Below are 119,885 nucleotides of genomic sequence, written 5' to 3'. Positions count from 1 at the left end.
TCCAGATTCGAATTCGAATCCAAATCAAGATGCGGAGAGTGGAAATCAGAGTGAATGCGAACCTGAAGCGTAAGCATTTGTTGAATTCGAATTATTATTATCATCACGTTGTTCGAGAAGCATCCGAAGAATAATAATATTTGGGCCCTTTTTATTTTACTCGAGAACAAAAGATCAAAGAAGAATATTATTTATGCAAGTTGTTGTTGTAATGTGTATGCATATGTATATATGTATTAATGTATCTACCGTCATAAGTGTTTGTGCATCTTAACCCTAACTTAACCAACCATGGTTAAGTTTTAACTCAAACTTTCTAACTTGGGTTAGTTTCTACTTTCTAGGCATAGCTGATACAGTAGAGGTGCGCAAAAGAACCAGTTAACCGAACTGACCCAAAAATCGATCCGAAACCGAACTGATTATGTAGAAACCAATTAAAATTGTAGGTTCGGAACTGGTTTGTAATTTTCACCACCGAAACCGGCCAAAAATGATCAAAACCCGAACCGAAACTGGTCGTAACCTGATGAAGAAACTAGGCTACGATCGGTCGAATTTTGCCAGTTACGATTCGGTTTACCGGCTTCGATGGAGAAAATTATATACCAATCCCGTACCTACGGTTTCAATCAGTTCCAAACTGGTTTTTCTACATGGTCGGTTTCAAATAGGTTCGGTTTTAGTTCGATTAACCGATTCTTTTGCTCACTTCTAATGGTTAACACGTTACTTATCGTGCCATGTCATGTGGTGTTGTGTTGTGTCCGAATCGTATATGTATTATGTTTTATTGTTAGAATAACATAGTATTTTCGATTTTTTCGTCCTTACAATACGGTGTGCCTTTTAGTTCAGTTAAACCTTGGAGAAAACTTTTGGCATGAGCGTTTCAAAATTTTATAGATAAAAGAAAGTTGAGAAAATAAATATTTCTATTTGCATTTATACGTCAGCATGCCTGTCAAATGTTATATAACCTTCTACACATATAGCATACGTGAAATTGTTTTTGTATTTCTTTAACGTTAGAGATAAATTGGAATATACGAATAAAACTAGCTTTCTGCTATTGTCATTTATACGTGGATTTTTTCTTATCGTGCATCTATTTTCTCATGCATCTATAGTTTTATGTGTACTAAATTTATTTTACGTGTGTACTATGGTTTCTAACAAATTTAGGTTCAGCCTATACGAGATAGTGATAAAGTGAATACTGAAGAGTCTGAAGTTAGTTCGTTGGCATGATTTATGGATACATGAGCAAAATAGTGTTCAATATAAAAATTTTGGTAAATAAAAAAGTATTATTCTCGAATCAAATCAAAATCAAAATAAAACTGAAGTACGCTAACAAATTATAATTAGACAGGCCCAATACGTTGAAGCCTATTGTTTTTGGACTAAAATGGCTGGCTAAAGGTGAAAAACTCACTAATGCATAACAGTATAAGTAATATTAGGCCCAATAAGAATGAAATTGTGTTTTTGAAATAAAACGGGTAGCCCATGGTTAAAACGCCCATAGTCATGCTAAAAATAAAATAAAGGTTTATTAGATTTTAGTAATCCCTATTGAATGGTATTGGCCGATAATAAATCGCTGGTGATGGTCCCAAATTTAAAAAAAAATTGGCCCCCAGTGGTCCTCCGTTAAAAAGGACTTAACGGCGTTGTACTTTGTTCAGAATTTCAAGTTAATGTTTTAGGGCTTTTGACTGGAAGGAGAATACGAGTCGATTGAAGTAAAACTTAGTTCGAAAAGGTGCTCCAAAACGATGAAACAGTGCTTCTATTCGAGTGTTTGAAGTTACAATTAACAAAAATCAAGTCGTTTGGATAAAAAAGCTCTATTGCGATGTGGCGTTACATGACGCAAAACGCCTCCATAAGGGCTCCATCCGCTACACACGTTCTTATACTTCTTATCATTATTGTTTTAGTCTTAATGTTATGTTTATTGTAATTGTAATGGAAAAGAAAGAAAGAAAGAAAGAAACCTCTGTATCATCTTGTTATTGTTGGATGACTACTCACCCAATCAAGTGAAAAGACATTTTTAGCTCATAATCACATACTTAATTAGTGTCACTTAAGTTATTGACACCTTGTTTTACAATATCTGTTTAATTGATTATTTTTGTGTGTTAAGATCCAAACTTCAACACCACAAAATCTAATTCTAGCGCACGTAATCAATAGTTTATCGATATCTTTTACAACGTATTAGATTCGAATATACGCTTACTAATATTTAAGAACTTAAACGATAAAAACATGCAAAAAAAACATATAATAAACATTATAAGTTAGCATCATCTCACAAATCGTCTTGCCTTCTTTATTCACTTTTATTACTATTATTATTGTTTGCACCATTTGTAGCCCATGAACAATTATTTGAAAACGACAATTTTAGAGTTTTTATCATATTATTGAATATTGATGATGATGCAAGTAATCCTTTATATTTAAAGCAAAATGTACTTAGCTTCAAGATGGGTAGTTGCTTTCATGTTTGGCCCCATATATAAATTTATAAGAAAATAAGCATCACTACTCACACTTTTGCATTATGGCCACCATCACAAGAATTGACATCCGGTCCTTTCTCATTTTTTATTTTATTAATCATTTTTTATCGAATATTATAACTTGTTTAATATGGCACGTTAACAGAAGACAAGACAACGGCTAAATATGCATCTATGAACGGTGGCATACCAACACAATACGCGTGTTTACACTTTGTAAAACATGTTAATAGAAAGCAAAACAACAACAAAGTATGCATATATGAGTGGTGACATACCAACGCAATATGCGTGTTAAGGAGCATCGAGTGACTTTAAAACGTCTACACTTTATAAAACATGTTAACAAAAAGCAAGACAACGGCCAGGTATGCATCTATGAATGGCAAGGCCGTTTGAAAGAGGATACACCATTTAAGGCCCATTTTAGGCGGAGGCCTCAAATTTTAAATATATATTAAATCAGTAAGATATGCGGCCTTCATTATATTATAAGTAACTTAAACCCTTTTTATAACTATAAATATAAGCCTAGTTCACAATAACTCTTTTTTTTTCATATTCTCTTGTATGGGGCATCCGAAATCTTGGAGACCGACCTTGATGAAAGGTGACATACCTACACAATACGTGTGTTTATGAGCATCGAGCAACATTCAAGTGTTTACGCCTTCATGGAAAGAGAAGCTCGAGAGTCTTGACTTTCATACGATTTCTTGTTTTTTCTTAATAAACTTTATAATATATAATAATAATGTTACAAGTATAGTAAACGTGAAAGACGATATTAATTATATTAAACCACTTGTACAAATTTCTACGAAAGTGTGTGTTTATTTGTCTCTAACTTTTAACCATAATAGATTTAATGTTTAATTTAATATAAGATTGTTAATTATGTTACCTAATGTTTACCCGTCTTGACTTTTGTATGTTTTAATATAGTATGAATAAGACTTGAAAAACAAAAATAGTAATGTTTTTGATTGATGCTTAAACAAAAACGTGAATTAATTTAGTTGGTGTAATTAAACATTAACAATGGATTATGGTGGAATAAAAAATGGCTCCAGGTGCTTCTCCATCTTGCTACTTCACACTTGCAAAAATAGCAATCTTTATTCATGTTTGTTATTGCAATAGTTTCTCACTAAATCTAACTATCTCTTCTTGAATTTAATTAAAGATTTAAGTGGTAGAGCACCCACAACACAAGGTTAACTTGTGGGTGCTCGTCTGTCTGATGCGGCATCCCACAAACGAGCAGCGTTGTGATTGTTCGTCCATCCAGGTGGGTTTGTGCTTGCAAACAGGAAGTCGGACGAGGATTTGGGGCCACCCTCTCTCTCTCTCTCTCTCTCACACGTGCATATGTATACACACACACATTATATATACAAATTTAATAATTTTTAATGGTGTTTGTGGAGGTTTGGTGTTGTGAAAGAAAGTGGAGGTTTTTGAAAAAAGTTTGAAATATGACGTATTACTGATGCGACGAGTTATGAATGTTCAACGCTATGGGTGGTCTAACTGTTAGCTTTTATAAAAGTTATGAGATGATCCCTCATGAATTAGCGCATAAAAACATATCCATATATATTTAGGGATATTCCGTATAATGAGATACCAAAAAACATTCAAACCCTGAACACCTCTATGTGTTTGTGAAAATATATCATTTTTAAACATTTAAGATTTGCGTCCCCCCCCCCCCCCTCCCCTTCTCTTTTTTTGTTACCGTGTAGCAAAGTTTTTATGACATATAGTGTACAAGTATGTATAAACACATTAACAAATTAACAAATGTTGTAAAGTTTTTATGTGTTACAAACAAAATCAACTTTGCATAAGAGCAAAATAAGGCATATAGAGTGTCGCTTAATCTTGACTTAATTAGATTATACTTATATTAAAAGTTACATAATGAATGTGTGTAAATGTATAATTTTATTGCCACTTAATCTTGACTTAATAGTTAGATAGGTTTTATAATTTTATTGCCACATAAGGTTTATTTAAGTAATTACATAATAATATAATAGCTGATATAAATAAACTTGTAGTTTTGTAATTTCAGATATTCTAGATAGCCTTTCTTAATTGTGTATAGTTTGTGTATAAAAACATAATTATAAATAAACTAAAGATTTTCCTTTTATAGTAAATAGAACTATCACAACTTTTAAGTTGAAACAATGCCATCATTAACAAATTGAGCGTGTTAAGTGACGATTTTAACCGTTGACGATTGTTTAGTTACACTGAAAAATATCAACAAAACTTAGAGACTGTTGGTGATTTATCAATCTGTGTTAATTTTAAATTACCAAAGTTGTTGTTGTGCTGGTCTTTCAAGTTGTTGATGATGACAATTTTTAAATAACCAATAATTACCACTAATGATAAGTATTTGCCCATTCGTTATTGTTGATCCCACTTACCCTTGATGAACAAATTTATCATTGGTAATCACCATGATAATCAACCAACAGCAAGTTACTGCCGATAATCACTTGGTACTAACAATCAAATTTCATACTTTCTATCAAGGACGTTTGTCTCATACCTCTGCCCCTTGGGCCCTTAGGCATGATTTATAGGCACAATTCATATTCTATATTTCAGAATCCAATATCTTGTTAAGTAAAAGGATTGGGTAAAACACAATTTTTGATGGATAAATAAATTTTAAGTTAAGGGTTTGAACTTTAAACCATAGTTGAAGTTGTGACAATAGAATATAGAATAATAATGAGTAGATAGGGATGTTTACTAACCCATTTAAATTCCTAAAATAATAATAATGCTATTTGTGCCTCAAAACCTACTGTAAAAGCACTCCCAAGTTAGGCAGAATGTTTTAATAAAGGTTAGGTTAAACTTTAAAGTCTTATAGAAACCAAAACACAAATAAGAAAACAACATGACATATGAATTTAACATTTTCCCACGTGGATTAATTGCCATCATAGGTGCTTTTAATGGGTTCCTGGACCCACCATAAATATGACAATATGTAAATACATACAATGTTTTTTTTTTCTTAGTAAATACTAATGTTTCAAACTTGGGTTTTGATGAAAATTTTTGTTAGTGAAACCATGAATCATCACTATTATATGCACAATTAACCTTTTTGATTGGTGAAACTAGGGACCATCATGGTTACCTCTCAGCTACCAACTTGTGGACCATGAAGTACTAACTTGATCGATTTTAAATGAGTTAGACACAATCAGTTTTTAATGTGAATGTAACAAAACCGATGAAAATGTTGTTAAGTCATAACCCAACCTCTTATCTAGAAGACATCAAGGCTCAAAGTTGTATTCGGTTTGTAAATAGGTCCAGATCTAAATCAATTCCATGGTTAAATTGTTGTAAGCTCAACCTTGTGTAATTGTGTTGTAAGGTTATGTGTTGTAATTGAAGCCACCACCAAGATTCATCCTATCATATTGCGTCACATGGTGCTGACTAGATCTGATTCTCCAACCATTACCCCCCCCCCCCCCCTCAACTTGAGCATGTTGTGATGAGCTAGCTGTTAACGCCCCGCCCACTCCACTCACCTATAGCAGCCATTAGTGCACCCAGACGTTCGCGCCACTGTTTGCTAGAGGCGTTAATGGTGTGTTGCAAGGACGTGGCTATAGCCCCCTGCTCACGCCCCTTTCCAACCTTCCACAACGCACAGTCTAGTTGTGTTTGTTCCGTTTGGGTTTTTTTGGTTGGTTTTTATTAAAGTTAACCTTATATTGATTTTGATTGGTTTGTTTAAATAATGGTTCAAGTTGAATTAGAACTCTTCCATTGAAGTACCTTCACGTGGCAATTATCGAACGGCGAGGGTCATGACTCAAGACGGCAATTAGGATGACATTGGCAAACAATATTATAATTTCATTAAATATTTATTCATGATTGCAATTTAAATCAAGGTTAACTAAAAGTTTAAAGGGAATAATGTTTTTTTAACACGATTTTAAAAAGAATAATGTACTTTGGATTTTTGAACTTTTAAAAACTTTATTCTTCACATCACTTCCAGAATGCAACACAATTTTTTTAATGACAAATTTTATACATCCGAGAACTTGAATTCCAGATCTTTAGGTGAGGTTTTACTGGGGTGTCAACGCTATCTCACTAAACAGACAATCGACCAACGAGAAAGACCCTCTTCAGCGATGTCATTAGACCACTAACAATAACACAAGATAGTATTATAATTTGGATCAAATCGCTTCAAACTTCGTTTAAAGTTTCATAGCAAATGAATTTGTATCGAGAAGTTAAAACCTCTAGTTATGATTTATTGTCTTTTCTCTTGAAAGTCGAAATAACTAATCTAGGAGCTGAAAGGTGCTAGAACTATGAGAGTGCAAGAGCAAAAACAAATAGCTCAATTTTAAGCCTTAATCTTTTTGTTGCCCATTCTTTATATCCGACCCTAGACTATTTACACGTAGAGGTGGATAAAAAAACTCTGGTTCTAGATACAACCCGGAATCGAAACCAGCTATATCCAACCCGCAGGTACAAACGAGGTTTCAATTTCTCAGAATAATCATACCAGGACCTGCTGGAACCAATTCCACGGTCAAAACCTAGACCAGACCTGGTTAAAGCCTGACAAAAACGGTTAAATCCCAACTGTACCTAGAACTAGTTCCTAAAAAACCGAATTTACCCCCTCTATTAACACGTCGTGAGTTGTTTTCTTAATCAACTCGAAATAGTAAATTTAACGTTCACACTTAAATAACATGAATAAGCTCATCGTGTTTGTCGCCCAAGAATAACTCGATCAACATTCAGCATCACTAGGGCAACAAAACACGTATAATTTATTCTAACTTTTAGTCTTTAATACATCACAAGATGAATATAACCATGCTAAATTGTTAACACAATGCAACCTCAATTAAAAAATACATAAAACAAAACAAAAGGCCACTCATATGTTCCCATCCCATTTTAAGAGAATCTTCGACGCTAGACGTCCACACACCATCAAATCAATTGCATCATATATTAGACTTTCTTAAGAAAAAAACATTCATTTCTTCTACAATCTACAGCACTAAACTTTCGTAAACTCAATTTAAAAATTATTCAAAAAAGTACGAATATTATATATAGATATATGTATGTGAAACTGACGTGAGACTGGTGGTCCACCGCCACCGTTCATCATCCATCTATAACCCAAAACTTTCAAGCCGGACTTGAGCTTTACAACACGGGACGCCCGGTTAGCTCTTGTCCACCTAGCTTCACATAACAACGGACGGGAGCGTTGAAGATGCTCTTAAAACAAAACAAAACAAAACAAAAAAAGAAAGCCTATATAAATCTACCTATTCTAATAAAGTAAAATAATTGGGACACATGTCACTAGGAGATTCATTCTCAGCCAAAATTTCCCGCTCAAACTATTTTCCTGTTTTTAATGGAAACTTATTTATGTCAGTGTAATTAAAACATATCAATCAATCATTTAATCAAATAATTAATTACCTAAATTATAGAGATTAAAAATTTAAGGATATTTATGTCAGTACAATAAAAATATTTTATATCTTTAATGAAATCATATCTACCTTTTTTTATTAAATCAATTTATACATACTTTTCAGTGTAAAAGATGAATGTGGTATGAACAATATTTATATCTATAAACTATATAAACGAAAACCCAAAAATCCTATATGTCGCGATGTGGTCGCTTCCCTATTTTATGGAAGCCACCAGATTTCTTGATTTTTAAATGGAGCCCTCACATTGATTTAACCCAAATTCATGGGTGGGTCTTACCAAAACCAAATATCTCTTAAACGGGTTATAACGTCTCATTAAATTAAAAAGTAATCTTACCAATTATTTGATATGAAAATCCTATAAAATAGGAATATACTAAAACTTAATATCCAATTTAAAAAGAAAAATATATTATTTATAATTAATAAACAATTTTATAGTAAAAAACATAAGCGGGTCATGGGATCAAATCCAGATAGCTTTTAAACGTGTTATAACATATCATTTATTTATGAAACTCTTTTATCATTAAACCCTAAGTATATTATTAATTTTTTTACAATAAAGAAAATTAAAATCCAAAAAATAAATATAAAAAACGAAAAATGCAAAACAGTCATTCTCTCAAGCCATCAAATTACTTTATTTGTAAATTAAGGCTTCTCACGCATTTGGCCCAAATTCACGGGTAAATGTCTCACCAAACCCAGATAGCTCTTAAACGGGCTATAACATCTCATTATATTAAAAAATAATCTCATCAAATATTTGATATGAAAATCCTATAAAATTAGAATATACTCAAAATTAATATCCTATTTTATTTAAAAAAAAGATATTATTTATAATTAAGAAACAATTTTATAATAAAGAAAATAAACGGGTAATGGGTATCACCAAACCTAGATAACTTTTAAACCGGATTATAACATATCATTTATTTGTGAAACCATTTCATCATCAAACTCAAGTATATTAATTATTAACTTTCTTACAATAAATAAAATTAAAATCCAAATATACATATATAAATATTAAAAACGAATAATGTAAAACAACCCCCGTAATGCGGGGGATAAAATCTAGTATAAATCTATATCTATACTATATATAATAAATAAAGCTTTCTAAATGCCAAATGATATCACCAAAGTGTTTCTTACAAAATTTTTCCTTTTCTCTCTCGCATATTAAATACATTCTTTCTTATTAATAGTTTTGCATTTTATTTTTTCTCTTTTTAATAATTCTTTCCTGACTTAAAAAATTAAATACCAACATAAATATTTTATTTTGTTTATCTAGATATACTGTATTAGTTATTAATATTAGATTTTATAAGTAACTAGTTTTTACATTGATTGTGAATAATGATTGTAAAAATTAAGGTTTTAAATAGATTATATTAGTTAATTAATATTAAGGTTTTATAAGAAATGATATTATTGGTTGAAGAGGCAAGGTTAGCTTAAATTTAAAATTTCAATAAACTTTAATTTATTAAATATATATGATTATTAACTAAATTAAAAGTTTTTTTTTTCTTTCAAACCCTTAAAAGACAAATTCACAGTTGATGTATTCTCAGTGTTTATGTTAATTTAAACGAACGGGTTTCTTTAAAGTATCAAACATGGTTCAGATTAAAACAGTTTATGATTAGAATGAGTTTTGTCCCACGGGTTGGTTTAAAAAAGTAGCCGTTTACAAATTCTTTTTTTAGTTGACCATTTAATCAACCCATCATTTATGTTAAGTTCATCATCTTAAAAAATCCACAAAAAAATATAAATACTAGACTTCATGTTTTGGAATACAAATGTTAGGCATTAGCATGATGTTAATCAGATGATAAATTGACTTTATTATTGAAGATTTCAAAAATATATATTTGTTTAGTGAGTGAGTTGTCATTGCATAAAAAAATGAGGTCGTTCAAGAAAATTAACAAAAGTCTACTATTCGTGTTTTTAGGAGATGAAAAATATTATTATTCTTCATATGGGATCTATCAGACATAAAATGATGCGTTACAAGAAAGTATTAGTTTCCAGATATTTTAAATGGCCTCAAAATCTAAGGTTGTCAAGCCATAGATTAGTCATAAAAGGCAATGATGAAGTGATGTTACTTAAAACATTAACTAGAAAATTGGTCTATGCAATGAAGCTAAACTTCATATGAAAATACAATATGATAATCGTGCTATAGAAGTCGAAATCATATCCAGAAGTAATATTGGAACTCACATTTTAATTTAAAAAAAAAATTCTACACCTTTAGATAAAATAATTAATTTTACAAATAATGAAATTTCAATTTTATTTTTGTTTCGTAATTAATACTAAAAAAAGCCAAGGTCAATCAATATAGATAGTTGGTTTGTTTTTAGATAATTTATGCCAGCTTATGGTCAGTTATGTGTTGCATTATCTAGAGTTAAAAGCAGAAACAATGTAAAATTTGAATAAAATAATGACGTAACAAATAAAAACCATATGGAACTTTTTTTTACGTGTTTGTTTCATTTGAATCCAGACAGATATTTCTTTCTTTTAAGCCTATTATAACAGTTCTGTGCATTTTTTTAATTCTAGTGCCACATACATATTATTTTGCAGATGGAAATCACCGCCTTTTTTTTTATTAAAGAGTTTAATTTGAAAGATTATCTCATGGCATCAGTTCGATAATTCACTTCCCTGTCGACGAATCCGGAGAATACGTTTTCCGGCAACGTCTAGATGTTCAAGTTAATGCCACGTTGGCTGTTAGCGGGCGAGCTAACGCAGAGGATATCTTGATATTGCTTTTATAAGTTACATCATTATTTTGTTCAAATTTAACTTGTAGAAGGACTTTAACGTGCAAAAATTTGTCGAGTGACTTTTGTGAGAAAAAACAGAAAGTATGTTGGTTTTTTATGGTATTTACCCTATTAAGTTTTAGTATAGAAAGTAAAGTTACAAATAAAACTACAAATATTATGTAAAAAAAATATTTAAAAATTTATGAATTTTCTAATAACTTTTATTTATATATTGTGTAATGTATAATTTATTAAATCATATAATATATTTTTATATTTGTTGAACATATTTTTTATATTTCACATTGTGTTATTATTTAAATAAATTTATTTATTATAACCCGTATGCTACACGGGTAGCTAACCTAGTATATAATAAAACAATGCGTCAAAAAGGGCATGCTTTAATTCTAATAAATAATATTGACCAATGCCATACCGACACACGTGGAGTCCCCCACGTATCACATGCCACAAAAGCAACGAGTTGGGCACTTACCTTTAGTTCTTAACTATTCAATAATGGACTTGTGGTGTTATTTTATAAGTATAGAATAGTAGCATACTACAAGTGTTATTTTTATAACTATTATTTCTTATAGAATATTTTTCATTTTAATTTATTTTATGTGGTTCTAGTGTTCTTACTTTTTTATTATGTATTTAAATTATTTTACTAATAAGTAAGTCGACAAACGTCATGTTTTATTCATCGGACGAAGCAGATATATTGTCATTAGTTTGTCACTTGAAAAAGACGAGTAAAATTTGTCAAGTGGCTTGAAAGTAAAAAGACGAGTGGCTTGAAAGACGAGTAAAATCGTTTAAATTTGTCAAGTGGCTTGAAAGTTCTCAAAAGAGTATTGAATTATTATATCTAAATAATAATTATATTTTTGTTCGTAATAATTCAATTTTTACAATCATAACTGATTAATAATTTAATATATTAGCTATTAAAAAAAAGTAGCAAAACATACTCGACCCAGTATGTAATGAATGACCAGTCACTTATAATTTGTGTGTGTCTTAAGTCTTAGCCATTTTATTTTCTCAAAAGGTTGAACCCCATAAATCTATAATCATGACAGACATAAGTCAAATCATTTCATTTGAGGCATATCATGTGAGAAGTAACTAAAAAGCACGGGGAGACTCGGGTTCGATCCCTGATGCCGACCGGATTTTCTCTGATGCATAAAAACCTGTCGTGCTTTTGGGCAGGATGAGCAGGGGTTTTACCGGGAATGCCAAATGATCCTTAGGTTCCAGCGTGGGTCCCGATAATGTCAACATAGTCTAGATCGAGGGTAATGGGGCCGCGAATGCGGTCGCGTTATCACTTAACTGAGAAAGTCGTCGTTCAAAAAAAAAAAAAAAACTAAAAGCACAATAAATTTTTAAGAATGAGTAGTAACACATCCTTAAAAGTATTAGATTTTATGTTTAATATTACTAGGTCCTTGTTTTGTTATAATATTAATACAAGTGATAAAAATATTACCAGGTCCTTGTTTTGTATTACAGAACACAAATATGTGTGTGTGACATATAGTCATAAAAATATGTTTTTTTTATAAAGCTATAGTATTATAGCTTAAATAATTTTATTGACAAGTTGTGGTATATGGGTCCCTTACTATCGTGTTTGACCGAAATATCTGTTGGTTTCCACATAAATAGTTAAATAAATGTTTGCTAATTGCCTAAAATGTATTTGGCAATTCTTGTTTTGTTGACTGGTCCTGTTCACACCCCCAATACAAACCAATCAATATTTATGTTCGGTTTTTGTTGTAACGTTTTTATAACCGGATCGGATATCGAACTGGGCATTCAATCGGTTTACCGGTTCAACCGCTCAGACAGACCGAACACCCTTGGTCAAAAAATGACGGGGAGCGCAGGGAAAATGTTTTTTCCAAAAAAAAAAAATTAATAGTAAACCAGTTCAAGTGGTTCGGATTTCCGGTCGTCCGACCGGCCGAATCGGTTCAAACTGGTCAGTTCTCTGAGAGCTGAGTGAACTACATAGAACTGGACCGGTAGGTGGACTGAATCCTGGTCGGACCGGTCCGGTCTCTACATTGTATATAACACTTAGCCTATGTGTTGTGGGGCTTAGTTAGCCCCGGATTCATCCTCTAATATTATGGCATATCGTGTTGACTGGACGCTGACTATGTTTCGGATAAAGCCCCTGCTCGCTCACTTAACCATGTTGTGGATAAAGCTCATGAGCCATAAATACCCAAGCATTCCCCTCCAACTTTCCTTAGCCGGCGCAAGTGACATGAAGCCCTCCGTTGAAGCCCCTGATCGCTAGAAGGCGTTATGATGTTTGCAAATGACGTGGTTGAAGCCCCCTGTTAAAACCCCACGACACATGGTCTTAAAAATGGCATAAAATAGTTTGTTCTTGACTTCTTGGTCTATTAATCATAGTAATTTCTTTAAATTAAATAATTGAAAAACTAATCCTCTAATATATAATCTATTTGCATGCAAAGGAAATGAACAAAAGAGTTTCAACCTTCAAGCCCAATCTTATCGTTCGCTTAAAAAGCAAGCTGAGCCAACACCACCCTCGGCTGTATGGATCACAATTTTCAATCCGAACTAGAAGTTGAGCTCATGCTAGACTCATTACTCGTATACAACTCGAGCCAACTTGTGGCTCTTGGCTATTTTTCGCTTTTATGTTAATTTTTTGTGCCTTTTCTTTTGCAAGTCTTAAAATAATAACTTACAACAATCTCGAATTAATTGAGCAAGTCATAAGATTATGCAAGCCAATAAATGAAGTAGTTTTTATGGAAAAAATTGCAAGCTATGGCTTAGTTGTTCATCACTACTTTAAATGGAAACAATGATTAATATCCAAATTATTATGTAATTATCTAAAGACATGGACATGAGGAAAGAAAACAAAATTAAGGTTAGGATGGGATAATACACCTTCAATAATTGTTATCCTCTCTATGATTTATGCAACACAAGTGAGGTAAATGTTTCAAACTTGTGATTCAATTTGATAATAGATTAGAATACCCTAAAATGGTAACTTTTGAGTACAAATGAGTTATTGAGTCTGCTTTCATTAGAACATTCTCAGCTTGTGCCTTATAGTTATGTTAGTGACTTTTATAAATTATAAGGTATGGTTGTGAGTGGTTTCGTGGTTGTGGTAAAGCAGATAAAAAATGTTATACGGGAAACTTAAATTTGGGTTTCGCTATTCACACTGTATACTTTTTTTAATATTTTCTGAAAGTGGTTGTGAGTGGATGAAAGAAAAAAAATATAATGATAAAGGTATTTAAATGTATTATTTAACTAAATATGAGAGAAAAATATAATGATCTTTAATGTAATTATATGGATATGATAGGGAATGAACTGAGAATTAAAGGGCTCACGCCAACTTCAAAATGAGGCCGACACTACAAAAGGAGAAGGGTTTTTTTCGGCTATTCGCGAGGTGACGTGGGAGTAGAGAGTTAAAAATAAGAAATATTATATTCTTGGCAACATTTGTAACTACAACGACCTGTTTCACTATCCTCGTTGTTGTCATTGTAACTTATTATTATATATAATAACTAGTTTTAGAGTCCGTGTCATACATGGAATAATTCAAATTATAAAATTAAAAGTAAAACAAATAATTACATAGCGTATATGAAAAAAAAATGTATTATATCTATGCTTGTATCTATACAATGTGTACATAATTTGATTTTATTTATATCACAAAATGATTTTTTTAAATGAACTTAATAAAAAAATGTTCGTGTAAAATCGTACCTGAGAATGCTTCTTTCTATTGAAAAATTCATTCTTGGTGTCATATATGTATAGTTGAAAGAATTTTGGTTATGAACCGATTTCAAAAATAAGAATTCTCATACGATAGTAGTTCTAACCACTCAGCCTAAATACAAAAGATGCGTTACCTTTATTGATATATTTATCAATTTACCACCCATCAAAGGAAAGTAGGATATTAAATTGTAGCAATGAATGTTCTTCAAAAATTATGTTTTTCTGAGCTACACCATAAAAATGATTTTGATAAGTTTCAGGGGGGCTTCTCGACTTTGCAATAATGACAACATAAAAAATAACATGTTAACCCATTCAATTTTGTGAATATTTTGTTTCATTTGAGCATAGTTTTACATGACATACTTCCCATACAACGTTCTGACCACCGTTGAAGGAAAAATTAATGTTGACATATATATTTCAAATTTGATAAAAGTTAAAAGAATTGATAGGCATGGGGGCGGCATGTCGAAAGTGTTCGCAATCTTTTCTTAAATTTTAACGGTTGAGGAAAAAATAGTCAATTTGCCAAATACTGAACCTTTTTATTATTTCAAAAAATGCTCTTAAAAATAAACTTGAAACCCGAATCATGTTTAAAATTATAACTTTCATATTTTTGACATTTTAAAGTCAACACTTTGAACCCATAACAAATTTGACGATAAATCTATTTTGCATTCTCAAACTTTTAAAAATACTCAAAATTTTCATTTTTGACCCGTAACAAATTTTGACCTAAATGTAGTTGACTTGTACCAAACAATTTATTTACCAACTTTTGATCTATAAAGTCAAATATAACTTCCACAAAAAACCCGAAACAATTTTCATTTGAGAAACATGATTGGTTGTTGATTTTTGGAATTCACCACGTATTTTGAAATATATAGTAAAATAATATGTTAATATTTATATTTATAAAAAGATATGATATAAATATAGTGTAAAAGAAAAGTGAATAATTAGTGATTTATTACATATATTAGGGTATATTAGTTTTGGAGGGGAAAAAATTGTGAGAATTAACCAAAACATGACAAGTGTCCACATTTATTTTACTTTATTAGAATGGGTAGATTAAGAAGTTTGGCGACATAATTATGTGATTGGTCCACGTCACCTCACGTGGTTGGTCAGCCTTTTTATTTGCTTTTAATTTGTTTTTCGTTTTTAATTCACATTGGTTCGCTGCTGTAAAATACGTTTTTTTACCGTGAACGAATGTTATTGCTTTAATTTCGGCTTCGTAGCCTGATACCAACCGAACTCGTGTCGGTTCACCACCACAACACATAGTTTGCAAACGCAGATGGTTTTTTTATCACTTTTTTATCCATCAATTCCAGAATCAACGAATTCGTATCAATTCGCAACTGTAGCGTGCGTGTTTTTTTTTGTTCGGCACATTTTCTTATATTTTAAATATGTTTAATTGTTGTATTTGGGTGTGGACGAATTTTATGGTTTGCTTTATTTTTGGCGCCGCAACCAGATATCAACCAAAGTGTCATCAGTTTGTAACCACAACGTATGTTTTTTTATGTTATTTTTTTTTGTATTTTTGTGATAAGAAAGTTTTTTTTTTGGGCGGGGGGGGGGGGGGTGGGGGTTATTACTGCTTTTGTAACCCAGCGCCGATCGAATTTACCTCGACTCACAGACGCACTGCATGATTTGAAAAGCGTACGAGTATGACTTTCAATAAAATCAACCCGGCGCAACGCGCCGGAAATCTTCCTAGTTAAGGATAATGATGATCTCCATCCATATGTGTTTGGATTTTATGTAGAATGTTGCTTCTAATATGAACTAACAATCAAATCAATCTTAGCAACTACTTGACATTAATAAGTACCAGTAAAACAAATAAATCACGAACACTTAATTTATAAACTATTTTAAAGTTAACGGTTAAAAAAACCTTAAATAATCCACGCATGCTCAAGGCCCATCACATAAGAGGTAAATTGTAACGTCCGTAAATTTCCGATGAAAGGTTTAGCCTTGTAGTGTTGCGTACACCTTCGGGCTTGACCCGACATTCTTCCGAGAGCTCCTGGCCACCCACGTAAACGTTTCACACTTAACTTTCCACCCAAGTTGCTACACACTTCATACTGGAGGGACTAGAGTGTAAATTATTATTTTATATCATAAAACAAACCCTAGCCCTTTTTTTCCCTTGCCTGGCCGATAACACAGCAGCAGTAGCAATAGACCCGTGATTTTCTTTTTTCCAGCCAACATTAAGGTGTAAAAATCTAATTCAAGGTTAGTCCCATGTCCCCTCTAGTCTTTACACCTTAAACCATCCTTATACATCGCGTATTGATCGTTAAACCGCTTGTTTTAGGCTTACCGGGTGGCTGTCCATTTGGGCAGTTTCGGGGCTGTTTCGGCTAAGGTTTATGCACCACAATCTTCTTAGGTATGTCACTTATATCATATTAAAATTTCGTGGCCATTGGAGGTGTTTAGGTCGGTCAATTGATTTTAGTTCGAAAAGTAGGGTTTATCGGGTGTAGAATCGTCAATTGTTGAGTTTGATGCGTTAATCGATTGAATGACCAACCGAATCAGTTTGTACAGCCCTAGGGGGGTTTAAGGGCTGTGGGAAAATCATTTTTTGGTACTCGGGGCTGATTAGGTTGATGGTTAGTTAATCGAGTCGGTTTTGCGCAAATTGTCGTTTAAACATTAAAGTGAGTGTTATAAAAAGGAACCGTTGACCCTATCAACTCGGGGGACATAATTATGATGTATGAAAAGGTTAAGATGAGAATTTGGTCCATTTGGGGCTGATTTGTTTGAAAATGGGTTTTAAGATTGGGTGCGCGCAAATTCGACTCGATTTGCATACCGACGGGTGAGTTGTGCATCATGGTTAGCCTCGACCATGATCGTAGGGTGGATTTAGTTAATTGAAGGGTTTTAGGGGCTGAGGTAAAGTAATTGGGTATGGGTTGGGCCTCAGGCCAAGTTGTTGGGCCTCGGGTCAAAGTGTTGGGCTTGAACGGCCCATTAGGCAAGTGTGTTCTTACGGTCTAGTTCTGTGACGCGTTGTGTACAATTTACAGGCCCTTACTTGTGAGTGTGCACTTAGGGATTTCCTAGCTCGTTGCAGGCGTTCGGTTGATTTCAGGTGAGTTCATGATGCCCCTTTTTACTCTTTTAAGTTTTGGGCTAGCATGCACACCTAAACAATTTTGCTTGATGAAATGTTTTAAACTGTTTTGCATAGGCTTGCTAGTATTGGTAGGCCTTGGAATGTTATAGAATGTGTGTATGTATATATGTTATTGTATGGCCAATATTTGGCGAATGTTGTAGTCGTTATCGACTACGGAATGTTATGTATGCCTACTTTGTGTTTGCATACGGATGGGTGGTGATCTTGGCCGGGCCAAGCTATACAACTCAGGTTCTTAAATCCTGTGGCGGGCCCTGAAAAGCCCGTGAGGGGGAGGCTCGTGTGGCATGATCATCATCGGAATGTTAAGTGTTTGGGTTGTACGTGTGCTCGACCCTGAATGTTATACGTGGATGTTATATATATAGGGATGTACTTGAAAGGATGTTTATATATATATATATATATATCTTTGTATATATATGTATGAGAATGTTTAGTCTTCGGTAACGATGACTTAATGGATGCACTCTTCTTACTTTAAAAACTTTAGGTATACGTGTTTGGGTTGTACGTGTGCTCGACCCTGATGGTAGTATTTGGATGGTATTTGTAGGGATATAAATATATGGATGTATATAGATGTCTAAGTACGAATACTTAGTGTTGATGGTGGCCTAACTGTTCGTATCCCGTATTATATTTTAAACTCTTGGAATGTTTTATAAACCCGTTTTTATATTTAAATCCTTGGAATGATTTATTTAAATGTCTATTATTAAAACTTGAACTCACTCAGCTCAAGCTGACTTTGTATGTATGTTAGATTGACTTTCAGGTTAAGGATTGGAGGTTACCGCTTGGATGTGCTCGAGACTACTTGGACGGTTGAAGGCATAACTAGTCGGAGATTAATACGCAAACTGTTTTCTTTTCATTTATTATTTTAAACATTTAAATTATGGTTTTGGGAACTTGGTTTTAGTATTTGTGATTTTCCGCTGTTTACTACTCTGAAACGATTCTTAATAAGATGAAATTGTTTGACTTTAAATTTTGAGAATTTTTGGATATGATTACCAATTGTAGGATTCTCGGGATTCGGGCTCTTACATAAATCGAGCTCACAGCATGGACCATAACACTTGTTATTGGATAAGATTTTTCGCACTACGTGGGTTTTTTTGCCACCCGTAATACTTGGACTCGTGTCTTGTATGTTATGTAAAACTAGTATCAAAACCAACTTGTCCACAAAAAGATGTTATGCTACAACTTAAATCAAATATTCTTTCCTTAGAAGGAGAAGGAATCATTTTATTATTTGTTTATACTATATATATTTGAAACAATATTATATATTTAGTTTAGTTTATATGTGTGTGTGGAAATTGAACATAGTGATAGAAGAAAGTGTGAGGCAGTTACCAAATGTAAGGCTGAATACCACTTTTTTGAGAGGTAACCATCATAATGGGACCTCACCTTCAACTACTCATCCATTCATTCATTCACACTCATCATCTCTTGATAGTTGTTTTCTTATTATCTTAAGGGTACTTTAGTAAATTTACTATGGGCATTGCATGCCTTTTTAGGGTGGAATCATGACTACAAAATTTCCAACAAAATGCTTTTGGCTTGTTTAGTTGTTTATATATTAATTTCCTCATTCGTCTATGCTATTTTATAACAAAAATATCTTCATTTTTAATCTTTTATATTTTCATGAATTTTGTATGTTAATTTCTAAAACATTACAAACTTACATTTACGAAAGATACAACCACAATTATATAACCAACCCCAAAACCAAAATCTTAACATCATACCTAAAATTATGAAACCATAGTTTATAACCACAAATTATACCCCACAAGATGATAACCCAACCTATATCAAACACATCCCAAACCTAGCAAATCATACATAATTGGCTCTAAAGTCTTGATGCTAGTTCAAGATCTCAACCCAACCTATAGTATTCCTCTATTAAATACAACCATGTTTTGTGAAATATAGATGTAAGGTGGAAAACAATTGATGTAGAGCAGAAGCGATACAACGTATCGGAAAAATATTTTTCAAAAAAGTAACTTTTGTATTATGAAAGCTCAAACCATTAAAACGGAGCCCCCCTAGAAAAAGGGGGGGGGGTGGTTTGTTAGAAATTGCATAACAATAGTAGAAAACTGAAACTAATACATTGCATAAAAGCTTAAATTACGTAAGACAACTAGAAAGCGTGTAAAGCTAATTTTGGAAAGGATTAAAGGTGGCGAAACTTAGGAAAAAGGTATTCGTTGTTGGAACAGGAGGCATAGGTGATACAATTTGGGTCTGATAGCCGGGCCAGGTCGTTTGCCACAAGTTCCGATTCATTAAGACCTTTTCATTGACTGGGAATGAGCCCATAACTCAACTTGTAACACAAGTTATGCCCTTTTTAAATTTAAGCAATTTCTGTCTTGTTTTCTTCAATTAAACTAGTTAATATATAAGAGTCTGCTAACTCTTGAATCAACTCCTCATTAACAATGAAAGGTGCAATTATTTGCAGCTTGTTAACTACGTCATAGTGGATCACTTAGGGGAAGAAAACAAGCAAAAACATAAACGTTTTAGGAGAAACTCATGTTTTTGAGGTTTTGGATTTGCATTTCCCTGGAAATACTACCATCAAGTAATCAATGCGACTCAAATGAGAAATCACAAATGGTCACTGGTTTAGGGTTTAGTTTAGAGTTGAGTTTTGTTATGTTAAAAACACAATCAAACCCTTGAACCAAATCCAAAAGTATCCAACATAGTTGAGGTAATGAAAGGAATTGTTGTATGGTTAGATCATTATTAATATCATCTAACTCAAGTTATTATTAGATACTAAAACATCAAAATCTATTAAAATTTTGAGTAATTTTCATGCTTGGACACTTTACTAATATCATCTCTTTATTATTTGTGAAACACTACACACATCCCACTATTAACAATATTTATTACTTTAATCAAACATATAATAATTTATAAAAAAATAATATTTGAAAATATTTTTTTTTTCTTGAAGAATGGATGTATGGATAGGATAATAGAGGTGTACTCGAGGACATTTTTACAACCATATTCTTCTCATCTTTTCTTTTACAGATACTTTGCAACTCTACATACATACACACACATAACACAACATACATACAACTCTCACTCTCTCTCTTCCATCATTTTAATTGATTACTCTCACTAAGATCTAAGTCAAACCCTTCAAATAATTACCATTTTTATCTCATAATTACTTCAAAACCACCACCCAATTCATTAATCAGGGTTTCATTATTTTCTTGATTTTTATGTTACACTTTCAAGAATCAATCTTTTTTTTAATAATATTATTAGCCACACCCCCCTTTGGAATCTTGATCCTTTATTATGTAAAAAAACCATTTCTTGTTATTATCAAGTTAATAAAAATTTAGGGTTTTGAATTTTGATTTTTGATTTTTGATTAGACAGTTTATTTATAAGGTGTGACCTAGGTTTCCCTGTTCCTTTTTTTTTTAATTAATTTTGTTTTATCTTATTTTATTCTTATAATATTTTAGTTTAGTTTATGTGAGTGTGTATATATATTCCTTAGAAACCAGCTGTTAAGTGGAACCCTTTTTGCATATTTACATATACAAACAGTGGATGAGTTTTATTCATCTGATTGGATTTGGGTTAAAAGTGGGACACTTTATCTTGATGTTATGTTGCTCAATGAGTTGCTTGATTACAAGTGCTGAAATGAAGTTAAATAAAAGTGGGAAGCTTTGGGTGAAATTTGTTGAGGTTTTGTCAAAGTATAGTTCTATGATCAATGTTCATTATTATCAACATATTGGTTCAAGAAAGCTAAAAAAGACATGGTTAAGGAAGCTTTTAATCTTGTGGATTGCATTTGGTACAATTGTTTGTTTGTGGATCTTTTGGTATTTGAGATCTCAAGCTTTGGAAAAAAGGAAAGAAACATTAGGAAACATGTGTGATGAGAGGGCTAGAATGCTTCAAGATCAGTTTAATGTTAGTATGAATCATGTTCAAGCGATGTCGATTTTGATCTCAACTTTTTATCATGGGAAGAACCCTTCTGCTATTGATCAGGTACAATGATGTTTTTGTATAAAGATTGAAACTTTATAGGTTTTAGTGGTTAACTGTGGTTTAAATCCATTTGGGGATTTTGAGCTGGTTAATCTTTGTAAGTCTTTTTATTCTTTTTGATCAATTTCAGTTGGTTAATTTTTGTATTAAAAATGAAACTTTATAGGTTTTAGTGGTTAATTGTGGTTTAAATCCATTTGGGAATTTTCATTTGCTTCATCTTTTGAATAATTTTTGCTGTTTTTGATCAATTTTAGTTGAATTAGGGTTTGTAATTGGACAATTTAGTGCAATTAAGCAATCATTCAGACACTCTGTTTTTGTATAAAAAATTGAAACTTTTTGGTTGTAGTGGTTAGATGTGTTCTAAATCCAATTGGGAATTTTCATTTGCTTATTCTTTTGAAGTCTTTTTGTCCTTTTTGGAAAAAAGAAATTATCAAATTCTGTTAATTTTGTAGTATTAAGGTCCGTGATAGGACAATTTAGTGTGATTAAGCAATCAATCAAGCACTCTGTTTTTTTCCTACTAAAACTGGAAACTGTTTGTTTGTAGGGCTTGATTATGTCCTTAATCCAATTAGGGTTTTCCAGTTGCTCAATCTTTTAGATTTTTTCATTCTTTAAGAAAAAAAATTTGCAAATCCGGTTAGTTTTGCAGAATTAGGGTTCATAGTTGGACATAATTAATTAAGCAATCAATGAAGCACTCTGTTTATTCTTTCCTATTAAAAATGGAAACTTTCTGTTTGTTAGTGCTTAGTTATGTTCTTATTTAGGCATTTAGGTCCTCTGTTTATAAATAAAGTTAGAAACTTCTTGTTTCTAGTGCTTAATTATGTTGTTAGCCGAATCGTCTTTTTTTTTTCGGTTGCTCAAAGGTTATATAGTTCTTTTTGATGTCTTTAAAAAGGGAACCGAAAATTTTGGTTAATTTTATTGGATTAGTGTTTGTAATTGGAGAACATTTGTGGAATTAACAGGAGACGTTTGCAAAGTACACGGAAAGAACTGCTTTTGAGAGACCACTAACAAGTGGGGTGGCATATGCAGTGAGGGTACTTCATTCAGAAAGAGAACAATTTGAGAAACAACAAGGATGGACCATAAAGAAGATGCCCCTAATTAAAAAAGACAAATATAACCCTGAAGAACTTGAGCCGTCACCGATTCAACCGGAATATGCCCCCGTTATCTTTGCACAAGAAACCGTTGCTCACGTGATTTCTCTTGATATGTTCACTGGAAAGGTATATTAATATCTTAAGATTTCATGGAAGAATGAAATTTAAATGGTGTGTGGGGTGGGGGGGTTGTTCGTTGACAGTGTAAGTGAACATTCACGAACATAAATGAGCGAACGTAACCATAAATAGATGTATGAACATAACTGAGCTAAAACAAAGTTAACGTGAACAACAATACGTTGGACCAAAAAAGTTACCAATACTAGAGTATGAGCCTAAATTTTTTTAATAAATATATTAACGAATGCAAACAAAATTACGTGAACGAACGTTCACAAACATAAATTAAAGAACATGACATGTGCTGATGTTCGCTTAACTAAATAAAAAAAATGTTTTGTTCATGCTCATTTGTTTATTTAATAAACGAAGCAAACTTCCTGCCGAATGGTTCGCTGAACATTCGTTTTGTCTAAAGGCCTAGGGGCGTTCATCATAGCCGAACACCAAAAATTAATCATCTATTATTTTCTTTGCTATAATCAACAGGAAGATCGTGAAAATGTGTTGCGTGCACGGGCATTAGGAAAAGGGGTGCTCACGGCTCCTTTGGATCTTATAAAGTCACACCGTCTCGGAGTTATTTTGACTTTTGCGGTTTATAATCGAGATTTACCTTCTAATGCTACCCAAGAGGAAAGAATCAAAGCAGCTAATGGGTAAATTCTTTAAGTTGCAATATGTTAGGAAAAAGAAGGGATAATTTTTGTGCCCAAGTAATTTGATCTTAACTTTTCGTGAAAATCAGGTACCTTGGTGGGGTGTTTGATATTAGATCATTGGTGGAGAAGTTGCTTCAACAACTTGCAAGCAAGCAAACCATTTATGTGAATGTTTATGATACAACTAATATATCAAACCCTATTAGTATGTATGGTACCGATGTTCCGGACACTGGTTTGGAACATGTTAGTCCTCTTAACTTTGGTGATCCATCAAGAAAGCATGAGATGCGTTGCAGGTGATTGCTATCTCCATGATTTGTCTATTTACATCTTTCTTTCTTATAAATATGAACCGGTTTTTAAGATCTAGTGGTCAAATACATGTGTTTCCCAAAATACCCTTTTTAAGAATCACCGGGCTATATTTTACTTTAAGGGTATGCTATCTTTTTCGGGTTTTAACTAAAGATTGTTATTTTGAAATGCAAGATATGCGTTTGTGCTAAAATTTGAAATTTATAGGACTAATTGTTTCCGTATAGTATACGCACGCGCATTTATTTAAAATTGGACTTATGGAGTATTAATTATTTTGGCAATACAGATTTACACAAAAACCACCGTGGCAAATCTTGGCAATATCAACATCATTTGGTATATTTGTAATCACTATGCTTGTCGGGCATATATTCCATGCAACTGTAAATAGAATAGTGAAAGTTGAAGATGATTATCACGAGATGTCGGTGCTCAAAAAACATGCCGAGGATGCTGACTTGGCGAAATCTCAGGTATTTTTTGGTTGGCCAAACATTGAATCTTGAGTTTAGTCCTTGATTATTTAACTATTCTAAATCTTTGTTACATTTGTATTTGTGTAGTTCCTTGCTACCGTTTCCCATGAAATTAGAACCCCTATGAATGGTGTTCTTGGTAAGCTATTTCATAACTTTTTAAAGGGTTAAATACTTAAATGCACAAATTTTTTGAAGGAATCTACTTTTTTTAATCAAATTAGTGTTAACAAATTTTCAGTTCTTTATAGAGGAATTGTCAACATAGCACAATAGAGTTTTTCTAAATTAACAAACAAGTCCTTGGACTTTATTTTTGCATGATCAAATCCCTAGTCTTTCCAAATTTAACAGACAAGTGCTTTTAATAAAGTTTACGACTTGATCATGCAAAAATGGATTTATACGTTAAAGTTGAACTTTTTAATGAAAAGGTGGAAAGTTATTTAAATTTTTTTGGTAATTCTTGAAATCAGGTTATCTTAACTTGAGCAAAAAAAAAAAAAAAGAGAGAGAGAAGTTGTTTACTTTGAATGATAAATTTTGTGCATTTTGCCCTTTCTTAAAAGTTTCTTGAATTTTCTGAAAATTAATATTTTGGTTTTTCTTTTTCCTGTTTCTTTTAAGGGATGCTGGATATGCTTATGGACACCGTTCTTGATGTAACACAACAAGATTATGTTAGAACGGCGCAAGCTAGTGGAAAAGCCCTTGTTTCACTAATAAATGCTGTTCTTGATCAGGCTAAAATTGAATCTGGAAAACTCGAGCTCGAGGCTGTTCAATTCGAGCTTCGGGCTATTTTGGATGATGTGTTGTCTTTATTTTCAGGGAAATCTCAAGAAAAAGGAATTGAAGTAAGGAATTTTACATATTTACATGATATATTCTATTAAAAATGAGTTTTAATTTACTGAGGTTTGAACTAATATTCCTTTTGCTATCTTGGATGATGACAGCTGGCTGCCTACGTGTCTGCGAAGGTCCCGGAAACATTAATCGGTGATCCAGGGCGATTTCGTCAGATTATCACAAATCTCATGGGTAACTCTATTAAGGTATGATATAATGATGCACACAATTGCGTGCGCTTGCACACACTGTTTTTCTGTTATGTATTAGTGCCAGAATGGGTTAGTGTGCGCTTGCACACACACTGTATTAGTGTTGTTTTTCTGTTTTTCTGTTATGTTTTTCTGTTGTGTGCGCTTGCACACACACTGTATTAGTGCCAAAATGGGTTGGTTGGATAATGAGTCAGTCAAAATGGGTTGGGTTGACCAAACACCTTTTTTCATAAATAATCACAATTTTAACTTTAATTACCTTAATATTATTAAAATAACCATCCAATATTCAGTAATATGACCAAAAGTGACTTTTAACCCGCTTGACTTTCTTAAGTCGAATTTATAATTATATCACTTTTAACCTTAAGCAATAAAATAGAATCTAAGTTAACCCATTTTCAAATATGATCAAAATATTACATCGTTTTGTCGAAATTTCTGCATAAGCCGATTTATGAAGTTGTATTTAAACTATCCACATTGACCCGTTTGACCCATGTGACCTGTTAGAGATAAAACTTAACCTAAGTCGACCCATTAAGTAAACGATGAAATATGTCATATAATACTTGTAATAGTTAATTAATATTATTGTTTTAATGGCTATAGTTCACCGAGAAAGGGCACATCTTTGTTACGGTGCACCTTCAGGAGGAAGTTATGGACACAATAGATGTAGAAACCGAATCATCACCGAAGGACACTTTAAGTGGACTGCCTGTAGCTGATAGAAACCGAAGCTGGGAAGTGTTTAGGCCCATGGGCCAAAATGCGGGTCCATCTGAATCAATAACATTAATCATATCAGTTGAAGATACCGGTATTGGAATCCCTCTAGATGCACAAAATAGAATCTTTACACCTTTTATGCAAGTGGGCCCGTCTATTTCCCGTATTCATGGAGGAACTGGTATCGGTTTAAGCATCAGCAAATGTCTGGTCAATTTAATGAACGGTGAGATCGGGTTCAGCAGCGTTCCAAACATTGGGTCAACTTTCACTTTCACCGCTGTCTTTTTAAATCCTCACGAGCAGCAAGTCAACGGTCAGTCAAAGTCAAACTCACAGTTTTGCAACATGCTAGCCGTTATCGTTGACCCGAGGCCCATACGAGCCAAGGTGTCAAGATATCACATTCAACGGCTAGGAATGCATGTGGAAATCGTCCCTAGTTTGACCAGTATGTGGTCTGTGTTGACCAAGGGAAGTCAAACGGTCCATGTGGTCTTAGTTGAAGAGGATGTTTGGGATCAAGATTTGAGTAATTCATCGGTTTTTGTTTACAAGTTAAGAAATTTAGATCACCAGGTTCCACCAAAGTTGTTTCTTTTAACGAATTCGATCGGTGGTCCCCGCCAATGTAACGGTTTCTCTTCGCCACCTGTCATAACCAAACCATTAAGGGTGAACATGTTGGCGGGCTCATTACAACGGGCTATGGGCGGTTATAAAGATAATGCTAGAAACGGAGAAATCCTGAATTTATCAAAATTGTTAATCGGGAGGAAAATATTAGTGGTTGATGATAATAATGTAAATCTGCGGGTAGCTGCGGGTGCTTTAAAGAAATACGGGGCCGAGGTTACATGTGCTGATAGTGGAAAGAAAGCTATTTCGTTATTAGAACCACCTCATGCGTTTGATGCTTGCTTTATGGATATTCAGATGCCGGAAATGGACGGGTAAGGATAATATAATATCTTTTTGTTTTACAAATTTCATTATTATGTGATCATATTTGACTAGTTGTCAAAAGGAGGTTCATTTTGTCTTTTAGGTTAGATTCATGACTTTTCAAGTTGAAACGAAATTTTAGTTACTAGTGTTGGTTTGACCTAAAAGGTCAAACCTTTTAAAATGTTAGGTATTTGATCCATGAAATTGGTTATAAATGGAATAAGATATACATTTTTCCTTTGGTCAAGCATGACTTTTCGAGCCTGCATCGAAGAAGTATATTCATGTATCATTTTTTATAAAAATATCTTCTTGTTTTGACCTAAAAAGTAAATCCATTCATGTATACATGGCATAATGTTTTATTTTTCAGAATGTCCTGAAATTAGTAAATGCTACTTCAAAATTACATTTTTGCCCTTCAAGATTCCTTCACTCTGCCTTCTCGCCGTAGGGTATTTTCGGTATTTTACATGCCAAGACTACTCATGCTAAAACCACATTTTTCTCTCTAATTGCAGGTTTCAAGCAACAAAAATGATACGCAAGACGGAACACACCATTAATAATCGCATCCAGAACGGGGATTATTTGTTGCAAGATTATGCAAATATCTCAAACTGGCACGTACCTATTTTAGCCATGACTGCTGATGTCATCCAAGCTACACACGAACAATGTCTTAGATCCGGGATGGATGGCTATGTGTCTAAACCATTTGAAGCTAATCAACTTTATCAAGAAGTTTCTAGATTTTTCTTATAAGCCCCCAACGGACCTCACAAAAACTAACCAAACCGCGCCTGTTTTTTTGAGGCGTGTTGGAAACGGGTTTCAGAATACTTCGGATTCTTCACAAGGGTAAGTTCCATAATTGTTATTATATTATTATTGTTATTGTTATTGTTATTATTATTATTATTATAATCAAAATGTCATCTTGTTATACTCCCAAAATAGTCGTCTATGTTTATATATTAGTTTGTCCCAAATTAGTTGTCCGCTTTAAAAAACGGATGGTTAGTAATTTCCCTATTTTACCCTTGATTACTCTTCATCGTTAAGTCGTGAAACTTTTCCATGTCAATTGATTTCTTAAACATATCAAGGGTAAAATTGACATTTTGCTAATTAAATATGAATTCTTCACAAGGGTAAGTTTTATAATCATTTTTATCCAAATTTTATCCGTCTATATTTATATTTTAGTTTTTCCCAAAATAATTATATGCTCTAGAAACATAGTTTTTTTTTATTTAGTGATTTCCCGATTTTACCCTTAATCACTCTTTATCGTTAAGATGTCAAAACTTTTCAAGGTCAGTTGATGTCTTAAAACGCATTTAGGGAAAAAAGGACATTTTGCTAACTAATATATGCATTAGTTGTATATTTCTTATTTTTTGGCTTATGTCAAGTTGGGTTGAACTGAGACATTTCTTTTTGGTGTTTCTCCCTATTTTTATTTATTTATTTATTATTAAAAATGATTAAAGGGTTAAACATGATTACAGAGACTAAACCAATACACCATTTTATTTTTAGCTATTTTTTAATATTTTAAATATAGAATTTGCTTTGTACTAATCTTTTTTTTTTTACGATCTTTATTTCAGGAAACTGGTGGTTGTGACATTATAATGTACATAAAAAAGTCATTTATTGGTGGAGATATGTGTTCATTTTGTAGAGCAAGTTTAGATACAGAAAAATCAGTCAACTCATTTGCCTCCATTGTAGATTTTGATACATATTTCCAAGTCATGAGAAGATGGAACGGACTCGATAGTTGACTTTTTGGGTCAACTCTTGGACTTCGGTCTTCTTCGGTTTCTGCTGTTTAGTTTGCATTAGTTTGATGCATCCCCACAAGCGGGCAAAGTATATATCGTTGTAACTTCAAAATAAAGACGGTTAAATGTATGTATTTATTTTTGTAGTGATATGTATATATATATATATACTGATGTACAAGTTTTAGGTTGAAGGCTGCTTAGGACACTGAAAGGTTATTGCATATTTGCATATACTAGGTAAATTTGTGTGTATATATGTATAAGGAAGCTCATTTATGTCTTTTAAATGTATGGTTGTGGATTATATCAAATACCCTTTGGAATATTGTATGTTGCTTTTTTGGTTTTTGTGTCTTCCTATTTTCTTGTTTTAACACGTTGGTATGACTTAGGGCGCAATATAATTTAAGTAATTTGTTAAATATCTAGTTATGTGTTATGGTGATGTGAGACGAAAAAATAATGTGATGTTGTGTAAGCGTCAGTAGGCATGATTGGTTTCACACCTCGAACTCACTAGCTTAATAAAGGATGATATGGAAGGTTGTGATTCAACCACTCGATTAAACCAAAGAAATCAGTACTCGTTCTCTTCACCCTAACACCAACCACGCCCCCTTTCACGGTGAGTGAGACGACGGTGAAGGTGACGATGTTCCATGTCCCGTAGTCCTACATGGAGGGTGTAGGCGTGTAGCTCTAATCGAAGATCAAAGTTGAACCGAGAGAACATGAAAACTAATCGAGGTTGAAGGCTAGGCAGGCAAAAGGAACTAGAAAGTTAATTTTTTATATTCACTAGTATACATCAATTACTTTTTTTTAATAATATTGTTTTCCTTTATTAAACTTATTATATTCTTCTTAACCTCTTTTAATATCAGTATTAAAGGATTTGATAAAGTCTCAATATTTGAAGGCTAGCTTTTCATTTTCTTAACCAGTCAAGTCATTTTGGCTAACACTGTTAGGTTTAAGTCAACTTATCTAAAATAACCAAAGCAACTTAAGTGGCATAGATGGTTAAAAATACCTTTGCTATTTGCAGTTGATGGAGGGTTATCCACAAATTTGAATTTTAAAGTTCTTTTAATAATCAGAGTCCGTGGGGAAGGATCAAATAGAAAATCTTATTTTGGTGAGAAATGTAAAAACCAATTAGAAATGAGCAAACGAAAATTAGTAATTAAATAAGAAAGGACAATATAGTAAAATATGATCTATTCAATTCTAGGGCTGTCAATTTATGACACAGACCTGTTAACACGACACGACACGATACGGGTTTTAACAGGTTTGGGTTTGAGCTTAACAGGTTTCGTGTCTTAAACAGGTCGACCTGTTTAAGACATGTTTAAATTCGTGTCCTAACATGTTAAAAACCTGTTAACATGTTAGTAACCCGTGTAGATTTTTATTTTAAAAAATAAATATATATACGCTCCTAAAGTCTTAAACATAAAGTCATATTTACAAACGGCATGCCATTAATGCCCGTCAGAACCCGATATTATGTTTTTTATGGATGTTATGCATTGCTTATATGGTTTTTTGTTTAAAGTATACTATGGATTTGCCGTATTTTGTTTCAAATATGTTATGGTTTTGTGGTTTTTTTTGTTTCAAATATGTTATGGATTATCTATTAGTTAAGAGTTTTATGCTCGTTTTGAATATTTTGGTTTCATTACACATGTATTATTCATTGTGTCTTTAAAAGGGTCCCTTAACAGGTCTTAACAGGTTAACTTGTTACTAAACAGGTTCGTGTTTGGAAAAAATGACACGATTAGTTATCGTGTCGTGTTCGTGTTTAGCACAACATGTCATCGTGTTTTATCGTGTCGTGTCCGACATATTATGACAGCTCTATTCAATTCCTATAATCAAGCAACATCAGTTACAATTTTAGAACCTATAGCATTCCCAACCCATTCCCTACCCTATATCCATATATATCATATACTTACACTAAAAATTACTGTTTTTTCTCTCTCCTGTTTAATTAAATAATGCTTTTTATACATCCATTTTAATTAAATAATGCTTGTTACTAAACAGGTTCGTGTTTGGAAAAAATGACACAATTAGTTATCGTGTCGTGTTCGTGTTTAGCACAACATGTCATCGTGTTTTATCGTGTCGTGTCTTATCGTGTCGTGTCCGACATATTATGACAGCTCTATTCAATTCCTATAATCAAGCAACATCAGTTACAATTTTAGAACCTAGAGCATTCCCAACCCATTCCCTACCCTATATCCATATATATCATATACTTACACTAAAAATTACTGTTTTTTCTCTCTCCTGTTTAATTAAATAATGCTTTTTATACATTTTATCATTATCTTTTCTCTTTCCTCCACTCACAACCATTTTTAGAAAATATTAAAAAATTATACGGTATGAATAGTGAATTCCCAAATTTAACTTTCCCCTATAACATTTTCTCTCTCCCTTACTCACAACCACTCATAACTATACCATATAATTTACAAATCCCTCTCACAAAAATATAAGGAATGGGCTGAGAATGCTCTTATAACCATTATAAACATCAAATGCACCTTAATATATCTTAAATCACACAAATTACTAGCCCATCATGACACTCATCTGACCAGTTTTAAATTCTACACAACTTAGAAAATATGTTACTAACAACACATATCACACCTACCAATAAACTTCTACTAACAGCAACACAACAAAACCAACACCAACAAAAAAGACCACCAAGATGACCCAAACGTTGACACATGTAGAGCAGCAGCACAACCTCGTGCAACATGGACACAAATAGACCAACAACACAACTAAACCAGCACCAAACGACCTTTTACTAACATACCAACATACGCTTAACTATCTTGGCTACGCTCACTTCGCCAACCAACACAATCCCAGGCAACACGACCCAATCACTTATACAACAACATAACCGTTTAATAACAAACCAACACTAGCCTAACTATATTAGTTACCAACATTGTCCCAACTAAAAAATTGCCACCAAATACTTGAACCAACATAAACCAGTTAGCAGCACAGACCAAATCAAAACATGCCAAACCAACAGACCCTTTAACCTACACATCTATGCTGCCAACACACACTAATACCAATACCAACAATGGTCGCCACTAAAACCAAGTAAATTGGTCACACCAACAGTATATACCTTTAAAAAAATTTAAAATTAAAGGTCAGTTGTGCATGTAAATCATCAAATTTCGAGTTTAACCTAAACTATTTGCCAGTCGTCATAAACCACACCCCTTCGACTGACTACCTTCGTGTTCATTTGCAGACATTGGAGCCAGTGAGTATTTTGGTAAGTTGGACTTTTGATTAAAGGCTAACGATGAGGCACCTTTTAAGCAATGCCCTTTTTTAATATCCAGCACCTTGACAAAATTGCCCTTTCCCAACCGTTTAAACATTACAAAACATATTGAATTAATAGGAACAATCTCACCCCTTGGATATAATAATGGATGGATATGATTGTTTCTTATGTTTCTTACCCAACACTTGGTTTCTACCCTATCCAAACCCTCGTAGTCAGAGCCGGCTTGAGGGTATGGCAACCCGGGCGACCGGCTGGGGCACTTAATTTTTTGGGGCACAATTTTTTATATATATATATTTTTTAATTTTTTTAAATATAAAATAGGTATAACTCTTATTCCTCTTATTAGATATTGGGCCCAATTTTTTGTTTACCCATAACCCATTTGAGATATTGGGCCTACAGGTCTTTATTTCGTTAGCCATTAAGGCCTAAGGATCTTTTTATTTCAGCTCGGCCGATGCATTTAAATTCTCGGAGACGGCCTTGCTCGTAGTCCTTTCTCAATCTTTATTGTTACAAAGCAAAACAATTAACTACGAATATGTTTGTCTTTTCAAATAACTTAAAGTAATTTTCATCATTTAACATGCCCATTCATGTATCAAAACAAATGCAATTGTACCATAATGTGGAATTTTTCAAAATGTCTTGATATAAATAAATGTTACTTCAAAATTACGTTTTGCCCTCCAAGATTTCTTCACTTTGCCTTTTTAATGAAGAGAGTAATTTGGATATTTAACATGCCAGGATTAAACCATACTCAAAATTACATATCAGGACTAGTCATGCTAAAACCACCCTATTGCTCTCTAATTGCAGCTTTCAAGCAACAAAAACAATAAGTGATACGATACGGAACATGTCACAAGAATAGATCCAGATTTTCATAATATTTGGCTCCACCCGGCAACCTAACCCGAAACATCGTTAGATATTTTCATAAAATCACTTAAGCACACACATTATTAAATTTTAAAAAATGACAAACAGTAAAACTCATCACCTTTCCATTATCATACGATGGGTACCAACCGGAAATTGTTGAAAGATTTATGCATCAATTGAGTATCTTGTTGCAGTGAGGAGATCCACTGCATCTGTGTCACCCGCCGCAGGATATAAAAGATTAATGAGGTTACACTTTTATTAACTAATCATCATTATAACTGATATTATTATATTATAAACTGCACCTGAATACCCATAACTGATACGCGTAAACTAGTAGTTATGAGCTCCTAGTAGATGGGAAGCATTGAGAGGGGAGAGTCGGTACAATACTCAATGGTTATATGTTATAACGCTGTGAAGACAAAAACGTTCCTTTTTTCAGTTAACTTTTTTATGAAAAAGACAAAAATGCCCCTCTTTTTAGTTTCTTCTCAATAAAAACCAGACATCTAACCCCGTCTATTCCATCTTCTCATAACCAAAGTCCAAGACTAGATGGTTGACTATTTTGGGTCAACTTTTAGTCAAATTTAACATTAAAATAGTCAAAAATCGGTCAGGGTTGAGCTGTAAATTTCCTAGATTGCAAATAATTCAGGTCACAAGAATGACTTACTTGATACCAAGATCAACGTGTTTCTGAATACCGAACCAGAGCATTCGGTGTCGGTGTGTCACTAAAGTAGTGCCTCAACAACTCATGTTCCTTCATTTTCAAACTGCTACTTGAAATTTGCATCAATGGCATGAGAAACTGGAACATGAAGAAACCCTAAATCAAATGAAAACATGAAATCTTTTAACATTCACAATTAGTATACGTAGAAATCAGAAATCAAAACCAGACGACTACAAAATCTTTGAATTTGAAAATCAAAAAGGTTTTTACTATATGTTGGTTTCAACATATATAAAAGTTGAATTTCAATAATTAAGTCAACTTCATTAATAAGGCCACATAATATCAATTCTAATCATTAAAATTTATAGTCCTCTCAGAAACCATAAAGCTGCTGCAATTTCATATGAACAAGAAGGATGTATCAGACTTTACCAGATCCATCGATATTTCAAGAAAAAGTATGCTTACAGATCCATCGCGATTTAAAGAAACAAACCTCCACAACACGTAAATGCTAATTTTCTAGAATAAATAATAAGTTGTGCTGAAGAACCTATGACAATAACAGCATTTTCTCCACAGCCGGTTCTTCAAAGGCTCGCTCATAGTTATAAAAATTATTATCAAGTTTATACATATATAAGGTAGGCAAGCTGATTACTGAATTTTTTTTACCCACCATCAATCCCGGGCCAGAAACCAATACTTTCTGGATATCTGCCACAAGGGTATAATACAAAAACAAAGATAGGAAACAAAATAAAACAATTACCTCATGACCCGTCCACTCAAATATATCTTATTATCTTATGAGAATGCTAATGACGGCTGTGGATATTAACCACACCTTCAGAAGGTCTCCATCATACTCGAGCAATGACGGTAGCAAAACAAACGTTGCTGCAGCGCCTGTGTGCATTGGTCCGGGCCTTCCCTTAACTTATAATAAGTAGGTGTCTAATTTAAAGGTATGAGTCTGAAGGAATGACATCGACAGCCTTACCAATAGTGAATTATTATTATTATTATTGTTGTTGTTGTTGTTGTTTTCAATTAAATGAGCATATTTCCTTTTAAGTTAAAAAGCTTTTATCTAGAGAAACATAAGACAGTTGCAACCTCCGAGTTAAGAATATGGAGAAAAAGTGTATTTCTGGATTGAAAAACATACAGCATTTGAAAATTGAGATATGTGGGGTAAGTTGCAGAGGCCCGTAAACATAATTATCGTTGCATAGGTGCTGCAACTACAAAACTCAAAGTGTCACATAACCATAATCATACTTAAACGAAATTTTGCAAAGCAACGTATAGGAAATCAAAATCATATAAATACAATTTATTTAATTCACACATCAGCAACAAGGGACGGGGTGAAGAAATAGCTATAAAACCGCGTGTCACAAAGTTGAACCCAGGTCAAGTCGCAAAGCTGATGGAACGTGTTTGCAACGATATTATATCGTAAAAGCATATTCTTCCCGGTTACTTCCAACACAAGAAACGAATCCTCGTCTCTTTCCCCAAGCACGAGCGACAGCACATGGAAATAAACACTAGGTTCAAGACTAACATGGTACTTGACAGACCACCCGGCAGAGTAGTCGTGCTCATTGTTCATCTCGTAAACACTCAGCTTCTTCAAAGGCTGGAGCAGCCTAACAAGGAGCAAACAATCGCGCGACACCACCAACTTATCAAGCGCGCCATACGTTATCCCACACAACGCCCGATGGTCTTTGACGTGTATAAACCGTGGGTTCTTCGCGTCGAAATGATAAACATGAAGACGGGAGAGCCAATGGAGCGCACCGCGCCAGTAAACCGCACCTCTTCGTCTATCAAAGGCTGAAAAATACTTAAGACTAAAGGTCTGCGCAGAGGCGGTCCAACGACCCGTTTTGGAAGAGTAAAGCTCCACATGAACAAGCCTGGTGGCGCCTTCGCGAGCGTAGATAAGCGTGTAGTGAGGCGAGAGCGTAGGATGAAAAGCAATTAGCAAAGCTGTAAATAATTTAAGGCGAGTATGTGTCGGCATCCAGACATCGGGCAGGGGAAGCAACTTACACTAATTTATAGTTGGATTGAATACATATAATAACTTAATATTATTATTATTATGGGGGCGGGCGGTACAAGACTTTAAAAATTAAATGTTTTTATGTGAAAATTGTTATAAAATCAAATATACATATATATTTACAAATATATTCTTGTATATATACACACACTAGCCTTTATCTCCCGCATTACGGGGTTGTTTTACATTATTCGTTATTAATATTTATATTTGGATTTTAATTTTATTTATTATAAGAAAGTTAATAATTAATATACTTGAGGTTTGATGATAAAATAGTTTCACAAATAAATGATATGTTAATAATCTGGTTTAAAAGCTATCTGGGTTTGATGATACCTATTACCCGTTTATTTTCTTTATTGTAAAATTGTTTCTTAATTATAAATAATATCTTTTTTAAAATAAAATAGGATATTAATTTTTAGTATATTCCTATTTTATAGGATTTTCATATCAAATATTTGATGAGATATTTTTTAATATAATGAGATGTTATAACCTGTTTAAGAGCTATATGGGTTTGGTGAGACCTTTACCCGTGAATTCGGGTCAAATGCGTGAGAAGCCTTCATTTACAAATAAAGTAATCTAATGGCTTGAGAGAATGCTTTTCGTTTTTTAATATTTATTTTTTGGATTTTAATTTTTTTATTGTAAGAAAGTTAATAATATACTTAGGGTTTGAGGGTTTCATAAATAAATGATATGTTATAACTCATTTAAAAGCTATCTGGATTTGGTGACCCATGACCCGCTTATGTTTTTTACTATAAAATTGTTTATTAATTATAAATAATATCTTTTTATTTTTAAATTGGATATTAAATTTTAGTATATTCCTATTTTGTAGGATTTTCATATCAAATAATTAGTAAGATTAATTTTTAATTTAATGAGATGTTATAACCCGTTTAAGAGCTATCTGGTTTTGGTAAGACCCATATCCATGAATTTGGGTTAAATCAATAAGAGACCTCCATTTAAAAATCAAGAAATCTGGTGGCTTCCATAGTTCCATAAAAGAGGGGAGCGACCACATCGCGACACATAGGATTTTTAGGTTTTCGTTTATGTATATTACTAGATTTTATCCCCTGTATTACGGGGGTTGTTTTACATTATTCGTTTTTAATATATATATATATTTGGATTTTAATTTTATTAATTGTAAGAAAGTTAATAGTTAATATACTTGAGGTTTGATGATAAAATGGTTTCACAAATAAATGATATATTGTAATTCGGTTTAAAAGCTATATGGGTTTGGTGATACCCATTACCCGTTTATTTTATTTATTATAAAATTGTTTCTTAATTATAAATAATATCTTTTTTTAAATTTAAATATGATATTAATTTTTAGCATATCCCTATTTTATAGGATTTTCATATCAAATATTTGATGAGATTAATTTTTAATATAATGAGATGTTATAACCCGTCTAAGAGCTATCTGAGTTTGGTGAGACCTTTACCCGTGAATTCGGGTCAAATGCTTGAGAAGCTTTCATTTACAAATAAAGCAATCTGATGACTTGAGAGAATGGTTGTTTTACATTTTTCGTTTTTTAATATTTGTTTTTTGGATTTTAATTTTCTTTATTGTAAGAAAGTTAATAATATACTTAGGATTTGATTATGAAAGGGTTTCATAAATAATTGATATGTTATAACCCGTTTAAAAGGTATCTGGATTTGGTGACCCATGACCCGCTTATGTTTTTTACTATAAAATTGTTTATTAATTATAATTAATATCTTTTGCTTTTTAAATTGGATATTAAATTTTAGTATATCCCTATTTTATAGGATTTTCATATCAAATAATTGGTAAGTTTAATTTTTAATTTAATGAATTGTTATAACCCGTTTAAAACTATCTGGTTTTTGGTAAAACCCATATCCATGAATTTGGGTTAAATCAATGAGAGACTTCTATTTAAAAATCAAGCAATCTGGTGGCTTCCATAAAAAGGGGAAGCGACCATATCGCGACATGTAGGATTTTAGGGGTTTCATTTATATATATTATAGATAGATAGATATAACAATAAACATAAGACTTTAAAAGATAATAATAATTGTTTTTATGTTCATATATGGAATTTACGATTTTATTTCAATCTAGTTACATATGGTTATATATCTTATTGTGTAAAAAAATTACTATTCTTATATTTTTATTCTATTCTAATAATTGTAGACACTTGTCCTCTTTTATTTTATTCTCACAATTCTTTTCCTTCCAAAATTAAAATCTTAATTTACTCTAATATATGTAACTAGTTTTAGAGCCCGTGTCATACACGGGATAATTCAAAGTATAAATTATAAGTAAAAAAAATAATTACACAGCATATATGAAAAAAAAATGTATCACATCGATGCTTATATTTATACAATGTGTACATAAATTGATTTTATTTATATAACAAAATGATTTTTTTGAATGAACTTAATAAAAAAATACTCGTGCAAAAACGTACCCGAGAATGCTTCTTTCTATTGAAAAATTCATTCTCGGTGCCATATATGTATAATTGAAAGACTTTTGGTTATGAACCAATTTCGGAAATAAAGCTTCTCATACGATAGTAGTTCTAACCACTCAGCCTAAATACAAAAGGAGCGTTACCTTTATTGATATATTTATCAATTTACCACCCATCAAAGGAAAATAGAACATTAATTGTAACAATGGATGTTCTTAAAGAGCTATGTTTTTCTGAGCTATATCATGAAAAAGATTTTGATAAATTTCAGAGGGCTTATCGACTTTGTCATAATGACAACATAAAAAATAACATGTTAATCCATTCAATTTTGTGAATATTCATTTGCGCATAGTTTTGCATGACATGATTCCCATACAACGTTCTGATCACCATTGAAGGAAAAATTAATGTTGACATAAATATTTCAAATTTGATAAAAGTTAGAAGCATTGATAGGCATGGGGTGGCATATTGAAAGTGTTCGCAATCTTTTCTTATATTTTAATAGTTGAGGGAAAAATAGTCAGTTTGCCAAATCCCGAACTTTTTGATTATTTCAAAAAATGTCTTTAAAAATAAATTTGAAACCTGAATCATGTTTAAACTTCTAACTTTCATACTTTTGACATTTTAAAGTCAACACTTTGAACCCATAACAAATTTGACGATAAATCTATTTTGCATTCTCAAACTTTTAAAAATACTCAAAATTTTCATTTTTTGACTCGTTACAAATTTTAACCTAAATGCAGTTAACTTGTACCAAACAATCTATTTACCAACCTTTGACCTATAAAATCAAATTTAAGTTCCACAAAAAACCCGAAACAATTTTCATTTGAGAAACATGATTTGTTGTTGATTTTTGAAATTCACGAAGTATTTTGAAATATATAGTAAAATAATATGTTATATTTATATTTATAAAAATATATAGATATTATATAAATATAGTGTAAAAGGAAAGTGATCATTATTGATTTATTACATATGTTAAGGTATATTAGTTTTGGATGGGAAAAAATTGTAAGAATTAACCAAAACATGACAAGTATCCACATTTATTTTACTTTATTAAAAATTTAAAATCGGTAGATAGATCAATAATTATTCGTTTTCCTTTTATATTCTATTTATGTTATATCTATACATTTTTATAAAAATAAATATTAACATATTATTTTACTATATATTTCAAAATACTTTGTGAAATCCAAACATCAACAACAAACCACGTTTGTCAAAAATTGAAAAGAATATAATTTCAAATGTTATTGTACTATGTATATTGTAGAATATTGTAAAGAAAAACAAAACTCGAATATGCTTTCATTTTACAAAGTAATTTTTTTAATCATATCCATTTTTTTTAAATCAATATGTTTATCTACTACTACTTATTATTATTATTACTAGGGCTCGAATTTTCAGTATCCTAAGCAAACGATATGTTCAAGATAACTTCAGGATATAGTATCCTCCGAAGATACAGGTATCCTTAATACATTATTGTGCTAAAGATTCCACCGCCTTTCTTTGATGCTTTCCAGGTCATACAACGTTCCCATGTGCTCCTAAAGCTCAGACTATTCGTCAACAACCTCAAAAAACATGCTCAACAAGGTCAAACGACTACCTTAAATAAAACGTGTTCAAAAAGGAAAATGTGGCTGATTGAAAGGAGTCTTTTATCTCCGGAATTATGGGGATTACTTCAAATAGAATGTGCTTAATAAGGAAATAACGGCTAATTGAGAAGTAGTCAAGGTTTTCCTGATTTTTAGGCATGTTAGTTAGCTTATTTTATGTGTAAATAGAGCAGATATCTCTGGATCAAAACACACACAACTCTCACACTAGACTTGGTAGCACTCTGTAACACAATCCAAAGAGAAAAGCTCCACCACTTGTAACCACCTTTTGTTATTAATAAACCGGTGGTGATAGTTTTCACCGCCCGGGGTTTTTTTCTTGTTATCCTCAAGATAACGAGTTTTTTCCTCGCAACAAATGGCTGTGTTATATCAATTTTACGTTCATTTTGAGCAAGCACCGAGTCCCATTTACTAATTTGGTTACGAAATTACCTTTGTCAAATTTTGACCAAAACAATTTGGCGCCCACCGTGGGATGCTTTAATCCATCAAAACCGTTTGTTCCACTCTCAATTACTTTCATCCCTTCATTATGGCCTTACAACCAAAAACTAGCTCCATTCTTGCTCCGGTCACCACTGCTTCTAATGTTAACCCCGGTCCTCCGTCGGTCCCAAAGAAGAGCGCTCAACCCAAAGGAGAACTTCCACCGTACCCGGGAACCCCTACACGGGTAGATCCGGTTATTTCTAACAATGATATTTTGCTTTGATGAAACATGTCAAAACTCACATAGAGCAGCAAGAGAAGACCAACTCAAGGCTATTTAAGGAAATTGAAGGGATCAAAAAGAAACTAGGGCAGAAGGCTACTCTAATCATGCCCGGATCCTTGATTTTAATTCTCCAGGATCATCAATCCTGCAGAATCCCGGATCCTTGGGGACACAACCGACAAGGATCCCGCCTCAGTAGCAGTCAGGATATTGGGGAATCTGTCCTCCGGTATCCTCAGAGCTACCCGGACCAACGAGGCCGGACTACGACAACATGCAGCATCGTTCAACCATGCCAACCGGCATATTCTTGTCGGGATCTCCCATGGTGTCCTCTGAAGTGCATGTTGGAGATGACATCCCTATGCAGACATCACCTTATCCTTAGGATACCCTCAATGGAGGAACTAGTCGTCAAGGCTCAGGATACCTGAAGCCTAACCACGAACTCGGTAACAGTTTACTTAATACTAATTTATACACTAACCGTGGATCTGTGCAGGATAAGGGGATATCCCCCAAGATAGCCAGGGAATTGCAGAAAATGAAGGATATGATTTCCAATATCCCCGGGATAATCTGTCCCATAGCTGAAGTTCCGGTAGGCAGTCACAGATTATCCAGATTCACTTGGCCTATATGCGATGTGGAGATCCCCGGGAAATTCCAGACACCCAGCATGAAACTGTACGATGGCATTACGGATCCTGAGGAACACGTAGCTCAATACAGAGAGAGGATGGAGGTTAACCCTATTCCCGCTGAAATCAAAGAAGCCTGTCTATGTAAGGTATTTGGTTCAACGCTAACGGAGCCAGCTCTCAAATGGTTATTAAGTATTCCTTCCAATACTATTACTTCCTTTGCTCATTTGATTAACTTATTCAATAATCAATTTTCTTGTAGTAGATCTTTTGAGAAAATAACAGGTGATTTATATAGAATTATTCAAGATAATAATGAATCCCTAAGGTATAACATAACTAGATTTAGCAGGGAAGCTTTGGGCATCCCCAACCTTGACATGGCGGCTGCTGTTGAAGCTCTCAAGATGGGGTTGAAGAAGGATTCATCCTTCTATGACGATCTTGTCATGACTCCATGCAAGAATCTTGATGAAGTCAGAAACAGAGCATTAAGATACATTCGGTTAGAGGATGACAAGAAGGCTCATGTAAGTTTGGTTATCCCGAAGTACGAGTCTACCAACAGGAAGTCGGAATCTCCACGAAAGTTCTCTAGACCAAAACCTTATTGAAGAATTAGACACTATTGATAAGCTCAGAGATCTAGCTAAGATCAGAATGGCAGCATATCAACAAAGAATAGCCAAGTCCTACAACAAGAACATTTGAATCCGAAGATTCCAAGTAGGGGACATGGTGTTAAGAGAGGCATTCCAGAATACCACTAACCCAGCAGATGGGAAGTTAGCTCCAAAGTGGGAAGGTCCTTACTTGATCGATTCAGAAGCAGACAAAGGGCCTACAGGTTAATCACTATGGAGGGAGTCCCTATACCAAGAGCTTGGAATGCTATCCATCTCAAGGCATATTTTTGTTAGTATCCTTAACTGGTATGTTCATATCCTCAACATCTTAGGATAAAGGTATGTTCCCTGATCTACTTTTACATTGTTTCATATTTAAACTTTATTATCTCTTTATCAAGTTTACTGACTTAACCATCGGAGGGGTGTTAGCCAGGCTAACACCCACCCCTCATTAAGAGCCTAATGTTTTGCAGTTATCCCAAGGATATGTTATCTTCACAACAGTCAGAGGCTGATCACCTCACACACGAATAAGATATCTTGGATATCTTATAAGGTTTAAAGGTTTTCACCTTTCCAATGAACGCCTGGAGCACACGATGATTCGGATATAGTTCGAGGCAAGTGGACCAGACCAGTTGATAATCCGTTTGTTGTTGGCTATATACCCCGAATCCTTAAGATAAGTGGCAGACGTGTCACACATACGGTTTATAACATTTTATTTTCATGTTATCTAAGGTTTATAACATTTTCATGTTATCTCAAGTTTTGGCATTTACATGCCCGTACGTTTGGGACTTTCCCTAGTATTATCTCAAGCCTAGACATTTTCATGTCTCCCAAGTCAAGGCCTAGTCGCCAGTGAAAAGACTTTATCACCAGTACAAAGGCCTTGTCACCAGTAAATGGGCTTTATCACCAGGATTATCTAACTTTGTTTTGACAGATCGAAGATCGAACAGATCGCTAAATGCAGATCTTTTGGTTTGATTGTGCATATAGTTTTATCAAATTGCAAGTTTGGTTTGCGAATTTTAAAATAGCAAAACATAGTTTAGAACTCCTAATGTTGACTTCATTACTAGGGATTAGGGCTCTAAGCGGACCGAACCGAACTAGGCCTTGTCTGTGTTAGTCTGTTAAGCTTTTGTTGGAAAAAGGGACGGTTTACGAACACCCCATCAAACGAAAATTCGTGTTCATGTTCGTTCATTAAGGAATTGAGATTGTTCATGTCCGTTTGTGGCTGTTTGTAAACGGACACTAATTGTCAAACAAACACCAATGGGCGCTAATGAACGTCAGTGGACAAACAAACATAAATATATCAAAATGCTTAACATAAACACTAATGAACATTATACCATATGATATCCAAAAATACTTAACTTTTAACATAGTAACCAAACACATGATCATATTAAAATATTGTTTTGGTGTACAAAATCCACAAACTTCTAGTGTTTTTAACGAGAAACAAGCTTCAAATTCTTCATTTATCAAGGAATTTCAACATACCCAACACTATTAAACAACGGATATCGAACGGACGTTAGTGGACGTTCATGAACACTGTTGAACGAATGCGACATTTGCCCATGTTCGTCCGTTAAGCTTACCGAACAAAATTTTTTTGTCCGTGTCCAGTTCATTTATTAAACGGACAAACATAAACGAACTTCCTACCAAACAGATAGCCGGACGTTCTGTTCGCTTATAACCCTACTAGGGATGTAAACGAGCCAAGCCGCTCGCAGGCTACTTTAGCTTGGACCAGAGCCTCGAATAAAGCTCGTTTTGGCTTATCGAACTTTAACGAGCTTAGTGTATATTCAAGTTTTACCACTTTTGGACTTATGTGAGTTAATTTTACACTACTACGGTCGAGCTCGAGCCGAGATTTGACCCGTTTTAAGGTATTGCATGAGCTAAAGCTTAGATTTGTTTAAGGGTTTTTTTTTTCAATTGTATAAATATAATATATAATTTATATTAATTAATTAATAAATAATAAACGAGCTCACAATAATGGCACGTGGTATCACTTTTTTTGTTAAAAATTTAATGGGATTAACATTGGGGACTAAACGTGCAATCGTCTCGCAAATATTTAGATTAAGTTGCAATTCTAAATCTAGGGATCAAACTTGAAGTTTGGCCAAACCACGGGACTATTTTGTTCAGTTTTCTCATTTTGTTTTTTGGTGAGTTGATTATCATAAATTTAATTGGTTATTCATATTGACCAATTTCTTTTTTAGTTTTACTTTGGACTGGGACGAATCTTTATACTAGTCAACTGTCAATTACTATTCATTAGAATTCGTAGTTCATACTAAGAAAATGTTATCTTTCTACTCTGTATAGGAGTGAATTAATAAACATGATGTTGCAATGAATTTATCAAACATTCATTTTATTACCTTTGAATCTTGATGTTAGAAATGAGTTGATACAATCACGCGAAAATCTGAAAATGTTTTTGGGTTTGAAAATGCATGAAGTTAGTCAAAAGCTAGAGAAAGAGATGCTTAAATACCCTAGACGAAAGAGAGCAGTGTTGCAAAAATCCCGAATAGATGCCGATTAGTCGGATCCTCACTTCACTGATTAATTTTGGGCTACTCGGCCAATTAATCGGTCAACAGTCAAATCCGGCCAAAATCAGGATTAATCGGCTTTTTTTATGAGGTGTTGGCCAAAATCAACGGTTTCCGACGAGGTTCCGACCAAAATAAACGGTTTCTGGAGAGATTCTTGCAAAAATCAACGGCTTCCAACGCGATTCCAGCCAATTTTCGACCAAAATGTGTTTGTGTATGTATAAAATTGAAAATTGCATATAAAAATGTGTGCGTCTATATATAAAACTGAAAATTATACATTAAAGTCTGATCCGATCAATCCCGACTAATCTCGATTAATCCTAATTAATCGCTAGTTCCCACCCTACCGTCCAACTAGCGATTTTTACAACATCGAAAGAGAGTGAGAAATGTGAATATTTTTATCCACTTTTTACTCTCAAAAGTTAATCCGTTACCTATAGTCTAAAAATGATGTCAACTTTGTGACCTGACTCTTAACATAGTAAGTATAAAATTAAATCAAGTAGGATCGAAACAAACAGTTTATAATGTAACAAACGCACCAACAAAATTACCATTTCTTCATGCTCAATCATGTACAAAACCATTTTATAAATAGTGAAAACCTAGCTAGTTGTTTAAAACAAGATCTTATCACATGCATGCATAGATTTTAGTAGTGAATCACACATGACTTCACTAGGTTCTCTACCACAAGCCCAACAACCCCTTTGCTTCTCATCAAAGTCTATGCCTCCCATTCTATCCAATATTTAAACACAAATCACTCATCAAAAAAACAAAAGTTACAAAACAAATATTATACATAATTAAGTTGTTTTTGAAAACAAATCAAGATGTTGGATTGGGGCCCGGTTTTTGTGTCGGTGGTGCTCTTTGTGTTATTCACACCAGGGTTACTGTTTCAGCTTCCAGGACATAGGCGGTGCGTAGAGTTTGGTAGCTTTCAGACGAGTGGAGCGGCCATCTTGATGCATTCGTTGCTTTTCTTTGGTTTCACTTGTCTCTTCTTGTTTGCCGTTAAGATCCATCTCTACATCAGTTAACTACTACCGAATAAAACCGATCTTATTCTATACGATTTTCTATGCTTTTTTGATAAAACAATAGGATATACCAAAATATTTGTTTGAACATTAAATATATATCTAAAATGTGATGATCTTACCTTTTTCTGAAGATCTGTAAGGGTATCCAGCATGAACTGAGTCTATAAATGTATAAAATCGTAGCGTTAACATATGTGACAATTTCAATATGCTTATTTATAATCAAGTCGGTTTGATTTGGGTTGTGTTTAATCTTTAAACGGACACATATATTAAGCTTTGCTTTAACTAAAAATACGGGCCTTTTAAATCGTTTTTATATAAAAATGTTAGATCATTTATGTAACAATTCCGAAACGTGATGCGTTACATTTTGAGTTGTCATGTCTAATATGTTTAACAAAGATCGATCATGCTGACATGCTTAACCTCTTTAATTAAAAAGCCCGGCCCGTTTATATTTAGAATAAAAAAAATATAAGTTCAACCTGTTAACTTGTTTAACTAAAGCCCCATGTTCAGGTTATATGATTTTAAGTGAGTCCGTAAATCTTTTGACGCATTAAATGTACACATGTGTGTGTGTAAATATAATTGTGTATGATATTGCAGGTACTTACCCGGGCTGATCTGATTTGCTTTAAAGATGTATCGAGTTGTCGTTCGAGTGACTCGAGCTCCTTGCAGCTCAAAGGGCCAAGGTCTTCACCCAAAAGATTCCTAATAATATTTACATAACAGCCATTTACATCCAACAAATATATACATATGAGATTATATATGAAGTTATTAACCCTTTATATATTTTCAGATAATTACCTCTGAGCTCTTTGTAGTTCCTCATAACGTGCTTTGAGTTTCAAGTACTCCTGCTGACTGCTTAGCTCCTGTAGATCATTTATTTATAAATGCTATTGAACAATATAATAATGCATTATATATAGTTTATACCATTAATATGTATGTAACTTGATTTTTATAAAATAATGTAAATTGCTTGTAATTTCGGATTTCCTATCAACTTGTAAAATTATTGCATTAAAAATTAAAAAGAGAAAAAAAAACAGTAAATATGTTACATCAAATGAAGGCAGATTGTAATATTTTAGTAACGAAGAGTAAGCTTGTTGCAGTAAATGATTAAAAAGTGTCATGTGCTGGTAAAAAGTAAATAGTTTTATACTAATTTTTAGTAGTTTTAGCCCTTGTAACAATGTCTAGATACTAGACCATACTCATGTCAAGGTATTACACATTATACATTTGGATATAGGAATATCCAGGTATTAGAAGAAATCTTTGATCCAAAAGACATAACCTTAACATATTTACACTTGCCTACAAGTTAAACAGGTCGTGTTGGTGGGCCGAACCCGACAACGAACACAATTTGTGATTTTGTATTGCTTATGTAGCCAAACTGTTAAATTTTCATTGTTTATTGGTCATGATCGTTAGCTTTTCTTTGTTTACATAGCAAACCTTACTATATATAGGGGTCAACTATACACATTCTGCCTGAGTGTCTGACATTTAATCTCACATTGTTTTAAACGCCCGTTTGAGATAGAGGTCTGATGGTTGTTTTTTGACTAAAAGTTTTTAAAGTTTGTCCGTGTATGGTCAAAATGACCGTCAAGGTAGAGGTCGTACAACTGTTTTGATAAAAAAAAAAAATTCAAAGTTTAACTATCTGTGGTCAAATCCCGTTTGGATATTAACAGACGGTCGTTTTGATAAATAATTTTTGAATTTAGTCAAAACAATTGTCTCTTTGTTTTGTTAACGAACATATAATGGTGTGAAATCATATGTAGATGGTGTACCTATAACATAACCCCTTTGTAATGTATTTAATATAACATTTTAGTTGTCGTGAGAAATATTGATAAATTATGGATACATATATTTATTTGACTGACTCTATATTTTTTTTCTCCATTATATCCTACCTATGACAGTGTAATGTGTAAAAACCACAGGATTAATTAAAAATCTATTTGATGCCCAGTTATTCACCAGTTTATAATAAAGCTTCAAGAGTTGTTCAAGGGATTATAATATATGTATTAATGTTATATATCTGAGCTCTAATGGCGGCCGTTTGCATGCTGTCAATCTTTTTGTTATTCAGTAAATATTTAATGGTTATGAAAATTAAAATTTGTTTTTTGTAAAATAAAATTAAAGTGTCTTAGATGTTTATTACTTGGACGTTTGTAAATTATTTTGTAGCAGTAGTATGTGAGGTTATATCTCTAATTACCTTAAACCCTAAACTATAATAGCTACTTTATAAAGACTAGGGGTGCAAACGAGCTGCACCTGGCTCATTTTGATTTACGAGAGGTCGAACTTGGTTTCTTTTGATCTCTTTTCCTAAAGCTCTACTTCGGTTCATGAATCATTTTTTCAAGCTTGAGCTTGGCTCGACTCGTTTATTATTTATTAATTAATAACAAAATGGCAAAAGACATGACCTGATTTCATTAGACGTCCTTTAATGAAAGAAATAGCAAAAGACATACATCATGTTTCAAATTCCTTTCACGTTGCGTCCTTTGACACTAACCAAGTTAATTTTTTTCTTAAATATAGTCATGTGCAAGGCACACGAGGGTAAACTTGTCTTTCTACTCCTTAAGAGACTATTTGTGTAGATTACTTAAAGTTTGGGCAAAAAAATAAAAATTAATAAAGATTTAAAATATATATTTATCTCTCATATTCTCTCTCTCTCTCACTGTGATTCATCACCACCATCCACCGTCACTATTAATCAACCGCAACTACCATAGCCACCACCGAACTATAGCCACCAACCCTAGGCCGCTTCGGATACCACCATTAACCACCACAGAGTCTCCACCCTTCTCTCCCATTACCGGCTACCCAACCGCCGTCATCTCAAACAACACCAAAATCTCCTCTTCATTTATTGCCAACACCACCGACACCCTCTTTTTCAGAGTCACGAATCACTGGAAAATAGAACAAGGCACAACAAAATCGGGGATCTGAATATGCAAATATTGGGGATTTGAAGTAGATACTCGGAGTTTTCTTTAATCGTCATCATAGATTTGGTGTGATTTGGTTTGATTCAGGCCATGTTCCAATGGTGGCGGCATTAATGGTGAGATTCGTTTTAGGGTTTGATTTTTGGCTGGTGCTAATGGCGGCGGCGGAGAAGTTGTGGTGGTTGTGAAGAGCATCGCAGTGGTGTTAATGGTGACAATGACTAATCATAGCAAGTTGTGGTGGCGGAGGGTGTTTTGATTGGTTATTTGGTGGTGGCGGTGGGAACGATCGGCAGCAAGTTGTGGTGGTTGTTTGGTTGGTCGATGGATTGTAGAGAGAGAGATGGTGGTGGTTCAGAGTGGCGGTCGTGTGGTAGCAGTTATGGTGGCTTAGTTCGGGATGGCAATGGGGCGTTGGAGACGATGGTGATTGTCGCCGTGAAATTGAATCCGGTGGTGGTGGCGGCTAGGGAGGGTGAAACATAGCGTATGAGAGAGAGAGAGAGAGAGAGTTTTGTCCGTTTGTGTATTTTATTTGTTAGTTTTAATTATAAAATAAATTATATATAAAATTACAAAAATACCCCCATGTGCAAGGCACATGATTAGATTTAAAAAAAAAATTTAACTGGGTTAGTAACAAAGGACGTAACGTGAAACAAATTTAAAACATGAATTATGCCTTTTGCTATTTATTTCATTAAAGGACATCTAATGAAAATTAGGTCAAATATAAAGGACGTCTTTTGTCATTTTATCTTAATTAATTTATATATACATTTATATTGTTTTTCTATATTTTTAATTATACTTTTTATACATAACATAATATATCTTATTTAGTTATTTTTATTATAATTTTTTATATAATAAGCTCGCGAGCCAGCTCGAGCTTGATAAGTGAAGCTCTGGCTCACGCTCGGGCTTGAGCACGAGCTCAAACTCGTTTAAGTTCGACTCAGTTTGAGCTTTTAACGAATCAATCTTAAACAACTCCGTTCATTTGTACTCTTGATAAAGAGATTAATTAGTAATCACAAACGGTTCTTTTTATATAAATAAAAATATGTTTAGCCCAAATTACCAATTATTGCTATAAAAATGTGACTAACAAATTTGGTTGCTGATAAAGTAATACACTATATAGTTTAAAGTTTGATTAAATAAAATATTATAATGTCTTAGAGAAGTAACCAGTTTGACTGATGCTGCACTCATCTACCCTAAAGCAATTAATATAATGCAAAGGGCATATTATATTGTATCTACAACATGTAAGTTCATGCATTAATCTATAGGATAATCAAACCTCCATTAAAACCAATTATAAATTTTTTATTTTTATAAAAATTATGTTAATAGTTTTTTTTATGGATTTTTTATTTATAAATAACATACTATTTATAAAATAAAACAATTGCTAATATTTTCTTTTGACCTTACTAAATTCAATCTACCCAAACCAAAAGCCAGCTATTAACCAAATTAACCGAACCATATTTTCCAATAACTAATTTAATGAACCGTTTATAGCCAAAGTTGATCGTTATGATTAATCTAAAAATCGAAACATTGGCCATCAATTCAATTTAGTCAATAATCAAACGGAACCAACCGATGCATAGGAAGGAATATACTCACCAGTGCCTCCCTAGCAGATACATTTATCTCAGGTGCTCCATAGTTGCACTTTTTATACCTCTCAAGTGTCTTTAGCATGCTGGAAACAAATATGCAACAAATAAAAATTAAAAATAGTTATATTACTAAACATAAAGTTTAAAGATTATTGATGTGAGCAAACTATGTGATTCTTAGTTTCATCAAAGTCTGTTTTCTTTTTCGTCAGCGTCAAACTAGGCTACTCCTAAATACACCGAAGTTTGTTTTCGGTCATAATAACCCATTTAAATATGTTATAACCTTGTAATGTACACGAGCCCAATAAGGCAAACCCAAAATATTCAGACAGTTATTTAATTCAGATATGAGACTAATTTAAAGTTAACTGCGGGCATTAGACGGGTATAATATTAAATGATATCTGGCCTGATTATCAAAATATATATACGTATCTATTTACCCAGTATGCTATACATGTAAACATTTTTTTTTTATTTTACTTTTATCCTTAGATAATAGAGTGATATGCTATTTTAAATATTCTAGGTCAATAAAGTTCTATTAAGATTAGAATAATAAGAAATGTACTTTACATAGCAGATTTTTGGCCATGTGGATGATATAATTATGTTTTAACCATAGAAAATAAATCAGATTGGCAATTTAATTTGTTCCACCAAAGATAAAATTAAATTAAATTAAATATAGTATGACAAACCCTATTTTCAATCAATCATGTTTAGAAGAAAAATCATACATAAAATTTAAATATAAAAATAAAATAAAAATCATACAAATATTTTTTTATGAAATATAGAATTAGAGCTAGCAAACACCAAAACAAATTATTATGAAATCAAAAATCAGAAAAAAAATTTCAAAACCAAAAAACTAAAATAAAACGAAGTGAGAGAGAGAAAATATTCCTCCATGAAAACACAACTCAAACCCTAAAAAAGCTTTACACAATTTGAATTCACAAAATAATATAACTGAATTAGACTGAAATTGATCAACGAGAAAGCTAGAAAAGGCTAGCAAACATGTAATCAAACATATGTGCAAAAAAAATATAACGATATTTATATGTAACAAAAACTGATTGATTTTTTCAATTTCAAACAAAACCAGCACCAAGTTCCATAAAAACCAAAACATTCACCAAAACAGCAAATCATACCAAGTCAACCACTAAATTACATTTTCCTTTTCATAAATTCATCCAGATCTATTATAAGTATGTTAAAAAACCGAAAACCGAAAGACTAGATAACTGAATCTTATCTGAAAAAAAAAAAAAAAAAACAGATCTACAATTTGGTGTGCAAAAAAAATCAAAACCGAAAAATTTGATAGCTGAATCATATATGTACCCCAAAAAAAAAAACCCTTCGAAAAGTGTGTATACACACAAACAGATCTACAATACTAAATTAGGTGCGTGCAAAAACCTGATAATTAACTGGAATACAATCACAAAAGCAGATTTAACCTTCGAAAAGCGTATATACACAATATAGATCTCAAATTAAATGTGTGCAAAAATTAAAAATCAAAATAAAAATCCGATAACCAAACCGTTTCCGTAACAAACAAAAATAATAAAAAAAAAAATCACAAAAGCAGATTCAACCTTCAAAAATCGGACATACACACATACAGATCCACAACCTGTAAAAAAATTAAAAAAAAAAGTAAAAATAAAAATAATGATACTGATAAAAAGAGAAAAAATCCGATAACCGAACTGTATCCGTAACTCAAAAAACCTAACCGTAGACTATAAAAAGTATACTTTGAGCTACTGCAGATCTACAATTATCCGTGTGCAAAAACCGAAAAAATCCGATAATTAATTAACCGAGCCATATGAGTAACCAAAAAAACCGAACCGAAGCAAAAGAAGTATACCTTGAGCTACTGCAAAATTCATAAAGTTTTCCTCTATTAGAGAAGATGATCAAGGCAACTTCGGCATCGCAAAGGACCGAAAGCTCATAGGCCTTCTTCAAGAGTCCATTTCGTCGTTTCGCAAAGGTAACTTGCCGGTTAATTTTGTTCTCAATTCTTCAGTTCAACTCCACCTCTTCCCATTATAATTATAATTTTGTAGTAAAGCACAAAATTTGTAGGTAATTTAGTGTATAGCCATTTTGGATTTCATTACCTTGTGTCACTCTTTATATGTTTATAAACAAACACATTATTATTATTATTATTCCTTTATAGATATACAGATATATGAAGTGAGAGAAGGTGAAAATGAGAGTGTATGTATGTATATGTATAGGTGTGTATATGCATGACGTAGATTTGTTAACTAAGTTGTTAGTATTAATATTATATAATAAGACTTTTTAACTGATCGATATTAAATTGGTATATGTGATTAGGGGTGGAAACGAGCAGCGCTGAGCCCGCAGGGCTCGAACTTGAACTTGGCTCGTTTCGAGCTCTATTTTCAAAGCTCGAGTTCGGCTCGTGAGTAGATTTTGAAGCTCGAGCTCAACATGTTTACTATTTATCAATTATTTTTTATATAATTATAATTATTTTTATATATGTTTTTCTATTATAATTTTATGTATAAAATAGTATATATTATTTAGTTATTTATATTTATTTTTTCATAAAATTATACATATTAATTAATAATTATTGAATATATCTTTTTAAAAAATTATATAATTGCCAGACTTGTTTATGCTCACAAGCCGGCTCGAACTCGATAAATGAAGCTCGGGCTCGTTTATTAAACGAGCTTACTTTTAGGCTCGGGCTCGATTAAGCTTGGCTCGATTGAGTTTTTTAACGAGCCTATATCTAGTAGCTCGCGAGCAGCTTGGCTCGTTTACACCCCAATATGTGATGTCAGTTTGTTTTAATTAGTTAACAGTAAACAAATAAGGAAAGTTATTATATCTTGAATATGGGTATAGACGAGTCGAGTCGTTCGCTGACTACTTAAAACTGAATCGATAAAAACTCGAAACGATCAGAGTTTTTTTTGGTCAAGCTAGCCTCAAAGTTTGTATAGCTATGGAGGCCGAGCTCGAGCTTTGTATGGGAAACTCCTTTGGCCTCATCGAGCAATAACGAGCCTAGCTTGTGTAATTTTTGGTTTTACCATTCTGAGATTGCTATTGATTAAAAACATAAAGTCCGAGGTTTGACTTGCTTAAGGTTTCTTAAAATATATAAAATAATTAAAAACATATATAAATTAGTTTATAAGTAATAAAAAACTCAAGTCCTTGCTTAAAAAAACGGTTTCCGAGCCAACTCGACCCTACTCGACCTCCGCTCTACTCGTTTACAGCCCTAACCCTGAATAAAAATTTTGCAAATTTTGGAATTATAAATTAAGTATTTTAGTTTTTAGACTAATATTAAAAATGTATTTTACTTGACGTGTTGTAGTTTGTATGAAGAGAAGTTGCTTGATTCTGATTTATTTGTCGTTTTTTACCGGTGCCATATCAAAATATAGAAGTTTTTAATAATTTAATACATACTATAACTTGTTCCACATAATTATAAATATGATCAATATATTTGTGTTGTTAACTCGTAAACGGTTTTATATACATTTTCATGTGTCAATTTTCCTCTAGAGACGTATGAATTTAATCAATACACATTTGTATAATTATATCAAAGTTGGTTAAATAATATATGATATTATATATAAAAGGTGATATTTCATAGAATAGTAACGAACTTTCCAAAGTGTTCCAACTAGATCACTCATGCATATTTTACACAAATCGGGTCATTAAATCTTCAAATCGAGTCTCTCCGATTTTTTCGTGCGTCAAGAAAGAAATTAAGGATAAGATGTAGGGGTCAGAATTTGCAATATATGTAGTTAAATTTGAAAAATTTTTAAAACGTTAATTATATTAAAATTGAAAAATAAAGAATCCATGTCGCCACTCAGCGTCAACTTAAAAAAAAAGATAAAAAATTTTCTATGTAAAACAAAAAGGAAAAAGACTACAAAACATGTTAAACCTTTAATTTAATAAAGTATGAAAGTTGAATTATTTAATTGAAACACTTTTTAAAATTGAGTGATCTAATTGAAACACTTTTATATATAAATTTGTATAAAGTTAATAATATATGCTTAAGTAAATTAACTTAACAATAAGTAATATATTAGTTGTTGTTGCGCTTAAAAGAAATGACCACAAGCTAAACTCGAGTTTCATATATAAAGTTTAAAACAAATCAAGCTTAAACTCTCTTAAGACTGATATTAAGCGTAACAAACTAGGTTCATTTACGTTTCCTGTTTTAGTCTTAAAATCAACTTTACATGACACTTTAGAATCAATGAAAACGACAAGTCAACCATACTTCAATTATCATAATTTAGCCATGAAAACCACTCTTAACCGTAGACTAAGGGCTATATTAATACTTTCCTTAAAAAAATGCCGGCTAACCTATGCGCCTTTAATTTTGTAGAAAAACAAGAAAAAGTACAATACTTTTAATATGGTAAAATGTTCTTGTAAGAAAAATGGTGAAGTAAAATAATTCAAATAGTATAAGTATTTAACCCCTATATATAATAAACTAGATTTTATTCCCCGTATTACGGAGTTTGTTTTACATTATTCGTTTTTAATATTTATATATTTGTATTTTGATTTTAATTTTATTTATTGTAAGAAAGTTAATAATTAATATACTTGATGTTTGATGATAAAATAGTTTCACAAATAAATGATATGTTATAATCCGGTTTAAAAGCTATCTGGGTTTGGTGATACCCATTACCCGTTTATTTTCTTTATTATAAAAGTGTTTCTTAATTATAAATAATATCTTTTTTAAATTAAATAGGATATTAATTTTTAGTATATCCCTATTTTATTGGATTTTTATATCTATTTGATGAGATTAATTTTTAATATAATGAGATGCTATAACCAGTTTAAGAGCTATCTGAGTTTGGTGAAACCTTTACCAGTGAATTCGGATCAAATGCGTGAGAAGCCTTCATTACAAATAAAGCATTCTGATGGCTTGAGAGAATGATTGTTTTACATTTTTCGGTTTTTAATATTTATTTTTTGAATTTTAATTTTTTTTATTGTAAGAAAGTTAATAGCATACTTAGGGTTTGATGATGAAAGAGTTTCATAAATAAATGATATGTTATAACCCGTTTAAAAACTATCTGGATTTGGTGACCCATGACCCGTTTATGTTTTTTACTATAAAATTATTTATTAATTATAAATAATATCTTTTTCTTTTTCTTTTTCTTTGGATATTAAATTTTAGTATATCTCTATTTTATAGGATTTTCATATCAAATAATTGGTAATATTAATTTTTAATTTAATGAGATGTTATAACCCGTTTAAGAGCTATCTGGTTTTGGTAAGACCCATACCCATGAATTTGGGTTAAATCAATGAGAAACCTCCATTTAAAAATCAAGCAATCTGGTGGCTTCCATAAAAGGGAAAACGACCACATCGCGACACGTAAGATTTTAAGGTTTTCATTTATATATATTATAGATCAGTACTACTATAAAAACTATCAATTTTTAATTTTCTTTTGTATAAAAAAAGTATTAAAGTCAAAGGGAAAATTTCGAAAATTCATTTTTATAATAAAGTTTCGAGTTTTGTCCACATTAGGGAGCGAGTTACCAAAATTGCTCGGATTGACTATATTGTTAAAGTCAACAAGTTTTTTACAAAATTGGCAGGGACAAGTATTTAGTAGTTAAAAATTTTTCGGAACGAGTATTTTATAAAACAAAATGTAGGGAGCGAGTTTTTTGAAAACAATTTTGCCGGACGAGTAAATTGTCAAAAAGTTTGTTTTTTAAAATATTATATTATCATAATTAATTTTAATCATAATTAATTACTTTTATATTTTTAAAATATAAAGTTTTATAAAATTCCGAATGTACCGTCGAAACACGCTTTTTTTTCTAAGTCCCGATGTAAATTTTATTCAAAATCAAGCGAGTCAAATTTTTATCGAAGTTTTTTTTACCTATGTACCTCTAAATTTGTAGAAAATAAGAAGATAAAAGTATATTACTTTTGATGTGGTAAAATTGTTCTTGTAAGAAGAATGGTAATATTTCTTATAAGTAAAATGATTCAAATAGTATAACAATATATATAAACACGGGTGTCAATTTCTGACACGACCTGAAACCCGACATAAAAAAATATAGGTTTTGGGTCGGCTGACACGACCTGTTTTCTTAAACATGTCAACCCGAACCCAACACGTTTAAAAAGCAGGTCAACCCGAACCCAACCCGTTAAAAAGTGGGTTGACCTGTTAGCCTCTTTAGTAATTTTAGAGAAGTTAATATTTTAATTTTAGAAATAAGAAGTTGATATGCTAAAAGTAGTTATATAAAAACACTCTAATGTAGACATTAAGTAATAAATTCTAGACTCTTAAACTTAACTAAATTACTAACCAGCAAGTGAACCGGTCGACTCTAGTACAGCTAAGTAAGTCCGGATATCGAACCCACGAGACTCTTTAAATTACGTTTCCTAGCTAATTAGACTCGACTACAAAACACGACTTATTATTTATGTTTGTTTAAGGGGGTTTTATATAAAATACTAAATTAATACTATAATTAAAACTAATTAAGAAAAGAAGTAAATTAAACGAAAACAAAGTTTGTGATGAAAATAAGATGATGATGAGAAAACTACCTAGGCTAGACTCCCCTAAATTTCGGTAATGAATTGACTCGAGAAAATATTTAGTTATGGACTGGGATTGTATAATAGACACCTAAGAGAAAACCCGAACAGGACACCTGACCCTTCTCAAGAGACACCTATGGGTTTCTAATAAGTTTTAACGCACACCAGTATCAAAAATCAAGTTTCCTTACGGTCACCTAATTATTTATGACTTAGTTCCTTTATAGGAAATCCTACCTTACAGCACGAAAATCAAAGTCAGTTAAAATATTTAATTGATTCAATAGACAATAATTAAATAATCAAACCTTAGATGGACTCCTTACGAAGAACTAAATCTAGCAAGATCAAATAATAAAGATCTTTCAATAACCTAGTACTTTACAGATTTAGGTCAGCAGTACACTTAGGTTTAATTAATTAATAATTATTATTCCTATGATCTAATTGCGAATCAATCATAAAATAGTAAAAAACACAAAGTAGATGACTTAATAGCAACCTATCATAATGACAAACAATAATCAAGGCAACTATGGAATAATAATAATTAATCAAACAATCCTAAATATTCATACGCATCAATTTAATATAATTAAACATTTTACTAAATCATAAAACCATAACGCTAAATAAATCCCAAATCAAAACACAACGTCTAAGTAGGTTCATCATAAGCCTAGGCAGTCTATAATGTTTGGCCTAACATCATAAAATAAAACAAAACAATAATAAATGAATTCCTGGTGAAAAATAAAAGAACGAAAGATTAAAGGCGATAAAACCCGTGGTCTTCGTTCTTGATCAATATGCTCACCACCGTATGATTCCAAGCCTTCAAAACCTCTAAAAGATCTCCTCTTGAGCTCTCCAAATCGTACGGCTCTTCAGGTTATGATTAGGGTTAAGTTTATGGGTGTGTATATAGACTTTCAAGACCAATAAACTTAAAATTAGTAGAACATTCTGGAAATCTGAGCCCAAAAATTTAATACTTGTAGAAGATTCTAGAAATCTTAGCCTATAGACTTAATATTTGTAGAAGATTCTAGAAAACTGAGCCCAAAGTGCCGCGCGACGGGCCTTCTCCCATTTTGCTTATTTTCGCCCTCTTTTCGACATGATTGTAACCCGGAACCTAAAATATTCAAATGAATTAGTAATATACAAATTCTAATAAAAACCAAACGAAAACTAATAAAATATTATATTAAATATACAAGGGATTTATATATATTTAGCGTTATATCAAATATCCCCACACTTATCTCTTTTTCGTCCCTGAAAAAGTCTCATTGCAATGGGATCAGAATTTGAGAAACACGATCTTAAAAACATATTAGGTTATCTTAAAGCTCAGATAAACGTAAAAACCGCGATTGCTGATATTGTTGTCCACTTAAACCCAACCACCAGCCTATCAAGCCCCCACGCACATTAAGCATTTAAGTTCATGTGACATCAAAAACCTATGAGTCTCACACCTTTGGAGTTAAGATCTACTTACCCCATCTTAAGCATAGTAAAGACAATTAAAAATAATCGAGTTGAAGCAAACTGGTTCAACATATCACCGTAAGATAACAACCCCTTAATGGTAAGAAGAAAATGCACTTAGATGGAATTAATGGATGATAGGTCAAGTGAGGTCATACGAGCATGCCCTAAATATTATTAGACTTTGTCCTATATATTCCCTAAGAAAATATTTATTGACTAAAAACTTCCGAGCCCCAATAGTGTATCCTCAGAGTCGCCATCCCCTTGGTAACACGTAAACTCTCAGTCTCGTCTAGTATGTGCCCTTTGGCCTCTTTTTCTATTTTTGAGAATGCTTCTTTGGCATTTTTCATTACTTTGCTCTTCTCAGTTTTTCTTTTTCAGATCAACTTTTGGAATATTTATATTTAATTTTTTAATTTTTAATTTTATTTTTTTATTGTGCACTTATGCATTTTTTACCTAAAAATATATAACTAAATTCTAAGCTCGTATAAAATTGGACATTTGCGGGCGCCACCACTCTTTATTTATTTTCATAAAACGGAGTGGCGTGCTAATTTTAAAGTGCATTCAATTCTCACCACCTTAGGGTAATAAGCTTATGGTAATACTCTCTATACCTTATCGAATTTCGGCTTCACTGTCCCCCTTAGGATGAGAACCCACAAAATTTAAGATTAATTAGGTTTATTAAGAATATGCAATGGAAAACCTTTCAAGACTAGTTGGGCCTACCGACACATCCCAAGTTAAGTACACCTTCTTTAATATTATCTCATATTATTAGTAGTTTGAAAAACCGATTCCCGATAAGTATCCTCATCTCCCATTTAAGTGCAAAAAGAAACAAAATCAAGGGACATTTTTCAAAACTGTTTTTTTTTTTCAAATTTTTTTTTATCTGATTAAAATTTAACTATGACTCAAATATCCTATCCCCATACTTAAATTTAGCATTGTCCTCAATGCAAGGATAAGGACTAAAAATAAAAAGAAATTCGAAATACAAAAACTAAAAACCTAAAAACCAAAAACAAAATTAAATAAAAATACGCAAGATAGATAATGGAAAAGACTTAGCTGGTAATATGCACATGAAGATATGATGCTAAAGTCTTCTTTCATGTATGCCTTCCAACTCCAAACGTGCACATCAAACAAATATCCCTTTCTCTCACACACGAGCGGAAACGGCAAACATCCAACAAATAATATCTAAAACATATCTTATCAACTTGATAGAATTTAAACATTCAAAGTATTTTACCAGACCATCCAACCCAACCAATAAATAAAACATGAATAAATAGCAGCAAATAATAAAAGGTATATAGGTCGGCTGCTCCATCCCCACACTTGAATTTTGCATTATACTTCATGGGTGTCATTTTTCTAGCTTTCTCAATCCTGCAAAAAACTTAAAAACAAAAACAAAGAAGAACTACAAAAATCTATGTTGGTGACGCGACAAGACTCAAGAATAAAAATGGGATAACTATACAAACTCTACGCTTGAGTTTTCACTCAATACACTCTCCTATGTGAACTACTCAACTGTCCAAGTGGAGCTTCCTCCACCACGGTCAAACTCCATGGTCCTCCAAGAAACTGCATCACGATACGACCATTCATCTTCAATCTTATTCCTCTTATCTCCAACTTTTGCAAACTTCACAAACTTTTGCAAACCACTACCTTTCTCTCTATCAAACTCCATCGACTCTCGAGAACTCGCGACCTCTCTCTCCTCCTCCAAACAAACTCTGACGAAACGGGGATGCTCAAGACATGGATCCATGCTCGGAATAAAAGACTCAATTGCATAAACGGGATGACATGGATCAATGAGACCGTCTTGACCACTCGGGTGTCTCATGGATTTAGCAACATAAGTGACACTATCATCACCGGCTCTAAGAGTGATCTTACCTTCAAATACATCAACGAGTGCCCTAGCAGCATGCAAGAATGGACGACCTAAAATAATAGGAACTCTCTCATCGACCTCCATATCTAAAACCATAAAATCTACTGGGAAAACCAAATTATCGACTTTCACGAGCAAGTTTTCTATGATCCCCCTAGGATACTTCACCGAACGGTCAGCTAAAGACAATGTCATGCGGGTGGGTGTGAGCTCTCCTATGCCTAGCTTCTCAAACAATGAATATGGCATTAAGTTTATACTAGCTCCTAGATCCGCTAAAGCTTGGCACGAGGTATCCCTACCAAACAAACATGGAACAGTGAAAACACCGGGATCGGGTAACTTCTCCGGAACGTTATTGAGAACTACTGCCGAACACTCTCCGTTCAGTGGAACGGTCGAAAGCTCCTCCAGACTTTCCTTTCGCTTAAGAATATCTTTCAAGAACTTGGCATATTTCGACATATGCTGGAGGACCTCGATAAATGGAAGATTAATCCTAAGCTGCCTAAACATGTCTAGGAAGTTCCCGTACTCTCTTCTGAATTTCTGATTCTTAACGCGGGCTGGATACGGCATACGAGCATGATCTATAAGCGGTGAAGGCCTAACATCTCTTGGTTTCTTTTCCTCACTTCCTCTAACTATGGACTCACTGGTTGGTACGGTACTTGCCGGGTCTAGCATAGGTTGCACCCTCCAAGGAGTCTCCAACACTATCTCCTCATCCACAAACACATCACTCTCCTCTACCTCAAACTCTCTCTCCGGACCTAAAACCCTACCACTACGAGTAGAAATTCCATTTATTTGAGCGGCCGGATTCTTCTGAGTAGAACCTGAAAACTGACCTGGGGGTCTCTCATCTAAACGTCGGGCTATATCACCTACGGTCCTTTGCATGTCGCACATAGCTGATTATTGATTCTTAAGAAGTAGATCATGCTCGGCAAGAGTCTTTTGAGTAACTTGATCTCTAGTAATGATTTGCTGCATCATCTCATCCAACTTCTTACACAGATCTGGTCCATTACTCCCACATTGACTACTTTGATCCCCATTAAACGATTGATCCTGTCCCTAGTTAAGATTTGAACTTGGTTGGAAACCAGGGGGTGTACCGGAAGAACGCCAATTAGAATTATAGTTATTATTTTTATAGTTGTTCCAATTTGAATTATTATTACCATTAAATACATTAGGAACCCTATTCTGCCCTTCTATGAACTCTACCTGCTCCTGACTCATCAACGGACAATCTAAAGTCCCACGCCCTCCTCTACACAACTCGCACTTATCAACCTTAGCCTTAAGTTCTCCAATCTCACGGGTTAGGCTCTCTAAGGTAGCAGCCAAACTAGTATCCAGATTGACCTGGTGCACACCTCGGACGGATGAGGGCGTACTAGTGATGGGATTTGAATTCCCGTTACGTAGCTTTTTAGCAAACTCAGATTGGGCAAAACTCTCAAATAATTCATTACACTCAACTACAGTTTTCTTATCCATTAAATTACCTCCAGCAGCAGCGTCGAAACGAGCCTGAGTCTCATAAGTCAGCTCATTGTAAAACTTCTCAACAAGGGCCCAAGAAGTAAGACCATGCTGTGAACAACGGGCCAGCAAACTCTGAAAACGCTCCCAATCTTGATAGTACGGCTCGTCCGGCTCCATATAAAAAGAATGAATCTGGTCTTGGAGACGAGATGCTTTGGCAGGCGGGAAGTATTTCTTCAAGAAAGCAGTACGCAAAGCCTCCCAAGTAGTGAATGCTCCAGCAGGTTGCGAATCAAGCCAAGTGGCGGCACGACCCGTAAGTGAAAACGGGAACAAGCGAAGGAAAATAGCATCTTCATTGGCACCTTGCAAGTTGAAAGTTCTGAGCACACGGGTGAGACGGTTGATGTGCGTTGGTGCGTCTTCATCGTCACGGCCATGGAATAGATTACTCTGGGTGAGATTGGCTATGACGTAAGAGGGAATCTGCCAGGAATTGGGGCTATCGATTACGGGGGTGATGACAGGCGAGTGGTCTCCGGTGAAACCCTCGAAGACTTGTTAGTAAACGGTTCGGTTTTCGGCCATTTGAATATCGGGAATGGTTTTGGGACTCGACGGCGGTTGTCACACCCCGATCCAGGGCCTAGGAGTGTGACCATCAGTTGGTACCTGTTTTGTAAATATATCAGAGTAGCGGGTTCATTTTAGCGGAAGTCTTTAAATATTAAAATATTAATTTACATTATCAAAATTACTCGGGAATTAAACACCCGAGTTTCAGGTTTACAAAATCGTGATATTAATAATACAAGGATTTGTAATATTCAAAAACGAGCCATCTCGAGCGATCTTCTATGACTCCAATCCTTGTATATCATCTATTATCACCTAGTTACCTGCAAGGGTGGAAAAACACGTCAGCTATATGCTGGTGAAACGTTGACTCGATAAAACATTTATAACAGTCGTTAAATACAAACATAGTTTTCTGTTTCACAAACTTAGTAGGAATGCCTGTCCATTCTCGGGATTTGTACCACTGCCTTACCACACAATTCAAAGGTTCTCCGAGTATATAGCCCCTGTTCGGAGACAACTTTTTCCTAGGCTATATAACCCTGTTGGAGAACCGGTTATGACTGACTTTGTTTTGTATGCCAATTATCAGTTATGTTTGGATCCAGACACATGTGTATTCGGTCTGAGTTGCTTTTTATTATCTATTTTGTATTATAACGATTTTAGAGATTATATCTCATGCAAACATTTATCAGACTCTTTGTAATAAACAACCTATCTATTACAAGAGTAAAATCAGTTCAGACAGTAAAAGGTTAACATGTTCACCTTATATTATCAGTAGGAAATATCAACCTCCTTGGCTTCAGTATGCTATTAACCTATATTCATAATAGGTATGCATAAGTACCTACTTGGTATTATTCAGCAGACTTTAAGTCTGTTACAGTTTCAGCAGACTCGAGGTCTGATCAGCAGACTTGAAGTCTGATTTAGTTCAGCAGACTCGAGGTCTTATCAGCAGACTCTTAAGTCTGATTCAGCTCAGCAGACTCGAGGTCTGATCAGCAGACTCTTAAGTCTGACCTAACCTTAGTATAGTTATAGTCGTTTTATGAAAATACTTTGAATTTACATATGACGTTTGGAATAGCACGCTTTGGCCTAATAAAGGATATCACGTTGGCAAACTTCTCCATGTAAGCAAACGGGTCCCGCGGTTGATTGAGATTTGTACGAATTGCTTTCCTTAGGCAAGAAGAGTCTACTAATGATACCCTCCTTCTAGTTACTACATGCCCGTCAAAATAATAGTTTTGATAACATTAATTCACAAGGAAGTAACGTCTTTACTTTATAAAACATTACTTGGAAAATATTAATAGTTTAACGACTATACTCTTAACTAAGTTATAACTAGATATTTAAAGTAACTAGTAAAGTAACTTAACCTTAATCCTACCTTAATCGGCTCGACGAGACTTAAGAGTTAAGAAATCAGCAGCGGTTTGGCTTGTACTTCGTTTATATGATCGACAGCTCGTTAAACAGCGTAACGACACCTCGTCTCTTTGCAAAAACAGCCCACGGCACCTCGGAACTCTCTTGCACGCTTACCAAGGTTAACTATGTGAAAACTAAGGTGAAAATGGGATGAAATGGCTTGAACCCGTAGCTGCCCTTTTATAGGCGAGTTTTGCAGACCATCGCGTAGCGCGATGGCCTTTTCCCCAAGGCCGTCACGTAGCGCGACGCCGCAATTAATCAGAAGCTGCCACGTGTTGACACGTGGTTGGCCACGTGTCCCGGGTTACTTAACCTGGTCATCGCGTAGCGCGATGAGACCCGTGAGTTTCTTCGTCGCGTAGCGCGACGCCTACCTTTTTCTTGAAATGTGTGATTCTCTGTCGCGTAGCGCGACAGAGTTCATCAGGAGACCATCGCGTAGCACGATGGGTCTAAAAACCCAAAATTTTCATTTTAAGTCCTTAAATTTTCAAAATTGGCATTTTTAGCCCCTTAACTTCTAATATTGACATTTTTGGCCCAAAACTAGATGGGGTATTTTCATGGTGTTACAGCGGTGAACTGTTTGGGGATGACTTTGGTGGAGAATCTATGATGATCGGTGATGATGAACTGGGCTCAGACTTTAACGGAGTTGGTCCACGTGAACTAAGATGTGGCATAAACCTGAAAAACACACAAGACCAAATCAATAAACTCTATTCAAATACTAAAATAAAAATAATAAAAAAATAAAATATACTAGACTTACAATTAGAAACGAAATAAAACAAAACAATAAATAAAGGAATTCATGGTGAAAAATAAAAGAAACGAAAGATTAAAGGCGATAAAACCCGTGGTCTTCGTTCTTGATCAATATGCTCGCCACCGTATGATTCCAAGCCTTCAAAACCTCCAAAAGATCTCCTCTTGAGCTCTCCAAATCGTATGGCTCTTCAGGTTATGATTATGGTTAAGTTTATGGGTGTGTATATAGACTTTCAAGGCCAATAAACTTAAAATTAGTAGAACATTCTGGAAATCTGAGCCCATAAATTTAATACTTGTAGAAAATTCTAGAAATCTTAGCCTATAGACTTAATATTTGTAGAAGATTCTAGAAAACTAAGCCCAAAGTGCCGCGCGACGGGCCTTCTCCCATTTTGCTTATTTTCGCCCTCTTTTCGACATGATTGTAACCCGGAACCTAAAATATTCAAATGAATTAGTAATATATAAATTCTTGTGACATTTGTCAATTTCGGGTTATTTTATACTTGTATTCTTAATGTAAAACCGACCCGTTTTGTATCCTGAACCTTTCGATATTATCAAAATGATGAATTGTATGTTAAATATTTGTTTATAGTTGTTGGGTTAAAAAAAACACCCTTTTCGGTTATTAAAATTCCCCGAAAACGCTCAAAACGAACTCCGGGGACTAAAACTACCAAAATGGAGACTTGAATGACCCATTTGTAGTTTGTGCTTTCTTGGGTCTATAACCAACCCATTTTCATGAAACACCCTTTATGAAAGACCATTCAACTTACCCTATATATACACACCCATCTTCTTCATTTGTGTTTGCTCATTTCTTCATTTCTCTCTCAAATTCTTGAATTCTAATGTTGTTCTTCATAAGCTAATCTTTCATTTTAACTAACTTCTCAATACTTAAAGCTTGATGTTACAACATATATATAATATACACTCCTTGTTTACCTTCGGTCTTTCATTTCTCCGGTCTCGGTCGGTTGAAATGTCGGACTAGTAAGGCAAGGTTACATGGAGGACTTTGTAGTCCTTGTTTATATATTTAACAAATCTAACCATATAACTTGTTATACTTGCTTAAATTCTACATATTTTAGTTTATTTTTCATATTTGTCAAGTTCCATGGTATTGGGTATGTGGTGACTAGCCTCGGTTTCATCCTGAGTTGAGAACCGAACCAAAAACCGAACTTTTGTTTAAAAGCATTATTGTTAACTTTTTGAATGTAAAACTTGAGTATTATTATTTATAAGTTATTTTACAAGTTCCATGGTAATTGGGTATGTGGTAACCATCCTCGGTCTTATTCCGAGTCAAGGACCGAACCAAAAACCGAACTTTTGTTTAAAAGCTTTATTGTTAACTTTTTGAATGTAAAACTTGAGTATTATTATTTATAAGTTATTTTACAAGTTCCATGGTAATTGGGTATGTGGTAACCATCCTCGGTCTTATTCCGAGTCAAGGACCGAACCAAAAACCGAACTAAACCGAGTTCACTCGCTTAACACACACAAGTGTGTTTTTAGCCACCAAAACTCATATTTTTCTTCAAGATTATGTTTTAAATCAATTTTAGTTATTTTCTAAACATACTTGGCATGTCGGTAACCAACTTGATCTTATAACAAGTTCGAACCGATAAGGTCGTATACTCGCTTAACGAACGTTAAGGTTCTTCACAATAGAACTACATACTTGGTTAAGTCTATTTTGATTTTATTGAGCTATCTCATAACATTTATTATTTTGGGAAGTTAACTGTGAGCTTGGTCAATTATCAAGTCTCGAACCGACAAACCCGAACACTCGTTTAAACATCGTTTTGGTATTCTTATAACCAAAGGTTTTGCAATATCGCATTTTAACCCACATTATTACTTAACATAGGTTGAGTAAAAAAAGAAAAAAACTAATGAATAGAATACCGAGACCCGGTTTCGAGTAAACTTATTTTACAAAACTCGTTTCTTTAATTTCTCAAATATTTACATTTTAAATCCCAAACTTTATTTATTTACTTTATTTATCATGTATTTTATTTTAAACCCTTCCAAGACTACCTACTAACACAAGACCCGTTTAATATAGGTCTTGCTCGTTAAACCGATCTCTCCGATTATTCACGACACTATCTTTCAAGTTACTTGTTAATGTGAGTACTTTTTCATCCCCCGTTTTCCATCTTTCGTTTTGGGGGTGACATTGCATACTTATTCAAATTCAAATGATTTATACTTGAGTCTTAAACCACAACACGTATTGTATATGTTTACTTAAATAAATGCTCGATTTGGTGTTATATGCTTTACATGATTATGTGCAAATTCTTGAATGCTAAGGCGGGTAGCCTCTTGAATGCTAAGGCGGGTAGCCTCATCAAAGTATGATCATACGTTAATTCCGAGTATATATGGTATCCCCATATAGAAAGGTGTCGTCAATGTATTCTTATTGACGATTTCATTATTGTCGTCAATGTATTCTTATTGACGGTTCGTCAATGTATTCTTATTGACGGTTTTATTCTCTAAATTGTTGCTATTATTTATTGTTTTCATATACTAGTTGTGGATTTCATACTATATACTTATTGTCCAAAACTATAAAAATTGCTCACCAACCTTCGTGTTGACAAACTCTATTTTATGCAATGTTACAGGTTTGATGTTAGCTTGATTGGATTACTTGAAGAAACTTATTATCTTGGCTTTAGGATATTAGAAAATAAAAGAACAAGTTATTTGTTTATCTATCTATTTGGCATTTTGTATGAACAATTGTTATGTTATTTATGATGATATGGATTTAAATGAGTTGTTTAAATATTGTAACTTTATAGTGTCATTGTGCGATGAGCAATCATGTCGCGCCTCGACGGTTCCGCCTTCATTGGTCGGGGTGTGACAATTCTAATAAAAACCAAACGAAAACTAATAAAATATTATATTAAATATACAAGGGATTTATATATATTTAGCGTTATATCAAAAGTTTTAAATTTTAAAGTTAAATACATATATTTTTAATTTTTCATATATCAATTAACTTTTAAAAGTAAAACTAACTTCTTTTTACACTATATTTATCTACTTTTTACTTAAAAAATTTTCATTTTATTAGTTCTAACTATCTATTCTCTAGTTATTTCATTCGTTTATTCTTATCTTAAACTAAATACGTGAACCTAAGTTTAATTAAGAATAAGATAAAAATACACAAAAATAATTAGATTTATCACAAATTATTAGCAAGTTTTTATGAATAAGAATAATTAATTGTTTTATTTATTACCAAGTCAATAGGTATTACTCATACTCATATATGAATGTAAAATGGGTTTACCCGAACACGACACGAATTTAAATGGATCGACACGACACGAATAAAAATATGAGTTGGGTTAGGGTTAAAGAATATCAACACGCTCCCGCCAACCCAAAACATGTCAACTCGTTAACCTGTTAACTCGACACGATTGACACCCCTTTAAATCCATCGATACTACTATAAAATGAGGTTTTCTACAACCACCCCCCAAATTGCTAAAAAAACGACTATTGCTCTGTATATATAGCTATACGCGGCGTATTGGTGGGTTTTTTCTAGAAAACCCATCAAAGTTGTCTTATTATGTTTTTTTTCTTTGTTTTCTTTTCTTTTGTTATTATTATTGTTATTTATCATTATTATTATTAATATTATTTATTTATTAATAATTTATTATTATTCAAAATTCGGCAAAGGGCGTCCTCGGCGGCGCTTCAAACCCACCACACCGCACGTCTCATGAAACAAAATACACACAACAGAATTTTTGATCAGATAATATATATACACACAATGTCGTGGTTCAACCATTTATTTCCAGAGTCGAACGAGAAGGAGCTGGGTTACGCCGCTAATGATCAGCCTAGCACGTCTTTGTTACCCGACTTGAACCAGGTTTCGTTTTATATTTATTTAGTATGAAGTCGGTAGTTGTACATGTTGGGACGGAGATTTGGTGACTGGTTCGGTTTTGTTATGTGAGATCAAGAGAGGCGGTTTATACTTTATAGGGACTTTTGAAAAACTAAACTATATTTAATTGTAATTTAGGTTCCGTTATGATAACGACTTGAAATTTGTCTAGGCATCGGCCATTATACTACACCATGCCTGCTATGCAGACACCGCCTATATGAGCCTAATATTGTTCACTCAACACGCCACTACTAATCGAAAAACAAAACGCCGTCGTTTTACAGGATCCAGTCTTCGCACACGTCATCAAGTGACATCCAGCCAACACCACCGGAATCACGTACGTGTTGGAGAAATTGAATGTTGGTTTGACAATGTTTAAGAAAAGATGTAGGGAGCTTAACATAAAGAGATGACCTCATAAAAAGCTTAAGAGCATTAAGTCACTAATTCAAAATGTTAAGGTAAGTTGCTATAATAGTATTATACATATATTGAAAGTTCGTTTGGCAATGTTAATTTTCCCAAATAAGCCCTGCAACCGAATGCTACCGTTAACGAAAATCACGGATCCGAGAGATTGAAACCTATCAGACTAATATCTCAATCTGGTGCTAGTTATGTTGGAGGCTTGGAGCAATAATCGAATTTTCATTTCACATTCAAATTATGGACTCCGTTATCGCTACCGTTAGCGAATACCACGGATCCGAAAGATTTAAACTTATCAAACTAATATCTCAATCTGGTGCAGTTATGTTGGAGCAATGAATTCTTCTACTACACAAGAATATTAAAACACCATTGTTAATTTAAGAGTTATATGTGTGTGTGTGTGTGTGTGTGTGTATAAGCCGATAATTCTTCAATATACTCAAAGATGATCAACTTACAAAACCCCCATCTAAACATAAAAATAATACTAAGCTTAAGCTTAAGCTTAGTAACAACAGATATGTGTTGAAGTGAAGACAACTATGGTTGGTGGTGGTGGCTGACAGCCAAGACAGTTGGAGTTTGAAGAAATCGAGAGGAGTTTTGAGATGCTGATAACGAAAGCAGCCAAGAAATTGAAAGTTCATTTGACAATGTCAATTTTCTCAGATAAGCCCTACAACTGATTCAAGATGCCGATAACGAAAGCAGCCAAGAAATTGAAAGTTTGTTTGACAATGTCAATTTTCCCAAATAAGCCCTACAACTAAACGCCCTTTATCAAATTTCAAATAATAATAAATTATTAATAAATAAATAATATTAATAATAATAATGATAAATAACAATAATAATAACAAAAGAAAAAAAAACAAAGAAAAAAACATAATAAGATAAATTTGGTAGCTTTTCTAGAAAAAAAACAACAATACGTCGCGCATAACTTTATACATAGCGTATTAGGGCGTGTGGTAGGTGTTCATAGCAGGACCCCATAAAAGCTATCAATTTTTTTTTAATTTTTTGTATAAAAAAGTGTATTAAAGTCCAATGGTGGTGTTGTAGATTGATGGAGTAAAGTGGATGATTAGATTGATCGGACGGACAAAGATATCATGAAAATAGGAAACCTTAAAACCGATAAGATAATGGGTGCTACGTGTCAGCAGATTAAACCATGAGTTCTTTATTACTTTCTGAACCTTCCTTCTATCCATCGGTCCATCGGTCCACTATGAACTTTGACCAATCATGCACCAGATTGTTTCACAACTTTATTGTTACTGAAAAATAGTTTACTTTTTCTTTTTCTTTAACGATCAACCAAATTTTTATTTGAATACAAGCAAAAATAAGACGCTAGAGCCACTAATTGCACAAGACAAGAAAATCCAGCAATGAACCTACTATTTATGCCGCCACCAAGTACATGTCACACTTTAAAATCAAATTACAACCGAAACCGACCCCATTCCTCCCACGATAAGCCACTTTGCCTCAATCTACTCTTAATCCATAGGAAGTCAAGAACTTTTATTTCTTCAATCAAGCTTTGAAGATGGACCGGTTTTCCCTAACGGACTATTGCAATTCTTTTCTTCCAAAGACACCATAACGTTATCAAATAATCGCGTGGAACTTTTTCGCCTTATCTTTAGGAAGCGCTGAGTATTTATGTAGCTCAACTAAATCCCGGACGTTAAAAGCATAAATCGAAGGTACCTTGGACCATTGGGATATCAAGCACCACGTCGCTTGCGCCACTTCACATGATATAAAAACGTGTTCCACAAATTCATCCTCCCTATTACATATCCGACATACCTGCGAATTTATTGGGATGCTCCTTTTCACCAGCGCATCTAATGTCGGTAATCGATTAAGTACAGCCCTTTACGCGACAAATCCGACCTTTTTTGGAATCCAGTTATTCCATTCAAACAATCGATTCGGGCTGTCCAAAGAATACTCCAGCCGCAAATCTTTAACGTTCCGGATCGTAAGTACACCCGATGAATCTCCACACCAAAGAACCGAGTCGATTGTGCTTTGTGAGTTTGTTTAAGAAAGGGTGCACTAACATATCTTAAATATTTGAAAAAAAAATATGTGATTTGACTTGAAAATAACGTGGTAATAAACTTGTAAAATAAATATGTAATGTAACTAATATGATATGAAATAAATGTGTTTAGATATAAAATAACTAAAAGTACAACCTTAAAAACGTGGTAATAAATTTATAAAAATAAGGTTGGCATGATTTTCCTTTTAGGTTAATGGTATAATCAACCTAATTATTGAGTTTACTTGAATTGAACGAGCACCTATTTAGAGAAATGCAATCAAGCAAAAACGCTATTAATTATTCAATCAATCGATCGATCAATCAAACGCATGCTTATCTACTTGACGTAAATCTTAATTATTGTATGTTGAAATATAGAAGATAAACTATTAGTTCACCTAACACAATGAAGCAGGTCCGGCCCAAGCGGAGGGTCAGGAGGGCGACGGACCCAGACCTACTCTTTCGAGAGGCTCATAATTGTTAAAAAAAACAAAATTTATATTTTATAATATAGTTTTGTTTTAACACAAAAGCCTACAAAATTACTCTTTGGTTAAATGGAAAGTTTCCTAGACTATAAAAACAAAGGTCAATGGTTCAATTCCCATAATTAGTATTGTTGTTTTAATAGAAAAAACTTTCATTTGTTTCATATGAGTCATTTTAGTAACATGTTTATTATTATTTGTTTGTTTTGGATTTTTGAATGACAATCTTATTGATAAAATTATTAAATTATCTATTACATAATTGAGAAGTCGATTTTAGATGACCTTTTTTAACTCGTCCCAGGCCTCAAAATTTTAAGGGGTTCTCAGATACGTCCCTGCCACGAAGAGTTGTGATTTATGAGACATTTCATAATGCCAACTTTTGATGCGACATTTCCGTCCTTCTACAAAACTCTAATGTGATTTTGGTTTGTAAACTATGCCATTAAAATGGAATGCAATCACATGACATGATTTTGTCCCAACCATATTTGAAAACCTTTGTTATCCTTTTTATAATGTTATATACAAGAGCAATATATACAAATATACAATGTATGCATGTACTATTTCCTTGAAGGTTACATCAAACTAAGATACTTTTTTTTAAGGTAAAATGCACTAAAAATGTAATATTGCATTACGCAGTAAAGGATTCATAATTTGCATCAAAAGCAAAAAAATGATAGTAAGAACAAACACTTCTAGCACAAGGACATCGGAGATCCGTGAAGGATGCTGTCTGATATGTAGGAGAGGCTGAGCGAAGAAACATGAGAGAGAGAAAGAGAGAGAGACGTAGGAAGGAGAGAACCGGGCAAAACGACATGAAAAGTGATTGGTGGCATTTATTCAACATATTTAAAAAGCGTGTCTTATTCAACTAATTAATGCCTACATGATAGTAACATAAAAAGACGTTTTTTACTTTTTAGTTAAACCACAACATATAGTTAAAAAAAAAAAGTTCGAACAACTACCGGGGATGATTAAAAAATGATATAAAAAATAATGCATAATGCATCATATGCATCATACTGATTAATTATGTTTGAAAGTATAAATCATTGAGCTTATTGAAGAATAAAAGAAATCAAGAGAAATTATTATTATTGGCTAATCTTGGGTGCCCATCATTGCATGGTGGTTCCACGCATGAAGTTGAGCACTCTATAGCTTTATAATCATAATACATACTTTGTTTGGTACACTAAATGGACCCGAATGTGATGGGTAAATTAAGAAAAAAACTGAAATATGTAACGATTATTTATGTATTAGACTGATCATAAAATTGGATTTATGAATACTAGAGGGTATAAATTATGAGACGAGTCTAGCTGATATTTAATTTGACCCAATTATCCAAAACATACATAGCATTTTACTAAAACTATACCCGTGAACATGCGTTTTTTTATTTGCCTTTTCTTTTGTTTTTGATAACAAAGTAATCAACTTATCCACCATGTTTTTTTTGTTTTCTATTTTTTTTCATGATAAAACTATATAAAATATAAAAACTAAAATAGTGAAAATATATTTGAAAATTCTTATGTGTAACATATAACAAACTAAGGCGTATGTCTAATACCTGAAAAATATTCGACGGCTGTGAGACACAGTTATAGAATTAGATATGAGACATTGAGAATGAGATTACTAATATTCGTCTCATTGTCATTTCTAATTGTTCTTATTTCTAAAAAGATAAAGAATAGAAGTCGAAACTTCATAGTTTGAATAGCGATCTATTAACATAAGATTAGCAGTATTGACTTGAACCACATGATGCTTAATTATATTTTGATGAATGGGCATAAACCTTGAAAGCTATTTATCGAGTATATGTAGTTAAATGTCTATTGTAGCAATAAATACTACCGTTAATATGATACTTTAGAAAACTCGAAACCCATCTTCAAGCAGGTGAAGGCTTTGTGTCTCATTTATTGATGTATTTTGTGGGATTGATAACGAGCCAAACTAAGCCCGAGCTTCTCTACTTAAATGAGGTTGAGCTTGATTCATTTAACTTGATAAAAGTTGAGCCTAGCTCATTTCAAAGTCAATTAGAAACTCTATATTTCAAACTATGACTATTTAGTAAATTTTTCATGTTCGGCTAGGCTCATGAGTTATTTATTAACCTTACAATTATTTTATTATATAAATATATAATTAATGTATATGTTTTTATCACTATACTTTTTTATAAGCACATATTATGTAATTACTTTTATCATAATTGTGTATATAATTGTATTATTATAACTATTTAAATGTTAATGATGTCCAGCCCAACTGGTCTGGGGTGGAAAGGTTTATCCACTCATTGTGAGGTTCTAGCCATTCCAAGTTCGATTCTCGAATCATGTGCACACTCTGAAATACGTACAGCACCACTGTATGGGGATTCAAACTCAGGTAAGGTGTTGTATGCCAGTGGAAAGCATTTTGTAGTCCTCTGGCAACGACAACCAGTTGAACTTGGCCGTTTAAAAAAATATTTGTCTAAATAACATATTCACCTTGGACTGCGAGATTGTATTAAAAGCTTGGGCCCAAACTTAAAGAGCATTCATTTAAAACTTAAACTCAGTTAAGCTGCATTTTATTCAAGCTTTTAACAAACTGATCATACAAAAGCAAGTAGTCTATCTTGTTGTTATACCCCGATATCCTATGGTGGTAAAGTTGATTATCTATTTATAAGTATGCCAAAAAAAATAATGTTATATTAAATATTCATCCACCTATATGTATAAAATTGTATTGGCAAAAGATGGATAAAGAGTGGGTTATATGGTAAAGTTTGTATCTTTATAGGGGTATGTGTGAAAAATAAGAGTTTGGGAATTGATTGGGTGTGTGGGGGACCATGAAAAGAAGAAAAGATGAGTGGTTGGAAATAATTGTGGTCCTATGATGTCAGATATTCAACCTTAAAAAATGAAACAACGTCAGTGTCAAACATTTGAACACGTGAACTACTCTCTCTATTTAAGGAAAGCACTTAAACGCCATAGTGGGTTCTTCCATTGCTTGGTTGTCTTTACAGGACAACCTTTTCACCTTTTTATTTTACTTTATTCGTCGAATTTTTTTTGTAGATATACTGACATATATAGAACAGTAACGATAAACATATAATGTAATATTTATAGATATACATACATATATACATACATAAACTGGTTTGTGAAAAACGAAACCTTATCATCAGTTTCAACCCGTTGCCTGCTTCAAAATTACAAACTGGTTTTGAACAATTGAACTTGTGATTAATTTCGGCTCCAAACCGTAGTTCTTAATTTTGTTGGTTAAATAACTTTTATTATTACAATTCTTTTTTTTTAAGTAGCTTGTAAAATTATGAATCTAGTACTTTCAATTTATATATATATGCACATTTGTGTGTATTTTACTCATTTTGTATATAATTTTGATTTTAACAGCGTGTCTAAACTCGTTAGAAGTATGTGTTTAAACGATTACAACAGTACATCTAAAAGTTACTTATGGCTTTGTCTAAAGCACATAAGGTTGTCTTTCATGTGGGGTGGGGATGGGACCGCTTACGGCTCATCCCGATGGGGGACCAAAATTTTTCAAAAAAAGAATAAACTTTATATATAAAGGTTATCGAAATGCATTATGTATAAGTGCTAATTGAAATTTGTTTTTGGTTTGATTAACTATAACTAAACATGACTATAGAGATGTACAAAACTGATTTTTATTCCAAATCGATCGGTTTGTTCAAACTGGTTTAGGATTCAAAGCGGTTTTCAAGTGAAAAAAAAATAATTTTGATTCAATTTCAAGCATGCTTGATTTTTAAACGATTTCTACATAGAGTTCGAACACTACTTGAAAACAGCTCTTCTGCTGATTAGAAGCGAAATGTTCCAAATGTTCCTGGAAATTATTGCTCCCAGTTGACCATTTGTATCTATATGCATCAGGATCCCGATTCATGGATCTCTCGGTTCGAGAAAAAAAAATAAGTGGATCGAGCCATATCTTCTGACTCTTTTTCAAATTCGATAAATGTTGGTTGATCGCAACCTGGTTTTAACCAGTTCCTATTCTTGTCAAACCGGTTCCTGACCGCATTTTTATCACACCTCTAATTTTTGTAGATAAAACAAATTCCAAAGTAGAGGGTTCCTTTTCACAATGAGACACCAACATGATGCATGTTAAGCTTTTGCCTAGTAAGTATACTATAGTACTATACCCTTGCATTATTAATGCAACCATTTTTGTATTGTATCTATTATTTTCTGTCTCTATGTGTGTACTGAGTAGTGGTGAGGTTGGGTGAGGTTGTAGTCAATTTTTGGTTTGTAAGAACAAGACCCTGTAGTTTTCACAAGAAATAATAAGATAACAGAAAAAAACATTATATAATGTATCAAATAATTTAAGCTCACTCTTGAAATAGCCTGAGTACAAGGATCTTATTTACCACTAAGTCCATATAAAAATTATTTGTTGGGTTGGAGGCTCGATTAGTATTGGGTCCAGTTCATTTAGAAGATTAAATTAGTGGCAGCGAATTGAATGCGTGGACGGCCTGGGTTTAATTTGTATCAAACCCGTTTATGTTTTTTCTTGTTGAACAAGATCCGTAACCCTAATCTGTGATTGAAAACTGATGTCTTGTACCTGTGATTCGTAATCACAAGTGGTGAGAGATAGAGCAATAAATAAATTCTTGGTTGCAAAAGATCCAAGAAACCAAGTAAAGACATCCGCAGGTCATTCACAATATATTATCAACTCCCGTATCACATCAAATCATCAATCACTTAGTACTTTCTCCCTCTAAAGAACGGTACTTATTCTCACGTCGAGGGTGGTTGCGGGAAGACCCTCCCCCCATCTTGTCCTTCCCGTAACGAGGCTCACGGTGATTTGTTTTGTTGGATATAGATCCGGATTTGTTTGATTGTTGATCCATATCGACTTTGGTTCATTTATTAACCATTACCCGGTGAAAGTATTGGTCTAACCCTTTAGTCTGGTTAGACTGAACCACGTTAAATCCTTGTGTTCTTTTATTTTTTGTGTTTTGATCGTGATTGCTTCTTGTTGTTTCTGCATGTATATACCCCAACATCATTACCAAACCCAGCAATAAAGTGAGAGACAACGCAAGAACAATTCAAAAGAATTACTATCCTTCTACATTAAAGACATGGCCAGAAAGGACCACTTGGTATTTATTAAACAAACAAATCATCATCCGACACGTGGCACATAAGTAAAGATTAAAATAATTTTGAACTTTGTATTTTCGGCCTCAAAACAACAATAGGAATTCTTTTAAAAATGGGTAAAGTTGGAGGAGATTGATTAATGAGGATTTCACTAATTATTTTTGAGTTTTCATCTCATGATTATTTTATTTATTTCATTAACTAGCTTTAGAACCTGTGTATTACACGAGTTTTGTTAAATGATAAAAAAATAAGGTTTGCTATTTGAAATAAATAAACAAAATTAAAGGTAAATATAATATATATATATATATATATATATATATATATATATATATATATATATATATATTGTACAAACAATAAAAAGTCTGAAATCTCAAAATTATAAATTTTGATAAAATCTCTTTATATACAACATTTGTTGTTTTATCACAAGTATTCAAATCGTCATCCAATATAAACAAATTTAGATCATGTCTGCCAGTTACCTTAAATTAGATATCGAAAGAACAAAACAACCTTAGAAAAAGATTATTTTTTAATATTTTCTACTTGTTTTTTCATATTTCTACTTGTTTGATCTTCAATTAATATTTTACTTTTAATTTCATGACTATTTTATTACCCAATTGCCAAAATGGTTTTGGCCTATGACCCATTGTAGCTAGTATGAATGAGATTAGAATATTAGAATGAAAATTTGACTATTTTATAACCAAATTGTTAAACTAATTCAACCCATGACCCATAGATAGCATGGATTAAGGAGAATAGAAGTTAGAATTTAATATGATTATGACACATCATCATTATTATTTTCGTTTATTAGTAGAGTAAGATAAGATAGCATGTAATGCGGCTGACCTTTTCGATCTAATATTATTGGAGTGATCATAATTAAGATTTGTGATCTTACGGTCTTCGGTTCAAAACCTCATTCAAGGAGGCTTTCTCATGATGATGGGATTCCTTCTTAATAGTATTCCTAGGTGAGTCAATCTTGGTACCTCAAAATCAACATGGATGGTTGACATTTCTTTCCCAAAAAAGCTGACTCGGATATTGGTTGTAGTTCTGAAAGTTGTTAAAAAAACTAATAACAAGTAATATATTTTATAGTGGGAAAAATAAATCTAAATACCTAGTTTTTTTCCCATGTTTCAATATAAATTTTATTAAAAATCGAGTGATATTCGAATAAACTTATATTTTATATTGCGAGACCAAAAGATAGGTTTTTTATGCAACTCGACTGTTGGTAAATTTATATTGAAACGTAAGAAAAAATGTGTGTTTAGAAATTCAGAGTACATTAAATATTATATGTTATTGGATAAAGAATAAATTAAATGTGAATTGAAAAAGCTGTATAAAATAGAAAAATTAAAATTAAGAAGAAGAAAGAGAGAGAGGTTGCACTTAGTCAAGGATAACGATCAAATTGTGTAATTTTCAAGATGGTATCCTAAGACCATGTATAATGGTCCGTGATCGAAAGCCATGTGAGCGTCAACTATTGCTTATGCGCACATCAGACTCTCAATCTGTGACTGGTCTGTGAGACGTGTGAGCACACATTTATTCAAAATATGAGATAAAAAAGTAAAAAATAAACAAAGAATGTCGCACGTAGCCATCAACGGAGTCCTAATGACAACTATACCTCAACGCTACATTCCTTACATGTGGGTGCCAACTCACCACGGATAATTTAAGAATGACTATGTTGAAGACAGTCTTGCTAGTCATTTGACCAGTTACTTAAAGATTAGGGCTTACGCTTTTCTTATAAAAAATAAAAGCTCCTAAAACTAATTATAAAATAATAAAACTCATGTTATCTTTTAAGTGATATACGGTTGCTATCAACATCATCATCAATGGATTTTTGGTTCATTAAAACGATTTTATGACTTCATAAGTGTTTGACAAGCTTTTGCCGAAACTGATGATTTTGAGGGTTTGTGGTTTGGTACAATTTTTATTTTATATTTTTTTCCGTCACACAAATAAACTAATGATTTCGACTGTTTATGGTTTGGTAATGCGGTTTTTTAACGAAGGACAAATAAAGGCACAATTATGTATAGGGGTCTAATTTCCACCTAGGGTTAGAATCTCTTAAACCAGCTCGAGGCTAAATTAAATATCATTAAAGAATAAAGCTCTATCACAATATTAAAATACCGAGATTTTATAGGCTATACAAGTCTATTTTTCTTAAAACTACAATAGTTTTTCACTAGCATCGTTGTATAATCACAAAATAAGTATCGTTGTATGTATAAACTTATAACAAAAAAGCAAAGTAATAACATTCTTTTTGTCGCCATGCGAAAATTGGTCTGGGCCGGTATATCATCTGACCCATTTCAAAACTTTTTGCAACCGTTTATTTTATGCCCATCATGTGAGGCAATGGCAATCAGAACTAGGGGTGCACAAAAAACCCGAACCCATAACTAAAAAAAATACTAGGAACCGATTTTTTAATACCCAGGTTTTTAATACCTGAACATGTACCCGACCCTACTCGTAGGGTACGGATAGGGTATGCATTTCAGCAGTGGTGGAACCAGGATATTTTGCCAATGGGATCCCAGTTTTTTCGGTTTACAATATTTTCGGGTCGGTTGTTATTCGGGTCGGGTTGAGGCGAGAACATAATAAAACACGAAAATATAGGTGAAGGAACTCATTTGGCTTATAAACCCCACTTTGGTTGCTCATACAACCGATGTGGGACAAATCTCATACCTTGTAATAGCTTCGGTCCGTAACATAGATAAATAAAGTTATTCATTTTTGAAGCCAATAAGAAAAACAATAGGAATAAAAAGGAGAAAATAAAATATGTATGGAAATGGAAGGACTAAAGTGCTCATGGTTGGTACCTGGCTTCTTGCTTATAGGGGATTAAGAAGTTTAAGGAGATAGCTCAAGGTGTAAAGGGAAATATAATCAGTGGACAGCTAAGTTATTAATTTTGAATTTTTTCCTCTCTAATTTTGTTTAATGAAGCACAATCTTATTGGAAATCAGGCCCAAACTCGAACACAAGATACACGGTATTTGAACAACTTGTTCCGACTTGTTTTGATATTATTATTATTATTATTATTATTATTATTATTATTATTATTATTATTATTATTTTGAACGATAATCACACAAATACAATGACCCTACACCTCTGATTATACCAACCTTAACTTGTTTCCTACCCTAACTATAAATCATAATAATACTCACACACATAATAAAATATTAACCATTATCACACCATTTAATTTATTTTCGTATATTTAAATTCAATTCACCCTTTGTAATTACCTAATTATCGTTTGCTCGTATCAACATTTGCTCATACGTGAAATCAAGATTATATCCTTCCGATCTTATGCTCGAGATTTAATTAACCACTTATGGGAATAAATACTTTTTTTCTTTCATTTTTAGAACATATATATTGGGCACACGCAGGATGCTTTTGATTTGTGGGATAGACATGGATTCCCGTTGGATTTGACTCAGGTGCGTCGAGAGTACGTTTTTTTTTAAATTCCTATTACAATAGCAAACAAGGCTATCGCGAAATAAGAGGCATGTTAACATGGAACAGATACCTCCAGCTCTAAAACATTAGTAAATTTTACTCCGCAAATTTTCTCATACAACGCGCTATCAGGAAAGATCCACTTGCATCACCAAAGTTTATATGTTTATGGAAACGTTAGCGACAGATAAAGCAATAAACTAGAATTATAAACCCTTTGGCGAATTCTATCACTTGCATTAAACATCCAAACCGATTGGTTGATTGGTTCTACACTATTTCACATGAGATGTATGAAACTGTTTGTTTAAATTAGGAGTGCAAATGAGCCTAGCTGCTCGCAAGCTACTCGAGCTTGGATTGATAAAAAGCTTGAAGCATGCCGAGCCCAAGCCTCATATAAACTCGTTTACTTATCAAGACCAAGCTCGAGCCTTATATGAGAAGCTCGTTTAGGCTCATCCGGCCTTAACGAGCCTCGTGTATTTTTAAGTTTAACGAGTTGATCTCAAATCACAATACATAAAGCTCGACAATGAACGGCAATATAACATGGCGTGCAAGTGATAATCTATGCTTTACAGTTTCACCCGATCCCATTGGTTAGCATGATACTGGTAGGGTACTGTAAGTTTTCTGGTAACAGTTGGAAGAAACATCGATCTATCAACAAAACAGAGTCCATTGGCCTTAGGCTCGGTAAATAAAAACCGTAAATAGATCTCTCTAAAACCTTATATAATAATTCAGTACCTTGTTACCCTTTTCATTCTACAAGATGCAAAAATGATCCTTTTAATTCTTGTATCATGTTCACAGCTGCGGATAAGGATAATATTATATCACTGCCCGTTAGAAGGGCGGTTCCTTGAAAAAACAGCACCAATATTAGAGAACCTTCGCCCAAATACACCCGAGTTTGGACTCGTGGCTTCTGATTCAAGTATTTCTGAGCGTTCTTCTTTAAGAGCCTGCAGCATATTGCAACATGATTAAGAGTTTAAAATGAGGTTTTGACGATCTGATGTGGAAGATTAAGGGTCTCGTTTGGTATAAACAAGACGAGGGACCCATTTACTAATGTATGGGTCATATGTGAAATTACCCAAATTGTAATATAACTGCAGAACACCTTTTATATTATTTTATTCAAATATTAGATTCTTACTAAAGGAAGAGCCATGATCGAAAAACTAAGGACTTTTGTTCAATTTGCACACAAGTCCCTGGATATATAGTTGCATGCTAAATTTCTCAATTTAAAAACCTAACCATAATGTCTATGAACAAAAGGTGTCTCGGGTCAACCTGACATGTACCCGTTTTGACCCATTACCCAACCCACCCGTTTTGTCACCTCTACATTTCAGCAAACAACAATATTAAGAATAATAACCTTCAAGCCCGAGGCAGAGGCTGAAACAGAATTTCCCAAAGGTCTTTTACCCTGAAAGAGACAAAATACGAATCAGAAAGGAAAGGAAAAGAAAACAAATACTAGGATTTTAAACGAAAACGGATTTAATACTATCAGTCTTCAATAACGATTAGTTTGTCTTAACTCGGTTGCTCAAGCCAAATACAATACAAGTACCAATCTTACTAATATAAGATGGCAACTTTGACCAATTATAAATGGGTCAGTTTGGGTTTGTTATTATCTCAAATGGGTCAAATCACCCAGTCCACCTGTTTTTCTGCATATACTACTAATTTTAACCAATGATTGTTGAGACACGTACCCCAGGCGATACCCGTGGAGACAATTGTTGCTCTTCCATATGAACTGGAGGCAAAGACATAGTCTGCGAGGAGAAACATATGCTAATAAAATATTTCACAAATGCGTGTTCTTCATAATAATAATTTAAGTCAACAGATTGTGAGACTGTAACATTTTAAGCGCAAATAACTGAATACCCAGATGCTATTAAAGCATATAACCTGTCATAAATAAACTATGTGGGACCCATTTATACCTCTTTAGAAAAAGTTTTACTGTTTGCTGATATGGCCTATGATAGTGGATGATCTTACATGTTCAGTAAACCAGAATTTATAAATAAACGAATTGTATTGTTAATAAAAACCTACCCTCTGTGGGGGTGGAAGAGCTGGCTTTGATGAACTAGACGGGTTTGCCTACAAGTTATAGCAAACATCACTTAATGAACGGGTCTGATTACATTGAGTCTCAAGTGGGTCAAAGTGTTAGCTAGAATTAGAATGACTCAACCCGCTAAAACATACCTCAATGGATCCCACAGATGCCTGGTTTTCCAAAGTTATTGCAGTACGTAATAACCTCGCGACTCCTAGATTTGTGTCATCTTGCTTCCATTCAATCCTATTCAACTTGGTCTCCTGTGACAAAAAGAGTTGACCAGTTTCCAAAACATGAGTTGACCATCTAACCAGAAAAGATAGTTGAAAGTCAACTAGGTAATGTAAATGAGTCACACCAGGGTATCAACTGCATGATGTACTTTTTGAACATCTAAAGCAATCCCTTCTGTATTTACTCGTAGAGAAGAAACCTACGTAGTTTAATAAATAAGTTTACATAATATTAATATGAAATTCAACGGTTACAACACAAGAAAACTAAACATACCTCCTCTTTTGTAGATGCAGTGACTTCTGCAAACTCATCTAAACTACAATCGACACGATCAATTCTTGATGATAGATGCCTCTTGGTAGCCTAATCAACAACAAAAATAACCTTGTTAGCTAAATAAAAACAGAAATAAATGAGGTACACTTGTACAAATGTCGTTTGACAAGTTTACCCTTACATTATAATAAAACTCAAGAAGATGAAGTATTTAATAAAAAAGTAAGGGTAAATAAGTCAATTTTGTAACAGAAAACTTACGGCGAGTGAAGAATAAACATTGTCTAGCTGTTTAGCTACAGCATTTGTTGCATCAGATAAACTATGCTTTGTAGCAAACATCATATCAGGAAGTCTCCAACCCTGCAAACATATAAACTATTAACTAACGAAAGTAAAGTGCGAGAGAATAATATTGAGACTAAAGCTAATTAACTTATTATACATGCTTCTTGTCATTTAACAGACTCGAGTAGGTGACTACAGCAAACATAAAGAGAACTGTAACTCAAATGCATTACCATAAGGTTATAAACTATTAATATACACCAAGTGTGTAAAATCTATATAGATAAAAGTAACAGTCTAAGATGGATGATCTGGATGCCGAGTTGGCATACTTACCTTCCACCAAGCATACCCATATCCTACTACAACAACAATGACAATGAGCCCGTAATTTCGGGTACCTGCATGCAAGCGTAACATATTAAAGTGGCGTTAGTGAAAAACCATAACTGAAAGAAATTCAATAAATCAGCATTCATACACACATTTTACTTATAGGATTGATATTTGATAATTGCAGGAAGATCATTTCACAGAATCACAAACATGTGGATGTAAAAGATCATAATCTACATTCCACAGTCCACACATAATAAATTGTCGTGCATTAAGTTAATGAAACTTAAACTGGTATTCATTTGGTACAACTAGAGCTTCCCAAAAATAACATTATACGTTTTTTAACAGCAGAAATAATACTATATATTAGTTTATACTTTTTGCTATGCAGATTAATAGAATGCATATATTAACAACTTTTACTCTTGACATTGTTCTAAATATGAAGGCATTTCTTTTATATAGTGAGAATCGCATACAACAATGAAGATATCTGTATTTAGAAACTCAGCGTATAAGAGTGAAAATATGGTTTTGTATCACATAACAAAATTCCTTCCATATCAGCAACACTATCCTATAACATAGAAAATATACACATTCTATTTAACTACATAGCAAAAAGTATAAAGTAATATATAGGCACTAAGATACCGAAAACTCATGAAAACCACTTTTAAACATTTCTTTTTCTCAATTGTTATTAATCACTGCAAAAACCCAAAAGAAATTTTATATATATATATATACTTGTAGCTGCGAATGTACATAAATGTAGCTCGTAATCTACATACATTTACCTTGTATTAGATGCATTTATGTAACTTCACAAGCTACATATATGTATTTTCGTGAGCCACATATATTTTTTTTATTTCTTTTTGGTGTTGGCAAAGACTAATAACACATAAAAAGAATGAAAAATTAAAAATTAAAAAATACTGTTTAAAGTAGTTTTCATGTTGGTTTTGTTGGAACTATCCCCTATTTGTGTGTGTGTACACATAGCCTCAAAATATAAACTTGTAAATGCATGCATATGTAACTAACCAAACCTTTAACAAGATACCTGAACCAGTAGAAGTCACAATGGTTACGGGTCTATTTGATGCTAGGAGTTGAAGCTCCTGCCTTAGGCTGTTAACCTGTTAATATCATACAGCATCATAATAGCACAAAAACTAATCATGAAAGTGTGATCTGAAATGAAACATACTGATACGAAAAAAACATAAAAAACTAATGAACCGGTAATAAACCTGTGCCATCAATGAGTCATTGCGTGGTTTTGGACTTGACACGGCCTTCTCATCTTGCTTAAATATCTTGAGCACCTGTAAGAACAGAAACCAAGAAACCGTTTTTTAATAAGATAATGAAGAGGCTAATGTGGTTCTGAAATATAATCAATATCTGATGTGTGGAGTTGACTAGCAAATAGATGAATTACCTTAGAAGTACCAGACAATAAATCAGCAACACCAGGAATGCGTCCTTCTTTTGCAAGAACTGAACCAACAAGACCTACAAACAATGATTAATGATATGATATCTGAATGAGAAGATTAAATCTAAAGTATCAGTGTCTATATGATTTTAAGCTTTTATGCACCTAACTAAGGTTAAGATGTCAAGGGTTGATTCATATACTAGAGCAATATGTATTTACTGTAAATCCCAAATTTCCACCATGAAAAGTTCACTATAGTAACTCCAAGTAGGTTTTGACACTTTTAACCAAAACCCGAAATCCGACCCGGGAAAACACTTACCCAAACCCAAGAAAACACTAACCCGAACCCGAACTGTAGTAATTCGGTTCGGTTATCGAGTCTGATTTTTGGGTATCGGGTCAACCCAAAAAACCCAATTATAGTTTTCGTTTTAAAAACCTGATATTAGGTATAGTGATTCAGTACGCATTTCAGCAAAATAAAAATAAATATCTACGCATTCTTCTTATCCAGCCTTGAAGATTCGCTTACGTTCGCATTTTATTCAATTATGGTTGATCGACTGTTAACTGTATATACATCTATCCAACTTATGGCTGATTGGTTATGTTCGCCTTCTTATTCCCAAAGTAATTCATCATCTCTAATTGTGGGATTGCGTATGCAAGTCCATTCATCATCTCCAACTCATGATTACATTCGTTTGTTATTTGGTTATTGTTTTACGAGTGAAGATTAATATGCTGCTTTCATTTTAGCTAACAAAACGTTATGGGTCAAAACTATTTCGGAACTTCATAGTGGCCCTAGAAACTGGAACTGGATCCCAGTTAAAAAGTTCTTGGGTGGCACACGGAATACTATTGGCAGTTTGAAGAAACTAAAGCCCGACTACAATCTGAAGTTCTTTGAACGTCTTACGATTAGTTATGGAGAAGGAGATAAAACAATGTTTTCGCTAAATAAATGAGCAGATTCGGAAATTCTAAAAGATAGGTTTCCATCTTTGTTTGCTCTTGAAACAAAGAAAATAATCTTTGATAGAATTTTCATGGGTGACAAATGAAGCGGTCCTTAACTGGAGTTGGAGAAGATTGCCAAGGTTGACTTGAGAGATTAGTGAAATATCAAATTGCTCAAATTTGGTCACAAATGTACAACGATCAGGTAGTGGCGATGTTTGGCTATGAAAGGGGCTAGACAATTCACTAAATTCGTTTCCGGTAAGTAGCACGAGGTGAGAGTTTGATACGAGGGGAAAACAATTGTTAACTTTGATTGTTGGAACAATTGGATCCCGATAAAAGTAAATTGTTTTATATGAAAAGTGTTACTAGACCGGATTGCAACACGAGTTGCATTAGCGGGAAGAGGCTTAGCCGTACCAAGCTCAGTTTGTGAGGTGCATCAAGAAACCTCAAACCATCTGATGCTACATTGCAGCTACACAAGGGCATTAAGGTCCATTATTCTCTCCTGAACAAAACTCCACATAAACAGGTCCTATGTTTCAGTACAATTTCTCCTTGAATTACCTAAAAATCACCAGGTGTCTAAAGAAAAAGGTAAGGCTGTTCTGGCGAATTTGTTTTTGTCACCCACCACTCCCAACTTTCACCGTATTTGTTTTTGTCACTCCCTCACTAACGGACAATTAACGTCGATAGTGGAATCCCTATTTTCCGGCGAACCCGACGATCGGAAACACAGAAGAGGGAGGCGGCACAGCTAGGGTTCCGCCGTAGCCAGCGGCGACCTCTGATTCAGGATGGTTCAGACATCTACCGAAGGCGGCTGCAACAACTCCAAGGACCGATTGACGCAAAGAGAGGACCAAATACCAATCGATAAGATGCAAGGGCATTCCGAATCCGACGGCTGTGAAATGCATCCTTCAATCTGGTATGATTTTTACATAAATCCACTAACGACGCTAGTCGTCCGTTAGTGAGGGAGTGACAAAAACAAATAGGATGAAAGTTGGTAATGATGGATAACAAATTGAAAGTTGAGAGTGTTATCCGCCAACAGTATTAAAAACCAATATCCCAAAAAGGTATTGGCTAACTAGCTTCTTTTTTTTTGGATACTCGAAACCAGATTAAACAAACCAATCCGAAACTGCAATTGCAAATAATGAAACTGAAATTAAACATACTAGCATTCTAAACCCTAACAATTCAAATCAGCCTAAAACCCTAACAGATTCAATCTCTGTACCATAACCCTACCATTCACAATTAACCATACTGATACATATTACATACGATCCCAATCCATAACAAATGATATTATTATAAAACTAACTCGTTAGGTTAAAGTTTAATTAATTAAATTAGTAACAAATACCTGCACCGATTATTATTGTAAGCTTCCCGAGAGGAAGAGCCATCGTCGATTCAATCAATCAATTGCTTAATTTGTGTTGTTATTATTATACGAATAATTTGTGTACATTTTATTTTTTATTTTCACGTCAATTGATGAGCTTCCAGAAGAACATGTGTTCCTTCACTGGAGAATATTATTCTTTTGAATATGTGAGATGTGGAGTCTTTTATAATCACGCAAATATTTTTAACCAAAAATTAGAAATAAATAATCGGTTGATGGTAATCTTACTTTTAAAAATTCATGCCAATAGTCCAATCTTTCGATTATTTCTTCTCTCAATGGGTCTTTGTTAAAATACACTTAGCTTCGTCAAGTGTTTTTCCGAATTTCAAAACGATGTTTCGAGGTTTTTAATCGGAAGAAAGATGCAAGTCGACTGATGTAAAACTTATCTCGAAAGGGTGATTCAAATGGCTTGATTTTTGTTAATTGGAAATTCAAACACCCGAATCGAAACGTTGTTTCGTTGTTTGGATCACCGTTTCGAGATAAGTTTGACATCAGTCGACTTGCATCCTTCTTCCTATCAAAAGTCCTAAAACATCGTTTTGGATTTCAGAAAAAAAAAGTTAACGACGTTAAGTGCTTTTTAACGGAGGTCCATTGAGAGAAAAATAGTCGAAAGATTGGACCGTTGGCAGAGATTTTTAAAGATAAGATTATTATGTGAGATTATTTATTTCTAATTTACTTTATTTTTATTAGATAATCAACAAATTCATTTTGACTAATCTTAGAAAACTTTCTTATAAATTGTGTTTTCAATTCATTAATTTCAACTATTACAGTTGTGAAGCGAGTTAGACGGCTTTCGAATTTCTTACTAGCTCACTCACATAATGAAATATGTGTGATTTTGGCTCTAAAGAATGATATGTCTTATCATATACCCCTTTGGGTATTAAATAGATTGTAGTCTAGCACTGTAGTGCATTAAAGTATGTATGCAGTAAAGATGTTTCTCTTAAGCAGTTACAAGCGATTATGATGTTTGGGTATTTTGTATATATTAGTGTGTTAATTTTGTAGTTTTGTTTAGTATATTGTTAAAACTTTGATACTTCATACGTGCTATTGTATTTCAGGTCATTGATCGTTAAAGATGCTAAATTGGTGACTTGTACGAGCATGGAATGATATCTCGGGATAACCGGAGCATAACTTGAAGTCTTAGGAAGTGTTAGAAGAATTTAGGAAGAGTTTGGATAAGGAACCTAAAGCCGATGCTAAAACTGAACAAGATGGGTTCACAAAAAACGACCAGGATGTAAAACGAGCATATTCTGTGCTAGAAAATGAGTTACGGGACCCATAATATATGAATTTCGGGTTTCTCGACGAGAGGAATCCAAATATGAAGTTATCTTCCATCGCGTAGCGCGATGGAATGGTCACATGGCCATCGCGCTACGTGAGGGTCCCCATAGTCGGGAAAGTTAGGGTTTGATGTTTTATTTCGTTTTGACGACCCAAGACGCCATTATTCACCTTCCATGTGATTTTCAGAGCAGGAAGGAGAGCCACCATCACTTCCAATCATCTCAAGGTCCCGTGCATGATCCTATCCATCATAACCGAAGCCCGAGAGATGCCGAGACGCGGCTAGATCCTTCAAGTCTTACCCGGGATGTATAGTTTGTAATCTTTCAATTATTTTCTCATGTACTAGAAAGATTGATTGTAATTACTTTGATGTTAATCTATGAGTATTGATGTCTAGTATTATTGAGCACAACGTCAGTTTAGATTTATTGCGATCAGAACGATTAGTGTGCCAGTTGCTATGATAATTCCTTATAGGATTGTTTTGACCTGTTAATTGCAAGAAAGCGTGCGTTTACCCGTAGTTGAGTCACACTGGCAGGGACCGTTTGATAACCAGTGCTGTGTGTTAGCGAGCGTGGATGCCTAAGGTTTAACTGGTTAGTCAGCCTGTAGTTAACACAGGATAGTTTATCTGTTAAATTGCATGACATTGTTGTTTGATTGCTTACTTGGATTCCCGGGTGTGATTTGCTTTGTTTGACTGATTGAATCTTTGATTAATTGTTCGTTTATTATAAAACACAAACTGTTTGCTAGTGTGATAAACACTTTAATTGAATTACTTCATAATGATAGGAATCGTTTACACTTTACACTGACCACATACTCCTCGTGGTTCGACACCCTACTTACCCTGACTAGTTTAAAGTGATTAGGACATTGATTTATATTGTTTTTTACTAGATAGCGACAGTCTAGCATCAAAATGGCGCTGTTGCCGGGGAGTTAGTGCGCTTAGTGTTTTTGTGTTAATTGATTTCTTTGTTTAATTTAGTTTTTATTTTCCCATTTTACGCGGGGTGTGTCCGTTGTGCAGGTAACAGGTTTATGCACACCCGCTATTCAGGAAGAAATTCTCCGCTGATTTACGAGCCAGAAATCGCACGGTTAGCTCGGTAGAACCGAGCTCAAATAAGACAGTCAGATATGGAAGGTCAGAACCAGAATCAAAACCAAAACCCACCACCGAAGTTTTCCAACCCGAAGCTAATCCACCAAATAATCAAAATCCACCAATTAATGACCTACCACCACCAATAAACACCAATCAACAACCCCAAAATTCAGTCCGACAATCCAGAAACCGAAACCGAAACCTTGACAGACCCGGGCCACCAGCCCCGAACAACACCCCTCGTCACCGACAGTCGATTATACGGGATTTTGATCATGTCAGTATTCACATCGAAGACAAAGAAGAAGGAGATGAGGAACAAAAACCGAGGAATGATGGTAGTAACGAGGATGAATCGCGAGTTAGAGGGAATGACGGGTTTGAGCAGAGAAACGCATATGAGGGTATACAGGTTGAGGAAGTTGAGGAACCGGTTAGGGTAAGAGGTAACAGGTGGAGGAACAGAAATCCAGATCGAGGTGGTATAGGAAGATATCGGGAGGATCGAAGATCGCCGAATCAGGTTAACCGGGGAGGTTTTGAGGAACTGAGAGCTAGACGAAGGAATTATGGGCTCCCGGCTCAGGGTGTTAACAGTCGGTTCAGACCGGCTATTTCAGATGGTGCCTCATCGATTGTCCCACAGATTCACATACAGGGACAACCGGCATTCAAATCCCGTCCGTCCTACATCAACATAGTTCCCATTTTCACGGACTGGGATCTGAAGACCCATATTCACACTTGTCAGATTTTTCAGCTAGTTGCGGGTCTATCAGTGATGGTACGTATGATCAGGATGAGGTTCAGTTGCGGTTGTTCCAGTTCTCACTGAAAGACAAAGCCAAACACTGGTTCAACTCGTTACCGATGCACAGTATTGAGAACTGGGGTGAGATGCAGCAGGTTTTCCTTAACGAGTATTATTCATAGTCGAAGACCATCGAGGCCTGAATGGAGATTCGACACTTTTCTCAGTTACCGGGTAAGTTGTTCCATGAAGCTTTTACTCGTTACAAGGAAATGATTAGGAAGTGCCCGCACCATCAGATCGAATTATGGGAATTGGTTAAGTGTTTCGTTGACGTATGAAGACAGAAAACATTTGAAAGCTTCGTGTAATAGTCAGTTGTTGAATCAACCCGAGGAAGATGATTGGGAATTTTTGGAATTTATGTGTGAAGATTCCAAGGCAGAGGCAGCAGCAGATCGAAGACGAAAAGTCGGGGTCACCCGAACAATTAAATCAGCCTCGAGTGAGTCAGACAGAATTGCTGAGTTAGAACGAGAACTCACGGGTTATCGAAAAGAGAAGAAGAAAGAGGTTAGTAAAGTCGGGGTGAAATTCCCGGTTTGTTCAGATTGTGGCGAGTTAGGGCATAAGGTTGAAGATTGCCCCGGGGTTGATGATGACGAGTATACCGACGAGGAGGAAATCAGTTACGCGTACGGGGATTCCAAGGGTCAAGGGTTTGATTCAAACACCTATCACCCGGGCCTAAGGAATCACCCGAATTTCAGATACGGGAACGCTTCGAGTCAGTCAAATCCGAACTTTCAGGGGTCCAATCAGAACCGACAGCAGAACAGCTACCGCTAGGGCGGTTATCAGCAGGGTTCGAACAGTCAGAATAACAGTCGGGGGTATAACAGAGATGGTTACCGGGGTAACAGTTCGTTGAGTGATCAGAATCAGGACCGGCAGAAAGGTAGTTCGGGTAATACAAATGAGTCAATTCATACAAAACTCGATGCGTTGTTGAAGCTTGTGTCAGATAATCAGAAGGAAACGCAGAGACAGTTCGAGTTAAAGGATAAGTCTTCAGAGGCAATGTTAAAGTAATTGGTCAGCTCGCAGCAGACGTGGCGAGATTTCAGAAGAATGCGGGTCAGCTACCGAGCGATACCACAGTGAACCCGCAACATGCCAGTTCAAGCTCTAAGAAAGGTAATAGTGTGCACATCAACGCGGTAAGTCTTGTACCTCATTTTGAAATTACCAGTGTTGAAGATGATTCACCACCGCAGTTTGTTGAGGCGGTGGTGAACGATGTTAGTGATGAGAACGAATGTGTTGGTCAAAATGAAATGGTTTTCCAAAATGAATTGAAATTAAAAACAGATGAATTGTCTTTTTGTGAAAATTGCACTTGTGAAAAATGTTTAAATAGCAAATTGACCAACACAGGAGATGAGGAGGTGGAGGATAATACCACCTCGAGTAAACTCCAAAACCCAGGAGTGTCATTGTTATCAATTCAAATTGCAGAGTTTAAAACTGATTGGGCACTTCTAGATCTTGGAGCATGCGTTAGTATCATGCCTGGCAGTGTATATGATCAGTATGAGTTTGGCCCGTCAGAGAGTGTAAACACCACCGTGGTGTTGGCGGATCAAACTCATACACTCCCTCGGGGCATGGTTACTAATGTAATGGTTCAGGTGGATGAATTTAGCTACCCAGTTGACTTCCTTGTACTTTATTATACGAAAGGAATATTAAACAATCTAAAGTCATACTAAGTAGGCCATTCCTGGCCACAACACATGCGGTAATTGATTGTGCCACGGGAGTTTTGGGAATTAAATGTGGGAACCGTGATAAGCGGTTGTTACTATTTGAAAATGCTAGTAACCCTCTTGTTGACAAGTGTGTATATGTAAACAAGGATCAAAAGAGAGAGGATGGTGCTGTGAATGATAGGAATGAGTTGAATGGTAGCATGAAGGTGAAAGGACGGAATGAGATATTGCATGGAGTTAGAGATGATAAGGAAGTAGCAACAAGAAAGGGAAAGAAGATGAAAAGGAAAGAGGTAAAGAAACCACCTGAATGTGATTTAGAATGGAGGTTGGAAATGTTTGGGCCGGATTCTGGTGTGTTAAAAGGTTGGGAGCAACCTCTTGAGGATGAGCTTTTATGTAACGAGAAGGCTGCATGGAAACGGGTCAGCCGCCCACCTTGAATGTCATAAAATTTTCAAAATGGTGGTAATTGTATATTTTGTATATTTTTAGTTTGCGTTTTTTTTATATTACTAATTGTATTTCAAGCGTACCATCATAGCAAAAGCTAAGTGTGGGGATACCGCAAGGAAAAAGTTGGGATTTTGATGTGTGTGGTAAAGTTATGTCAGAAAACAAGGTTTCAGTTAAGCTACCCAAAGTGCTTTCATGTTCTTTTTTTGCTGTGGTTAATCCAGGTACGCGTATATTTTGTTGTATTGGAACTTTGTGGGTGTAGTTCACTATAAACCCTCACGAGACCTCACTCGTCCACCCGAGCTACCGGGGGGTTTAAAGGGCTTGTTGCATACGCTAAATGCAACCGTGATTCCTACGAAAGTGAGTTAGGTCTTTTATTATTTTTAATTGCAAATTTTTTATGAAACTGACTAACTCGGCTCGGTAATGATTTTTATAATATAATAATATTAACTCTTTGAAAGATCTATGTCTTACACTGGTGAGAAGTGTAACATCTATGGATTTTTCTTGCAAAAACGCTAGTATTTTGTGCTCGTATTTAATAAAGTTCTCGTATTAATTTCATCGTCTACATTTCTTAGTGTTGAATCATGTGTCATTTATTGAATAACATTATCTTTATATGCGTAATTATACGATCCTATGTTCATTTCATCATAATCGTGCTTAATCACTAATATAACACGTTGAACCAGAATACCTAGATTAATATTTTATAACATGTAACAAAATATTTTGTTATTATTATTTTTATCCTAAGTATTTAAATTAATCATTTGATTTAAAAAGAGAACATTCTAAAAACTTCTATCTTAAACCTGTTTCTCAAATTTTACATTATCTAATTTATTTAATTTGAAAAAAAAAAGAAAAAAGAAGTTAAATTAAAAAAAAAAGTGCCATGCACTTTCTCACATGCACACATATCTATTTTTTTTAAATTATTATCATTATTATTTTGTTTATAGTTATTATAATTATAATTATCATTAAGTTATCTCTTGATCTTTAAATAAGTTTTATCTCTATCGCAATTATATTCTAACCTTAACTTTTGGCCTATAAATAGAGCCCTTCATTCTCATATTTTTTTCACACCAAATCTCATTCTCTCTAAGCATAATCAAGTAAGTTTTATATGTTTTCTTAGTTGTTCTTCATATATCTTTGATTTTGATCTTGTTCTTTTGAATTTCTTTTAGTTTGTTCCTATGTTCTTGAGTTTTCTTTTGAATCTTCATAATTGTTCATATACTCTCACCATGATCATCATAAATTGTTAATAAAACCCTTACTTTTTGCTCTAAAAGATTATGATGATCATGTTATTCCAAGAAATCATAATTGTTTTCTTATAATCTTGGATCAAATTATAATTTTTCCATGAACAACTATAAATATTCTTATGATCTTCAAAAAAAACTTACAAAGTTATCATAACTAAAAATTATATTTACATAATTGGTCCTTATACTTTCATAAATGTCAATAAATATCCTAAATTATAATATTTACACTCTAAACCCTATACTTTCATAAATGTCGATAAACATCCTAAACTATAATATTTACACTTTGAACCCTATACTTTCCTAAATGTCAATAAACACCCAAACTCTATGATATTACACTTTTAACCTCGTACTTTATTATTTGTGAAAACCATTCTAAAACATTTTGAGTTAGTATACAAATAGAGTATAAACCGGGTATGTATGTATCTGACAAGCAAACGGTTCTGTCTAAGGCAAGAGTGGCGTAAATAATCCCATTGGACCCGTGACTCTTACCTAGGAATCAACTTGCTGGAGGTCATGCTCTTGGTTTAGAACATTCTAGTATGCGACACTCTAACTAATTTAAAAATCAAACTTAATCTAGGGCATCCCGTAACCGGTTCAATAAACTCTTGCTCGTGTTCGTGTTCATCCGTCAAGCAAGGTGAGTTCATAGCCCCTTTTCATTCTTTTAAACGTTTTATACTTCGGGGTGGAAACATGCAACTTATTTATTCTACGTTTTATACATGTTATTTGATTCAAGCTTTATTTCATTATATTCGTTATGTGTAATCATTACAAGGGTATACTTAATCGCATGTACAACCATTAACTTGTTAAGCCCGTGGTAGTATGATGATAGATCTATTGGCCCGACCCGCCCACGCAGGCCTCGGGTAGAGGCCTGTGTGTTCAGAATCCGACGATCGTTAAACATTAAACATAATAGTCTAATCGTGGATTAGACAACTCGCTAAACGTGTCAGAGGTTTGGTTGTAATCACTAAAGTATACAAAGTAACTTAACACATATGGAATGTTTTCAACATAAAACTTATTTTTTTCAAAACCTATGTTCTCACAAACTATTTTTAGTTGACACTCTCGCATGTTTTTCAGGTGATGGAAATTAAGTTGTGAAGATTCTTGAAGTTTCATATAGGGCATGGGTCAGACTTAGAAGTTGAATGAATAAACTGCTATGTCATATTTTCTATTTGGATTATATTTGAATAATTCGTTGGTTTCTTTTAATAGGATTTTTACATTTAATACTATGTGCATGATTTCAATCTACGCACGCCCCGGCGTTTCCACCTTCGGGCGGGGGGTGTGACAAGAAGCTTGCTTCTACACGTCTCGAGATTTTGCAGATATGGTTAGTCGGTATTAATCAATAGTGGAAACGTGTGTCACGAGTATGTTGAGAGTTGTGGGCCGAGTTTGGCATTGCATTGTCATTATTATCAGGTGATTTCAGTTTCATAAACTATTTTGTTATTTTTACTTTAGTTATTAGGAATGTAATTGTATAATTTGCTTAAGCCCATCACATTTGTTCCCCGAGTTTTTGAATTGTTAAACTGTCACTTTCAACCCCGTCCCTCAAATGTTCGTTAATTGTTTATTATTTTAACATTGAGGACAATGTTAACCTCAAGTGTGGAGATGGGGGAAAATTGAAATTTTTAGCCCGATAGTACCTCGAACATTATTCAGAAACTTAAGTTGTTAACTGTCATTTATTACTATTAATGCCAAGTTAGAGGTTTTTGGTCATGGTTGGTTTTTCAGCTTCTCGATAGTCTTCTCGGCAAAGTTTTTAAAATGAGAAGTTGAAAATGGAATCTTTTAGGCGGGGATAACGATTCAAGGGGACGGGTATACATGTTTCATATCGGCATCCCTTATTTCTAGACATATTGTGAGATTAGCCCCTATACTTAATACACATATTATATGGTAGATATAAAACATGTCTTGTCATTTATTGAGGGAAACCGGTATGTTTTACAGAATTAGAACTTGCTTGTCACATGCTTTTCGAGATCTTAATACCACCACCTGCATGGAGATTAGGACTTTAGAAATCCCGTTTCGTACATATTTTCCTCACTAAATAAACTCCTTACCTGACATTATCCCCAAGGAGCCCATTTGGACCTTATCCTTTTTTGTTTGCTAAACTGAACATTACACACCATTGCAGCCTTGGCCTTTATTTTGTTTTAACCCGTGTGATGAAATCCAGTTCGTTATCGAGTCGTATATATATGTATATATATCGAGTTGTATTTAGTCAGACGAGTTGTAAAGCTGTAAAGTTCTGAGCTGTAATTATCAGTTATTGGTACAAAAAAAAAGAAAAAAAATTGAAAAATCAGCAAAATGACAAAAAGAAGTTATCTATTTAGTTTGTTCAGTTGTAAATAGCAGTGATTGTGTATTTGGTTCGTTTGTATTCGTGAGTCTGTATATTGGTTTGTTTAACCGGGTTTCATCCACCTGAGTCACTAAATAAGCCTAATCCGCACCCAAACCTAAGCCTCAGCAAAACCCTTAGTCCAAGTCTTTATGCAACCGATGGTTAATGGGTGGAGATAAGACTGACCTCAAGCATATTAAGTTGTAACTCATATTAGGTATTTTAGGGCAGAGACATATACTTGCACATCTTTTGATAGTCCATATATTAAACCGAGAGGAGTGTTGATAGTGTGAGGGGTGTGAACATATATGCCCTAACCGGAATCGTTTATACTTTACACTGACCACATACTTCTCGTGGTTCGACACCCTACTTACCCTGACTAGTTTAAGGTGATTAGGACACTGATTTATATTGTTTTTGACTAGATAGCGACAGTCTAGCATCAGGTTACAGTTCTAGTCTTGTGGTGGACGTTTGTGTAGATTAAGAGTAGTTCTTTAGGGTTAAACCCCCTTCAAGTAGAAAAGAGATTGTATTGACTATGTGTTGTGTATTATTTTCTCTCACTTCCTCCCATTTAAACATTTTTCTATTTTGTATCTTTTTCACTTTTGTTTTCCTTCGAATTCCAAATTTCTTATATGATTTTGCTTGTGGTTCTTGGTTCTTTTATTTGCTTTTATATATATATATATATATATATATATATATATATATATTTTGATTATACGTGAAAAATGTCAGCTCAATGGACTTACATTCTCAACGTGAGTGCAAAGAGGGCTCGTGAACTACTTCAAGATTCCTTTACTTGTAATCAATGCTAAAAGTTGAATTATATATAAATCTTCATGATCAAGAAAACTATCAAGATAGAGGATATAAAGAAATTGTTAAAAAATTTTCAACGTCGTTCATTGCATTTAATTCTCTTAAGGATGCATCAAAATCAATTCTATTCAAATAGTCATATATCATATTCATTTTTGCGGAATAATGAAAGATAATAAGGGGTTTTTTGATAATCTTGTGTTGAACCATTAAGACGTCTGACCGATTAAGGTGCTGTTTGTTTTTGAAGATAAAAACTGTCTGCAATCTGATTTCATCTGATTTCATGTCTGCAACTGAAGATGTGTTCTGAAGGTCTGCAATCTGAAAATATAATACTGTTTGTTTTATAAACTGGTTATCATCTGCATAAGCTGAAAATTAGTTACCTATCATACATATCACAGTAGATAGAAGTCATTTAACGTCTGTAGACTAGTAAAATAGTTGGTGGTGGGCGGTGGACGGTGGTGGTGGCGGACGGTGGATGGTGGTGGTGATGGACGGTGATGGTGGTGGGTGGTGGACGGTGTTTGGTGGCGGATGGTAGGTGGTGGTGGTGGGTGGTGGACGGTGTTGGTGGCGGATGGTAGGTGGTGTGGTGGTGGGTGGTGGTGGTGATGGACAGTGATGGTGGTGGGTGGTCGACGGCGTTGGTGGCGGATAGTAGGTGGTAGTGGTGTCGGACGGTGGGTGGTGGTAGTGGACGATGGTTGTGGCCGACGGGTGGATGGTGGTGGTGGTGATGGACGGTGGTGGTGGGTGTTGGTGGCGGATAGTAGGTGGTGGTGGTGCTGGCGGACGGTGGGTGGTGGTAGTGGACGATGGTTGTGGCCGACGGGTGGGTGGCGGTGGTGGTGGACAGTGGTGGTGGTGGTGGTGGTGGTGGTGGGTGGTGGATGGTGGTGGTGGTGGGTGCTGGTGGTGGTAGTGGACTATAGGTGGTGGCGGTGATGGACGGTGGTGGTGGTGGGGGACGGTGGTGGTGGGTGGTGGTGGTGGCGGACGGTGGGTGGTGGTGGACGGTGGTGGTGGCGGCGGCGCATAATGGGTGGTGGTGGTGTTGGACATTGGGTGTTGGTAGGATGCTAAGAAGTGTGAAGATGTGTGAAGAAGTTAAACAATAGCTTCTTTTTTAAGACCATAAAAGCAGTTTGCAGATCTTATTTAAAAAAAAAAACAAACAGTCTTCAGAAGCTTATGTCTGCGCGCCCGCAAACATAAGCCTGCGCGCCCGCAGACATAAGCCTCCTGCAGATGTTTTAAGCAAAAACAAACACCACTAAGTGGTAGTCACTGAATCATTCAGCATGTCTCTGAAACTTAATCATTAAGAAGTTCTATAAATCATTAAGAAGTGTCACCAAACACACTTAGTCCTAGGCCTATTTAGAGGTATCATCTTATTAGAACTATATATTAAGAGGCTATCAAACAATCTCTAAGCAGCGAAATACAAATACAACCAATCAAAAGGACGTCATTTAGATAATTAGATGTATTTATTTATCTGCATTCTGATCAAGTGCCTTGAACAAAAACAACTTTTTGATCATGCAAGATGGAGATGTGACTAAATAAGCAATGATAAGAGACAAGCTTGTTAGTAAAAATGTACGCTCGTCGAAGCCAAATCAAAATGTATATTAAAAGAAGTGCGTGTATGCATGTGTGTGCGACTTAGATTTATTGTTTAACAATGATAATGTGTGTATTCCAACTTTCTTTACTTTTATAGTTGTTATATGTAAGGTAGTCACGCTGCCCTAAGACTTCACATGTTAGTAAGTCGTCGGATTACCTGATGTATTTGCGGCCCAAACTTAATATGTCAGTAGGTCGTTGGACTATCTGGTATACTTATACCTCGAACTTTAAATATATCATTAGGTTGTTAAACCATCTTAGATTCATAATATGAGATGTTAATCAACTTCACCGGAGTGTGTTGAGATGGTAGTCAAATCAATAGATTCAACGATGTTAAATAAAACTTTTTTTTAATAAATCAAGTACTTTTTCGTAATGTTAATGAGGATTAAACCCGAATTCACTTTTTAAATATGTCATATTTGAACCAACTAACCAACATAAATTTGTATTTTAGTAGTCTTTGTTATCAAAATGTTTATAACTTCTGTAAAACAAAACACAGTATAATTAAACAGAAAGCATTACAAAAATCAAAGCATTACAAAATTAATTAATCATCTAGTTAGCTACCTTTTCAGGTTTTATTCATTTCCCTATTTTAACTAGCAAGATGAATAGATTTGCATCTGAGCCAAGATATGCTCAAAGTTATTGTTCGGTTTCTCGATTGGGTGTGAATGTGTTCCTTCATAAGTCGTTTCAACAACTTCCTCGTCTTCAGATAACCTTTGGACTTGCTTCTTCACGTTGCATCCTTCATACGTGCATCGATAATAGCTCCTATATCAAATTTATACAGAACTCTTAATAATAATATTCATAATAGTAACATAAACAAAAACAAAATGATAAATTTTGAATTGAACAGATTCATATAATTTGGTTTTAGGTAACTTTAGTGGAGTTCGTCGAGTGAATTCGAATTAGGTTTAATTTGAATAAACCAAATTATGGGTAAAAACAACACATATGTAATGAATGAAAGATGAGTTTGTTATTAAGATATGTATATATATATATATAATTCAAATTCGGATATTCATGTCATATAAGTTCGAAAAATCAAAAACTCGAATTCGATTTGAGAACATAATCCAAAATTTGGTTCAAATGCTAACCAAATTCGAGTGAATTCGAACTACTCGAATTTTGACATTTGAAAGTGAATTCGAATTAGGTTTAGTTTGAATAAACCAAATTATGGGTAAAAACAACACATATGTAATGAATAAAAGATGAGTTAGTTATTACAAAAGTGTGTGTATATATAATTCAAATTCGGATATTCAATATAAATTCGAAAAAACTAAAACTCGAATTCGATTTGAAAACATAATCCAAAATTTGGTTCGAATTCGATTGGGTTTTGCGATTCAAAAAGGGGTAGCGGCGCAGCTTGTTGCCCGCTTGCCTTCTGTTTCGATGTAATCCAATAAACAATCATATATTATAGAAACATGTTTTATTGAAAAAAGGAGTATTAATAATGCTAACCAAATTCGAGAATTCGAAACCGAATACAAAGTTTTAACAAAATTTAGTTCGATTCAAATTTCTCTCTTTCAACGGAGATACGAATAATAAACACCATACACAATTTGATAACCGTTGTAAAAAAATCTTGTTATATATATAATATTTCAAAAAAAACACTAAAAACACTCAACTAAACAAAAATTCATGGATCAATTGCAAACATGGCGGGCTTTGGTAGGAGGCAGGGTGGTCGACTGCCCCTGGACCGATCACACCCTGCTAGGCCTGAATTTTTTTTCTTTTTTTTTAGTTTATGAAAAAAAGTAAGTATTTTTAATGATTAAACTCAATTACTCAACAAATTTAAGTCTATTTTTACAAATAAAAATGAATATTCGGCAAACCCAACAAAAAACTATTTTACTTCAGGCCTGAAAATTTTACGCCTTCTACCACAAAAAATTTAACGATTCTTGAGAAGGCCATGATCGCAAAACATATAATTAAGAACTTAATAATGAAAAATCAAACCTTGGAAACTTGCTGTTCTTAACTGCTTTCTGGCCATATTTCCTCCATCTATAACCATCATCCAGAATATCAACTTGACTTCTGGTCTGAAATGCACACTTAGGTTTTCTAGTCTTTTTCTTCTCACTTTTAAATTTCTTCACATGAATCATACTCAACCCGGATCCCGAATCCATCGCCACTTCATGATCAGAACCAAAATTTGGAGGTTTGCCGAATAGACCGAGCTTTTGATCATGATCATCTTCGTAGTCATCATTGGTGCTATAACTTGCATGAGAGTAATCATGCATTAAATCCAGTGATAGATGTGAAGATGAAGATGAGTAGTTGTAGGGATAACCTGAAGCAAAGCTTTCCATTTTTAGAGAGAGGTGATGTGTGGAAGGTGGTTGTGATGAGGTGAAGATATCAAGGAAGATAGGGCTTATAAAGGTGACCGAATTAGATAACTAGCTATATTATTATTATTATTATTATTATTATTATTATTATTATGGCCCAATTACAAATTTTGTCCTTTAAAAAAAGCCAAATTACGGTTCATGTCCTTTTTTTAGTTTCCTTGCAGGCGGTGTACTTTAAACTTTTTTTTTCTACACGTTATGTCCTTTACGCTAACTGGGTTAGAAAAACTCAGTTAAATACCCTCACGTGAGACGCATGTGAGGGCATTTTTGTCTTTTCGTCTGTACCTACAAACTTATAACTCCATCCTCCTCCCTTCTCTCTTCTTTCTCTCTCTACGCCACCACCATCACCATATCACAACCACTCTGGCCACCATACCCCCACCCATCGCGTTGCAGATTCCATTCCATTCCATTCAACCCACCAATCATCATCACTCCTAAATCCCCTCGAAACCCTCACAAATACCGCCTTAATCAATTTCTCCGGCGCCGGAAACTCACCGGAATATTCTAGCAACCAAAGACTGTAATTAATCAAAATCCGTTGATTTGTTAACTGATTCACTGCATATGAGATCAAATTACATAGGTCTAGTAGCTTTAAAGTTTAAACTGTACTCCATATACGAATCCCGATACTCATCGGAGATCTGATTTATCTGAAGCATTGAGAGAAACTTAACTGCTTCTGATAATGAAATTAAACTGATGGTTGATGAATATGGAGCGAGAACTAGGGTTTTAAGATGGTGAATTATGTTTTAATCGAGTAATTGAGGGGTGAGTAAGTTAGGGTTTGGTTTGGGGATATGTGGTAGTTTGGTTAGGGGTGATCGGAAATGGTGAGATTGGATTGCTCTGTACAAGAAACATGGTTAAACCACCACCACACCACTAACGGCCACCGGAGACCATGTTAATCGCCACCACCACACCAAATCAACCACCACGCCTCCACCATATACCCAGCACCTGCAACCTGGCCCGTCGTGATCCCCTCCACGTCATCTACATCATCATCACCACCACAACCTATTTTCCGACAAGGAGATCGATGACTGAACTGGTGGTGGTCAGCTGATTCGGTCGAGCAAATAGATGTGTTTCCAACACCGAGCTGTTGGTCTTGTGTGGAGGTGTGGTGGTGGCGGCTGGTAGCAGAGGTGGGTGACGGTGGTAGAGGTCAAGGTGGTGGTAGTGGTTGGTGGCGGAGCTGTGGTGGGGGCTGGCCTTTGACGAAAATGAAGAAGAAAAGAGGAAGAAGAAGAAGAAGTTGCAGGGTAGTCGAAAAGACAAAAATGCCCTCACATGCGCCTCACGTGAGGGTATTTAACTGAGTTTTTCTAACCTAGTTAGCGTAAAGGACATAACGTGTAGAAAAAAAAGTTTAAAGTACACCGCCTGCAAGGAAACTAAAAAAAGGACATGAACCGTAATTTGGCTTTTTTTAAAGGACAAAATTTGTAATTGGGCCTATTATTATTACTAATTTAGGCTGCAAACGAACCGAACGAGCATGAACAAAGCCTTGTTCATGTTCGTTTGTTAAGTAAATAATGTGTTCACGAACGCTTACCGAACAAGAGTTTATGTGTATATTCGTTCATTAAGGAAATGAATGTGTTCTCGAACGGTTCACGAATACAAGCGAACACAAATAAAATCGGTGAAGCTTAGAGATTGAGTTCATGTATTCATAAATGTGAATAATGAGATTGGAAGGGAAACAATGCAAAAACAATGTGAGAATTGGTTTCATATTTTATGTTAAGGGTAATAAATTAAATAGTAAAAAATGTTTAGATAAAATAAATGAATGTACAAAAAGCATTCATGAACAACATAGCCGAACGTTCATGAACACAATTGAACGAACGGGGCTTTGTCCATGTTCATTTGTTTAACTAATCGAACGAAATTTCTTGTTCATATTCATTCGTTTATTAAATGAACTAACATAAATGAACTTTTCGCCGAACGGTTCACAAACTGTTCACTGAACGTTTGGTTCGTTTACAGTCTTTATTATTATTATTATTATTATTATTATTATTATTATTAGAAAATTAGGATATTATATGCATGAAGGGTATTAATTGTTTATTTATGTTGTTTTTTTCTTGTGATTATTATTAATTAAAAGGATAAGGATACATCACTCATGTATTGATCTATTATAACAAGTATTTGATACGAAGAACTGGGATGTTATATGTTGTGTTTTCTGATTTAATATATAAAAAATTGGTTCATCTATATTAGATTGTTTATAAGGTAGTTTTAAAGTATGAGTGTTTGCAAAATAAATATTAAGTATTGTGACAGACTCTAAAAACATTCTCTCTAAACAAGTCTAAGCACGAGACGGGCTTATATATTAGAGTTTGTTGTTCATATAAACATATAATACATATAATTGTATATTTTTAACTATTATGTATTAATATAATAAGTTTAAAATAATTTGAATTTTTAATAGACAATCGTGGAAATAAAATATACCGTGTGAACTGTCAATATCAGTACTAATGCTTTATAACATATTATTAACTAAAATTGATAGTGATTGGTCAAATAAGGACTTCTTACGTCATCATGAAGAATTCTCAACAAAAAACCAAATTAATTATGGATAATTGGATACGTACACATTTGTTTTTCATCTTATTTCTTCTTTCAACGACCATTAAAACATAAAATTTTCTTAACTACCAAAACATACTACCCGGTTTCCTTTCGAATACCACTGAATTCCTTGTTTTCCACATACACAAGTTGTTGTCATTCACACTGTATGAAACACATTTGCTACCTTTTTCAGTAAACAAGAATGCCTGTGTATTTTCAACAAACCCCGGATTGAAAGAGCAAAAATAGTAAGGATCTTACACCAAGTTGCAATGATACTTCAAACCGATTGAGCAAATTGACATGACACGAACAAATGCGTTGTAGACTTGACCTCATGTTCACAAAGCTTCATCTTGTTTTAATCATCTTCCTCAAAACTCAACAAACAATTAATTATAATTAGTTAATGTGTTGCTACACCACCGTTCTATCCCATGTGTACATTTATGGCAATATGATAAAGTATTATAATTCAAATAAAATAACTATTAAGACAGAAAAATAGAATAACAGACCCCACAATCTTTGTTAACATAATGTATTATAACTTCTAAAAAGTGCATAATGAATTGTAGTATTTTTTTTAATCTCTTTTCATGTGCTCCTTTTCTTCTCTTTCTTTTTAACGGCTAACAAATTCTTTAAATGCGCTCCAAGCTAATTCATTATATCGGGATACATTCACCTTTCGCTCCGAGGAAGACCCTCAGTTAAGGCCAACATCCGTAAACACTCACCCAAACGCACGACAGTGTAGTTAGATAAACCTTGTTCATTTCAAGTATCCAACTGGTGAGCGTCATCTACTCACCTAGCCTCCAATCATCGATCACCATGGTGCTTTCGAAACTAAATACTAAAGATACGAAGGTAGGAATCAAACTTGGTTCACATAGAATATCAAGTTTCTTCCTCACCATTCTACCAACAGCTCATTGGCCCACACGTTCTTTTAAATGAGAGAAAAGCAAAAAAACAAGTAAATAATAAATTAATTTGATAAGGCATGTTTTCATTTTTCTATAAATTCAATTTATACGATGCATATTATTAATAATTTCATTAATAAATCGTGGTCAAATATTTAATACCCCACTGATTCATTATTAAATGTTCGAGTTTCTTATGACTATGCATTTATATTTTAATATTTTAACACAGTTTTTATATATATATAAAACTAAGACACGATAAGAATAAAAAAAATAAATTTTCAGTTGTGTCTTGTTGTAAAATAAAAGTAATATGCACGCTAATGTTATACTGAAAAATTGGAATAAATAATTCGCCACTAATAAAGTGATGGTGAATATTTATGGTTATAACAAAAAAAGAAACTAAAAAAAAGTATATATTAATCCTGTTATGAACCGTGGTACCAATGTTGCTGCCCAACGTTGACTTTAATATTATAATACCTTCAATACCATAGTAGTGTTACCATAAAAAAATTCTATATTGGATAATTTTAAATTTGTGCTTATTCGATAAACAAGTTTAAGCTTTACATATAGAGTAAACTAGTTTTTTTTACTCGGCACGTTAGGCCACGCAGGTTAGATAACGGGTCGGGTAGGTCGAATATGTTTATGTCACATTGCAGTTGTGCGTTACCGTGGGTTCGGTTGATAAACATATAAAATATTAAAATATAGAAAACAACATTTGTTCGGTCGGTAAAACCCAAGTGTTGTCGGTATCGGACGTTGCAACAATGAGTTGGTAAACATCGGGCGTTGGTAAAACCTAAGTGTCCCTGAGCGTTGCGATGGTGAGTCGACGCGAATTCGGTCGATTTGATTGCGTTCGTTACGATACCAGAAGTAAATAAAAAGACCAGACGTCGGTAAAAACCTAAAGTTGTTTATTCTAAGCGATTTATCGGTGAGCTAAGACGATTAACCATTTAATTATCATATTTGAAAAAAAAACATAAAAACAAAACAATAGGGCACCAAAGCCGTGAATTATATATATCTATACTTTTTACAGTTATCGTTAGTTTTGACAAAATTTAATAACATGTAAAAATAAAATAAAAATTAAAAATTAAAAGCAAATCTTTAAAGGTGGTTTTCACAAGTTACATGCATGTGCATATACAATTTGTATATGACAAATATGGAACTATTTAGTTTGTGCATATTATATGAAGTATGCAAACAACAAAATGTAGAATCTTAACAATAAGTGAACTAGCAAACCAAATTTTTCGAAGAAGCAAATTAGAAAAGGACCAGCATGGAGGGCCCGCACGTTCGTTCTATAGTATATTAGACAAAAAGTATAGTTAAGTAATTAGACAAAGAGTACACGTATGATTGGATTCCTTATAATAACTACGCTCTATTGACCCCTAATTTAGATGTCTTGGTGATCTCTAATTGCCCTTCTTCAACATCGCCGGAACCAAGCAATCACAGGCAACGACACTAATCATCTAGACCAATAACAAAACGTGAAGTACAATAAACCCGAACATGTTTACAGCCATAAACCGTTTAAACAGGAAGTACATGTTAAAAAGTTGTAATTTAAATATATGTATAGTTTGAAATCTGGTCCAACACCGACCCGATTCAAATAGGTAAAAATGATGTAAATACCAAATACAACACTCTTAACGTAAAAGAAGATTCATATGTGTTGGACTTGATGTGCACATAAAGAGAAGAAAACAAAGGATGCTCCAAAGTCTTTGGGTATCCTCGTTTCCCATAATATGATATTCTAATGGTGTATATTGTTATTTAGTTAGTTTTATATTCCCATGAAGATCACACAGTATTCAAATTTATGTAGAAAATTCAAAGATGTCGATGTCGTTATACCACTGTCAGTGCTATCCTCGGCCGACAACACCATAGTATTATAATATGAGGATTGCGTAATTGTCTTGAATACCTCTCTAAATCATGAAAAAAAGTGTACGAGAAAAGCGTATCTAAAACTGATCAAAGACTTATGTATGATAACTGAGGAACCATCGCAAAGTTAAGTTGAAACAACACAACACTTCATTAAAGAGCGTGTTAGTTGCTTTGCAGTTAAAACGGTTGACACTTATTTGGTTATTAGCGATAGTAACTTTGTCAGCAAGAAATTAGAAAAATTTTAAACTTCGTGCCCTTCAACACTAAAGAACCTGTATTCATGTTTATTCATAATCTCCTCTAGTCTTAAACAAATACAACTAATTATTAAAATGACTTGAAGACACTAAAATCACCAAAAAGGATCACATATAATAAAACCCTAAATCCTAACTTCCATTTAAACGGTATTGTTGGATTTTATGTCCATGTTTTTGAAACGTTAATATCACGAACGATCACTAACCTATATACTGCTCACTAATTGAGCATCGAACTATATGCACCTGAGTGTTGGTAATGAACAAAATAGCAAATGAGTTCAATGGTTAACCAAGTATCCATGAAGGACATCATTTAGGATGGCATAACAACTACTACATATGTATCATCAACCAAAGTTTCTCCGTTTGCAAAGAAGTTTGAATTAGATAATGTATCAATCTGCTAATTCAAATTTGGCAAGAATTGCATATTCTTATGGGTCAAAGATGCCATGTGTGCTATTAAATAAATTGCGTTGACTATTTAACTTGATATGTGTTTCGGGTTAGGGGCAAGAGAAGTTGTCATCGATTTTTAATTTTTTATGTACGCACTTAATATCATGTCTTATATATTTGCTTCAGATTTCTAGAGAAATTTGATAGAAACATATCAAAACTTTCAATGAATATAACTCCTTTCTTTAAAATAATTTTACCTGCGGTAAAAAAAATTTGGCTACATTTGTTGCTTTTAACTTCGTTTAATAATAAAGTAAAAAATATGATCAAATATATTTTATTCTTAACATGAAAACAGTGAGAACCAATTTGCTGTTATTATTAGGTTTTAGGTTTATTTTTCTTTTTGATTTTTTTGCTGTTATTTTTTGTTCGTATTTGCTAATTTTCGATTATGAGACGTTATAAATATTTGCTTATTTATATTTTGTTGTTATTATTAGATTTTTTTCGTTTGCTGTTATAAGTATTTGCTGTTATTATTTTTTGTTCATGATTTTTGATTCTTTTGTTGTAATTTTTAGGTTTTTTTCTTTGTTATTGTAAATCATTGTTTATGTAGATTGGTATTGTAGTTGGTATTGTTTCTTACGTTCTCATTTTTTTATAAATTGGTATTATTTCTTACGCTCTCATGTTAAGATTAAAATGTATATGAACCTTCTCCATAAAGTAAAATCACACTGTTACATGTGTACCGATGTTGCTGCTGTTAGATAAATTACTAAAACAAACTACTAGGCTTTTTGGTAGCATAATTTTTTGGGTTTTTAACATTTTGCAACACTTTTGGCATTTAATTACTAAAAAAAATATCTATAAAGGTATTGTTTCACACCCAACAGGCATATCCAATGTTTTAAAAACTGATATTTTACTAATAATTTAGTTTAAAATTGGTATAACCGGTTGAGCCGGCATGTATCGGGAGGTTCAACCAGGTTGAATAATTTACCTTTAATTTCATATAAATACAATTTCAACTTAGAAAATAACCCAATTCCAGGCTCCAAATACCGATTGCCTTATGAAAATCTGGTATAACAGTTTAAACCGGTCAGTACGTACCGGTTTTTAAAACGTTGTGTATATCTACTAATCTTACTACTCTAATAAAAGACTATTTCATTGTGCCACTTGTCAAGCTCTCATCACTCCTCACTTTTTTTAACCCATATTCAATAAATGGTTTTTATTTTGGGTCAACCCGTCCAAATAATAGTTTCCGGATCCTTTATTATTCTGTCCATTTCTTTTCATAACACACACCTAACCTAAATAACAAACCCTAATCTTACTACTATAATAAAATGCTACTTCACTGTGTCACTTGTCAAGCTCTCATCACTGCTCACTTTTTTTAAACCCATATTCAAGTAATGGTTTTTATTTCGGGTCAACCCGTCCAAATAGTTTCCGATTCTGTCCATTTATTTTCATAACACGCACCCAACCCAAATAACAAACCCTAATTCCCACTGCCGTTGATCCCCACCGCCATCTCTAATAAAAGAGTACATATTCTTGTCACTTGTCAATCTCATAGCCATCCTCACATTTTCTTCAACCCATTTCAACATGTAGTCCTTATTCTTTAAGTTATTCCAATATATGAATTCAATATTTTTATTAAATGTAAATCATAACCGATTCATTCATTAGCAGATGATCTCAAATGACATCATATTATTAATTAATTAAAAGGTATGATATTTTATATGCATGATATTTTTTTTGTTGGTTTCATAGATATAGTATCATTTATAGGGTTGGAATGCACTCGAAAAACCTTATTTGTCACACATAAAAGTTATAAGTAGGCCTATTTGTTATCTTATCAAGATTTACAAGCAGACATGGACTAAAGATTTTGATTTTTGATAAACAGTGTATACCGACCAATACAATCACAAATGTAGTATACAATAAAGGTTTTACTTATTTGCAACATATTTGCGTAATCTTAGTTATATAATTTCTGTCATTTTAATGTAAATTGTAATTTTATTAACATTATATGATCATTTTTTTTTATTGTATTTCACTTAATAGTTAAAGTTTAAAATTTTCATCAATTAACCGTGTAATACCCTGTCCTCAAACTACTGCTATATACACAAAGGGTGTTGAATACTTTTGGCATTTAATTATTTAAACAAGCTAAGGGTACACACTTGAAAGCAGAAGTATGCATGATTGTATTAAAATAACAGCTTCCTTTGTGACCATAACCCGCTTAATGTCAAAATAACCAAAACACGGCTGCCGCACAACAGATGTTTTGTAACTAAGTGAAAGATCTATGTAGCTTACAAAGCAACTTTGGTTAAGCAGTAGTTCTAAACATTAATTGTGTATGTTTGTTATTCCTCCTTATCATCGCTAGGGGTGCAAACGAGCTGATCTTCTCATGAAAAAAGCTCGATCGAGCAGAGCTTCATCGAGCCTGAGCCTGAGCTTGAGCCTAAAAGTAAGCTCGTTTAATAAACGAGCCCGAGCTCGAGCCGGCTCACGAACCTAAACGAGTCTGTCATTTATATACTTTGTTCTAAAAATGCACTATGACCCGATTGACTTTCACTTGGTCAATATCAACGCCGTATCTTGAGTTAAAATCAGCCAGTTTTCGCTTGCAACCCCAAAACATTCCTATTATAGTTCTGTCAACATAACATGCATTTTGACTTTCAAAAGTCAAATTAAATTTATTGATTTTGCAGTTACCTGCTTAGTGCATACCAAAAATGCTAATATGAAAGGAAAAATTATATACAGCCTCTACATTACTACCTGCTGCAAATCTGCAATAACAAGTATTATCTACTCTTTGACTTTTGTTGACCACACCATAGTAAGCAGTACAACTAATCATCCATACACAATCATAATATAGAGCCCACCGCCCGGTCATGTTGAACTTTCACAAGTGAATCTAGAATTAAAACCAAGAACCTTCGGTTGCTAGTTTGATTGATCGGAACACACACAATATTTGCTCCAAACTCAAAACGACTCTTTTATTTAATTAACTTACAAAGAAACATAACGTAAAATAAACCAAGACTTATCACCCAACAAACTGATTCCAAAACAAACTAGGATTTAGTCTTCTGCCATATCTCGAACTCAAGAAATAAACCAAAATTCAAATTGAACTTAAATAAAATAAAATAGACCAAACTTAAATAAATGGTTAATAGCCACCCCATGAGATCAAAACGGAACCACCCATGAACGCCAAGAAAATACTGTTTACGTTTAGTAGTTCACCCTCTTTAAGTCCTGCAAGATAAACCGAGATATAACTTTTCGTTGACTGTGAAAAGTCAAATATATGTAGGTTTGCATATATCAATCGCCATAAAGGCACAAATAGAAGTAGTCAATGTCACCGGTTTAGCATGGCCTGCAATTTCTTACCTAAGATCCAACTATTATTTTGCACCAACCGCTAATATGTAAAGGATGGAATTTGAACAAGAAACAATGAGACCATTTCAATTCCATCAATCAAATTACAAGTAAAGTAAACTGAACTAAACAATTTTATAGCAACAAAATCATCAGACCACAACCAGATCCTAAATGTCATATAGATTTCTTTTTTTTGGAGTTAATTTGCAATATTTATATAATAAAAAACAAAGTGAATTTTAGGTGGTTTATAACTATAATATTTATTGATAAAAAAAAGCTAGAATGTCAAGTCCTGGATCGATAATCAACACGAATTAAAAGAATAACTCTCGTTTATATTAATCAGAAAATATAACTCAAAAAACTGATTACAAACCTTAAACCCTAACTCGGTTTGACTCTTGATGAACCCTAACTCGGTTACATCAACTTCTCTTATTCTAATGTCTAACTATAACTCGGCTTATATAGACTAACCAACTTGCTATCTAAGACATTACCAAATATAATAAACCCTAATAACTCTTGGGCTGGGCTTTACACTTGGGCCAAACAACAATTGTGCCAATAATCACCCCCTCAATTGTTGTATCCAACTCACCCAACTCACCCCCTAATTTCCTACTCGAAATTGGCAGATCTTCAACTTCACGCTTGTCATCATTAGCTTGATTCTCCCGAGGCATTTCTTGATCTCTTGCAATGTTCCTTGGGCTCCACTTAGCTTGAAGTAACACTTGCTTCGTTTGATCATTAGACGTCTTCCCTTGGGCTTGAATCTCTTCCTTGACCACGCGTTTAGTTTCTTGAACACTCTTCTTTGGACTTTGAATTTTGGAACTTGGATCTTAGATTGGAATCTGACTCGTAACCGGCTTGTCATCTTTCAGTCCAACACTTTGAAGATCCCGGCCTGCAAAATTCTTCATTCCAACGATAGCTCGTTTACCGGAACTTGCTATCTTGAGGCTAATCTTGTATAATCGGTCCTTGGTCCTTGTCACCTTCATCAAAAACTTACATTTATCATCTTTAATGGTTAGCAAATCATGTTTCATGTGAATCTCGTATCCACCTTCCGTTGCTTAACCAAGACTTACGATATTGCCCTGTAGGCTCGGGATGTAGTAGACATCAGTCAACAGGCGATGCTCCCCCGTTTCCCTTCAATTAAAACTGACCCTTTTCCCCGAATATCAATGCAAGATTCATCTCCGAATTTCACTGTTCCCGTTGTCGAGATACCAAACATCTTTCTCCATCGGCTCGGTTTCGAAACGCTTTGGAATCACACCGTCTTCATTTAGTAAAACTGCCTTTTGATCACCTTTAATCATAAACAAAGATGGATCAAAATCATCAACTTTGTTCAAATTAGATTCTTCCTTTTTCTTCATACGTTCTAGGCACGTAGTGGCAAAGTGACCAAACTCATCACAACGGTAACACTGAACCTGTGATCTCTCCTTTCTTCCCATTTGACGATCATTAGTTCTTCTTTGTCCCTTATAACTTGACCCACGATCTTGACCACCTCGATTTTCGCAACCATCTTGGTCCTCATCGTCTCGGTTTTAACCTCCGGTTTCACGGCCTCTTCCACGCCCCTGTGAACTCGGCCAACCCTTACCTCTGCTACCGAACTGATTATACGACTTGCCTTTATAACTACTTTTCGATCGATTAAAAAGTAACTGGCCTTGCGAATTTGAAGCGCACTCTCTCCCTCGTAAACATTCCTCGAACGCCTTAAGTCTTCCAATAGCATCTTCAAACATCAAACTATCGAGATCAAAACTTTGTTTGATTTAGGCTACGAGTTGAAAGTACTTGTGACATCCCTCGATTTCGGGTCAAATTGTATTTATTTTGTATTTGTTTTTATATTGTAAACCGACACGATTTATATCCCGAACATTTCAAATATATAAAATATTGGATTTTATGTTACTAAAACATTCCCGCTTGCCTAATTTGAAAAACCCCTTTTACGGATTCGAAAACGGACTTAAAACGCTCAAGATACATCAAAAACGAACTTCCGGACGCGAACCGACGTGCAGACCAGCAGCAGACCAACCCCATCTTTTTTTTTTTGTTTTATGACTTGTCTTGACCCCTCTTGCATGCAAACCTTGATATCACACCCCAATGCTTGACCCTTTCAACCCACCCTATATATACACCCCTATCCCCTTCATTAATCCTTGCTCATTCATCTCTTTCTCTTCAAATTCTCAAGCATTCAAATGTGTTCTACATATTTTTTTGGCAGTTTGACTTTCCAAAGTCAAACTGACCATAGTCTTACATTATAATCAACTTGTTAACACTTATTTATACTTGAAGATTGTTATACAACATATATATAATAGCACCCTTTGTACCTTCGGTGGGCATTTCTCCGGTCTCGGTCGGTTAAGTGTCCGGCCCATAAGACAAAGCTACATGGAGGACTCGTAGTAGTCCTTGATTATATATATTTTCCGCATCTAACCATCAAACTTGTTATACTTGTTTAACATCTGCTTATCTTAGTTCTATTTTACATTTTGAGTTCCATGGTTATGGGTTTGTAGAGACTAGCCTCGGTTATTCCGTAAATAGCTCCAAACCGGAAGCCGAACTCTTGTTTACTAGTTTGTTTAAATAGTTGTATAAACATGTTTTATGTAAGATTTGAGTTTCTAAAAACCATTTTAATTAGTTCCATGCTTATCTCGAAACAATATCCGAACCGGAAACCGAACTTTCGTTTAAAGACTTTGTTGTTGACTTTTTGTATGTAAGACTTTGGTATTATTATTTATAAATTATTTTACAAGTTCTATGATGTTTGGACATGTGGTAACCATTCTTGGCCTTATTCCAAGATAAAAACCGAACCAAACCGAACTAAACCAAGTCTACTCGCTTAAGACACACAAGTGTGTTTTTAACCATTAAAGCTTATATATTTCTTTAAAAATACTTTATAAACTGATTTTAATTATTTTCACAAAGTACTCGGAATGTTAAATCCAACTTAATCCTTTAACAAAGTTTGGACCGACTAAACCGAACACTCGCTTAACAGACGTTGTTAGTTCTAAAACAATAGAACTACATACTTGGTTAAGTCTCTTTAAGATTTATTGAGTTATCTCATACATTTATTATTTTGGGAAAGTTGACTTTGGGTTTGGTCAAGTCACCAAGACCCGAACCGACCACCCGAACACTCGTTAAAACCCGTTTTAGTATCTATATTATAAAGGGACTTGTTTTCTTGCATTTTTACCCACCTTATTACTTAACATAGGTTGAGTAAAATTAAGGGCTAGATACTTTAACCCGGTTTCGAGCAAACTTACATTTTTAAAGGACTATTATTATAACTTCTTAAATATTTACATTTTAAACCTTAAACTTTTAATTGTTTACATTTCTTATCACTTATTTTCGTTTAAAGACTTCCAAGACAACTTTTCTAATACAAGACTTCTTCTCCTTTAGGCTTCGTTCGTTAAACTCATCGTTTCGGGTAATCTCCAAATCATCAAATCTTTCAAGTTTATTACTTGAACGTGAGTACTTTCATCCCCCGTTTTCACTCTTTTACATTTTGGGGGTGACATTGCAAACTTATTCAAATCCAAATGATTTATACTTGAGTCTTAAACCACAAACTTTATTGTATACTTTACTTAAATAAATGCTCGATTTGGTGTTATATGCTTATATGCTTAAGTGCTAATGTGTTTACCGCTTTTGGATGGTTGATTCATAAATCCGAGTATATCTGGCATCCCCTTATAGAAAGGTGTCGTTAATGTATTCTTATTAACGATTTCATACAAAATCCGAGTATATTTGGCATCCCCTTATAGAAAGCTATCGTTAATGTATTCTTATTAACGATTTCGTTTATCTAAATTGTTGCTATTATTTATTGTTTTGTATACAAGTTGTGGAATTTCATATTATATATCTATTGTTCAAAAACTATGAAATTTCTCACAAACCTTTGTGTTGACAAAATCTATTTATGCAATGTTACAGGTTTGACTTTAGGTTGACTCGAGGACTTGAAGAAAAAACGTTATCGAGACTATTAGGATATTAGCAAAACGAACAATATATTATTTACTATGATTTGAATTCGGTTATTGTATGAACAAGTTATGTGACTCTTTGTGTTTTTATGAATTTAAATGAGTTGATTAAATATTGTCACTTAATAATATCGTGTGCGATGAACAATCGGTTGTGCCCCGACGTTTCCGTCATGGTCGGGGTGTGACAGTACTTATCTGGAACCGAATCCAGCAACTTCTTCACCAAGGCATCTTGCTCGAATACGTAACCTAGACTCGTTGCCTTTGAAACCATACTTCTTATTTTTCCTGCAAACTCGTCAACAGTCTCATTTTCGGCTATCTTGAGTTTCTCAAATTCACTTTTCAACGTTAGCAGTCGAGCCTTTTGAACTCGCTCAGCCCCAACATACCGTGCCTTCAAAGCCGTCCATATATCCCGGGAATTCTTGTATTGAGAAATCTGAAGAAGAATATCACCATTCATCACTTGAAACAAAAACGATCTTGCCGTTTTATTCTTCTTTGAATCAATAACCGTACCCTCTTCTGGTTGAACAACTTCCCATAGGTCTTGATCATCCAATATCACTTCCACTACAATCACCCATGTGATGTAGTTTGCTCCATTCAACTTTGGAACTTGCAGTGAAATCCCCCACTCGCTTTGGGTTGGATTACCAGTCTTTCTTCGTCACCTGCCATTGACGTAGAACCCCTTTGCTCCACTTCTTTGGAACAAATACAAACCAAACAGTCTGAACAACTTTTCAGAACCGAACCCGCTTGTTCACAAAATAAATCAAACCTTGGTTAAAACCTTACTCGTTCAACCCGTGCAAAAAACAAACTTTGAATCAAACCGACTCGTTCAACCCAAATAAAATACGAACTCTGAATTGAACCGTCTTGTTCAACCCAAAAACAATGATCAAACCGTTTTGTTTAGCCAATGAAAAATATATCAAACTTGAGTTGTTTTTATTTTCTTGAACCCTTCAAAAGTAATAAACCTTTTCTTTCTTGAAAGGAACTCCGGCACAAGCTTTGAGAATTATCTGCAAAAATTAATTGCTTTAGACTTGGTTTGCATGTTGACTTTCATCACCTTTATAATTCTTTATTCTCAAAATAAAACCATAGAACACATCTCCTGCAACCCGCAACTACTTCTTTACAAGAAAAACGATCAATGGAACCTGTGTGTTCTCCACGATCACCGCACGAAACCCGATTCCAAAACCCAACCTGGTTCCAATATCGCCGATTGATAGCTCCTCTTCAAGCCACCGTTCGTCGCCGATCCGTGTACCGTTTCCGCCGTTGGAGTGCACAACCGCACCCTGATTTTTTAATCTGCCTCATCGCCGATCACAAGTTAACTTAATTATCGATTTCTTGAACTTGGCTCTGATACCAATTCAAGTCCTGGATCATTAATCAACACGAATTAAACGAATAACTCTCGTTTATATTAATCAGAAAATATAACTCAAAAAACTGATTACAAACCTCAAACCCTAACTCGGTTTGACTCTTGATGAACCCTAACTCGATTACATCAACTTCTCTTATTCTAATGTCTAACCATAACTCGGCTTATATAGACTAACCAAACTTGCTATCTAAGACATTACCAAATATAATAAACCCTACTAACTCTTAGGATGGGCTTTACGCTTGGGCCAAACAACAATTGTGCCAACAGAATGTAATTAATGCCCGTTTTGGATTCAGAAATGATAAGAAAGCAGACTTGCGGTCCAAAAAAGCATTCGTCTCATGCTAATACTCCACACACACGGGCACTAATTACATTCTAGTTGAACGCAAAAGACTTACGATTAAATTAGTTTCAGAAACTCATATCTGAATCATGAGTTGGTGGTCGAAGAGCATACCCAACATGAACTAATCTTGAACCACTTCGGTATCGATTGTAATGTTCTGTTGATCATGAAGAAACAGTGTTTCCGTGTAGGGCTGCACATAAAAAACATCTTCCACTCCATCAGACCCAAGATAATCTATCTGCCTTGAGTGCAACTCATAAACAAGTTGTTTATCAAGCCGAATTAGAGGATCGCCTCTCTGTCTAAATCCCAATACCGATGTCCTATATCTGTTAACATCGAAAGTGTATATCTTTGTAAATGACTTTGGAACACCGCCCTCCGTCATCCACAAATTATACACTATTCTGTTTGGTTTGACAGCATCTTCAAGCACAACAAGAGACTCACTTAGCTTAGACATGGTAAGATAAGGTGTAGGACGGGCTAAGCTATCCGGAAGGTTTACTTCCCTGAATTCTTCAGTTGTGATATCAAATGAAATAATTAGATATTTGAACGAAATCCCTTTGGTAGCAAGCCAATAAACAACTCCATCTATAGCTATTAAACGACTGGTATGCTTTGAACAACGAAAGTAAAGCGAATTACGAGGGAGATTGGTGTGTAGGCTTCTCCAAGCCGCGTGCTTAATGTCCACACGTCAACTTGATTTACAGCTTCCCATCCCCAACCAACTAAAGGGACATCAACACGTGTAATCTTGACAATCTTAAGGTCATTAGTCACACGGCAAACCCCGAAACCTAATACAACGTCACGAATATACCCGTCTCCCACAATAATAGGCACATCAACATGAAGCCCTCTTCTAATACTTGGATTCCAAAGAAAAGCCGCGCCTCCAACTTTATAAAAACACAAAAGCCCGCCAGAGCATCCAATCAATTTACTATCGTTAGGCAAACGGGGAGGAGTCAAGTAAACTCTATTTAAGGCAAAAGAAGCAGCATCATCATCATCAACAATTGACAAAAACCTTGTTTCATAATAGTCATTGTCAAGGTGTTTTACCAATATATGTTGCTTCTTGCTGCTATAGGAAGCAACGAAACCAGCATTGTCGATACAAGACTTCCATGTCTTTGAGACCGATCGAAATTGAATCAATGATTTGACAGGGAGGCATTTCATGATTTGCTCATGGATTTCGAATGGTAAGTTGTAGCGTGATAGCATATGCCTCGTATGTGACCTCAATTGCATCTCTAACTCCAAACTATCTAATCAAGCTAATTCAACAATCAAAATTACGATAAAAATAATAATAAACAAGTAGTAATACTAAATCGATTCAACTAACAAACATGCACATATACATGCATGCACTGAAAAATAATATCAGAAGTTCGCTCTTTTTTTTTTAATTTTATTCATTGAGCTCAATGGCCGGAAAATATATAAACTTACAGAAAGGCATAAGCCGACTCAAACACAAACCAAACTTATCTTTTCTAAAAAGGCTATCTCACTATTATGGAGGCTACGAGATAAAGCAAATTAAATAAACAAGATAATTAAAGGGAATTAAATTTGAAAACCAATATGCATGCTACATACGCAGGGTGCTTTTGATTCTCGATCTTGACTCGGAAACTATGGATTTTGATGCCGAATTTAGGGTTTAAATGATGTTGAAATACGATGTACGTTGAAATACCATTTTGTTTTATTTGTGGAAATAACTAGTAGCAAGTGGAAAGGGGTGCAAACAAGCCTAGCTGTTCGCGAGCTCCTCGAGATCGGCTCGTGAAAAAGCTCGATCGAGCAGCCCGAGCCTAAAAGTAAGCTTCTTTAATAAACGAACCCGAGCTTCACTCATTGAGCTCGAGCTAGCTCGCGAGCTGTCATTTATATAATTTTTTACTATATACATTTAACAATTATTAAGTAATAAAATACAATAATCCTTTATAGTACATTACGTACGCGACACCTCTAACCATTGATTTTTAGAAACCCAAAATTACAATTACACTGATCCCCTCTCGTCGGCAAACTCAGCTTCGTTTCCGAACAAACCCGCACCCAATCCTTATGCGAGCTCCGCCTCATCTCCAAAAACGACCCCGAAAGCCGCCCTTTAATCGCCCCAGCGCCGGCGCCATTCCGCTCGCCGGCGACATCAACAAATTGAAATTGAAGCCAATTGATCGGTTAATCTTTGAAATCGATTCAATTAATCATCAATTTGAAGCTTCAATCGATCAATTTTTGAGTTATGGATGATGGGTTTTTGATATTGAATGTTTAAGATTTGAACGTATTAGCAGA

General features: G+C 34.0%; 7 protein-coding genes and 1 pseudogene across 8 annotated transcripts; 2 read left to right on the top strand and 6 right to left on the bottom strand.

Moving 5' to 3' along the window:
• The first annotated feature begins 21,422 nt into the window (after window positions 1-21,422).
• Window positions 21,423-29,373, top strand: LOC143535226 (histidine kinase 3-like). Its single transcript, XM_077029541.1, has 11 exons — window positions 21,423-21,994; window positions 22,978-23,244; window positions 23,731-23,900; window positions 23,990-24,202; window positions 24,511-24,697; window positions 24,788-24,839; window positions 25,328-25,557; window positions 25,660-25,758; window positions 26,380-27,452; window positions 27,969-28,308; window positions 29,064-29,373. The coding sequence occupies exons 1-10, from the start codon at window positions 21,542-21,544 to the stop codon at window positions 28,210-28,212; spliced, it is 2,988 nt and encodes a 995-aa protein (XP_076885656.1). The 5' UTR covers window positions 21,423-21,541; the 3' UTR covers window positions 28,213-28,308; window positions 29,064-29,373.
• Window positions 29,374-35,525: 6,152 nt separating this feature from the next.
• On the bottom strand, window positions 35,526-36,215 carry LOC143535220 (F-box protein At5g07610-like). Its single transcript, XM_077029536.1, has one exon. The coding sequence runs from the start codon at window positions 36,213-36,215 to the stop codon at window positions 35,526-35,528; it is 690 nt and encodes a 229-aa protein (XP_076885651.1).
• A 9,631-nt stretch (window positions 36,216-45,846) lies between these two features.
• On the top strand, window positions 45,847-46,056 carry LOC143535219 (uncharacterized). The gene has a single exon (XM_077029535.1). It carries the CDS (start codon window positions 45,847-45,849, stop codon window positions 46,054-46,056), a length of 210 nt encoding a protein of 69 aa, XP_076885650.1.
• A 27-nt stretch (window positions 46,057-46,083) lies between these two features.
• On the bottom strand, window positions 46,084-52,866 carry LOC143535218 (agamous-like MADS-box protein MADS4; annotated as a pseudogene). Its single transcript, XR_013135675.1, has 6 exons — window positions 52,614-52,866; window positions 50,721-50,799; window positions 46,879-46,946; window positions 46,680-46,779; window positions 46,179-46,220; window positions 46,084-46,095 (listed from the first exon to the last, which is right to left on the bottom strand). The product of XR_013135675.1 is annotated as an agamous-like MADS-box protein MADS4 (transcript).
• Window positions 52,867-81,702: 28,836 nt separating this feature from the next.
• On the bottom strand, window positions 81,703-83,909 carry LOC143535196 (uncharacterized). Its single transcript, XM_077029518.1, has 8 exons — window positions 83,780-83,909; window positions 83,516-83,605; window positions 83,364-83,438; window positions 83,152-83,265; window positions 82,996-83,043; window positions 82,644-82,706; window positions 82,298-82,348; window positions 81,703-81,872 (listed from the first exon to the last, which is right to left on the bottom strand). The coding sequence occupies exons 1-8, from the start codon at window positions 83,861-83,863 to the stop codon at window positions 81,744-81,746; spliced, it is 654 nt and encodes a 217-aa protein (XP_076885633.1). The 5' UTR covers window positions 83,864-83,909; the 3' UTR covers window positions 81,703-81,743.
• Window positions 83,910-83,977: 68 nt separating this feature from the next.
• LOC143535197 (uncharacterized) lies at window positions 83,978-88,006 on the bottom strand. The gene is made up of 5 exons (XM_077029519.1): window positions 87,949-88,006; window positions 85,596-85,669; window positions 85,405-85,479; window positions 85,215-85,290; window positions 83,978-84,207 (listed from the first exon to the last, which is right to left on the bottom strand). The coding sequence occupies exons 1-5, from the start codon at window positions 87,989-87,991 to the stop codon at window positions 84,104-84,106; spliced, it is 372 nt and encodes a 123-aa protein (XP_076885634.1). The 5' UTR covers window positions 87,992-88,006; the 3' UTR covers window positions 83,978-84,103.
• A 12,170-nt stretch (window positions 88,007-100,176) lies between these two features.
• On the bottom strand, window positions 100,177-102,016 carry LOC143535195 (putative WRKY transcription factor 75). Its single transcript, XM_077029517.1, has 2 exons — window positions 101,624-102,016; window positions 100,177-100,396 (listed from the first exon to the last, which is right to left on the bottom strand). The coding sequence occupies exons 1-2, from the start codon at window positions 101,983-101,985 to the stop codon at window positions 100,219-100,221; spliced, it is 540 nt and encodes a 179-aa protein (XP_076885632.1). The 5' UTR covers window positions 101,986-102,016; the 3' UTR covers window positions 100,177-100,218.
• A 16,141-nt stretch (window positions 102,017-118,157) lies between these two features.
• Window positions 118,158-118,745, bottom strand: LOC143535217 (putative F-box protein At1g47790). The gene has a single exon (XM_077029534.1). The coding sequence runs from the start codon at window positions 118,743-118,745 to the stop codon at window positions 118,158-118,160; it is 588 nt and encodes a 195-aa protein (XP_076885649.1).
• Window positions 118,746-119,885: the final 1,140 nt, after the last annotated feature.

Source organism: Bidens hawaiensis, unplaced genomic scaffold (genome assembly GCF_021521415.1).
Source record: "Bidens hawaiensis isolate Kalapana, Puna unplaced genomic scaffold, B.hawaiensis_p1.1 tig00010432_1, whole genome shotgun sequence".
NCBI lineage: Eukaryota > Viridiplantae > Streptophyta > Magnoliopsida > Asterales > Asteraceae > Bidens > Bidens hawaiensis.
Note: the sequence above shows the minus strand (reverse complement) of the source record. Positions and strands in the feature narration are given on the sequence as shown.

Excerpts from the sequence above, each read along its gene's own strand:
- LOC143535226 (XM_077029541.1), top strand. The coding sequence starts at position 21,542 with ATGAGTTTTATTCATCTGATTGGATTTGGGTTAAAAGTGGGACACTTT. Across the intron at positions 23,245-23,730 it reads TTGATATGTTCACTGGAAAG|GAAGATCGTGAAAATGTGTT; the intron begins GTATATTAATAT and ends TATAATCAACAG. Across the intron at positions 24,203-24,510 it reads AAGCATGAGATGCGTTGCAG|ATTTACACAAAAACCACCGT; the intron begins GTGATTGCTATC and ends TTGGCAATACAG.
- LOC143535220 (XM_077029536.1), bottom strand. The coding sequence starts at position 36,215 with ATGCCGACACATACTCGCCTTAAATTATTTACAGCTTTGCTAATTGCT.
- LOC143535219 (XM_077029535.1), top strand. The coding sequence starts at position 45,847 with ATGTTGGATTGGGGCCCGGTTTTTGTGTCGGTGGTGCTCTTTGTGTTA.
- LOC143535196 (XM_077029518.1), bottom strand. The coding sequence starts at position 83,863 with ATGATGTTTGCTACAAAGCATAGTTTATCTGATGCAACAAATGCTGTA. Across the intron at positions 83,044-83,151 it reads CATCTGTGGGATCCATTGAG|GCAAACCCGTCTAGTTCATC; the intron begins GTATGTTTTAGC and ends TATAACTTGTAG. Across the intron at positions 82,707-82,995 it reads CTCTTCCACCCCCACAGAGG|ACTATGTCTTTGCCTCCAGT; the intron begins GTAGGTTTTTAT and ends TTCTCCTCGCAG.
- LOC143535197 (XM_077029519.1), bottom strand. The coding sequence starts at position 87,991 with ATGGCTCTTCCTCTCGGGAAGCTTACAATAATAATCGGTGCAG. Across the intron at positions 85,480-85,595 it reads TATTGTCTGGTACTTCTAAG|GTGCTCAAGATATTTAAGCA; the intron begins GTAATTCATCTA and ends CTGTTCTTACAG. Across the intron at positions 85,291-85,404 it reads ATGACTCATTGATGGCACAG|GTTAACAGCCTAAGGCAGGA; the intron begins GTTTATTACCGG and ends TGATATTAACAG.
- LOC143535195 (XM_077029517.1), bottom strand. The coding sequence starts at position 101,985 with ATGGAAAGCTTTGCTTCAGGTTATCCCTACAACTACTCATCTTCATCT. Across the intron at positions 100,397-101,623 it reads AAGAACAGCAAGTTTCCAAG|GAGCTATTATCGATGCACGT; the intron begins GTTTGATTTTTC and ends AATTTGATATAG.
- LOC143535217 (XM_077029534.1), bottom strand. The coding sequence starts at position 118,745 with ATGAAATGCCTCCCTGTCAAATCATTGATTCAATTTCGATCGGTCTCA.